Genomic DNA, 142625 nt, shown 5'->3' with positions numbered 1-142625 from the left:
GACACAGGACAGTGTAGGCCCGGACAGTGTAGGCCCGACAGTGAAGACCCGGACAGTGAAGGCCCGGACAGTGAAGGCCCGGACAGTGTAGGCCCCGGACAGTGAAGGGCCCGGACAGTGAAGGCCCGGACAGTGTAGGCCCGGACAGTGAAGGCACGGACAGTGAAGGCCCGGACAGTGAAGGCCCGGACAGTGTAGGCCCGGACAGTGTAGGCCCGGACAGTGTAGGCCCGGACAGTGTAGGCCCGGACAGTGAAGGCCCGACAGTGAAGGCCCGGACAGTGAAGGCCCGGACAGTGAAGGCCCCCCGGACAGTGTAGGCCCGGACAGTGTAGGCCGGACAGTGTAGGCCCGGACAGTGAAGGCCCCGGACAGTGAAGGCCCGGACAGTGAAGGCCCGGACAGTGAAGGCCCGGACAGTGTAGGCCCGGACAGTGTAGGCCCGGACAGTGAAGGCCCGGACAGTGAAGGCCCGGACAGTGTAGGCCCGGACGGTGAAGGCCCGGACGGTGTAGCCCGGACGGTGTAGGCCCGGACGGTGTAGGCCCGGACGGTGTAGGCCCGGACAGTGTAGGCCCGGGACAGTGAAGGCCCGGACGGGAGTGAAGGCCCGGACAGTGAAGGCCCGGACAGTGAAGGCCCGGACAGTGTAGGCCCGGGACAGTGAAGGCCCGGACAGTGAAGGCCCGGACAGTGTAGGCCCGGACAGTGTAGGCCCGGACAGTGTAGGCCCGGACTGTGAAGGCCCGGACAGTGAAGGCCCGGACAGTGTAGGCCGCTGGCTGGGTGAGGTCACGTGGGGCGCGGGGTGGTGACTTCACACCTTGTCCTTATTTGGGAGTGAGGTAGTTGGCAACCCTTACATTGTCCGAATCGACCACCCCCCCCCCCCCACATGGACCCCCCCCCCCCCACATGGACCCCCCCCCCCCCCACAATGGACCCCCCCCCCACTCCCCCATACCCCCCACTCCCCCATACCCCCACTCCTCACCAAAGGTGAGCAGACGGGAACACGTGCCGGCTCCTTGCTGCCGCTGGAGGCCATGGTGACGGCACAGGGAGAGGTCACGGCAGCCCCCGCCAGCCTTTCTCCTTCACCGCCGTCTTCACCACAAACCTTAATGGTGGCATCACCTGCTGGCAGAGAGAGGGAGAGAGGGAGAGAGATGGAGAGACAGAGAGAGATGGAGAGAGAGGGGAGAGAGAGGGAGAGAGAGGGAGAGGGAGAGGGAGAGGGAGAGAGGTAGGAGGAGAGAGAGAGAGAGAGAGAGAGAGAGAGAGAGAGAGAGAGAGAGAGAGAGAGGAGAGAGAGAGAGAGAAGAGAGAGAGAGAGAGAGAGAGAGAGAGAGGAGAGAGAGAGAGAGAGAGTAGAGAGAGAGAGAGAGAGAGAGAGGAAGAGAGAGAGAGAGAGAGAGAGAGAGAGAGAGAGAGAAGAGAGAGAGGAGAGAGAGAGAGAGAGAGAGAGAGAGAGAGAGAGAGAGAGAGAGAGAGGAAGGGGAGGGAGATAAAGAGAGAGGGAGAAGGAGAGAGAGATGGAGAGGGAGAGGAAGAGATGGAGAAGAGAGAGAGAGAGAGAGAGAGAGAGAGAAGGAAGGCAGGCCGGCCGAGGAGAGAGATAAAGAGAGGGAGAGGGATAGAAAGATAGAGGGGAACAGTGAGAGAAAGAGAGAGAGAGAGAGGAGGGGACAAGGAGAGAGAGAGAGAGAGGGGACAAGGAGAGAGAGAGAGAGAGAGGGGGATAGAGAGAGAGCGGTAAGAGAGGGGAGAGAGCTTTTAGCTTAGTTTAGTTAGAGTTAGATTCATAATGTGATACAGTGTGGAAACAGGCCCTTCGGCCCAACTCGCCCACACCGGCCAACAATGTCCCAGCTACACTAGTCCCACCTGCCCGTGTTTAGCCCATATCCCTGCAAACCCCGTCCTATCCATGTACCTGTCTGTTTCTTAAACGATGGGATAGTCCCAGCCTCAACCACCTCCTCTGGCAGCTTGTTCCATACACCCACCACCCTCTGTGTGGAAAAGTTACTCGGCCCTTCAATAAGCTTGAAAGTGCGCACCACCAGACTCAGAAACAGCATCTTCCCCTCTGTTATCAGGCTTCTGAACGGCCCTTTCCATGAGCTGGGGTACTGTCCGATTAGGGGTTGCCACACTGTCCCCGTATTAGCCGGGACATCCCGTACTTTGGGCTAAATTGGTTTGTCCCCTACGGGACCGCCCTTGGTTTGTCCCCGTATGCGTATTAGGCCCCTGAATCTGGAGGAGTGTGCGTTTTCCACACTTCTGTGCCTCTTGCCCGATGGGAGAGGGGTGAAAACGCACACACCTGCTGATTCAGGGACCCCCACCGCGTGCTGGATCAATGCCCCCCCCCGCAGTGAACGCGGTGGATGGTAATGAACGTCGGGAAGGGGGAAGCAGTTGTGCGCAGTCTGACAGGCCGATGGTAATCCCACTTTAATGGGGAGAGGTGTGTGCAAGGCAGGGACCTCCTGCCGCCTGGCGGCCTTTCAGAACGAACAGCGTGACGTTAATGTTTCAAACTCCAGACGGATCCGGGAACTAATTGCTGCGGTCGGGGATTAAAACCTTGCCGTTTCCTTGTGGGAACGGGTCCAATTACAGCACAATTGGCACCTGGCCCACTGTGTGAACAGTCAGGGAGTGAGTGACCCCCTGACCGTGTGTTGGCGTGGGACCTCGGTTCCACAGTCACTGTTTAGTTTAGTTTAGTTTTAGTTTCGAGATACAGCGCGCGCGGGAAACAGGGCCCTTCGGCCCACCGAGTCCGCGCCCGACCTGCAGGGGTTGCCAACTATCTCACTCCCAAATAAGGGACAAAGGGTGACATCACCGCCCCCGCGCCCAAACGTGAGCTCACCCACCCCAGCGGCCACGTGCTCCCGCTCCACCAATGGCGGCCGCCCGGGGCCGGGAGGCGGTCCGTTAGGCGGCGCCCGGGGCCTCCGGGCCTACACTGTCCAGACCTACAGTGCCCCGGGCCTACACTGTCCGGGGCCTACACTGTCCAGGCCTACACTGTCTGGACCTACAGTGCCCGGGCCTACACTATCCAGGCCTACACTGTCCGGACCTACACTGTCTGGGCCTACACTGTCCGGACCTACACTGTCCAGGCCTACACTGTCCGGACCTACACTGTCCGGACCTAACACTGTCCAGGCCTACACTGTCCGGACCTACACTCCTCCGGGCCTACACTGTCCGGGGCCTTCACTGAGTTATTCAGACATTTTGTGTCTACCTTCGATTTAAACCAGCGTCTGCAGTAGGTCCGGACAGTGTAGGCCGGACAGTGACCGGACCTACACTGTCCGGACCTACAGTGTCCAGGCCTACAGTGTCCGGACCTACACTGTCCGGGCCTACACTGTCCGGGCCTACACTGTCCGGACCTACACTGTCCAGGCCTACACTGTCCGGACCTACACTCTCCGGGCCTACACTGTCCGGGGCCTACACTGAGTTACTCAGACATTTTGTGTCTACCTTCGATTTAAAACCAGCGTCTGCAGTAGGTCCGGACAGTGTAGGCCCCGGACAGTGACCCGGACCTACACTGTCCAGGACCTACAGTGTCCAGGCCTACAGTGTCCGGACCTACACTGTCCGGGCCTATGTTTGTCCGGACCTACACTGTCCGCGCCTACACTGTCCGGGCCTACACTGTCCGGGCCTACACTGTCCGGGCCTACACTGTCCGGGCCTACACTGTCCGGGCCTACACTGTCCGGACCTACACTGTCCGGGCCTACACTGTCCCCGGGGCCTATACTGTCCGGACCTACACTGTCCGGAGCTACACTGACCGGACCTACACTGTCCGGGCCTACACTGTCCGGGCCTACACTGTCCGGACCTACACTGTCCGGGCCTATACTGTCCGGACCTACACTGACCGGACCTACACTGTCCGACCCTACACTGTCCAGGCCTATACTGTCCGGACCTACACTATCCGGCCCCTACACTGTCCGGGAGCTACACTGACCGGACCTACACTGTCCGGGCCTACACTGTCCGGGCCTATACTGTCCGGACCTACACTGTCCGGCCCTACACTGTCCGGGGCCTATACTGTCCGGACCTACACTATCCGCGCCTACACTGTCCGGAGCTACACTGACCGGACCTACACTGTCCGGTCCGGACCTACACTGTCCGGTCACTGTCCGGGCCTATACTGTCCGGACCTACACTGTCCGGACCTACTGCAGACGCTGGTTTAAATCGAAGGTAGACACAAAATGCCTGAGTAACTCAGTGGGTCAGGCAGCATCTCTGGAGAGAAGGAAAAGGTGGCGTTTCGGGTCGAGACCCTTCTTCAGCCTGAGAGTCGGGGAAAAGGGTTAGCGTTTGTCTTTCCCCTGACTCAGTCCGAAGAAGGGTCTCGATCCGAAATGTCACTTATTCCTTTTCTCCAGAGATGCTACCCGACCCGCTGAGTTACTCCAGCTTCTTGTGTCTATTTCCGATCAAGGATAGTCCGAGGGTCTCCAATGAGGTAAATGGGAGGTCAGGACCGCTCTCTAGTTGGTGAGAGGATGGTTCAGTCGCCTGATAACAGCCGGGAAGAAACTGCCCCTGAATCTGGAGGTGTGCGTTTTCACACTTCTGTACCTCTTGCCCGATGGGAGAGGTTGAGAAGAGGGAGTGGCCGGGGTGAGACTGGTCCTTGATGATGCTGCTGGCCTTGCCGAGGCAGCGTGAGGTGTAGATGGAGTCGGTGGGAGGGAGGTTGGTTTGTGTGATGGTCTGGGCTGCGTCCACAATTCTCTGCCATTTTTTGTGGTCTTGGATAGAGCTGTTCCCAAACCGTGCCGCCATGCGTCCCGGTAAAACGCTCTCTACTGTTCTAAAGTTACGGGTCTGCAAGACATGGGTGAGGCCAGATTTAGAGTATTGTGTTCAGTTTTGGTCACCCTGCTATAATCTGATTAATCTGGAAAAGCACGGGGAGGTTTTACGGGGACGTTGCCAGGACTCGAGGGCCTGAGCTGCAGGGAAAGACACCCCATATCCCTTGATTCCGCTAGCCCCTAGAGCTGTATCTAACTCTCTTTTAAATTCATCCAGTGAATTGGCCTCCACTGCCTTCTGTGCCAATAACTCTCAGGGTACTGATTGAGAATGATCAACTATGATCACATTGAATGGTGGTGTTGGCTCGAAGGGCCGAATGGCCTCCTCCTGCACCTATTGTCTATTGAATATTACCTATTGTCTAATAGCAAGAATATCACACAGTACTCCAGGTGCGGTCTCACTAGGGCTCCAGGTGCGGTCTCACTAGAGCTCCAGGTGCGGTCTCACTAGAGCTCCAGGTGCGGTCTCCCTAGGGCTCCAGGTGCGGTCTCACTAGGGCTCCAGGTGCAGTCTCACTAGGGCTCCAGGTGCAGTCTCACTAGGGCTCCAGGTGCGGTCTCCCTAGGGTTCCAGGTGCGGTCTCACTAGGGCTCCAGGTGCGGTCTCACTAGGGCTCCAGGTGCGGTCTCACTAGGGCTCCAGGTGCGGTCTCACTAGGGCTCCAGGTGCGGTCTCACTAGGGCTCCAGGTGCGGTCTCACTAGGGCTCCAGGTGCGGTCTCACTAGGGCTCCAGGTGCAGTCTCACTAGGGCTCCAGGTGCGGTCTCACCAGGGCTCCAGGTGCGGTCTCACTAGGGCTCCAGGTGCGGTCTCCCTAGGGCTCCAGGTGCGGTCTCTCTAGGGCTCCAGGTGCGGTCTCAATAGGGCCCTGTAGGCACGAGAGCCCACCAGACCCACGCTGACCAGCGATCACCCGTTCACACACTAGTTCTATGTTATCCCACTTTCTCAACCATTCATCCCTACACAATTTACGGAGGGCCAATTAACCGAGAAACCCGCACGTCTTTGAAGTGTGGGAGGAAACCGGAGCGCCCGGAGAAAACCCACGCAGGTCACGGGGAGAACGTGCAAACTCCGTACAGGCGGCAGCCGAGGTCAGGATCGAACCCGGGCCTCTGGCGCCGTGAGGCAGCAACTCTACAGTTGCACCACTGAACGATTTATCTTACTATTTGCCATTTTAAATGTAATGTTCTTAGAATAACTCCCTCTCTTCCCTGCCCATCTTTCCTTGCACCATCCAGTGTCTGACCAGGTAAAGTCATGGAGTCACAGAGTGATACAGTGTGGAAACAGGCCCTTCGGCCCAACTTGCCCACACCGGCCAACAATGTCCCTCCAAACCTGTCCTATCCATGTAACTGTCCAACTGTTTCTTAAACCATGGGATAGTCCCAGCCTCAACTACCTCCTCTGGCAGCTCGTTCCATACACCCATAGAAACAGAAAATAGGTGCAGGAGGAGGCCATTCGGCACTTCGAGCCAGCACCGCCATTCATTGTGATCATGGCTGATCGTCCCCAATCAATAACCTGTGCCTGCCTTCTCCCCATATCCCTTGATTCCACTAGCCCCTAGAGCTCTTAAATCCATCCAGTGAATCGGCCTCCACTGCCCTCTGTGGCAGAGAATTCCACACATTCACAACTCTCTGGGTGAAAAAGTTTTTTCTCACCTCAGTTTTAAATGGCCTCCCCTTTATTCTAAGACTGTGGCCCCCTGGTTCTGGACTCGCCCAACATTGGGAACATTTTTCCAGCATCTAGTTTGTCCAGTCCTTTTATAATTTTATACGTCTCTATAAGATCCCCTCTCATCCTTCTAAACTCCAGTGAATACAAGCCTAGTCTTTTCAATCTTTCCTCATATGACAGTCCCACCACCCTCTGTGTGAAAAAGTTACCCCTCGGATTCCTATTAAATCTTTCCCCCTTCACCTTGAACCTGTGTCCTCTGGTCCTCGATTCCCCTACTCTGGGCAAGAGACTCTGTGCATCTACCCGATCTATTCCTCTCATGATTTTGTACACCTCTATAAGATCACCCCTCATCCTCCTGCGCTCCATGGAATAGAGACCCAGCCTGCTCAACCTCTCCCTGTAGCTCACACCCTCTAGTCCTGGCAACATCCTCGTAAATCTTTTCTGAACCCTTCCAAGTCTACTGTGAATGCATTGAACCATCTTTTAAAAAGCCAAAGACAGGGAGGTCACGGTGGCGCGGCGGTAGAGTTGCCGCCTTACAGCGAATGCAGCGCTGGAGACCCGGGTTCCATCCCGACTACGGGCGCCGTCTGTACGGAGTTTGTACGTTCTCCCCCTGACCGCGTAGGTTTTCTCCGAGATTTCCCACACTCCAAAGACATGCAGGTTTGTAGGTTAATTGGCTTGGTAAATGTAAAAATCGTCTCTAATGTGTGTAGGATAGTGTTAATGTGCGGGGATCGCTGGTCGGTGCGGACCCGGTGGGCCGAAGGGCTATATCTCTTAACTAAAGTAAACCATCTTGGCTTAGATGGTGTTGGACGGGCAGAATCTTTGGACTATAAGATGTAATTTCTAATAATATCTCCAATGCTTTTCATTCACCTTCTTTTTGATGTTACACAGTAGTTACACATACATTTTCTGGTTAACCCGACAATTAAAATGAGTGTAGAAAATGGAGCCCCTGTGAGTTTAATGAGAGCGTGGAAAATGGGCATCCAGTGAGTTTAAAGTCAAAGGGGAATACACCGATCAGCCAAAACATTATGACCTGATGAGCCAAAACATTATGATCGCCTGCCTAATATGCTGTTGGTCCTCCGTGTGCAGCCCCATACGCAGCTGGGTGCGATGCACTGTGTATTGTGACACATTCCTCCCGTGACCACCATTAAAACTTTCTGTGACTTGTGCCACAGTCGACCTTCTGTCGGTTCGGACCAGACGGGATAGCCTTCGTTGCCCTCGCGCATCGATGAGCCTTGGGCGCCCAACACCCTGTCTGTCGCCGGTTTGTGGTTTGTCCCTCCTCGGACCACTGTCGGTAGGTACTCACCACTGCTGACCGGGAGCACCCCACAAGCATTGCCGTTTCAGAGATGCTCTGACCCAGTCGTCTGGCCATAACAATTTGGCCCTTGTCAAAGTCGCTCAGGTCTTTACTCCTGCCCATTTCTCCTGCATCCAACACGTCAACTTCAAGAACTGACTGTTCGCTTGCTGCCTAATATATCCCACCCCTTGACAGGTGCCATTGTATCAAGATAATCAATGTTATTCAGTGGTCATAATGTTTTGGCTGATCGGTGTAGTTAGGGTAAATGCACAGTCTTTTACCAAGATGAGAGCAATCAGGAACCAGAGGACACAGGTTTAAGGTGAGAGGGGGAAGATTTAATAATGTCCCATAATTTTATACATTTCTATCAGGTCTCCCCTCAGACTCCAGCGTTCCAGAGACAACAATCCCAGTCCGTCCAACCTCTCCCTGCAGCAAGTGCCCACTAATCCAGGCATTATTCCGGGCATAGACAGGGTAGACAGTCAGAACCTTTACCCCACATTGGAAATATCTCAGAGTAGATGGCATAGCTTTAAGTTTAAAGGAACAAAGTTTAATGGAAATGTGTGAGGCAAGCTTTTTTACACAGATGGTTTCTTCCCAGCTGTTATTAAGCTGTTATCACCAACTAGAGAGCGATCCTGACCTCCCATCTACCTCATTGGGGACCCTCCGACTATCTTTAATTGGACTTTATCTCGCACTTAATGCTATTCCCTTTATCCTGTATCTGTACACTGTGGACGGCTCGATTGTAATCATGTATTGTTTAGTTTAGTTTAGAGATACAGCGCGGAAACAGGCCCCTTCGGCCCACCGGGTCCGCGCCGACCAGCGATCCCCGCACACTAACACTATCCTGCACCCACGAGGGAAAATTTTTACATTTATACCAAGCCAATTAACGTTCTCCCCCGTGACCCGCGTGAGTTTTCTTCAGGTGCTCCGGTTTCCCCCCACACTCCAGAGGTACAGGGGTAGGTTAATTGGCTGAGGTAAACATTGTAAATTGTCCCTAGTGTGCAGGATAGTGCTAGTGTATGGGTTTGATCGCTGGTCAGTGCAGACTCGGTGGGCCAAAGGGCCTGTTTCTGCCCTGTATCTAGGGTTGCCAACATGTCCCTTATTAGCCGGGACATCCCGTATATTGGACTAAATTGGTTGGTCCCGTACGGGACCGCTCTTGTACCGTATTAGGCCCAGGTGGGTGCTGTAGGCCCGGACATTGTAGGCCCGGGGGCCACTGTAGGCCCAGTCAGTGTAGGTCCAGAGGCCCGGGCACCACCTAACGGAGGTTGTGTTGCAACCCGCATCCCGGCCCGGGCGGCCACCATTGGTGGAGAGGGAGCACGTGGCCACTGGCTGGGTGAGGTCACGTGGGGCGCGGGGCGGTGACATCACCTTTTGTCCCTTATTTGGGAGTGACAAGGTTGGCAACCCTCGCTGTATCTCTAAACTAAAGTAAACCCCTTTCCCCGCACAGATGCTGTTGAGTTCCACCAGCAGTTTGTTTTTGCTCCAGATTCCAATTTCTGCTGTCTCTTGTGTTTCCCATGTACCAAAATCTCAGCGTTTCTCTGGCTGATGTAGGTGTGCCTTTACCCAGTGAAACTCCGTGTGGGTTAAAGAGTTGTCAACATTACCCTAGTCTACACAACTCACACGCACACAGACACACGCTTGCACCACACATAACATGCAACACATAAACACACACGTCTTTCACAAGGCATGCTAAGTTCACAACACAATAGACAATAAACAATAGGTGCAGGAGGAGGCCATTCGGTCCTTCGTGCCGGCACCGCCATTCAATGTGATCGTGGCTGATCATTCTCAATCAGTACCCCGTTCCTGCCTTCTCCCCATACCCCCTGACTCCTCTATCCTTAAGAGCTCTATCTAGCTCTCTCTTGAATGCATTCAGAGAATTGGCCTCCACTGCCTTCTGAGGCAGAGAATTCCACAGATTCACAACTCTCTGACTGAAAATGTTTTTCCTCATCTCAGTTCTAAATGGCCTACCCCTTATTCTTAAACTGTGGCCCCTGGTTCTGGACTCCCCCAACATTGGGAACATGTTTCCTGCCTCTAATGTGTCCAACCCCTTAATAATCTTATACGTTTCGATAAGATCCCCTCTCATCCTTCTAAATTCTAAACACGCACACTTTACACACACGTGCACAGCATGGAGCACAAAGAGACACACATATCACACAACATATCTGCACATTACATTGGGGTTGCCAACTCTGTCACTCCCAAATACGGGGCAAGGTGACGTCACCGCCCCGCGCCCCACGTGACCTCACCCAGCCAGCGGCCACGTGCTCCCGCTCCACCAATGGCGGCCGCCCGGGCTGGGAGGAGGGTTGCTACGCAACCTCCGTTAGGCAGTGCCCGGGGCCCCGGGCCTACACTGTCCGGGCCTACACTGTCCGGTAGGTAGACACAGATTTTAACCAGCATCTGCAGTTTTTTTCCCACTACACTGTCAGGACCTACAGCGTCCAGGCCTACAGCGTCCGGACCTACAGCGTCCGGGCCTACAGCGTCCGGGCCTACAGTGTCCAGGCCTACAGCGTCCAGACCTACAGCGTCCAGGCCTACAGCGTCCGGCCCTAGAGCTTCCGGGCCTAGAGCGTCCGGGCCTACAGCGTCCGGGCAAAGAGTGGGGATAAATGGGTCCCTTTCGGAATGGCAGGCAGTGACCAGTGGGGTACCGCAAGGTTCGGTGCTGGGACCCCAGCTATTTACGATATACATTAATGACTTAGACGAAGGGATTAAAAGTACCATTAGCAAATTTGCAGATGATACTAAGTTGGGGGGTAGTGTGAATTGTGAGGAAGATGCAATAAGGCTGCAGGGTGACCTGGACAGGTTGTGTGAGTGGGCGGATACATGGCAGATGCAGTTTAATGTAGATAAGTGTGAGGTTATTCACTTTGGAAGTAAGAATAGAAAGGCAGATTATTATCTGAATGGTGTCAAGTTAGGAGGAGGGGGAGTTCAACGAGATCTGGGTGTCCTAGTGCATCAGTCAATGAAAGGAAGCATGCAGGTTCAGCAGGCAGTGAAGAAAGCCAATGGAATGTTGGCCTTCGTAACAAGAGGAGTTGAGTATAGGAGCAAAGAGGTCCTTCTACAGTTGTACCGGGCCCTGGTGAGACCGCACCTGGAGTACTGTGTGCAGTTTTGGTCTCCAAATTTGAGGAAGGATATTCTTGCTATGGAGGGCGTGCAGCGTAGGTTCACTAGATTAATTCCCGGAATGGCGGGACTGTCGTATGTTGAAAGGCTGGAGCGATTGGGCTTGTATACACTGGAATTTAGAAGGATGAGGGGGGATCTTATTGAAACATATAAGATAATTAGGGGATTGGACACATTAGAGGCAGATAACATGTTCCCAATGTTGGGGGAGTCCAGAACAAGGGGCCACAGTTTGAGAATAAGGGGTAGGCCATTTAGAACGGAGATGAGGAAGAACTTTTTCAGTCAGAGGGTGGTGAAGGTGTGGAATTCTCTGCCTCAGAAGGCAGTGGAGGCCAGTTCGTTGGATGCTTTCAAGAGAGAGCTGGATAGAGCTCTTAAGGATAGCGGAGTGAGGGGGTATGGGGAGAAGGCAGGAACGGGGTACTGATTGATAGTGATCAGCCATGATCGCATTGAATGGCGGTGCTGGCTCGAAGGGCTGAATGGCCTACTCCTGCACCTATTGTCTATTGTCTATTGTCTATTGGCATACAGCGTCCCCCGGGCCTAATACGGGACAAAGGCGGTCCTGTACGGGACAAATCAATTTAGCCCAAAGTACGGGATGTCCCGGCGAATACGGGACAGTTGGCAACCCCTAGATTACATACACATGCACAATACTCTCACAAATATCATACAACATATATGCACATAACACAAACATACAATCATCTAACACACATACGCAACATACAACACAGCACACATGCACAACACGCACGTAAGGACACCTGCATAACACATACACACAATACATTTACAATAGTTGCACAACATAACATATTTACACATATGTACAACACACATAGTGCATATGTATAGAACACACGCATGCACAACATACAACACACCAGAAAAAGAAATACACAGCACGTACACACAACACAATTTACAACACAAACAGGCAGACACGCACACACAGAACACACGATACAGACATACACAACACATACACACAGGTACGATACATAGGGTTGCCAACTGTCCCGTATTAGCCAGGACATATCGTATTTTGGGCTAAATTGGTTTGTCCCGTATGGGACCGCCCTTGTCCCATATTAGGCCCGGGGGGCGCTGTAGGCCTGGACGCTGTAGGACCGGACACTGTAGGCCCAGACACTGTAGGCCCGGACACTGTAGGCCTGGACACTGTAGGCCCAGACACTGTAGGCCCCGACATTGTAGGCCCGGACACTGTAGGATCGGACACTGTAGGCCCCGACACTGTAGGCCCCGACACTGTGGGCCTCGACACTGTGGGCCCGGACACTGTAGGCCCCGACACCGTAGGCCATGACAGTTTAGGTCCCGACACTCTGGATTTCCGACATTTTAGCTCTGGACAGTCTAGGCCCAGAGGCCCGGGCGCCACCTAACGGAGGTTGCATAGCAACCCGCCTCCCGGCCCGGGCGGCCGCCATTGGTGGAGCGGGAGCACGTGGCCGCTGGCTGGGTGAGGTCACATGAGACGCGGGGCGGTGACGTCACCTTGTCCCGTATTTGGGAGTGAGATAGTTGGCAACTCTAACGATACATAACACAAACAGTTACAGACACACACATGTGCAGAACACTCAACACAGTCACACAAACCGACACACATGCAACACATACAAGCACACTACACAACACAAATAGGTTCATACACATACACACACACACATGGGCAAAACATGGTGGCAGAGTGGTAGAGTTGCTGCCTTACAGCGCTTGCAGCGCCAGAGACCCGGGTTCAATCCTGACTACGGGTGCTGTCTGTACGGAGTTTGTACGTTCTCCCCGTGACCTGCGTGGGTTTTCTCCGGGTGCTCCGGTCTCCTCCCACACTCCAAAGACGTGCGGGTTTGTAGGTTAATTGGCTTGGTGTAAATTGTCCCTGGTGGGTGTAGGATAGTGTTAAGGTGCGGGGATCGCTGGTTGGCGTGGACTGGTCGGGCAGAAGGGCCTGTTTCCGCGCTGCATCTCTAAACTAAACTAAACACACAACACATACACACAAGCACGATACACAAACACACACATAGAGCACACATACACACACAACACTTACACACAAACACACACATAAAACACACACATACACATATGCATGATACACAAACACACACAACACATGCACAATACACATACACAACACATACACACATGCACAATACACAAACAACACACATACAACACACACACAACACATACACACATGCACAATACACAAACACACACATACAACACACACACAACACATACACACATGCACAATACACAAACACACACATACAACACACACACAACACATACACACATGCATGATACACAAACACACACATAGAACACACAACACACACATACACAACACTTACACACAAGCACGATACAAAAACACACACATAGAACACACACACACACACACAACACATAACCATGATACACAAACACACATACACATACACACATGCACGATACACAAACACACAACACATACACACATACACGATACACAAACACACACATACACAACACTTACACACAAACACACACATAAAACACACATACACATATGCATGATACACAAACACACACAACACATACACAATACACAAACACACACATACACAACACATACACACATGCACGATACACAAACACACACATACAACACACACACAACACATACACACATGCATGATACACAAACACACACATAGAACACACAACACACACATACACAACACTTACACACAAGCACGATACAAAAACACACACATAGAACACACACACACATACACAACACATAACCATGATACACAAACACACATACACATACACACATGCACGATACACAAACACACACATATAACACACATACACAAAGAGGTATGAACACATACACCACACATACACACAACACATTTGCACACCATAAAACAAACATGCACAGAGCAGACAACGCACACTACACAACGCCCACCCACTCCCACACACCTACCAGCTACAGAATGATACAGCACAGAGCTTGGCCTGCTGTTTCCTCAGCCCTTCCATGTCTATTCAAGTTAGTGAAGAATATGCTTGCACTGTTCCCCGGCAGGTCTTTAATTCCAACACCAAGCACGGCTCAAAAACATTCTGCTGTGCCCTGTGTGTGAACCATCTGCCCCTCTCCTCCCACACCCACCCTCATCAATCTGCCAGCCAAAGAGAGCAGAGAGGGAGGGAGAGAGAGGGAGAGAGGGAGAGAGAGAGAGAGGAGAGAGGGAGAGAGAGAGGGAGGGAGGGAGAAAGGGAGAAGAGAGAGAGGAGAGAGGGAGAGAGAGAGGGAGAGAGGAGAGAGGGAGGGAGAGAGGGGGAGGGAGAGGGAGAGGGGGGAGGGAGAGAGGGAGGGTGGAGAGGGAGGGGGAGAGAGGGAGGGAGAGAGAGAGAGAGTGTTCAGAGCACAATCCCTCTTCGCAGTCAGAAGAGGCTGCCCTTTCCGCTGTTAATTGCTGGATTGGCGGAGTTTTGTCTTTGCCTACCTGTCCAGTGAATGCTCCCAGCAGCCACCAGCAAGGATGCCACCTCAGAGAGAACAGGCCAGCTTCCCCGCAGCTCGATTTTAGATTCCGTTCGGAACCAATCCACATGACATCATCATTCCCTGGCAATTAAGACCCACAGACTCCAGCCAGACAAGTGTGCTACTACACAACGACTGACACCACCACCACGTCCAACACCACCAGCGTCTGAGAAGCATTCTTCACACAGCCCACCCCGTCACTGGCCAGGACTGGTCAACAAACGGGAAAAGCTGACCTCCGGCAAAGCAGTTTATTACAGGCAGCGTCTCTGGGTAGAAAGATCAGGGATCAGGGAATATGGGGAGAAAGCAGGAACGGGGTACTGATTGTGGATGATCAGCCATGATCATATCGAATGGCGGTGCTGGCTCAAAGGGCTGAATGGCCTCCTCTTAGAAACATGGAAACATAGAAAATGGGTGCAGGAGTAGGCCATTCGGCCCTTCGAGCCTGCACCGCCATTCAATATGATCATGGCTGATCATCCAACTCAGTAACCTGTACCTGCCTTCTCTCCATACCCCCTGATCCCTTTAGCCACAAGGGCCACATCTAACTCCCTCTTAAATATAGCCAATGAACTGGCCTCAACTACCTTCTGTGGCAGAAAATTCCACAGATTCACCACTCTCTGTGTGAAAAAAAAAGTTCTCATCTCGGTCCTAAAAGACTTCCCCCTTATCCTTAAACTGTGACCCCTTGTTCTGGACTTCCCCAACATCGGGAACAAACTTCCTCTATCTAGCCTGTCCAACCCCTTAAGAATTTTGTAAGTTTCTATAAGATCCCCCCTCAATCTTCTAAATTCCAGGGAGTACAAGCCGAGTCTATCCAGTCTTTCTTCTTGCACCTATTCTCTATCTTGCTATTAGACAATAGACAATAGGTGCAGGAGTAGGCCATTCGGCCCTTCGAGCCAGCACCGCCATTCAATGTGATCATGGCTGATCATTCTCAATCAGTACCCTGATCCTGCCTTCTCCCCATACCCCCTGAGGCCGCTATCCTTAAGAGCTCTATTGAGGGCGTGCAGCGTAGGTTCACAAGGTTAATTCCCGGAATGGCGGGACTGTCGTATGTTGAAAGACTGGAGCGACTGGGCTTGTATACACTGGAATTTAGAAGGATGAGAGGGGATCTTATTGAAACACATAAGATTATTAAGGGATTAGACATGCTAGAGGCAGGAAACATGTTCCCAATGTTGGGGGAGTCCAGAACCTGGAGCCACAGTTTAAGAATAAGGGGTAGGCCATTTAGAACGGAGATGAGGAAAAACTTTTTCACTCAGAGTTGTAAATCTGTGGAATTCTCTGCTACAGAAGGCAGTGGAGGCCAATTCTCGGAATGCTTTCAAGAGAGAGTTGGATAGAGCTCTTAAGGATAGCGGAGTCAGGGGGTATGGGGAGAAGGCAGGAACGGGGTACTGATTGTGAATGATCAGCCATGATCACATTGAATGGTGGTGCTGGCTCGAAGGGCCGACTGGCCTCCTCCTGCACCTATTGTCTATTTTCTATTGTCTCGGTCCAAAACGTCACCTATTCCCCTCTATCCAAAGATGCTGCCTGTCCTGCTGAGTTCCAGCATTTAGATGCAGAGTCTCTTGCCCAGAGTAGGTGAATTGAGGACCAGAGGGCGTAGGTTTATGGTGAAGGGGAAAAGATTCAATAGGAATCTGAGGGGTAACTTTTTCACGCAGAGGGTGGTGGGTGTATGGAACAAGCTGCCAGAGGAGGTAGTTGAGGCTGGGACTATCCCAACGTTTAAGGAACAGTTAGACAGGTACATGGATAGGACGGGTTTGGAAGGATATGGACCAAACACGGGCAGGTGGGACTAGTGTAGCTGGGACATTGTTGGCCGGTGTGGGCAAGTTGGACCGAAGAGCCTGTTTCCACACTGTATCACTCTGTGACTCTATTTCGTGTCCATCTTCGGTGAAAACCAGTGTCTGAAGTTCCTTCCTACACAAGGCAATTTTTTACATCCAGGCGAAGACAGAAGCTCAGATAAGGGGCAGGTTCGTAGAATGCTTCAAGCTGGGTAGGGTGCAGAGGAGATTTACGAGGATGTTGCCAGGACTCGAGGGCCTGAGCTACAGGGAGAGGTTGAGTAGGCTGGGTCTCTATTCCATGGAGCGCAGGAGGATGAGGGGAGATCTTGTAGAGGTGTACAAAATCATGAAAGGAATAGATCGGGTAGATGCACAGAGTCTCTTGCCCAGAGTAGGGGCATAGAGAAACAGAGGACATAGGTTTAAGGTGAGGGGGGAAAGATTTCATAGGAACCTGAGGGGTAACTTTTTCACACAAAGGGTGGTGGGTGTATGGAACGAGCTGCCGGAGAAGGTAGTTGAGGCTGGGACTATCCCAACGATTAAGAAACATTTAGGCAGGTACATGGTTAGGATGGGTTTGGAGGAATATGGGTCAAACACAGACAGGTGGGACAAGGGTTGCCAACTGTCCCGTATTAGCCAGGACATCCCGTATATTAGGATAAATTGGTTTGTCCTGTACGGGACAGCCCTTGTCCAGTATTAGGCTCGGGGGACGCTGTAGGCCCTGACACTGTAGGCCCGGACACTGTAGGCCCTGACACTGTAGGCCCGGACACTGTAGGCCCGGACACTGTAGGCCCGGACATTGTAGGCCCGGACACTGTAGGCCCGGACACTGCAGGCCCGGGGGCCGCTGTAGGCCCGGACACTAGGCCTGGACACTGTAGGCCCGGACTCTGTAGTCCCGGGGGCCGCTGTAGGCCTGGAAAGTGTAGGCCCGGGTGCCACTGTAGGCCCAGACACTGTAGGCCCGGGGGCCGCTGTAGGCCCGGACAGTGTAGGCCCGGGTGCCACTGTAGGCCCAGACACTATAGGCCCGGGGGCCGCAGTAGGCCTGGACAGGGTAGGCTAACGGAGTGGGTTCGGGGTGCGGTGCCGAGTGTGTTCGCCGAGCAGAGGTTGCATAGCAGCCCGCCTCACGGCCCGGACAGCCGCCGTTGGTGGAGCGGGAGCACGTGGCTGCTGGCTGGGTGAGGTCACGTGGGGCGTGGGCGGTGACGCCACCTTTTGTCCCTTATTTGGGAGTGAGATAGTTGGCCACCCTAGGTGGGACCAGTGTAGATGGGACGTTGGTCGGTATGGGCAAGATGGGCCGAAGGGCCTGTTTTCAGGCCGTCCCATTCCACTCAATCTCTCCTAAAATGGCAAACCTGCCCTCCCTGTAACCGGTGACTTCTTGCTTCTACTGTATCTGCCTCCACCACTGCCCCTAGCTTAGCATTCAAGGCACCCACAATGCTCTGCAATAGAATATATTCAATACACTTGAACCTCGTTCAGCACTGCCCCCACACAATAGAAACAAAGGGGCGGCACGGTGGCGCAACGGTAGAGTTGCTGCCTCACAGCGCCAGAGACCCGGGTTCGATCCCGACTACAGGTGCTGTCTGTATGGAGATTGTACGTTCTCCCCGTGACCTCCCACCTCCCTCCCTCCCTCCCATGGAGATAGATTTAAACTTTAAAATGTGAATAACTTTAAAAATATAACACCGATATCAATGAAACTTCTTCCATTAGCACCAAAGGGACGACGGTGAGTAAGGTGGGCCTAAAATTGTCGCGCTATCGTGTACCGATTTGGCTGTAGTTCAGGAACAAACAAACGATAGTTTTTAGTATATAGAGCTTCTGGGAATTCGATGTTGAATTCTCTGCAGCTGCAGAAAGTGAGCAGGGCCATGTCGATTTTATTGATTACTAACTGGCACACTGTCTTGGATGTGCTCTGGTTAATTGATGCTTTCTGCATCTTTCATCCGCTCAGTCTCTCGGCTACAGTGCCCAGAAACACCCACCCCCCACCGGCTCCCCACTAGCCCCAGAACATAGAACAGCAGAGGAACAGGTCCTTTTTTTTAAATCAAATATTAAAATAATACATACAATACAATAAAACCAAAACAGAATCCAACACCATGATGCAAGACAAACAATAAACTATTAGACAACTATACACTCCTTGTCACTCCTGCAAAAAGTCTATCCCCTACTCCCAATTCCTCCGTCTACGCCGCATCTGCGCCCGGGATGAGGTGTTGCACACTAGGGCGTCAGAGATGTCCTCATTCTTCAGGAAACGGGGCTTCCCCTCTTCCATTATAGATGAGGCTCTCACTAGGGTCTCTTCTACATCCCGCAGCTCCGCTCTTGCTCCCCCTCCCCCCACTCGTAACAAAGACAGAATCCCCCTCGTTCTCACCTTCCACCCCACCAGCCAGCGGATCCAACAAATCATCCGCCAACATTTCCGTCACCTACAACGGGACCCCACCACTGGCCATATCTTTCCATCCCCTCCCCTTTCTGCGTTCCGCAGAGACCGCTCCCTCCGTAACTCCCTGGTCCACTCGTCCCTTCCTACCCAAACCACCCCAGCCCCGGGCACTTTCCCCTGCAACCACAGGAGATGCAACACCTGTCCCTTTACCTCCCCACTCAACTCCATCCAAGGACCCAAACAGTCTTTCCAGGTGAGACAAAGGTTCACCTGCACCTCCTCCAACCTCATCTATTGCACCCGCTGCTCTAGATGTCAACTTCTTTACATCGGCGAAACTAAACGCAGGCTCGGCGATCGCTTCGCTCAACACCTGCGCTCGGTCCACATTGACCAAACTGATCTCCCGGTGGCCGAGCACTTCAACTCCCCCTCCCATTCCCAGTCTGACCTTTCTGTCATGGGCCTCTTCCAGTGCCATAGTTGGGCCCACCGGAAATTGGAGGAACAGCACCTCATATTTCGCTTGGGCAGCTTGCAGCCCAGCGGTATGAACATCGACTTCTCCAACTTTAGATAGTTCCTCTGTCCCTCTCTTCCCCTCCCCCTTCCCAGTTCTCCCTCTATCTTCCTGTCTCCACCTATATCCTTCCTTTGTCCCGCCCCCCTGACATCAGTCTGAAGAAGGGTCTCGACCCGAAACGTCACCCATTCTTTCTCTCTCGAGATGCTGCCTGACCTGCTGAGTTACTCCAGCATTTTGCAAACCTTCGATTTGTACCAGCATCTGCAGTTATTTTCTTATACTCCTTGTCCAGAGTGCCTTCACCCTCCCAGCGGTCCCGGAAATCCCCCAGGGTGCCCATGGACAGCGCGTAGTCCATCTCTAACACCACCCGGGCACGGACGGAAAAGGGGCAGGCAGAGCCCTCTTCCGCCTGGCGCCGTCACTCATGGATGGCCAGCTTGGCCAGGCCCAGGAGCAACCCAACCCCAGGACATCTTCGGCCCCCAGCCCTGTCCCCAACGCACAGGGGTCCAAAGGTGAGGATGGTGCGTGAGAAATGCAGGCAGAAGACAAGGAGCAGCCCCTTTATATAATGGAACAGGGGAGGAACAGGTCCTTTTGGCCCACAACATCTGCGCTGAACACGATGCCGTGAAACAGACCTCCTCTGCCTGCACGTAAAAACACACACACCTCCAGATTCAGGGACAGTTTCTTCCCAACTGAATCATTCCATCATCCTATCACTAACTAGAGTGGTCCAGAGATTGTATCTACCTCATTGGAGACTCTCGGACTATCTTTAATCAAACTTTACCTTGCACTAAATGTTATTCCCTTCGTCGTGTATCTGTACACTGTGAATCGCTCGATTGTATACACTGGAATTTAGAATAGGCTTGTATACACTGGAATTTAGAAGGATGAGAGGGGATCTTATCGAAACGTATAAGATTATTAAGGGGTTTGACACGTTAGAGGCAGGAAACATGTTCCCGATGTTGGGGGAGTCCAGAGCAAGGGGCCACAGTTTAAGAATAAGGGGTAGGCCATTTAGAACTGAGATGAGGAAAAACTTTTTCAGTCAGAGAGTTGTGAATCTGTGGAATTCTCTGCCTCAGAAGGCAGTGGAGGCCAATTCTCTGAATGCTTTCAAGAGAGAGCTAGATACCCTTAAGGATAGCGGAGTCAGGGGGTATGGGGAGAAGGCAGGAACGGGGTACTGATTGAGAATGATCAGCCATGATCACATTGAATGGCGGTGCGTACAGGCTCGAAGGGCCGACTGGCCTCCTCCTGCACCTACTGTCTATTGTCTATCTCTGGAGGACATGGTATCAGGTCGAGACCCTTCTTCCGTCTACCTTCGCTTTTTACCAGCATCTGCAGTTTTTTTCCCTACGCATTCATAAGATCTTCCCAGTTTGATGACTATGGGCCGAATGGCCTGCCAGGTGTTCAGGTAGTGATGAGTCCTCCAAGGCGGCAGGTGGCGCCGCGGACACGGCGCCGGCCAGTGGTGGTGGTGATGATGTCCTCCCAGGCGACAGGTGGCGTTGCGGACACGGCGCCGGCCAGTGGTGGTGGTGATGAGACCTCCAATGCGCCAGGTGGCGCTGCGGACACGGCGCCGGCGAGTGGTGGTGGTGGTGATGAGTCCTCCTAGGCGGCAGGTGGCGCTGCGGACAAGGCGCCGGCCAGTGGTGGTGGTGATGAGTCCTCTAAGGCGGCAGGTGGCGCCCGCTTTGCCGTCGTGAGGAGAATGATGGAGAGAAAGATAATTCAATTTTTTTTTGTTACCGGAGGATCGGCGGGCTGGTGGGAGGGATAGCGGGCGGTGCCGGTGCCGGTGCCGGGGCTGTCGGCGGGCCGCGGAGGAGCGAGTGGGCGAGCGGCGGAGCGGACGGGCGGCCGGAAATGGTTAGGCCGCGTGACGTCACGGGGGAGCTTGTTTACGGAAGTGACATCGGGGGATGGAAGCGGTGGAGGAACCGGTAACCCGGGGCAACGGGGGCGAGTGGGGAGCAGGTAGGCCGGGGGGGGCAACATGGGGGTAACTAGAGGGGCAGGTATTGTTTAAAGGCGATGTTGTGTGCACTCAACAGATTTAGGAGCAAAGAGGTCCTTCTGCAGTTGTACAGGGCCCTCGTGAGACCGCACCTGGAGTACTGTGTGCAGTTTTGGATTCCAAATTTGAGGAAGGATATTCTTGCTATTGAGGGCGTGCAGCGTAGGTTTACTAGGTTAATTCCCGGAATGGCGGGACTGTCGTATGTTGAAAGACTGGAGCGACTAGGCTTGTATACACTGGAATTTAGAAGGATGAGAGGGGATCTTGTCGAAACGTATAAGATTATTATGGGAATAATGCAGAGGTTGCAGGATCAATTTATTCCAAAGAGGTGGAAAGACTCTAAGGGGAGTAAGAGACACCTGTGGCTGACGAGGGAAGTCAGGGACAGCATAAAAATTAAGGAGAGGAAGTATAACATAGCAAAGAAGAGTGGGAAGGCAGAGGATTGGGACTCTTTTAAAGAGCAACAAAAGTTAACTAAAAAGGCAATGCGGGGAGAAAAGATGAGGTACGAGGGTAAACTAGCCAATAATATAAAGGAGGATAGCAAAAGTTTTTTTAGGTACGTGAAGAGGAAAAAAATAGTCAAGGCAAATGTGGGTCCCTTGAAGACAGAAGCAGGGGAATTTATTATGGGGAACAAAGAAATGGCAGACGAGTTAAACCGTTACTTTGGATCTGTCTTCACTGAGGAAGATACACAAAATCTCCCAAATGTTCTAGGGGCCGGAGAACCTAGGGTGATGGAGGAACTGAAGGAAATCCACATTAGGCAGGAAATGGTTTTGGGTAGACTGATGGGACTGAAGGCTGATAAATCCCCAGGGCCTGATGGTCTGCATCCCAGAGTACTTAAGGAGGTGGCTCTAGAAATAGTGGAAGCATTGGAGATCATTTTTCAATGTTCTATAGATTCAGGATCAGTTCCCGTGGATTGGAGGATAGCAAATGTTATCCCACTTTTTAAGAAAGGAGGGAGAGAGAAAACGGGTAATTATAGACCAGTTAGTCTGACATCAGTGGTGGGGAAGATGCTGGAGTCAATTATAAAAGACGAAATTGCTGAGCATTTGGATAGCAGTAACAGGATCATTCCGAGTCAGCATGGATTTACGAAGGGGAAATCATGCTTGACAAATCTACTGGAATTTTTTGAGGATGTAACTAGGAAAATTGACAGGGGAGAGTCAGTGGATGTGGTGTACCTCGACTTTCAGAAAGCCTTCGACAAGGTCCCACATAGGAGATTAGTGGGCAAAATTAGGGCACATGGTATTGGGGGTAGGGTACTGACATGGATAGAAAATTGGTTGACAGACAGAAAGCAAAGAGTGGGGATAAATGGGTCCCTTTCGGAATGGCAGGCAGTGACCAGTGGGGTACCGCAAGGTTCGGTGCTGGGACCCCAGCTATTTACGATATACATTAATGACTTAGACGAAGGGATTAAAAGTACCATTAGCAAATTTGCAGATGATACTAAGTTGGGGGGTAGTGTGAATTGTGAGGAAGATGCAATAAGGCTGCAGGGTGACTTGGACAGGTTGTGTGAGTGGGCGGATACATGGCAGATGCAGTTTAATGTAGATAAGTGTGAGGTTATTCACTTTGGAAGTAAGAATAGAAAGGCAGATTATTATCTGAATGGTGTCAAGTTAGGAGAAGGGGGAGTTCAACAAGATCTGGGTGTCCTAGTGCATCAGTCAATGAAAGGAAGCATGCAGGTACAGCAGGCAGTGAAGAAAGCCAATGGAATGTTGGCCTTCATAACAAGAGGAGTTGAGTATAGGAGCAAAGAGGTCTTTCTACAGTTGTACCGGGCCCTGGTGAGACCGCACCTGGAGTACTGTGTGCAGTTTTGGTCTCCAAATTTGAGGAAGGATATTCTTGCTATGGAGGGCATGCAGCGTAGGTTCACTAGGTTAATTCCCGGAATGGCGGGACTGTCGTATGTTGAAAGGCTGGAGCGATTGGGCTTGTATACACTGGAATTTAGAAGGATGAGGGGGGATCTTATTGAAACATATAAGATAATTAGGGGATTGGACACATTAGAAGCAGGAAACATGTTCCCAATGTTGGGGGAGTCCAGAACAAGGGGCCACAGTTTAAGAATAAGGGGTAGGCCATTTAGAACGGAGATGAGGAAGAACTTTTTCAGTCAGAGAGTGGTGAAGATGTGGAATTCTCTGCCTCAGAAGGCAGTGGAGGCCAGTTCGTTGGATGCTTTCAAGAGAGAGCTGGATAGAGCTCTTAAGGATAGCGGAGTGAGGGGGTATGGGGAGAAGGCAGGAACGGGGTACTGATTGAGAGTGATCAGCCATGATCGCATTGAATGGCGGTGCTGGCTCGAAGGGCTGAATGGCCTACTCCTGCACCTATTGTCTATTGTCTAATGTCTATTAAGGGGTTGGACACGTTAGAGGCGGGAAACATGTTCCCAATGTTGGGGGAGTCCAGAACCAGGGGCCACAGTTTAAGAATAAGGTGTAGGCCATTTAGAACTGAGATGAGGAAAAACTTTTTCAGTCAGAGAGTTGTAAATCTGTGGAATTCTCTGCCTCAGAAGGCAGTGGAGGCCAATTCTCTGAATACATTCAAGAGAGAGCTAGATAGAGCTCTTAAGGATACCGGAGTCAGGGGGTATGGGGAGAAGGCAGGAACGGGGCACTGATTGAGAATGATCAGCCATGATCACATTGAATGGTGGTGCTGGCTCGAAAGGCCGAATGGCCTCCTCCTGCACCTATTGTCTGTTGTCTATTCTGTACCTCCTTATTCATCCAGGGTTTCCGGTTTGGGAACATCTATGTTTCCTTGTCCACCGTGACATTCTCCACACAGCAGTTGATGGAGGAGAACACAGTGGATGTGTACTCCTCCATGTCTACCTCAGAACTGCAGGTCGCCTGTTGTGCAAACAGGTCCCAGTCGGTGCGATCAAAGCAGTCCTGGAGTTGTAGGGTGGCATCCTCGGGCCACATTTTGACCGTCTTTGTTGCAGGTCTGGTCTTGTGGATGAGGGGTTTGTATGCGGGCAGTAGAATCCACGGTGGCGCGGCGGTAGAGTAGCCACCTTACAGCGAATGCAGCGCCGCAGACTCTGGTTCGATCCTGACTACGGGCGCCGTCTGTACGGAGTTTGTACGTTCTCCCCGTGACCTGCGTGGGTTTTCTCCGGGATCTTTGGTTTCCTCCCACACTCCAAAGACGTGCAGGTATGTAGGTTAATTGACTGGGTAAATGTAGAAATTGTCCCTGGTGTGTGTAGGAAAGTGTTAATGTGCGGGGATCGCTGGGCGGCGCGGACTCGGTGAGCCGAAGGGCCTGTTTCCGCGCTGTATCTCTAAATCTAAATACAATACAATACAATACATCTTTATTGTCATTGTACAGGGGTACAACGAGATTGGGAATGCGCCTCCCATACGATGCAATAAATTAATTAGCTAGTCAGTATTCATTTAAACAACCCAATGAAACAAATTGTAACAGTTTTAAAACAGAATAAAGTGCAAGTAGGTCTGTGCCGGTTCGCTGTGCGATATGACCATCCGGCTCAGCAGGACCCGTTCACAGCAGCTATGGCCCTGGGGATGAAGCTGTTCCTGAGTCTGGAGGTGCGGGCGTAGAAGGCCTTGTATCGCCTGCCCGATGGAAGGAGTTCGAACAAACTGTTGCAGGCGTGTGAAGAGTCTTTGTGGATGCTGGTGGCTTTTCTGAGCCATTGCGTGTTGTAAATGCCCTCCAAGGCTGGTAGCTGTGTTCCGATGGTCCTCTGAGCTCTATGGACTACCCGCTGAAGAGCTTTCCTCTCTGCCTCCGTGCAGCTGAGATACCACACAGGGATGCCATGTGTTAGAATTCTCTCTATGGTACAGCGGTGGAATGTCATCAGCAGCTGTTGGGATAGACCAGACTTTTTCAGTGTTCTTAGGTAGAACAGTTGTTGCTGTGCCTTCTTGACCAGCGCAGCAATGTTATTGGACAATGTTAGGTCCTCCGAAATGTGAGTGCCCAGAAACTTGAACCTGGACACTCTCTCCACACTGTCCCCGTTGATAAAGATCGGGGCGTATTCCCCGTTGTGTGACCTACGGAAGTTGATGATCAGCTCCTTGGTCTTGGTGGTATTTAGGGACAGGTTGTTATCAGAGCATCATGGCTGATCATTCTCAATTAGTACCCCGTTCCTGCCTTCTCCCCATTCCCCTGACTCCGCTATCCTTGAGAGCTCTATCTAGCTCTCTCTTGAATGCATTCAGAGAATTGGCCTCTACTGCCTTCTGAGGCAGAGAATTCCACAGATTCACAACTCTCTGACTGAAAAAGTTTTTCCTCATCTCCGTTCTAAATGGTCTGATTGTGGATGATCAGCCATGATCACGATGAATGGCGGTGCTGGCTCGAAAGGACAAATGGCCTCCTATTTTCTATGTTCGAAACTGCCCTGCCTGCAATGGGAAAGCCCCGACGCCCAGCTTTGTTATATCTGGTGTAGAGTTAAAGGAAGTTACACCCCAGAATGAGATGTGAAGAGTTATTAGTGGGACAGTCTCTAGAGTATATCGCACATACGGCAGGTGTGTGCAGAACTGATTTCTCGGTTGTTTAGGTTATTTGCTCTGTCTTTGTAACTATATAATATTTTGACAATGATTGATCTTATCTCCCTGCTAACTGTTCAATGGTTTTGTTTTGTGCTCCCTCTCACCATGTTTTCTTTAAGCGATATTTTTTTTACAACTACGTCAACTTGCATTTAGAAAGTGCCTTTTAACGTGGCAACACATCCCAAGATGCAACCATGCCCACTGGGAATGTTGTGTTCGGGTTTTTGCAAGTGGACCTTGTGACCATCTGACTTAGCGTAGAAAGAAATTAATTGTAATTGTAATTGATTTTATACCCAAGTACCCAACAAAACATGTAAATCATACAAGGAATTTAATTTGCCATACAGTCATACCAAAAAAGCAACAAAACTAGGTTACTAGGTTAATTCCCGGAATGGCGGGGCTATCATATGTTAAAAGACTGGAGCGACTAGGCGTGTATACACTGGAATTTAGAAGGATGAGAGGAGATCTTATCGAAACGTATAAGATTATTAAGGGGTTGGACACGTTAGAGGCAGGAAACATGTTCCCAATGTTGGGGGAGTCCAGAACAAGGGGCCACAGTTTAAGAATAAGGGGTAGGCCATTTAGAACTGAGATGAGGAAAAACTTTTTCAGTCAGAGAGTTGTGAATCTGTGGAATTCTCTGCCTCAGAAGGCAGTGGAGGCCAATTCTCTGAATGCATTCAAGAGAGAGCTAGATAGAGCTCTTAAGGACAGCAGAGTCAAGGGGTATGGGGAGAAGGCAGGAACGGGGTACTGATTGAGAATGATCAGCCATGATCACATTGAATGGCGGTGCTGTCTCGAAGGGCCGAATGACCTCCTCCTGCACCTATTGTCTATTGTCAAAAACACATAAGAATTTGACATAAATGTCCATCACAGCAGCTCCTCCACATTCCCCACTGTGATGGAAGGCAATAAAATCTTATCTTCTTTCCTCCTTTCTCTCCCACGGTCGTGGGGAGTTGAACCACCCGCAGTCGGGGTGATTGAAGCTCCCGCATCGAGGCGGTCAAAGCTCCCGCGATCAGGGCGGTCGAAGCTCCTGTGGCTTGGAGCTCCCAAAGCCGGCCCCTAGCCAGGGACCGTGAGCTCCACGATGTTAAAGTCCGCAGGCTCCCGCAGTTGGAGCTTCCGAGGTCGAACCCCAGCAAGAGGCCGCCAGCTCCATGATGTTAGGCTGCAGTGCAGACGGGGATACGATAAGGAAAAAGTCACATCTCCGACGAGGAAAGAGAAAAAAAAAGTTTCCCCCCCCCCATAATGCAAAACTAAAGATACACTAAAATAAGAAGGGTCTGAAGAAGGGTCTCGACCCGAAACGTCACCCATTCCTTCTCTCCTGAGATGCTGCCTGACCTGCTGAGTTACTCCAGCATTTTGTGAAATAAATACCTTCGATTTGTACCAGCATCTGCAGTTATTTTCTTACATACACTAAAATAACATTCAACTACAGACAAAAAAACAACAGAGAGAAAGGGACGAGACAGACTGTTGGCAAGGCAGCCATTGTACGGCAAAATGGGCCAAATGCACGCAGATGTGATTAGCCCACCATGCCAACTTGGTCGGCATGGACAAGATGCGCTGAAGGGCCGGTTCAATGTCTGAAGAAGGGTCTCGATCCGAAACGTCACCCATTCCTTCTCTCCAGAGATGCTGCCTGTCCTGCTGAGTTACTCCAGCATTTTGTGTCTATCTTTGATTTAAACCAGCACCTGCAGTTCTTCCCTGCACGTTCTATGGCTTTATATCCTCTGAATAAAAAGACGTCCCTTTAGAAATTTCTTTAGTCTAAGGGTGCTGAATCTGTGGAATTCATTGCTGCAGAGGGCTTTGGAGGCCAAGACTTTGGATATGTAGAAAAAAACCTGCAGATGCTGGTTTAAATCGAAGGTAGACACAAAATGCCGGAGTAACTCAGCGGGTCAGACAGCATCTCAGGAGAGAAGGAATGGGTGACGTTTCGGTTCGAGACCCTTCTTCAGACATTTGGTATGTTTAGTTTAGTTTAGCGATACAGCGCGGAAACGCGCCCTTCGGCCCACCAAGTCTGCGCCTACCCCACCGATCCCGGCATATTAACACTATCCTACACACACTAGGGACATTTTTACATTTATACTAAGCCAATTAACCTACAAGCCTGTACATCTTTGGAGTGTGGAAGGAAATCAAAGATCTCGGAGAAAACCCACGGAGGTCACGGGGAGAACATGCAAACTCCATACAGACGGCGCCCGTAGTCGGGATCGAGCCCGGGTCTCTGGAGCTGCAGGGCAGCAACTCTACCGCTGCGCCATCAATAAAGTGGAGATTGACAGATAGACAGATACTTGATCAGTAAGGGTGTCAAAGGTTAGGGGGAGAAACCAAGAGAATGGGTTTGAGAGGGAAAGAAAGATCGGCCACAATACGCAATAGGTGCAGGAGGAGGCTATTCGGCCCTTCGAGCCAGCACCACCATTCAATGTGATCATGGCTGATCATTCTCAATCAGTATCGCGTTCCCGCCTTCTCCCCATTCCCCTTGACTCCGCTATCCTTAAGAGCTCTATCTAGCTCTCTCTTGAATGCATTCAGAGAATTGGCCTCCACTGCCTTCTGGGGCAGAGAATTCCACAAATTCACAGCTCTCTGACTGAAAAGGTTTTTCCTCATCTCAGTTCTAAATGGCCTACCCCTTATTCTAAAACTGTGGCCCCTTGTTCTGGACTCCCCCAACATTGGGAACATGTTTCCTGCCTCTAACGTGTCCAACCCCTTAATAATCTTATACGTTTCGATAAGGTCCCCTCTCATCCTTCTATTGAATAGTGGAGTAGACTTGGTGAGCCAAAATGCCTAATGCTCCGATAACTCATGAATATGAACTATGGCTCTATGACTTGGAGCTTGGTGTCCACTGAGCCCAAGCAACATATGGAACAGTGGGAAGAAGGTCCCCACCCAAAACGTCACCTGTCCATGTTCCCCAGAGATGCTGCCTGACCCGCTGCGTTACTCCAGCATTTTGAGTTTAGTTTATTGTCACGTGTACCGAGGTACAGTGATAAGCTTTTGTTGCGTGCTAACCAGTTAGCGGAAAGACAATACATGATTGCAATCGATCCGTCCACACAGATACATGGTAAATGATCATGATCAGCCATGATCACATTGAATGGTGGTGCTGGCTCGAAGGGCCGAATGGCCTACTCCTGCACCTATTGTCTATTGTAAAGGGAATAACATGAATATTGTTTAGTGCAAGTATAAAGCCAGTACAGTCCGGTCAAAGATAGTCCGGAGGTCTCCAATGCAGATGCTGGTTTAAACCGAAGATAAGACACAAAATGCTGGAGTAACTCAGCGGGACAGGCAGCATCTCGGGAGAGAAGGAATGGGTGACGTTTCGGGTCGAGACCCTTCAGACTCGCTTCTCTATCTGTATGCCATCTATGTACACACTGGCCAGAAGCCTTGATCCATCCAGCTGGGCACCACTGTGGAGTCAAGGGTCAAGTATTTTAAAGAGGTTTGGTTTGACAATAATTGGTGCCGTGTGAATCGATCCAGACCCTCTGCTAAGGAATGTCGCCGTTTGATGAATGGTTAACGAGACCTTTTGTGGCCTGGGTTAAAAATTAAGTAGCAACTTTGGGATGTTTTTCTGTTGGATGATGAGATTGTGAATATTTTTATCCACCCCCATCCCAAGCCTAAAGTAGGATAGATTAAAGGGCACTGCAATGAGACAGGTGTAGCAAGTTCACACGGACAGCGATATACAGACCAGAGAATGCTTTTTGTTCCATGATAGATATTGTGTGGGGAATCGGAGACAACTTTCCTGTTCAAAGTTGGTGCCACAGGTAGGGTTGCCTACTGTCCCTTATTAGCCGAGCCATCCCGTATTTTGGACTACATTGGTTTGTCCCGTACGGGACCGCCCCTGTCCCACATTAGGCCCGGGGAGCGCTGTAACAATGTAGGCTTGGGCGCTGTAGACCCGGACAGTGTAGGCTTGGACGCTGTAGGCCAGGACGCTGTAGGCCAGGACGCTGTAGGCCCGGACAGTGTAGGATTGGACGCTCTAGGCCCGGACAGTGTAGGCTTGGACGCTGTAGGCCCGGACACTAGGCCTGGACACTGTAGCCTTGGACACTGTAGGCCCGGAGACTGTAGGACCGGACTCTGTAGGCCAGGACGCTGTAGGCCAGGACGCTGTAGGCCCTGACGCTGTAGGCCAGGACGCTGTAGGTCCGGACGCTGTAGGCCCGGACACTGTAGCCGTTGGGGACAAAGGGCCTGTTTCCACATTGTATCGCCAAAAAAACTAAAACGAAAAAAAGCCTTGTGTCCACAATGAGGTAGACACAGAGTGCTGGAGTAACTCAGCGGGTCAAGCAGCATCTGTGGAGAACACGGATACGTGACGTTTCACAGAGTGCTGGAGTAACTCAGCGGGTCGGGCAGCATCTCTGGAGAACATGGATAGGTGACGTTTCACAGAGTGCTGGAGTAACTCAGTGGGTAAGGCAGCATCTGTGGAGAACATGGATAGGTGATGTTTCAGGTCGGAACCCTTCTTCGGCCAGGCCTGATTACAATATCTGATTACAATCGAGCCAATTACAGTGTATTGATGCATAATAAGGCAACCCTATTAAGTCTTTCCCCTTTTACTTAAACCTATGCCCTCTGGTTCTCGATTCCCCCACTCTGGGCAAGAGACTCTGTGTGTCTACCCGATCTATTCCTCTCATGATTTTATCCACCTCTATAAGATCACCCTTCATCCTCCTACCCTCCAAGAAATAGAGTCCCAGCTTGCTCAATCCCTCCCCATAAGCTCAGGCCCTCGATATGTGGCAACATCCTCGTAAATCTCCGTAGATGCTGACTAAAACACAAAGTGCATATCCATGTTCTCCACAGATGCTGCTGACCCCGAGTTACTCCAGCAGTCTGTGAAACGTCACCTATCCATGTTCTCCACAGATGCTGCCTTACCCTGAGTTACTCCAGCACTCTGTGAAACGTCACCTATCCATGTTCTCCAGAGATGCTGCCTGACCCGCTGAGTTGCTCCAGCACTCTGTGAAACGTCACCTATCCACGTTCTCCACAGATGCTGCCTGACCCGCTGGGTTGCTCCAGCACGCTGTGTCCTTTTTATTTAGTCACCTCTCTCTCACATGATGAGGCATGTGCTGGTTCGCCTATCTTTGTGAACAATGGTTGATTGCGCGATCTTGTGTAGAGATGGACTGAGATAGTTGTGACAAGCAAGGTCTTGAGAGCAGGTTTGGATGTTTATGCTCTATTTTTGTCCAAGTACTGCCCCCATTCTGGGTTTCTGTGTGTGTGGGTGGACTGTTTAGTTCTGCCTCTCTGGAGTACTCCACCCATCTTGTCCGAAAAGCTGCTTTGATTGGGCAGGTTAATTGCTTTAGCGACCATGAGGGAATCTGCACAATGGTGCCATTAGCACCTGATAGGGCTGTAGGCATATCTGCCCCCACACACACACGCACATGCTGAAAGCCAAAGGGAACTCTTACTATGGACCCAGCTGTGAAGATCTATGCCTACTATTTCAAAGTGGCATGGCTTCTGCTCACTCGGAAACCCCTGGTAGTGGCTTGGTTAGAAGACGTCGAGAGTCCTGAGAAGTATCCGAGTCAAAAGATTTGCCCTGGCAAAGCCGCCTACTCCAGCAGGCGGCACAGAGTTGTAAGTGCCTTGCTTCTGTTTTTTTTTGTTTGTAACCTTGAAAGACTTTTGAGGGACTGGTTGAAGGGAGAACGCCCACACCTCGTGCTTAATATATACGCAGAGTGCTGGAGTAACGCAGCGGGTCAGGCAGCATCTCTGGAGAAAGAGGATGGGTGAGGTTTGGGATCGGGGTCTTCCTTCTGGTCATTTCTTGCCTCTAGCTCTTCACCTCCCCCTTCCTCCTAATTTCAGTCTGAAACCAGCACCCTGCGTCTATCTTTGGCATAAACCAGCACCCTGCGTCTATCTTTGGCATAAACCAGCATCTGTAGTTGTTTGTTTCCACACTTTGTGCTTATCAGCTCTGTAAGCAATGAGGTTCTTGTCCTTGTCTTTCTTCCCTTGAACGTTTGTTTTCTTGAACAACTCTGCAACACTTTTATTCTTTGCTTTGCTGAGCGGTCTTGAGCTGAATGGAATTTCTCACCCTCTCCCACACTTCCATTTTCCTCTTTTCTTTGTCGTTTAGTTTATGATTTTCACCGAGGTATGGTGAAAAGAAAAGCTTTTCCTGTTGCCTGCTATCCAGATCCATTCTCAATTACAGACGAAAGGAACTGCAGATGCTGGTTTACAGAAAAAAGACACCCACACTTCGTGCTTAAGATGGACGCAGAGTGCTGGAGTGACTCAGCGGGTCAGGGGGTATCTGCGTAGGGTTGCCAACTGTCCCGTATTAGCCAGGACATCCCGTATATTGGGCTAAATTTGTTTGGCCCGTACGGGACCGCCCTTGTCCCCGTATTAGGCCTGGGGGGCGCTGTAGGCCCCGACACTGCAGGTCTGGGGGCCGCTGTAGGCCCAGAGGCCGACTAACGGAGGTTGCGTAGCAACCCGCCTCCCGGCCCGGGCAGCCGCCATTGGTGGAGCGGGAGCACGTGGCCGCTAGCTGAGTGAGGTCACGTGGGGTGCGGGGAGGTGACATCACCTTTTGTTCCTTATTTGGGAGTGGGAAAGTTGGCCACCCTAATCTGCGGGACATGGATAGGTGATATTTTGCGTCGGGACCCTTCTTCAGCGAAGCTGCAGTCTGAAGAAGGGTCCTTATCACCTATCCATGTCCTCCAGTCCGCTGAGTTAATTTAGATTAGTTTATTATTACTACACATACTGAGGTACAGTGAAAAGCTTACTCGTTGCACGCTATCCAGTCAGCAAAAGGACTGTACATGTACACACAATCAAGCCATCCATAGTGTACAGATATATGATAAAAAGAATAGCGTTTAGTGCAAGATAAATTCCAATCTTTAATCGAAATAAATTCCGATTAAAAATAGTCCGAAGGTCTCCAATGAGGTCGATGGGAGCCGCCATCTTGAAGAAAGGGTTCACGCATCCCTGAATTTAATTGTTCTCCCATTAGCAGCCATGAATTCCGCTGCGTGGAGCTCAGTTCTACACCTCTCTCTCCCCTTTCTATAAATGCATTCGGGAAGTTTCTACCCTTGGTGAAACTTGTGTTCTTGTACCTAAGTGGGGTGGTGGTGTTTAAAGCCCGGCTCACCAACCAATCTTTTGGTCACCGTTCTTTATCGTATGGACGATTCAGGCAGTGCAGCGGTAGAGTTGCTGCCTCACAGCGCCAAGGGCCCAAGTTCGATCCTGACTACCGGCGCTGTCTGTACGGAGTTCGTACGTTCTCCCCGTGACTGCGTGGGTTTTCTCTGGGTGCTCCAGTTTCCTGCCACACTCCAAAGACGCGCAGTAATTGGCTTTAGTAAAAATTGTGAATTGTTCCCTAGTATGTAGGCGAATGCTAATGTGCGGGGAGATCGCTGGTCGGTGCGGAATCAGCAGGCCGGGGGGCCTGTTTACAAGCTGTATCTCTAAACTCACATAACGTGCCTCAGGGGACTTATAAACACAAAGGGCTGGAGGAACTCGATGGGTCAGGCAGCATCTAGGAGAGAGTGAACAGGAAACGTGGACCTATCCATTTCCCTGTTTGCTGCTTGACCCGCTAAGTTTCTCCAGTACTTTGTGTTCTGGTCACGATTTAAGCTTCTGTAGTCTCGTGTCTCCGTTGAACGCAAATGTTGTTGGTATGCACTTGATAGAAAGGGCTGGTGTCCGCACTCTCTAGCTCTATAATCATCACTCATAGCTCAACCCCTCCAGTCTTTAGACTTTAGAGAAACTGGCCCTTCGGCCCACCGAGTTCGTGCCGACCAGCGATCACCCTATACATTAGCACTATCCTACACACCAATTCATAATTTTACCGAAGCCAATTAACAGCCAATTAGGGGCGTCATGGTGGCGCAGTGGTAGAGTTGCTGCCTAACAGCAAATGCAGTGCCGGAGACTCAGGTTCGATCCTGACTACGGGCACCGTTTGTACGGAGTTTGTACGTTCTCCCCGTGACCAGCGTGGGTTTTCTCCCAGATCTTTGGTTTCCTCCCACACTCCAAAGACGTACAGGTATGTAGGTTAACTGACTGGGTAAATGTAAAAATTGTCCCTAGTGTGTGTAGGATAGTGTTAGTGTGCGGGGATCGCTGAGCGGCGCGGACCCGATGGGTCGAAGGGCCTGTTTCCGCGCTGTATCTCTAAATCTAAAAAATCTAAATCTAACCTACAAAGTTGTACGTCTTTGGAGTGCGGGAGGAAACTGGAGCACCCGGAGAAAACCCACGCGGTCACATTGAGAACCTACAAACTCAGTACAGACAGCACCTGTCATCAGGATCGAGCGCGGGTCTCTGGCGCTGTGAGGCAGCATCTCTGCAACTGCGCCACTGTGCCGCCTTACAACGAGTCAATAGACAATAGGTGCAGGAGGAGGCCATTCGGCCCTTCGAGCCAGCACCACCATTCAATGTGATCATGGCTCATCATTCTCAATCAGAACCCCGTTCCTGCCTTCTCCCCATACCCCCTGACTCCGCTATCCTTAAGAGCTCTATCTAGCTCTCTCTTGAATGTATTCAGAGAATTGGCCTCCACTGCCTTCTGAGGCAGAGAATTCCACAGATTCACAACTCTCTGACTGAAAAGGTTTTTTCCTCATCTCCGTTCTAAATGGACTACCCCTTATTCTTAAACTGTGGCCCCTGGTTCTGGACTCCTCCAACATTGGGAACATGTTTCCTGCCTCTAACGTGTCCAACCCCTTAATAACCTTATACGTTTCGATACGATCCCCTCTCATCCTTCTAAATTCCAGTGTATACAAGCCTAGCCGCTCCAGTCTTTCAACATAGTCCTGGCAACGTGCTTGTGAATATGCAGTGAGAAATCATTGAAGACAGACACAAAATGTGTCTGGATGATCAGCCATGATCATATTGAATGGCCTACTCCTGCACCTATTTTCTATGTTTCTATGTAAAATGCTGGAGTAACTCAGCGGGACAGACAGCATCTCTGGAGAGAAGGAATGGGTGGCGTTTTGGGTCGAGACCCTTCTTCAGACTGAGAATCATTGGACTGATCCCAAGGGTGGCAGGTTTTCTGCCCAAGGATAGATTGAGTCGATGGCAACAGATGGCAAACCATTTGGGAAGAGATTCACAAGCTTAAGGGGTTGAGTTATGAGGGACTGTCATCGATCTATACAGCGTGGAAACAGGCCCTTCCGCCCATCTTGTCCTTGCCCAACAAGCTGTTAAAAAAATTCTAAATATACTTTATTCGATAAATATATATATACAAAACATGATCCTTACAAAACACCATCCGCCATTCTCGGAGGGTGTACAAACATTCAATACTGTTTACCCACATTACACAAATTTAACCCCCACCCTTGCCACTCCTGTGGCCCACTGGCGTGGAATCCCTTCCCTTATTTTGAGGGCGTCCCCACCACACTCTGCCCCCCATGTCCAGCAGCGGAAGGAAGGACCCTAGACTGTGATTCTCCCCCACGGGGCCTTGGCGTTGGCTGCACCGAGCTTCAGTGCGTCCCTCAGCACGTACTCCTGCAGTCTGCAGCTGGCCAGTCGGCAACATTCCCCGAAGGACATCTCGCTCCGCTGGGAGGTCAACAAAGCTCGGGCAGACCAAAGGGCGTCTTTCAGCGAGTTTACCTTCCAGCAGCACTCGATGTCAGTCTCTGGTCCAAGTTGCCTTACTGAACCAGTCCCACTGACCAATCGATTTATTCACAAAATGCTGGAGTAACTCAGCAGGTCAGGCAGTATCTCGGGAGAGAAGGAATGGGTGAATCACCAATGCCTGGCTCGCATCTCTCCAAACCTTTCCTATCCTCGTACCTAGGGTTGCCAACTTTCTCAATTCCAAATAAGGGACAAAAGGTGTTGTCATCGCCCGCGTCCCACGTGACCTCACCAAGCCAGCGGCCATATGCTCCACCAATGGCGGCCGCCCGGGCTGGGAGGCGGGTTGCTCCGTTAGGCGAACGTACTCGGCCCCGCTCCCCGAACACACTGCATTAGCCTACACTGTCGGGGCCTACAGCGGCCCCCGGACCTATAGCGACCGGGCCTACAGCGCGCCCCGGGCTTAATACGGGACAAGGACGGTCCCTTACGGGACAAACCAATTTAGCCCAAAATACTTAGGGTAATACGGGACATTTGGCTACCCTACCCACATCTACCACTCTCTCTGGCAGCTTACATGCATCACCCACTGTGTCAAAAGCTTGTCACCAAGTCCCATCAGATAAAAGGTACAGAAGTGTGAAAACGCACACCTCCAGCGGCGGAACGGTGGCGCGGCGGTAGAGCTGCTGCCTCACATCGCCGGAGACCCGGGTTCCATCCTGACTACGGGCGCTGTCTGTACGGAGTTGTACTTCTCCCCGTGGGTTCACCCTGCGTGGGTTTTTTCCGAGATCTTTGGTTTCCTCCCACACTCCAAAGACGTACAGGTTTGTAGGTTAATTGGCTTGGTATAAATGTAATATTATCCCTAGTGTGTGTAGGATGGTGTTAGTGTGCGGGGATCGCTGGTCGGCATGGACTCGGTGGGCCGAAGGGCCTGTTTCCGCGCTGTATCTCTAAACTATAAACTAAGATTCAGGGACAGTTTCTTCCTAGCTGTTATCAGGCAACTGAACCATCCTACCACAACTAGAGAGTGGTCCTGAACTACTATCTACCTCATTGGAGACCCTCGGACTATCTTTCATCAGACTTGACTGCACTTTATCTTGCACTTATTCACGTCATTCCCGTTATGTATCTGTACACTGTGGACAGCTCGATTGTAACCATGTGTAGTCTTTCCGCTGACTGGATATCATACAACAAAAGCTTTCCATAGTATCTCGGTACACGGGACAATAAACTAAAGTCAAACTCAGTTCAAATTTTAAGTCGAAGATAGACACAAAATGCTGGAGTAACTCAGCGGGTCAGACAGCATCTCTGGAGAAAAGAATGGGTGACGTTTCGGTTATTAAAGAGTCAAGGGATTTGCAGACAGTGCAGGAAAATGGCGCACAGCTGAAAGATCGAAGGGTCCTGACTCGCTGAGTTACTCCAGCACTTTGTGTTTCTAATATGGCAGACTCGATGAACACTAACTTGTAAATGTCTGGCATTCATTGAGTAACAAGTGAATTGCAAGGAGACAATCATCCGGGGCAGCACGGTGGTGCAGCGGTCGAGTTGCTGCCTCACAGCGCCAGAGACCCGGGTTCCATCCTGACTACGGGCGCTGACTGTACGGAGTTTGTACATTTTCCCTGTAAGTTTTCTCCGGGTGCACCGGTTTCCTCCCATGCTCCAAAGAAGTGCTGGTTTGTAGGTTGATTGGCTTTGGTAAAATTGTAAATTGTCCTTAGTGTGTAGGATAGTGCTAGTGTATGGCGTGATCGCTGGGCGGGGGGGACTCTTTGCGCCAAAGGGCCTGTTACCGTGCTGTATCTCTAAAGTCTAAATGAAGTAAGAATATTGGGGGGGAAATGGTTTGGAATATTGGGGGGAAAATGCACAGGCACATGCCCTGTGCGGGACTTGAAATCATTGAAATCATCTGCCCATCCAACCCCCCCTCACCAATGCTGAACTATAAATCTACCATGGTAGACACAAAATGCTGGAGTAACTCAGCGGGTCAGGCAGCATCTCGGGAGAGAAGGAATGGGTGACGTTTCAGGTCGGGACAAAGGGGCTTGACCCAAAACGTCACCCATTCCTTCTCTCCCGAGATGCTGCCTGACCCGCTGAGTTACTCCAGCATTTTGTGTCTCCCTTCGATTTTAATCAGCATCTGCAGTTTTTTTCCTATAAATCTACCATGCTGTGTCCTGCCTCTCCCCTTTTCCAGCTATCTTGTCCACCCCCCCCCCACACAATCAGTCTGAAGAAGTGTCCCAACCCGAAACATCACCTATCCCTGCTCTCCAGAAATGCTGCCTGACCCACTGAGTGACTTTAGTTCAGTTTATTGTAAAGTAACCAGCCACACGCCAGGAGAGGATTCGCAAGGGTTAAATGTTCTCACTTGCAGTAATTAAACTGCACATCTGCCTGCGCAATATCTACATCCCTCCATTCCCTTCCTGTTCACATGTGCGTCTAAAAGCTTCTTAAAGAAAGCTACGGTGTCTAGTTGCACCACTTCCCCTAGCTGTGAGTTCCAGCACCGTGTCATGCTCTGTGCAGTTTTTAAAAAAGAACTTGCGTGGTAACTCCCACATTTAAACTTTCACCTTAAACCTCTTCCCTCGAGTATTTGATATCTCCACCCCGGAGGAAAATATGTCTTATCTACTCAGTCCATGATGCCTCTCATCATTTTATCTATTCATTTCTACAATTTCCAAAAAGGGATGTGAAATGATAAGCGACCAGACTCGGAGAAAGTCGCTGTGGGGTGAGAGTGAAACGGTCTCACGAGTGGGAGTGTCTTGACCAAAGACAGATAACTATGGGATAAGGCTGGTCACTTGAAATGGAGGTGCGTAGAAATGTATTGTCAGAGAAGGTGGCGAAGCTCTGACGCTCTCTGTCTCAGGGAGTTGTGAGTCATGACAAATATTTAACGTAGAGGTTTATTAACTTTTCAAAGACTGGGAATGAAGGGTCACTGGGTGCGAGCGCAGTAGAGGAGTTACAGATTAGCCAGCTGCCTATCACACCCCCCTCACCCATGTCGTCTTATAAACCTTCAGTTCAGTTTAGTTTATTGTCACGTGTACTGAGGTACAGTGAAAAGCTTTAAAGCTGCCATGCTATATCCTGCCCTGCCCTTTCCCAGCTTTCCTCTCCCCCCCTCCCTCTCCCATCAGTCTGAACCTGAAATGTCCCCTACCCATGTTCTCCAGAGATGCTGCCTGACCCGCTGAGTTACTCCAACACTCTGTGAAACGCCACCTGTCCATGTTCTCCACAGATGCTGCCTGACCTGCTGAGTTACTCCAACACTCTGTGAAACGTCACCTGTCCATGTTCTCCACAGATGCTGCCTGACCTGCTGAGTTACTCCAACACTCTGTGAAACGTCACCTGTCCATGTTCTCCACAGATGCTGCCTGACCTGCTGAGTTACTCCAACACTCTGTGAAACGTCACCTATCCGTGTTCTTCACAGATGCTGCCTGACCCGCTGAGTTACTCCAGCACTCTGTGTCCTTCAGTCAGCATCTACAGTTCTTTGTTTCTACATGCTTTTCCATTGCTAGATTGATGTCTTTAGATGCCTGCTTGAATGATCTTGTTGTTCGTAAGGGTTCAATAAGTTTGAAATACTGATCCTCACCTAAAATGTGCATTTGGAATTAACACGGATATCAGGTTCTCTGCGTCATTTGTACTTTCAATAGTTCAATGGTGCTATATTTTGTTACATATGCAACTAGTGTTGCCAACTTCATCACTCCCAAATAAGGGACAAAGGGTGACGTCACCGCCCCGCGCCCCTCGTGACCTCACCCGGCCAGCGGCCACGTGCTCCCGCTCCACTAATGGCAGCCATCCGGGCTGGGAGGTGGGTTGCTATGCAACCTCCGTTAGGCGGCGCCCGGCCTACAGTGTCTGGGCCTACACTGTCCGGTACTACAGCGCCGTCTGGGCCTAATACGGGACAAGGGCGGTCCCGTACGGGTCAAACCAATTTAGCCCAAAATACGGGATGTCCCGGCTAATACGGGACGGTTGGCAACCCTGTGTGCAACTCCACAGTGAATTTCTTTTTGCGTGTATTACACACAGTACGGGCGATTAGTGCGGGTGTCGGGGGTTATGGGGAGAAGGAAGGAGAATGGGGTTAAGAGGGAAAGATAGATTAGTCATGATTGAATGGCGGAGTAGACACGATGGGCTGAATGGCCTTATTCTACTCCTATCACTTGTGATACATGCAGGTGTCGTCATTTACAGTGCCATGATTCAAATTTCGAGTCGGCCCACGCGTTCGATGTAAGGGAAGAGTTCCCGTGAATCGACCGTCCCTCCCTCTCCTCTCCTCCCCCGGCCATCTTTGTGTCCTTGGGAGGGGCGTCTCCTGCAGCCGACCTTGAAGACACTGGAGGCATTGCTCCTCTCATCCGACATCTCCGAGCTTGATTTTCCTGGTTATGCCGTCCGACAAGCTTTTCGGTGGTTTCAATAGACAATAGGTGCAGGAGTAGGTCATTCGGCCCTTCAAGCCAGCACCACCATTCAATGTGATCATGACTGATCATTCTCAATCAGTACCCCGTTCCTGCCTTCTCCCCATACCCCCTGACTCCGCTATCCTTAAGAGCTCTATCTAGAAGCGGTCCCGTCGACCATTTTAAGATGTTTGTGTGAAGAATGCAAACTTGAAAGGGTTCAGAAAAGATTTACGAGGATGTTGCCAGGACTAGAGGGTGTGAGCTACAGGGAGAGGTTGAGCAGGCTGGGTATCTATTCCATGGAGCGCAGGGGGATGAGGGGAGATCTTATAGAGGTGTACAAAATCATGAGAGGAATAGATCGGGTGGACGCACAGAGTCTCTTGCCCAGAGTAGGGGAATCGAGGACCAGAGGAGATAGGTTCAAGGTGAAGGGGGAAAAATTTAATAGGAATCCGAGGGGTAACTTTTCCACACAGAGGGTGAGTGGGTGTATGGAACGAGCTGCCAGAGGAGGTAGTTGAGGCTGTGACTATCCCATCGTTTAAGAAACAGTTGGACGGGTACATGGATGACAAATTTCGTCCAATTTGGATGACAAATAAAGCTATCTTGAATCTTGAATAGGATAGGTTTGGAGGGTTATGGACCAAGCGCAGGCAGGTGGGACTAGTGTAGCTGGGACATTGTTGGCCGGTGTGGGCGAGTTGGGCCGAAGGGCCTGTTTCCACACTGTATCGCTCTATTACTCTAATGCAGTGAGTGTTGTAATTTGTTTGTCACCTTTCTCCTAGACCATGGCATCCAGAGCAGGGGAGGAGGTGTTTGTGCAAAGCTTGACAAAGCTGCTCCGAAACTACGGTGAGTCTGATTTTTGAAAATTAAAAATAAAAGCTCAAGGTGCCGAAAATCTGAAAACAGAACCAGGAAACACTTTAGACACAAAATGCTGGAGTAACAGCGGGTCAGGCAGTATCTCTGGAGAAAAGGAATAGGTGAAGTATTGGGTCAAGAACCTTCTTCAGAACTGAATAACTTGGCCTGTCTGTAGAAGTTCAGCACGATGGCGCAGCGGTAGAGTTGCTGCCTTACCGCGCCAGGAACCCGGGTTTGATCCTAGCTACGGGCGCTGTCTGTACAGAGTTTGTACGTTCTCTCCGTGACCTGCATAGGTTTTCTCCGAGGTCTTCGATTTTCTCCCACACTCCAAAGACGTGCAGGTTTGTAGGTTAATTGGTTTGGTATAAACGTAAATTGTCCCTCGAGCGTGTAGGATAGTGTTAGTGTGCGGGGATCGTTGGTCGGTGCGGACACGGTGGGCCGAAGGGCCTGTTTCCGCGCTGTATCACTAAACTAAGTGTCTAGACCCAAAACATTACCTATTCCTTTTCTCCAGAGATGCTGCCTAACCAGCATCTGCAGTTCCTTCCTACACAGGAAACACATAGCCTGTTTGTTAGGCAGCAATTAATGTATGATGAGCCTTTGCAGACACTGGGCCTGTACTCGCTGGAGTTTAGAAGGATGAGGGGGGATCTCATTGTTACTTACCGAATAGTGAGCGGCCTGGATAGAGTGGATGTGGAGAGGATGTTTCTACTCGTGGTAGGGTCTAGGACCAGAGGGTACATCCTCAGAATAAAAGCGTGTACCGAGAGAAAGGAGATGACATTCTGGCAGAAAGACATTCTGGCCTTCCATCACAGTGAGGAGGGGACTGGAGGAGACTCACTGTGATGGATGTTTCTTTTTTTTGTGTGTTGGTTGGGGTTGCGTAATTTGCTTATTTTATTGCTTTTATTGTTGGACTGTGGGTGACTAAATTTCGTCCAAAAAACTTGTTTTTTGGATGACAAATAAAGATATCTTGAATCTTGATCTTGAATCTTGAATGAGGAATTTCCAGTCAGAGGGTGAATCTGTGGAATTCATTGCCACAGACAGTGGTGGAGGCCAAGTCATTGAGTATTTTTAAGGCGGAGATTTGCAAATTCTTTATTAGAAAAGGTGTCAATGGTTACGGGGAGAAGTCTGAAGAATGGGGTGGGAGATAACTAAACTAAGAACTAGGGGCGGGTAGAATTGAAGATAGACACAAAATGCTGGAGTAACAGCGGGACAGGCAGCATCTCTGGAGAGAAGGAATGGGGGACGTTTTGGGTCGAGACCCTTCTTCAGACCCAAAGCGTCACCCATTCCTTCTCTCCAGAGAAGCGGCACGGTGGCGCAGCGGTAGAGTTGCTGCCTTACAGCGAATGCAGCGCCGGAGACCCGGGTTGAATCCTGTCCACGGGTGCTGTCTGTACGGAGTTTGCACGTTCTCTCCGTGACCTCCATGGGTTTTCTCCGAGATAATAATAATATATTCCTTTATCCGTCCCACACCAGGGAAATTTACAAGATCTTCGGTTTCCTCCCACACTCCAAAGACGTGCAGGTTTGTAGGTTAATTGGCTTGGTGTAAATGTAAAAATTGTCCCTAGTGTGTGTAGGATAGTGTTAGTGTGCGGCGATCACTGGTCGGCACGGACCCGGTGGGCTGAAGGGCCTGTTTCCGCGCTGTATCTCTAAACTAAACTAAACTAAAGATGCTGCCTGTCCCGCTGAGTTACTGCAGCATTTTGTATCTTCAGTGCAAAACAGCATCTGCAGTTCCTACTTACACTTTGAGCGAGAACTGGAGCTAAAGCTTTAGATTTTTTTTTAGATTTAGAGATACAGCGCGGAAACAGGCCCTTCGGCCCACCGGGTCCGCGCCGACCAGCGATCCCCGCACACTAACACTATCCCACACCCACTAGGGACAATTTTTACATTTGCCCAGCCAATTAACCTACAAACCTGCACGTCTTTGTGGAGTGTGGGAGGAAACCGAAGATCTCGGAGAAAACCCACGCAGGTCATGGGGAGAACGGATAAACTCCGTACAGACGGCGTCCATCCATAGCCGGGATCGTACCCGGGTCTCCGTACAGTACAGCACCCGTAGTCAGGTTCCGAACCTGAGTCTCCGGCGCTGCATTCGCTGTAAGGCAGCAACTCTACCGCTGCGCCACCGTGCCGCCCACTCAGCTATCCACAAAGCTAGGATAGGAAAGTCGTCGGCATGTGTGTCTGGCAGCAAATCTGTGTCTTGTCCGCAGGTGACTCGGTGCTGAGTGGGACGAGCACCCTCTCCTTGCTGACTGTTGGGCTGCAGGTCCTTCACCAACTCTTTGAGCAGCATCTCCTGGCCCGCAAGTACCAGCATGGGTTTGTGGCCCTCCCCTCCCACCCGTCCGACACTGCCTCTGTCCTGGACGTGCAGTTCCTCTTCGATGTGTTGCAAAAAACCGTCTCGCTGAAGGTAGGTTGGTCTTTGCCAGGGGGGGGGGGCCGGGTTTCCATCGGGATTGTGAGCCTCTTTCTCCATGACACTCCGGGAATTTTATTTGGGTGGCGCAGTGGTGGAGTTGCTGCTTCACAGCGAATGCAGCGCCGGAGACCCGGGTTCCATCCCGACTACGGGCGCCGTCAGTACGGAGTTTGTACGTTCTCCCCGTGACCTGCGTGGGGTTTTCTCCGAGATCTTCGGTTTCCTCCCACACTCCAAAGACGTGCGGGTTTGTAGGTTAATTGGCTGGGCAAATGTAAACATTGTCCCTAGTGGGTGTAGGATAGTGTTAGTGTGCGGGGATCGCTGGTCGGCGCAGAAGGGCCTGTTTCCACGCTGTATCTCTAAACTAAACTAAACTAAACTGTAATACTGTATCTTTGTAATGCTTTCCATCTGATGCCTTTGTAGTGCCCAATCGAGCACTGCCCAGCATGGATGGCAAAGGTTAGATACAGAGTGAAGCTCCCTCTACACTGTCCCCTCACACTCCCCAGCACGGGATAGATACAGAGTAACGCTCCCTCTACACCGTCCCCTCACACACACCATCGCATGGGATAGATACAGAGTGAAGCTCCCTCTACACTGTCCCATCACACACACCCCAGCACAGGATAGATACAGAGTGAAGCTCCCTCTACACTGTCCCATCACACACACCCCAGCACAGGATAGATACAGAGTACAGGCGGCACGGTGGCGCAGCGGTAGAGTTGCTGCCTTACAGCAAATGCAGCGCCGGAGACTCAAGTTCGATCCTGACTACGGGCGCTGTCTGTACGTAGTTTGTACGTTCTCCCCGTGACCTGTGTGGGTTTTCTCCGAGACCTTCGGTTTCCTCCCACACTCCAAAGACATACAGGTTTGGAGGTCAATTGGCTGGGTAAATGTAAAAAAAGTTGTCCCTAGTGGGTGTAGGATAGTGTTAATGTGCGGGGATCGCTGGGCGGCGCGGACCTGGTGGGCCGAAGAGCCTGTTTCTGTGCTGTATCTCTAAAAAAAAAAGAAGCTCCCTCTACCCGTCCACTCACACACTCCCCTGCACAGAAAGCTTCCTTGAGAAATGTCCCCTCACGCCCTCCCGAGCACAGGCTAGAGATGGACTGAAGCTCCCTCTACAATATCCCCTCACACACTCCCTCTCACAGATAGCATGAGTTAAATAAAGAGTGAAGCTCCCTCTACAATGTCCCCTCACACCCTCCCCAGCACAGGCTAGATAGAGTGAAGCTCCCTCTACAATGTCCCCTCACACCCTCCCCAGCACAGGCTAGATAGAGTGAAGCTCCCTCTACAATGTCCGCTCATACTGACTGAAGTTCCCGCTACAGTCCCCACACACACTCCCCAGCACTCCCTCATGCCGCATCCCTCTTTGTTTTTAGCGACACGGCCCATCCTTGGCACATGTCGAACCCCAAGGCTCAATCCTCGGCCCGACCAGAGTGGTGGAGAATGTTGCCTTCTCGCACGCTGTGTTTAGTTTAGTTTAGGTGAGCTATGTGAGTTGCAGAGTGTGATGGATAACCAGTACTCTGTTTGTCTTTCAGTTGGTGCATCCCCCAGGACCCAGTCTCCAGACGCCCGTGAGGATCTTTGCGTTTAAATCCCTCCGATTCTTAGAGGTACGTCCGTCAAAGTGGCATCTTCCACTCCTGGGTACTGAGTGTCGGGCAGCCCATTTCACTTTGGTTGCCAAAACAAATGGGTGGACATGGTGTCACCAGCTGGGTCAACGCTCAAGTTCAGTTTAGTTTATTGTCACGTGTACCGAGGTACAGTGAAAAGCTTTTGTTGCGTGCTAGCCAGTCAGCGGAAAGACAATACATGATTACAATCGAGCTGTTTACAGTGTACAGATACACGATAAGGGAATATAAGCTTTAGTGCAAGGTAAAATCAGCAAAGCTCGAACAAGGATAGTGGCAGATAGATACAAAATGCTGGAGTAACTCAGCGGGACAGGCAGCATCTCTGGATAGAAGGAATATGTGGTGTTTCAGGTCGAGACCCTTTAGTTTAGTTTAGAGATACAACGAGGAAACAGGCCCTTTGGCCACCGAGTCCACAGCGACCAGCGATCCCCGCACACCAACACTATCCAGCACACACTAGGGATAATTTACACATGCACCAAGCCAATTAACCTACAAACCTGTACATCTTTGGAGTGTGGGAGGAAACCGAAGATCTCGGAGAAAACCCACGCAGGTCACGTGGGGAGAACGTACAAACTCCTTACAGGTAGCGCCCGTCGTCGGGGTAGAACCCAAGTCTCCGGCGCTGCAAGCGCTGAAAGGCTGCAACTCTACCGCCGCGCCACAGTGGCCGCCCTTCTTCAGACTGAGAGTCGGAGAGAGGGAGACACAGAGATAAGAAAGGATAATGAGTGAAATTGAGACGTCAAAAGAGATGCAGCTCAAAAAATGTGGAATAGATCATTGTTAGCTAGGAGGAGGTGACAAAAACAAACAGAGGCAAAACGTAATCCGGGATAACCAGACTGTTCGGAGAACTGGGAAGGGGAAGGGATGGAGAGAGAGGGGGAAAGCAAGGTTAGAGAAGTCAATATTCTGAACACTGAAGAGGGTCTCGACCCGAAACGTCACCCATTCCTTCCCTCCAACGATGCTGCCTGTCCCGCTGAGTTACTCCAGCATTTTGTGTCTACCTTCGGTTTAAACCAGCATCTGCAGTTCCTTCCTACACAATGTTCATACCGCTGGGGTGTAAGCTACCCAAGGGAAATATGAGGTGCTGTTCCTCCAATTTGCGCTGGGCCTCACTCTGACAATGGAGGAGGCCCAGGACAGAAAGGTCAGTGTGGGAATGGGAGGGGGGGTTAAAGTGTTTGGCACTTCCCGTGATAGTTTACAATACAATACAATACAATACATCTTTATTGTCATTGTACAGGGGTACAACGAGATTGGGAATGTGCCTCCCATACGATGCAATAAATGAATTAGCTAGTCAGTATTAATTTAAACAACCCAATGAAACAAATTAGAACAGTTTTAAAACAGAATAAAGTGCAAGTAGGTCTGTGCCGGATCACTGTGCGATGTGACCATCCGGCTCAGCAGGACCGGTTCATAGCAGCTATGGCCCTGGGGATGAAGCTGTTCCTGAGTCTGGAGGTGCGGGCGTAGAAGGCCTTGTATCGTCTGCCCGATGGTAGAAGTTCGAACAGACTCTTGCAGGGGTGTGAAGAGTCTTTGTGGATGCTGGTGGTTTTTCTGAGGCATCGTGTGTTGTAGATGCCCTCCAAGGCTGGTAGCTGTGTTCCGATGGCCCTCTGAGCTCTATGGACTACCCACTGAAGAGCTTTCCTCTCTGCCTCCGTGCAGCTGAGATACCACACAGGGATGCCATGTGTTAGGATGCTCTCTATGGTGCAGCGGTAGAAGGTTGTCAGCAGCTGTTGGGGGTAGACCAGACTTCTTCAGTGTTCTCAGGTAGAACAGTCGTTGCTGTGCCTTCTTGACCAGCGCAGCAGTGTTATTGGACCATGTTAGGTCCTCCGAAATGTGAGTGCCCAGAAACTTGAAGCTGGACACTCTCTCCACACTGCCCCCATTGATAAAGATCGGGGCGTATTCCCCGTTGTGTGATCAGCTCCTTGGTCTTGGTGGTGTTTAGGGACAGGTTGTTATCGGAGCACCAGTCTGCCAGGTTCTGCACCTCCGCTCTGTATTTTGTTTCATCACCGATGGTGACCAGCCAACCAAGTGAAGGTACGTGCCTGCGTTGGTGTTTTGCAGCTGAAGCGGGTTCCCCCTCACTGTTTGGAAGGGCTACGGGGTATCTACACCAGGCTGGAGATCCTTGTGTGCTCACGCTGCATCTACACTGTCGAGGTGAGTCTGCTGCGGCCTTCTCCAGCCAACAACCCTCTCACTGCCAGCGCCGAGTGATGCAGCGTGGAAACAGGCCCTTCGGCCCAACTTGCCCACACTAACCAACATGTTCCAACTACCCTAGACCCATCTGCCGGTGTTTCGTCCATCTATCTATATTCTAAAACTCTCGTTTGTTTGTTTGTTTGTTCCTGAGCTACAACCAAAACGATGCACGATAGCGCGACAATTATAGGCCCACCTTACTCACCGTCGTCCCTTTGGTGCTAATGGAAGAAGTTTCATTGAAATCGGTGTTATATTTTCAAAGTTATTCACATTTTAAAGTTTAAATCTATCTCCAAGGGAGGAGTGGGGAGGGGGGGAGGAGGGAGGAAGGGGAGGAGGAGGAAGGATAAGGGGGGGTTGAGGGGGATGGAGTGGGGGAGGGGGAGGGGGAAGCAGGGAGGGATGGAGTGGGGGAGGGGGGGGGAGGGGGAGGGAGGGGGAGGGGGAAGCAGGGAGGGAGGGAGTGGGGGAGGAGAGAGTACTGCACCAATGCAGGAGAGGTTTTGGCCCAACGGGTCCACTTGGTCTAGTATATCCCTCTAAACCTGCCCTATCCATGTACCTGTCTGAATGTTTCTTAAACGGTGCAAAAGTCCCAGCCTCAACTACCTCCTCTGGCAGTTCGTTCCATACACTCAGCACTCTGTAAAAAAATCTACCCCTCAGGTTCCTATTAAATCTTTTCCCCCCCTCACCTGTAACCTATGTCCTCTGGTTCTCGATTCCCCAACTCTGGGCAAGAGATTCTGTGCGTCCACCCGATCTACTCTTGTCATGATTTTGTACGCCTCTATAAGATCTCCCCTCACCCTTTCCAGTCTTGCTTTGTGAATTTTCTCTGCCTCTTGAGCAAAACATAGAAACATAGAAAATAGGTGCAGGAGGAGGCTATTCTGCCCCTTCGAGCCAGCACCGCCATTCATTGTGATCATGGCTGATCATTCTCAATCAGTACCCCGTTCCTGCCTTCTCCCCATATCCCTTGATTCTGTTAGCCCTAAGAGCTAAATCTAACTCTCTTGAATCTAACTCCCGCATTAACATTGTAAGCATGCAGGTACAGCAGGCAGTGAAGAAAACCAATGGCATGTTGGCCTTCATAACAAGAGGAGTTGAGTATAGGAGCCAAGAGGTCCTTCTGCAGTTGTGCAGGGCCCTAGTGAGACCGCACCTGGAGTACTGTGTGCAGTTTTGGCCTCCAAATTTGAGGAAGGATATTCTTGCTATTGAGGGCGTGCAGCGTAGGTTTACTAGGTTCATTCCCAGGATGGCGGGACTGACATATGTTGAAAGACTGGAGTGACTGGGCTTGTATACCCTGGCATTTATAAGGAGGAGAGGGGATCTTATTGAAACATATAAGATTATTAAAGGATTGGACACGCTAGAGGCAGGAAACATGTTCCCGATGTTGGGGGAGTCCAGAACCAGGGGGCACAGTTTTAGAATAAGGGGTAAAGCTCTGTTATACTGTTATACTGTTATTTAGAACGGAGATGAGGAAAAACTTTTTCACCCAGAGAGTTGTGAATCTGTGGAATTCTCTGCCTCAGAAGGCAGTGGAGGCCAATTCTCTGGATGTTTTCAAGAGAGAGCTAGATAGAGTTCTTAAAGATATGGGGAGAAGGCAGGAACGGGGTACTGATTTTGGATGATCAGCCGTGATCACAGTGAATGGGCCAAATGGCCTCCTCCTGCACCTATTGTCTATAACGCTGTCTCTCCCTCTCGAGCAGGAGATCATCTCGGTGTGTGGTGGGGACCTGAGCTCTGCCCTGCCCTGGTTGGACCTGCACACCCTCAACTTCAGCAACAACTTCATCGCCTCGCTCGACAGCTCACTGGTGAGGCACGGGTCCCCGGTTTTGACGCTAGGCCCAAGTGTGCACACCAACGGGTGGCACGGCGACGCTGCGGTAGAGTTGCTGCCTTACAATGAATGCAGCTCTGGAGTCCAGGGCTCGATCCCGACTACGGGTGCTATATCTCTAAACTAAACGAAACGCCTCTACTTCCTTAGAAGGCTCAGAAAGCTGAGCATGTTTAGTTTCATGAGAGGAATAGATCGGATAGATGCACAGAGTCTCTTGCCCAGAGTAGGGGAATCGTGGACCAGAGAACACAGGTTCAAGGTGAAGGGGAAAAGATTTAATAGGAATCCGAGGGGTAACTTTTCCACACAGAGGGTGGTGGGTGTATGGAACGAGCTGACAGAGGAGGTAGTTGATGCTGGGATAATCCCGTTGTTTAAGAAACAGTTGGACAGGTATATGGATAGGAAGGGTTTGGAGGGTTATGGACCAAGCGCAGGCAAGTGGGACTAGTGTAGCTGGGACATTGTTGGCCAGTGTGGGCGAGTTGGGCCGAAGGGCCTGTTTCCACACTGTATCACTCTATGACTCTTTAGAGATACAACATGGAAACAGGCCCTTCGGCCCACCGAGTCCGCACTGACCAGTAATCCCTGCACTCTAACACTATTCTACACACATTAGGGACAGTATTACATTTATACCAAACCAATTAACCTACAAACCTGTACGTCTTTGGAGAGTGGGAGGAAACTGAAGATCTAGGAGAAAGCTCACGGGGTACAAACTCTGTAGAGACAGCATCCGTAGTCGGGATGGAACCCGGGTCTCCGGTGCTGCATTCGCTGTGAGGCAGCAACTCTACCGCTGTGCCACCGTGACCGCCCACGTCCCCAACAACCCTCACCACCGTCTACAGATGCGCCATAGAAAGTATTTTATCGGGATGCTTCACAGCACGGTTTGTGATCAGCTCCATCCACGTCTGCAAGAAATTGCAGAGAGCTGTGAACGCAGTCCAGACCATCGCACAAACCAACCTCCCTTCTATTGAAGGTAGACACATCAGTCTGAAGAAGGGTCTCGACCCAAAACGTCATCCATTCCTTCTCTCCCGAGATGCTGCATGACCCGCTGAGTTACTCCAGCATTTTGTGTCTACCTTCGATTTAAGCCAGCATCTGCTTCCTTTTTTTTCCTACTCCCTACTAGATAGAGCTCTTAAGGAAAGCGGAGTCAGGGGGTATGGGGAGAAGGGAGGAACAGGGTACTGATTGAGAATGATCAGGCATGATCACATTGAATGGTGGTGCTGGCTCGAAGGGCCGAATGGCCTCCTCCTGCACCAATTGTCTATTGTCCCTTCTATTGATAGACTTGATTGATTGCAATCATGTGTTGTCTTTCCGCTGACTGGTTAAACTGACTGACTCAATAAACGAAACTAAACTAAACTAGACACAAAAGTATTGTAGTTAGACACAAAATGCTGGTGTAACTCAGCGGGTCAGGCAGCATCTCGGGAGAGACGAAATGGGTGACATTTCGGGTCGAGACCCTTCAGACTAAAAGATTTGGAGTAATTCAACTCGTCAGGCAGCATCTCTGGAGAAAAGGGATGAGTGACATTTTGGGTCGGGGCCCTGCTTCAGACTGAAAGTAGAGGGGAGGGAACTGGAGGTAAGAAAAGGCCAGAACAAAGGAGGGCCGGCAACAGATGACCAAGGGAGGGTGGAGCCCATAATGGCCCATTGTTATAAGAAAATAACTGTAGATGATGGTACAAATCGATTTATTCACAAAATGCTGGAGTAACTCAACAGGTCAGGCAGCATCTCGGGAGAGAAGGAATGGGTGACGTTTCGGGTCTGAAGAAGGGTCTCGACCCGAAATGTCACCCATTCCTTCTCTCCCGAGATGCTGCCTGACCTGCTGAGTTACTCCAGCATTTTGTGAATAAATGGCCCATTGTTAGCTGGGGAAGAGGTGATAACTGCTTTCTATGCTTCCCTTCCACCGACTCCATTTACACCTCCCGCTGCCTCGGCAAGGCCAGCAGCATCATCGAGGACCAGTCTCACCCCGGTCGGTCACTCCCTCTTCTCCCCTCTCCCATCGGGCAAGAGGTACAGAAGTGTGAAAACGCACACCTCCAGATTCAGGGGCAGTTTCTTCCCGGCTGTTATCAGGCAACTGAACCGTCCTCTCACCAACTATGAGCGGTCCTGACCTCCCATCTACCTCACTGGAGACCCTCGGACTATCTTTAATCGGACTTTACTAGACTTTATCTTGCACTAAACGTTATTCCCTTTATCCTGTATCTGTACACTGTGGACGGCTTGAATGTAATCATGAGTCGTCTTTTCGCTGGCTGGATAGCGCGCAACCAAATTAGATGCAATAAAAAATTAGATTATGGACCCAAAATTAATTATATTAGGATTATCAGAACATACTACAAATTTTACAGTAAGTCAGGTACATTTTCTTGATTACAGTCTAATAACTGCGAAAAAACTAATACTTAAATTTTGGAAAAAACCAATAACCCCCACAATTAAAATGTGGACTATGGAAATGACAGAGACCCTGCATTTGGAAAAAATAAGGTTTGCCTTAATCGACAAACCTGAGTTATTTTTAAAAATATGGTCTCCATTTATTGAATTTTTAGAAAAGAAAATGGGTTTGGGGGTTGGATGTACAGCTGTGGTTTTTGTCTCCCGGATCTACTCCCGTTAATTTTTATTGTTATTTTTTTTAACCCTCTTACTCTCTCTTCCCAAGTTTATAGTTTTATATTTTTATTTTTACTTTCTCTCTTCAAAAATTTAAAAATTGAAGCTATGTAAGAACTTTGTAACAAATGTGTTTTTTTTTTATTTCGATTTGTACATATGCTTTTCAAAAATAAAAAATAAATAAAAAGCTTTTGACTGTACTTCGGTACACTAACAAGCTAAACTAAATCATCTACTGCGAGGATAGTGCGATATAGAGAGTTTTGACCGTTGTACTCTGCATGTTGACCTGTTTGCTGTGAATCAAGGACTGTGATTGCCAATGGATATACACCGATCAGCCAAAACATTATGACTTGATGAGCCAAAACATTATGCCCACCTGCCTAATATGCTGTTGGTCCTCCATGTGCAGCCCCATACACAGCAGGGTGCGATGCACTGTGTATTGTGACACATTCCTCCCGTGACCACCATTAACATTTTCTGTGACTTGTGCCACAGTCGACCTTCTGTCGGTTCGGACCAGACGGGATAGCCTTCGTTGCCCTCGCGCATCGATGAGCCTTGGGCGCCCAACACCTTGCCTGTCGCCGGTTTGTGGTTTGTCCCTCCTCGGACCACCGTCGGTCGGTACTCACCACTGCTGACCGGGAGCACCCCACAAGCCTTGCCGTTTCACAGATGCTCTGACCCAGTGGTCTGGCCATAACAATTTGGCCCTTGTCAAAGTCGCTCAGGTCTTTACTCCTGCCCATTTCTCCTGCATCCAACACGTCAACTTCAAGAACTGACTGTTCACTTGCTGCCTAATATATCCCACCCCTTGACAGGAGCCATTGTAACAAGATAATCAATGTTATTTACTTCACCTGTCAGTGGTCATAATGTTTTGGCTGATTAGTGTACCTGAGACTGCGAGGATCTGGAGCAGAGAACAAACTGTTCGAGGAGCCCAGTGTGCCAGGCAGCATCCAGATGCCTGGATTTAAAGCTACTTGCTATAAGGAGATAGACACAAAATGCTGGAGTAACTGAGCGGGCGGGACCGGCAGCATCTCTGGAGAGAATAAAGGGTAAAGGGAATAACAGTTGGTGCAAGATAAAGTCCAGGAAGGTTGATTTAAGCTGGCGCGAGGGTCTCCAATCAGGTGGGTGGGAGGTCCGGACTGCTCCCTAGTTGGTGATAGGAAGCTGTTCCAGACAGCACCTGTAGTCAGGATCGGACCCGGTTCTCTCGTGCTGTATGGCAACACCTCAACCGCATGCGCCACCGTGCCTCCCTTCTGGGGAGATCGCTGGTCGGCATGGAGTCCCGGTGGGCTGAAGGGCCTGTTTCTGCGCTGTATCTCTGAAGTCTGAAGAGGTATTGGTCTTTGATTGATTCTTTTCCCTCGCTGCCGGCAGGGACTACTCAATGTGCTCCGGACGCTGGACCTGAGCCACAACCAAATCCGGGATTGTGCAGGGAATCTCAAGGTGAGAGGCAGCATCTGTGGAAGGTTAATCCCCGGGGATGGCGGGACTGTCATACGAGGAAAGATTGGAAAGGCTGGGCTTGTATTCACTGGAGTTTAGAAGGATGAGAGGGGATCTTGTAGAGACGTATCAAATTATAAAAGGACTGGGCAAGCTAAGATGCAGGAAAAATGTTCCCAATGTTAGAGTCCAGAACCAGGGGCCACACAGTCTAAGAATAAAGGGGAGGCCATTTAAAACTGTTGGGGGAGTCCAGAACCAAGGGTCATGGTTTAAGAACAAGGGGTCGGCCATTTAGGACTGAGATGAGGAAAAACCTTTTCTCCCAGAGAGTTGTGAATCTGTGGAATTCTCTGCCACAGAAAGCAGTGGAGGCCGATTCACTGGATGTTTTCAAGAGAGAGTTAAATTTAGCTCCTAGGGCTAAAGGAATCAAGGGATATGGGGAGAAAGCAGGAACGGGGCACTGATTTTGGATGATTAGCAATGATCATATTGAATGGTGGTGCTGGCTAGAAGGGCCGAATGGCCTACTCCTGCACCTATTTTCTATGTTTCTAACTACATTGTCCCAAGTGTGTAGGATAGTGTTAGTGTACGGGGTCATCGCGTACAGACTCAGTGGGCCGAAAGGCCTGTTTGTTATTTCTCTCCTTCCCCTTCCTTCCTCAGCTGCTGTCTGAACTGGAGTATGTGAATTTGAGCTACAACGTTCTGGAGAAGGTGCCCGTCTTCAACCCCTGCTCGCGGGTTCAGCTCACCACCCTCCTCTTGCGGAACAATGAACTGGACGACATCAGTGGTAAGTCTGCCCTGTGGAGTGGGGGTAGGGTCGCCAACTGGTCCGTATTAGACAGGACATCCCATATTTTTGGCTGAATTGGCTTGCCCCTTACGGGACCGCCCTCGTCCTGGGGGGGGGCGCTGTAGGCCCGGACGCTGTAGGCCCGGACGCTGTAGGCCCGGACACTGTAGCCCGGGAGCCGCTGTAGTCCGGACAGTGTAGTCCGGCTCATCAAGTCATAACTGCAGATGCTGGTACAAATCGAAGGTATTTATTCAAAAAATGCTGGAGTAACTCAGCAGGTCAGGCAGCATCTCGGGAGAGAAGGAATGGGTGACGTTTCGGGTCGAGACCCTTCTTCAGACTGATGTCAGGGGGGGGGACAAAGGAAGGATATAGGTGGAGACAGGAAGATAGAGGGAGATCTGGGAAGGGGAGGGGAAGAGAGGGACAGAGGAACTATCTAAAGTTGGAGAAGTCGATGTTCATACCACTGGGCTGCAAACTGCCCAGGTGAAATATGAGGTGCTGTTCCTCCAATTTTATTGGTTTTGGGTTTAGTTTAATAGTGTTGCAAGATGAATTTTGGTTGTTGGTTTATTATTGTGACTGAGAGAGAATGACAAACTTTGTTTGTGAGCTTTCCACGTAAATAGTGGCGTCTCGGAGTGCAGTCGTGCCCTACGTGAGAAGGCCAGCAGCATCATCAAGGACCAGTCTCACCCCGGTCACTCCCTCTTCTCCCCTCTCCCATCGGGCAAGAGGTACAGAAGTGTGAAAACGCACACCTCCAGATTCAGGGGCAGTTTCTTCCCGGCTGTTATCAGGCGACTGGACTGTCCTCTCACCAAATAGAGAGCGGTCCTGACCTCCCATCCACCTCATTGGAGACCCTCGGACTATCTTTAATCAGACTTTACTGGACTTTATCTTGCACTAAACGTTATTCCCTTTATCCTGTATCTGTATGCTGCGGAAACATAGAAACATAGAAAATAGGTGCAGGAGGAGACGGCCATTTGTCCCTTCGAGCCAGCACCGCCATTCAATGTGATCATGGCTGATCATCCACAATCAGTAACCCGTGCCTGCCTTCTCCCCATATCCCTTGATTCCACTAGCCCCTAGAGCTCTATCTAACTCTCTTTTAAATTTATCCAGTTAATCGGCCTCCACTGCCCTCTGTGGCAGAGAATTCCACAAATTCACAACTCTCTGGGTGAAAACGTTTTTTCTCATCTCAGTTTTAAATGGCCTCCCCTTTATTCTTAGACTGTGGCTCCTGGTTCCGAATGACTTAATTGTAATCATGTATTATCTTTCGCTAACTGGTTAGGAGGGAGAGATAGATCAGCCAAGATTGAATGGCGGAGTGGACTTGATGGGCCGAATGATCTAATCTGCTCCTGTCACTGGTGAACTTATGGATGTGTGAGTTCTACCTTTGTGCCCCTCTGTCGTGGCGGTGTGTGTAACCTGCCGCTGTGCTTCTGTTTCCAGGGCTGGAGCATCTGTCACACCTGAAGTGCCTGGACCTGGCGTTTAACATGATATCTGAGCACGGGAGGCTGCAGCCACTCTCCTACCTACACCGGCTAAAGGAGGTGAGTGCAGGTCCGGGTAGGGATCGCCAACCTCCTCACTCCCAAATACGGGACGAGGTGACGTCACCGCCCCGCGCCCCACATGTCCTCACCCAGCCAGCGGCCACATGCTCCCGCTCCACCGGGCCGGGAGGTGGGTTGCTACGCAACCTCCGTCAGGCAAACGCACTCGGCCCCAGCTCCCCGAACACACTTCGTTGGCCTACACTGTCCCGGCCGACAGCGGCCCCCGGGCCTGATACGGATCAAGGGCGGTCCCCCTACGAGACAAACCAATCTAGCTCAAAATACGGGACAGTTGGCAACCTTAGGGCTGGGGCAGGCCGCGCTGGCAGAGCTGCCAGCCTGCCTGGTGCTGAGCCACGGACAACTCAGACAGAGCTCTGCCTCATCTCATGTCACCCAGAGGGAACTCCACATGTCAATGAAAGGTTTAGTGGACTCCCTACGAGCCTGAGTTGGGGGACACTGAGAGTGCCTCGTCTCTAATAATTCCACCTTCCACTTATTGCTGCCAATCTATGGCAGAATGGGAAGGGAACTGGCAGGGTAATAGCAAGCAACTGAGAGGAATCTTGAAGGTAAGGACATGGCTTGTGCAACCTCAAGAAGAATCTGGACAAGCAGTTAAATCATCACCGCATAAAACAATGTGGGCCGAATGTGGGTAAATGGGTTTGGTATTGATGGTCAGCACAGAGAATGTGGGCAGAAGGGCCTGTGTCTGTGCTCTGCAACTGTATGTCTGGGTAGTTTGTTCTGTGTCTTACTCATGCCAAAGATAGACGTACACCGATCAGCCAAAACATTCTGACAGGCGAAGTGAATAACATTGATGATCTTGTTACAATGGCACCTGTCAAGGGGTGGGATATATTGGGCAGCAAGTGAACAGTCAGTTCTTGAAGTTGACGTGTTGGATGCAGGAGAAATGGGCAGGAGTAAAGACCTGAGCCACTTTGACAAGGGCCAAATTGTTATGGCCAGACGACTGGGTCAGAGCATCTCTGAAACGGCAAGGCTTGTGGGGTGCTCCCAGTCAGCAGTGGTGAGTACCGACCGACAGTGGTCCGAGGAGGGACAAACCACAAACCGGCGACAGACAGGGTGTTGGGCGCCCAAGGCTCATCGATGCGCGAGGGCAACGAAGGCTATCCCGTCTGGTCCGAACCGACAGAAGGTCGACTGTGGCACAAGTCACAGAAACATTTAATGGGAGGAATGTGTCACAATACACAGTGCATCGCACCCTGCTGCGTATGGGGCTACACACGGAGGACCAACAGCATATTAGGCAGGTGGGCATAATGTTTTGGCTCATCAGGTCATAATGTTTTGGCCGAAGAAGGGTCTCGACCCGAAACGTCACCCATTCCTTCTCTCCAGAGATGCTGCCTGACCCGCTGAGTTACTCCAGCATTTTGTGATACTGTCGATAATGTTTTGGCTGATCGGTGTATAAGACTTTGAGTCTTTCCTTCTTCTACGACTTTTTAAACACCACCGCTAGAGTTTAACAAACAACGTCTTTGCTTCCAGCTCTTCCTTGAAGGGAACCCAGTGTATTACCAGAAGAGTCACCGTGCATGCACCATCTATCACCTCTCTCCCAAAGCTGCCTTCATGCATGTAAGTCTGACAGAAACCACGTTGAGTTGGGAGTGGGAACTCTGGTCTCTCTCTAGTGCTGGTGTGTGTTGTGCTAGACAGCTGCCCCAGACCTGACATTGAGATTTGTCCAAGATCTTCTCGAGTGGGCAGCACGGTGGTACAGCGGGTGTCAGGAGTTACGGAGAGTAGGCAGGTGAATGGGGAGAGATAGATCAGCCGTGATTGAATGGCGGAGTAGACTCGATGGGCCGAATGCCCTAATTCTACTCCTATCACTTATGACCTTATGATCTTATGAATTGCTGGCCTTACAGCACTAACAGTGGCAGAGACCTGGGTTCGATCAAGACTGCGGGCGCTGTCTGTACGGAGTTTGTACGTTCTCCCTGTGACTGCGTGGGTTTTCTCCGGGTGCTCCGGTTCCTCCCAAACTCCAAAGATGTGCAGGTTTCTGGGTTAATTGGCATTGATAAACAAGATTGTAAATTGTCCCTAGTATGTTGGATAGTGGCTAGTGTATGGGGTGATCGCTGGGCAACGTGGACTGGGTGGGCCGATGGGCCTGTTTCTCTAATCTAAACTAAAGTCCCCATTATTACCAGAGCATTAATGTACCACCACCTGCACATCTCGGTGTTGAGGGAGGTGGCCGCCTAAGGTCATAAGTGAAAGGAACAGAATTAGGCCATTCGGCCCATCAAGTCTACTCCGCCATTCAATCGTGGCTGATCTATCTCTCCCTCCTAACCCCGTTCTCCTGCACTTCTCCCCATAACCCCTGACACCCGCACTGATCAATCAAGAGCCTGTGGGTCAGTGCATCGAGTGAGCAGTCCTGACCGAGGTGGGACTGGTGGCACGGTTCCCCTGATGGTGTTTTGTGTCTTTTCTGTTACAGCTGGTTTTGGATGGAGAGGCACTGACGATGGCAGATCTAACCGTGAGTATCCTGGCCCAGGGCGGCTTCAATGCCAATTATTTCTTTCATTCACAGGCGCGGCACAGCGGTAAAGTCGCTGCCTTACCGCACTAGGGGCCAGTGTCCGACCCTGACCCCCTGGCACTGTTTGTGCTGAGTTTGTGCGTTCTCCCTGTGACAGCGTGGGTTTTCTCCGGGTGCTCCGGTTACCTCCCACACTACAAGGGCATCCAGGTTGGTAGGTTAATTGGTTGCTGTAAATTGCCCCTAATGTGTAGGGTAGAACTTTTCGTGGCACGGTGGCGCGGCGAATGCAGCGCCGGAGACCCGGGTTCCATCCCTTCGATTTAACCCAGCATCTGCAGTATTTTGTCCTACACATCTGGCCAATAAACCTATTCAATTCAATTCAATTCAAGTTAGAGAAATCAATAATCCTACCGCGGTGTTGAAAGCTGTCCAAGCTGACGTCTTCAGTGTTGTCCTAACCTTTGCCCCTTCAGTACCTCCCCAGGTCCGGCAGGCTGATCGGTCATATGGGGCGCCACTCCCCTCGCAACAGCATGCTCAAGAACGTTCTGGAATCCTCCATAAGCAGCGAGCACAATGATCATCAGCCTTCGACTGACAGAGTCGGTGGTACACTCATGCGGAAGAAGGTAAATGTCTGAAGGGTCTCGCCCGGCAAAAGTCACCCTCTCTCTCTCCAACATTTTGTGTGTGTGTGTGTGTATGTACTCAGGGGGAGAGGCGACGTCTAAGAATAAAGGGGAGGCCATTTAAAACTGAGGTGAGAAGAAACTTTTTCACCCAGAGAGTTGTGAATTTGTGGAATTCTCTGCCACAGAGGGCAGTGGAGGCCGATTCAATGGATGGATTTAAGAGAGTTAGATAGAGCTCTTGGGGCTAGTGGAATCAAGGGATATGGGGAGAAGGCAGGCACGGGTTATTGATTGTGGACAATCAGCCATGATCACAATGAATGGCGGTGCTGGCTCGAAGGGCCAAATGGCCTCCTCCTGCACCTATTTTCTATGTTTTCTATGTTTGGAGAGAATTCAGGTCTGAAGATGGGGCCTCGACCCAAAACGTCACCCATTCCTTCTCTCCAGAGATGCTGCCTGCCCGCTGAGTTACTCCAGCATTTTGTGTCTATCTTCGGTTTAAACCAGCATCTGCAGTTCCTTCCTACGTATGTATATATATATACATATATATATATACAGTATGTCTGTGTGTGTGTATGTTTATGTGTGTATGTGTATAGACCTAATCCTCGGGAGGATGAGGGGAGATCTTATAGAGGCGTACAAAATCATGAGAGGAATAGATCGGGTAGATGCACAGAGTCTCTTGCCCAGAGTAGGGGAATCGAGGACCAGAGGACACAGGAACAGATTTAAGAGGAATCCGAGGGGTAACTTTTCCACACAGGGTGGTGGGTGTATGGAACGAGCTGCCAGAGGAGGTAGTTGAGGCTGGGACTATCCCAACGTTTAATAAACAGTTAGACAGGTACATGGATAGGGCAGGTTTGGAGGGATATGGGCCAAACGCGGGCAGGTGGGACTAGTGCAGATGGGACATGTTGGCCGGTGTGGGCAAGTTTGTCTGAAGGGCCTGTTTCCACGTTGTATCACTCCATGACTCAACATCAGTCTACCAATAATGGGAACAACGTCTGTCTCACCTTCTCCCCCCCCCCCCCCTAACAGTGAAGAATATTTCACCTCCCCCTGCCTCCCTCACCAATAGCAGTAAGAAAACTTCTACTCTCCCATTATCAGTGAGAAAATCCTGTCCCCCTCCCCTCCCCTCCCTGCCAATAACAGTGAGAAGCACTACCCCCCCCCCCCCACCCCACCTTGCCACCTCTCCCATAGTAGAGGGAACTGCTACTTTCCCCCCCCTCCCCCTAACAATATGCCTTACAGCGAATGCAGCGCCGGAGACCCGGGTTCCACCCCGACTACGGGCGCTGTCCGTACTGAGTTGGTACGTTCTCCCCGTGACCTGCGTGGGTTTTCTCCGAGATCTTCGGTTTCCTCCCACACTCCAAAGACGTACAGGTTTGTAGGTTAATTGGCTTGGTGTAAATGTAAAATAATAAACTTTTTTGAAAGATTAAACATAAAAATTTGAACATTAACTTTTTAACTGAAGGTTCCTGATCGATACACCTTGCCACTAAAATGTACTGGTTAGGGGAGTGAGAGACTTGTGTTTAGTCTAGAAGTGTGCATTATCTTTGCAGCTGATTAAAGTATTGCTGTTATCCGGGAAAATGAGCCAATTTGTATATCGGTAGCTATAATCGTCTTGTTTAGTTCTGTGACGTGTATCTGTGCACCGAACCATTGCTGAATCTGTTATTGCCAAAGCATGTGCAGGAGAAGGAAGGCACAAAATGCTGGAGGAACTCAGCAGGTCAGGCAGCATCTCTGGAGAAAATGATGGAGATAGAGGAGACACAAAAAAAAATCAAACTTGCTGGAGGAACTCAGCAGGTCAGGCAGCATGTGTGGAGGGAAAAGGACAGGCAAGGGTTCGGGATGGGACCCTACCTCAGACTCTGCTTTTTCAGTCTGTAAACTGAATCCCAACCTGAAACAAGTGGTGGAGAAACTCGGCAGGTCAGGCAGCATCTGTGAAGGGAATAAACAGATGACATTTTAGGTCGGGTTCATAAGTTCTATACATCCACCACCCTGTGATAAAGTTACCTCTCAGATTCCTGTTAAATCTTTTCCCCTTCACCTCAAACCTATGTCCTCTGGTCCTCGATTCACCTACTCTGTGCATCCACCCGATCTATTCCTCATGATATATACCTCTATAAGATCACCTCTCATCCTCCTGCGCTCCAAGGAGTAGAGTCCCAGCCTACTCAACCTCTCCCTGTAGCTCACACCCTCTAGTCCTGGCAACATTCTTTAATCAGAGGGCGGTGAATCTGTGGAATTCTTTGCCACAGACGGCTGTGGAGGCCACAAGTCAGTGGACATTTTTAAGGCAGAGATAGATAGATTCTTGATCAGTGCGGGTGTCAGAGGTTATGGGGAGAAGGCAGGAGAGTGGGGTTAGGAGGGAGAGATAGACCAGCCACGATTGAATGGTGTAGACTTGATGGGATGAATGGCCTAATTCTACTATCCCTATGACCTTAGAACATCCTTGTGTATGTGCGCTCAGTACCCTTTCCAGCTTGACAACATCTTTCCCGCAACATGGCGCCCAAAACTGAATGCCTCGTGCCTCACCAACGCCTCAGAAGGCAGTGGAGGCCAATTCTCTGAATGCATTCAAGAGAGAGCTAGATAGAGCTCTTAAGGATAGCGGAGTCAGGGGGTATGGGGAGAAGGCAGGAACGGGGTACTGATTGGCTATATTTCAAGACTGAGGGGGGATCTTATAGAAACATATAAAATTCTTAAGGGGTTGGAGAGGTTAGATGCGGGAAGATTATTCCCGATGTTGGGGAAGTCCAGAACCAGGGGTCACAGCTTAAGGATAAGGGGGAAGTCTTTTAGGACCGAGATGAGAAAACATTTCTTCACACAGAGAGTGGTGAATCTGTGGAATTCTCTGCAACAGAAGGTAGTCGAGGCCAGTTCATTGGCTATATTTAAGAGGGAGTTAGATGTGGCCCTTGTGGCTAAAGGGATCAGGGGGTATGGAGAGAAGGCAGGTACAGGATACTGATTGGGAATGATCAGCCATGATCATATTGAATGTCGGTCGGTGCTGGCTCGAAGGGCCGAATGGCCTCCTCCTGCACCTATTGTCTATTGTCTTGTACAACTGCAACATGACCTCCCAACCTCTTTACCCAAGTGTAACCTTTTATTTATTGTTCCCCGCCGTGGGTCAGAGCAAAGTAAAGGTGCGAGCGGCCAGTATCTCGGAGCGGAGTGACAGTGACCCGGATGTTCGGAACAAGGTGGCCCCTTCCCGTGAGTAGTTGTTGCTTCCTCTACTCCCTGGGGTTTAGACGGATGAGAGGGGATCTTATTGAAACGTATAAGATTATTAAGGGGTTGGACACGTTAGAGGCAGGAAACATGTTCCCAATGTTGGGGGAGTCCAGAACAAGGGGCCACAGTTTAAGAATAAGGGGTAGGCCATTTAGAACTGAGATGAGGAAAAACATTTTCACTCAGAGAGTTGTGAATCTGTGGAATTCTCTGCCTCAGAAGGCAGTGGAGGCCAATTCTCTAGATGCATTCAAGAGAGAGTTGGATAGAGCTCTTAAGGATAGCGGAGTCAGGGGGTATGGGGAGAAGGTAGGAACGGGGTACTGATTGTGGATGATCAGCCATGATCACATTGAATGGCGGTGCTGGCCCTGAAATCCCAAGGGGACAGAGGCAACGTGCTTCCTCATCTGCTGTGACCAGAAGCACACTGTGATCATGGCTGATCATCCACAATCAGTAACCCGTGCCTGCCTTTTCCCCATATCCCTTGATTCCACTAGCCCCTAGAGCTCTATCTAACTCTCTTTTAAATCCATCCAGTGAATCGGCCTCCACGGCCCTCTGTGGCAGAGAATTCCACAAATTCGCAACTCTCTGGGTGAAAAAGTTTTTTCTCACCAGTTTTAAATGGCCTCCCCTTTATTCTTAGACTGTGTGGCCCCTGGTTCTGGACTCCCCCAACATTGGGAACATTTTACCTGCATCTAGCTTGTCCAGTCCTTTCATAATTTTATTCGTCTCTATAAGATCCCCCTCTCATCCTTCCAAACTCCAGTGAATACAAGCCCAGTCTTTCCAATCTTTCCTCATATGACAGTCCCGCCATCCCGGGGATTAACCTGGTGAACCCACGCTGCACTGCCTCAATAGCAAGTACGTCCTTCCTCAAATTAGGAGACCAAAACTGCACACAATGCTCCAGATAGTTCAATGAAGATCCCCCCTCCCTCATCCTTCTAAACTCCAGCGAGTACAGCTCAATGCCGTCAAACGCTCATCCCGTTAGCCGAATCATCTGCGGGATTATTTTCATAAACCTTAGCTGGGGCGTCTGGTCCTAGCCTCTCGCACTACTGGAGAAGTATTTTATCTCTTCCCTCGTTCTGATGAAGGCTCTTTGACCTGAAACATTGGCACTCTCTCTCTCTCCCCACTGCTGACTGTTACCAGCATTTTTATTTAGTAATTCCATGTTCCCAATGTTGGGGGGAGTCCAGAACCAGGGGCCACAGTCCAAGAATAAAGGGGGGGGGGGGCTTTAGAACAGAGGTGAGAAGACACTTTTTCACCCTGAGAGTTGTGAATTTGTGGGATTCTGTGCCACAGAGGGCAGTGGAGGCCGATTCACTGGATGGATTTAAAAGAGAGTTAGATCGAGCTCTAGGGGCTAGTGGAATCAAGGGATATGGGGAGAAGGCAGGCACGGGTTACTGATTGTGGATGATCAGCCAAGATCACAATGAATGGCGGTGCTGGCTCGAAGGGCCAAATGGCCTCCTCCTGCACCTATTGTCTATTGTCTCTCTGTTATTTAGTAATTCCAATGTTTGCAATTATTTTTCTCATTGCACACGCATTCTTGAGTGGGCTGGGCATTGTATCGTATAAACCACAAGGTTATCACAGTTGTTTGGGAGATTGGATGGAACAGTGTATTCTTATTTATCAAGAGTTATCTTACTGGACAGAAGATTCAGTGCAGAACTGAAAGTTTTCCCACCCAACCCCCTCCAATAATGATAAGTCTCTTCACTCACGAGGAGAACAAGGGTGTAGAGCATGTTAGTTATGTGTCTGGTTGGGGATTGTGCGGGTGAGATAGGTTCATAAGTCATCAGAGCAGAATTGAGCCATTCGGCCTATCGAGTCTACTCCGCCATTAACTCATGGCTGAAGAAGATAGGCACAAAATGCTCGAGTAACTCAGCGAGTTCAGGCAGCATCCCTGGAGAAAATGGATGGGTGACTTTTCAGGTTGGAACCCCTTTAGGGTTGCCAACTTCCTCACTCCCAAATACGGGGACAAGGTGACGTCACCGCCCCGCGCCCCACGTGACCTCACCCAGCCAGCGGCCACGTGCTCCCGCTCAAACAATGGCGGCCGCTTGGGCCGGGAGGCGGGTTGCTACGCAACCTCCGTTCAGGTGGTCTCCGGGCCTACACTGTCCGGGATTACAGAGGTCCACGGGCCTACAGTGTCCGGGCCAACAGTGTCCGGGCCTACAGTGCCCGGGCCTACAGTGCCCGGGCCTACAGTGCCCGGGCCTACAGTGTCCGGGCCTAGAGTCCCCCTCTCCTACTTTCATTTCGAAGAAGGGTTCTAGGGTTGCCAACTGTCCCATTCGTGTGTGTGTGCGTCTGTGTGTGTAGTTTGCATTTTCTCCCTGTGACTGCGTAGGTTTCCTCCAGGTGCCCCTGGAGTTTCCTCCAGTTTCCTCCCACAATCCCAAAGATGTGCGGGTTTGTAGGTTAATTGGCCCTCTGTAAAGTGTGTAGGGAGTGGATGCTAAATGGGATAACTAGTGTGGAAAGACACAGAGTGCTGGAGTAACTCAGCGGGTCAGGCAGCATCTGTGGAGAACATGGATAGTTGACGTTTCACAGAGTGCTGGAGTAACTCAGCGGGTCAGCCAGCATCTCGAGAGGCGATGTTTCGGGTCATAGAATCATGCTGCAGACTTGCTTCCAAGTGGGCCAAGGAGAGGCAGAAACAAATACAATCATTAAGGGGTTGGACACGCTAGATGTAGGAAACATGTTCCCAATGTTGGGGGAGTTCAGAACCAGAGGCCACAGTTTAAGAATAAGGGGGAGGCTATTTAGAACTGAGGTGAGGAAAAGCTTTTTCACCCAGAGAGTTGTGAATCTGTGGAATTCTCTGCCTCAGAAGGCAGTGGAGGCCAATTCACTGAATGCATTCATAGAAACATAGAAACTAGGTGCAGGAGTTGGCCATTCGGCCCTTCGAGCCTGCACCGCCATTCAATATGATCATGGCTGATCATCCAACTCAGTATCCTGTACCTGCCTTCTCTCCATACCCCCTGATCCCTTTAGCCACAAGGGCCACATCTAACTCCCTCTTAAATATAGCCAATGAACTGGCCTCAACTACCTTCTGTTGCAGAGAATTCCACAGATTCACCACTCTCTTTGTGAAGAAATGTTTTCTCATCTCGGTCTTAAAAGACTTCCCCCTTATCCTTAAGCTGTGACCCCTGGTTCTGGACTTCCCCAACATCGGGAATAATCTTCCCGCATCTAGCCTCTCCAACCCCTTAAAAATTTTATATGTTTCTATAAGATCCCCCCTCAGTCTTCTAAATTCCAGCGAGTACAAGCCTAGTCTATCCAGTCTTTCTTCATATGAAAGTCCTGCCATCCCAGGGATCAATCTGGTGAACCTTCTCTGTACTCCCTCTAAGGCTAGAATGTCTTTCCTCAGATTAGGAGACCAAAACTGTACGCAATACTCCAGGTGTGGTCTCACCAATGCCCTGTACAACTGCAGCAGAACCTCCCTGCTCCTATACTCAAATCCTCTTGCTATGAATGCTAACATACCATTCGCTTTCTTCACTGCCTGCTGCACCTGCATGCTTGCTCTCAATTCAAAAGAGTGTTAGATAGAGCTCTTAGGGATAGCGGAATCAAGGGATATGCGGAGAAGGCAGGAACGGGGAACTGATTGTGGATGATCTGCCATGATCATATTAAATGGTGGTGCGTACAGGCTCGAATGGCTGACTCTACTCTGCACCTATTTTCTATGTATCTCTTTGTATCTATGACTCGGTGGGCTGAAGGGCCTGCTTCCGTACTGTATCTCCAAACTAAAGTAAACTGCAGATAGACATAAAATGCTGGAGTAACTCAGCGGGACAGGCAGCATCTCTGGATCAATGGAATGGGTGACGTTTCGGGTCGAGACCCTACTACAGATGATCTAAAGATGCTGCCTGTCGTGCTAGGTTACTCCAGCGTTTTGTGTCTGTCTTCGGTATAAACCAGCATCTGCAGTTCCTTCCTAAACTGACCTGCATGTGCCCTGCCCGGGCCCACTCGGAGGCGAGTGTGCAGCATTCCGCGTTACTGAACGTTCCCGTGTCTGCTTCCCTCCCGCCCGCAGGGATCGTGCTTCAGCATCAGGAGGACATCAAGAGGATGGACGCGCTGCGGGGACAGATCGGAGACGACTGGCTCCTCTACCAGCGCTATCTGCACGGGCCCGGCGAGGGCACGGGGACGGGCACGAGGCCGGAGTCGGGCTCGCCGTCCAACGGCTCCTCGCCCAAGGACGAGGCCGACGCCACCACCACCACCAGCGGCAGAGTGATCCCCGGCAGCGGCAGCTCGGGCAACGGCTCGGGGGAGTCACCGGACCCCGGCAGGGGAGGGGAGCAGGAGGTCACCCTCACCGCCACTCTGCCCCTGGACCAGGGCGAGGGCACCTCCTCCGGCTACCTGGCCACCGAGGATGGGCCCTACGCCGACGAGTCCATCACCATCATGGAACAGAGCCAAGAGGAACCCGTGAGAGGTGACGTATGTATGTGCGAATACATGTATGTGCAAATGCATGTGTGTGGGAATGTATGTATGTGCGAATGCATGTATGTGGGAATGTAGGTATGTGGGAATGTATGTATGTGCGAATGCATGTATGTGCGAATGCATGTATGTGGGAATGCATGTATGTGCGAATGCATGTATGTACGAATGCATGTATGTGTGAATGCATGTATGTGGGAATGTAAGAAAATCCCCCTCCCACTCCCAGTCTGACCTTTCTGTCATGGGCCTCCTCCAGTGCCATAGCGAGGCCCACCGGAAATTGGAGGAACAGCACCTCATATTTCGCCTGGGCAGTTTGCAGCCCAGCGGTATGAACATTGACTTCTCCAACTTTAGATAGTTCCTCTGTCCCTCTCTTCCCTCCTCCTTCCCAGATCTCCCTCTGTCTTCCTGTCTCCACCTATATCCTTCCTTTGTCCCGCCCCCCTGACATCAGTCTGAAGAAGGGTCTCGACCCGAAACGTCGCCCATTCCTTCTCTCCCGAGATGCTGCCTGACCTGCTGAGTTACTCCAGCATTTTGTGAATGGATGAATGAATGTATGTGTGAATGAATGAAGGAATGAATGAAGGAATGAATGAATGAATGAATGAATGAATGATACATTATTGTCACATGTGACAAGTCACAGTGATATTTGTTTTACATACGCACGGTATGCAAAGAGTCACTACATAAAGGGCGCCGACAAAGTAACAAAGGTATTCCATGTTACACTAACTGTTTTTAAGACGCTCCACTTGTGTTCCCCCTTAGTTCTCGGTGGTCCCCCCACGCCGGGTCCTCCTTCGTTCAAATGTCCCTTGTATTGTCATTCAAAAACCAGAGGGCAAAGGTTTAAAGTCTGAAGAAGGGTCTCCACCGGAAACGTCACCCATTCCTTCTCTCCAGAGATGCTGCCTGACCCGCTGAGTTACTCCAGCACTCTGTGAAACGTCACCTATCCATGTTCTCCACAGATGCTGCCTGACCCGCTGAGTTACGCCAGCACTGTGTGAAACGTCACCTATCCATGTTCTCCACAGATGCTGCCTGACCCGCTGAGTTACTCCAGCACTCTGTGAAACGTCACCTATCCGTGTTCTCCACAGATGCTGCCTGACCCGCTGAGTTACTCCAGCACTCTGTGAAACGTCACCTATCCGTGTTCTCCACAGATGCTGCCTGACCCGCTGAGTTACTCCAGCACTCTGTGAAACGTCACCTATCCATGTTCTCCACAGATGCTGCCTGACCCGCTGAGTTACGCCAGCACTGTGTGAAACGTCACCTATCCATGTTCTCCACAGATGCTGCCTGACCCGCTGAGTTACTCCAGCGCTGTGTGTCTACCTCCGATTTAAACCAGCATCTGCTGTTCTTTGTCTCCCTACACATTGTTTCCACGCGGTCTCTCTAAACTGAATGAAACTGAGCGCTGCTGTCTTTCCGCGCCACAGACGTGTGCCAGCCTTTCATCGTGGGCCGGGCGGTGGAGGGGCAGCGCTGCCCGGAGGACAGCTGGATATTTCTGCGGGTGACTGAGAGGGAGCTGCTGGAGGTGGACCTGATGAACGCCGATGTGTTGGAGAGGCTGGAGCTGAGCGCACTGACTGCCGTCCACGCCGCCCAGGAGCTCTGGGAGGTGAGTCACACCTCAACAGATCACAAGTCCTAGGAGCAGAACCAGGCCATGAGGGCGTGCAGCGTAGGTTCACCAGGTTAATTCCCGGAATGGCGGGACTGTCATATGTTGAAAGAGTGGAGCGACTAGGCTTGTATACACTGGAATTTAGAAGGATGAGAGGTGATCTTATCGAAACGTATAAGATTATTAAGGGGTTGGACACGTTAGAGGCAGGAAACGTTCCCAATGTTGGAGTCCAGAACCAGGGGCCACAGTTTAAGAATAAGGGGTAGGCCATTTAGAACTGAGATGAGGAAAAACCTTTTCATTCGGAGAGTTGTGAATCTGTGGAATTCTCTGCCTCAGAAGGCAGTGGAGGCCAATTCTCTGAATGCATTCAAGAGAGAGCTAGATAGAGCTCTTTAGGATAGCGGAGTCAGGGGGTATGGGGAGAAGGCAGGAACAGGGTACTGATTGAGAATGATCAGCCATGATCACATTGAATGGCGGTGCTGGCTCGAAGGGCCGAATGGCCTCCTCCTGCACCTATTGTCTATTGAGGCAGCAGCTCTCGGTCACTTCCTCTGACTCGCGCCTGGACCACGGCCCCACAGATGAGCACCAGGCACCGGGTTTTGCAGACCATGTCTGATCTTATGGCTTGCGGTGAGTAATTGTGCGTGTTGGTTTTTTTTCGGCAGAGCAGGGCCCAGCCTCTGTCGACGGTGGCGTGCAGCTTCAGTTACATCCGCAGGGACAAGCGCAGGAGGAAGTACGTCATGATGGACACCGACCCACAGGAGGCTTCGCAGGTGAGCGGCAACCAACGGAGAAGGTTTACTTTTAGTTTAGAGATACAGTGCGGAAACAAGCCCTGCGGCTCACCGAGTCCACGCCCGCCCACCAGCGATCCCCTAACACTACACTACACGGGGCGGACACGGTGGCGCGGCTGTAGAGTTGCCGTCTTACAGCGCTTGCAGCGCCGGATACCCGGGTTCCATCCCGACTACGGGTGCTGTCCGTACGGAGTTTGTACGTTCTCCCCGTGACCTGCATGGGTTTTCTCCGAGATCTTCGGCTTCCTCCTACACTCCAAAGACGTGCAGGTTTGTAGGTTAATAGGCTATGTGTGTGCGTAAAATTGTCCCTAGTGTGTGTAGGATAGTGTTAGTGTGCGGGGATCGCTGGTCGGTGCGGATTCAGTGGGCCGAAGGGCCTGTTTCCGCACTGTATCTCTAAACACACTAGAGACAATTTACAATTTTACCAAAGTCAATTAACCTACAAACCTGTACGTCTGTACGCTGTTGGGCAAGTTCAGAACCAGCGGCCACAGTCTTAGAATAAAGGGGAGGCCATTTAAAACTGAGGTGAGAAAAAACTTTTTCACCCAGAGAGTTGTGAATTTGTGGAATTCTCTGCCACAGAGGGCAGTGGAAGCCAAATCACTGGATGGATTTGAGAAAGAGTTAGATAGAGCTCTAGGGGGTAGTGGAATCAAGGGATATGGGGAGAAGGCAGGCACGGGTTACTGATTGTGGATGATCAGCCATGATCACAATGAATGGCGGTGCTGGCTCGATGGGCCGAATGGCCTCTCCTGCACATATTGTCTATGTTTCTGGGAAGGGGGGAGGGGATAGAGAGGGGAAACAGGGACTATCTGAAGTTAGAGAAGTCAATGTTCAAACCGCTGGGGTGTAATCTTCCCTACGTCACCCAAGATGGATTCAACAATGGCTGAATGGGAGATACCAGAGGGTAATGGTTAACAATTGTATCTCAGGTTGGAGACCAGTGTCTAGTGGAGTGCCCCAAGGATCTGTGTTGGGTCCACTGTTGTTTGTCATTTACATTAATGATCTGGATGATGGTGTGGCAAATTGGATTAGTAAATATGCAGATGATACTAAGATAGGTGGAGTAGTTGATAGTGAGGTAGATTTTGAAAGTCTACAGAGAGACTTGGGCCTTTTGGAAGGGTGGGCTGAAAGATGGCAGATGGAGTTTAATGCTGATAAGTGTGAGGTGCTGCATTTTGGTAGGACAAATCAAAATAGGACGTACAGGGTAAATGGTAGGGAATTGAGGAATGCAGTGGAACAGAGGGATCTGGGAATAACTGTGCATTGTTCCCTGAAGGTGGAATCTCATGTGGATAGGGTGGTGAAGAAGGCGTTTGGTATGCTTGCCTTTATAAATCAGAGCATCGAGTATAGAAGTTGGGATGTAATGTTGAAATTGTACAGGGCATTGGTGAGGCCGAATCTGGAGTATGGTGTGCAGTTCTGGTCGCCAAATTATAGGAAGGATGTCGACAAAATGGAGAGGGTACAGAGGAGATTTACTAGAATGTTGCCTGGGTTTCAGCACTTAGGCTACAGAGAGAGGTTGAACAGGTTGGGTCTTTATTCTTTGGAGCGTAGAAGGTTGAGGGAGGACTTGATAGAGGTTTTTAAAATTTTGAGAGGGACGGACAGAGTTGACGTGGGTAGGCTTTTCCCTTTGAGAGTGGGGAAGATTCCAACAAGGGGACATAGCTTCAGAATTGAGGGACAAAGGTTTAGGGGTAACATGAGGGGGAACTTCTTTACTCAGAGGGTTGTGGCTGTATGGAATGGGCTTCCGGTGGAAGTGGTGGAGGCTGGCTCGATTTTATTATTTAAGAGTAAATTGGATAGGTATATGGATAGGAGGGGATTGGAGGGTTATGGTCTGAGTGCAGGTAGATGAGACTAGGTCAGGGAGAATGGTCGGCGTGGACTGGTAGGGCCGGACAGGCCTGTTTTCATGCTGTAGTTGTTATATGTTATATGTTATATGTTATTCCTTCTCTCCAGAGATGCTGCCTGACCCGCTGAGTTACTCCAGCATTTTGTGTCCACCTTCCCTGCAGCTTTTTGCAGTTTTGGGCAAACCAAGCTGAGATGCTAGTGTGCAGGATGATTGCTGGTCGGCATAGACCTGGTGGGCCGAATGGCCTGTTTCTACGCAGTATCACGAAAGTCTAAAGGAAAGTGTAGATCGAGTCGATGGTGGGTAGTCTTGTCTGTGTGATGAACTGGGCTACATCTACAACTTAGTTTAGTTTATAAATATAGCGTGCAAACAGGCCCTTCGGCCCACCGAGTCCGCGCCGACCAGCGATCCCCGCACATTAACACTATCCTGTACACACTGGGGACAATTTTTACATTTACCAAGCCAATTAACCTACAAACCTGCACGTCTTTGGAGGGCGGGAGGAAACTGAAGATCTCGGAGAAAACCCACGCAGGTCACGGGGAGAACGTACAAACTCCGTACAGACAGCGCCCGTGGTCGGGATGGAACCCGGGTGTCCGGCGCTGTGAGGCAGCAACTCTACCGCTGCGCCACCGTGCTGCCCTTGCTTAACTCTCTGTACATTTTCCGTGGCCTTGGCAGACCAGGCCGCGATGCAGCCGGCTAGGATTGCCTTCTCCGCACACACTGACCTGTCTGCTCCTTGCCATTTCAGACCCTGATGAAGATCCTGACGGAAGCCCTGGAGGCCAGGCCAGCGACGGAGCAGCTGCCCTTCTCCAGGCTTCAATGCCTGAGGTGCCGGCATGAGTTTGAGCAGGACCCGGAGACCAGACGCTTCCCCGAGAGTCCGACCGTTGGACACGAGAGCTGCCTGGAGCACCCAGAGAGTGAGTGACCCTTCACTGTGCTGCCCCTCCCCCTGAGAACAGGAGCCGTGCCTCCATAACCATCGGGGTAGGATTCGAGGGTCTGAGCTACAGGGGGAGGTTGATACCGGGCCTACAGTGTCTGGGCCTACAGTGTCCGGGCCTACAGTGTCCGGGCCTACAGCGTCCGGGCCTAAAAGCGTCCGGGCCTACACTGTCCGGGCCTACAGCGTCCGGGCCTACGGCGGCCCCCCCAGGCCTAATACGGGACAAGGGCAGTCCCGTACGGGACAAACCAATTTAGCCCAAAATACGGGATGTCCCAGCTAATACAGGACAGTTGGCAACCCTAAGTCAAGGACCAGAGGTCATAGCCTCGGAATTAAAGGGGGCTCTTTTAGAAAGAAGGTGAGGAGGAACTTGTTTAGTCAGAGGGCGGTGAATCTGTGGAACTCATTGCCACAGAGGGCTGTGGAGGCCAAGGCAGTGGATATTTTTAAGGCAGAGATAGACAAATCTCTGGTGTCAAAGGTTTTGGGGAGAAGGCAGGAGAATGGGGTTAGGAGGCAGAGATCAGCCCTGTTTGAATGGCGGGGTAGACTCGATGGGCTGAATGGCCTAATTTTACTCCTATAACTTGTGAGTAGGCTGGTTCTCTATTCCTTGGAGCACAGGAGGATGAGGGAAGATCTTATAGAGGTGTATAAAATCATGAGAGGAATAGATCGGGTAGATGCACAGAGTCTCTAACCCAGGGTAGGAGTATCGAGAACCAGAGGACATAGGTTCAAGGTGAAGGAGAAAAGATTTAATAGGAATCTCAGGGGTAACATTTTCACATAAAGGGTGGTGGGTGCATAGAACCAGCTGCTAGAGGAGGTAGTTGAGGCAGGGGACTATTCCAACGTTTCAGAAACAGACAGGTACATGGATAGGACAGGTTTGGACGGATATGGGCCAAACGTGGGCAGGTGGAACTAGTGTTGGTTGGTTGGTGTGGGCAAGTTGGACCAAAGGGCTTGTTTCCACACTGTATGACTAGATGTAGAATTAGGCTATTCGGCCCATCGGGTCTACTCCGCCATTCGATCATGGTGAGCCAGTGATCGTGCGTTGTGTGCATTGTCTTGTGACTTATCAGATCTGGGGAGGTGGAATTCACAGAGTCATAGAGTCACAGAGTGACACAGTGTGGAAACAGGCCCTTCACAGTGATGCACAATAGACAATAGACAATAGGTGCAGGAGGAGGCCATTCAGCCCTTCGAGCCAGCACCGCCATTCAATGCGATCATGGCTGATCACTCTCAATCAGTACCCCGTTCCTGCCTTCTCCCCATACCCCCTCACTCCGCTATCCTTAAGAGCTCTATCCAGCTCTCTCTTCAAAGCATCCAACGAACTGGCCTCCACTGCCTTCTGAGGCAGAGAATTCCACACCTTCACCACTCTCTGACTGAAAAAGTTCTTCCTCATCTCCGTTCTAAATGGCCTACCCCTTATTCTTAAACTGTGGCCCCTTGTTCTGGACTCCCCCAACATTGGGAACATGTTTCCTGCCTCTAATGTGTCCAATCCCCTAATTATCTTATATGTTTCAATAAGATCCCCCCTCATCCTTCTAAATTCCAGTGTATACAAGCCTAATTGCTCCAGCCTTTCAACATACGACAGTCCCGCCATTCCGGGAATTAACCTAGTGAACCTACACTGCACGCCCTCAATAGCAAGAATATCCTTCCTCAAATTTGGAGACCAAAACTGCACACAGTACTCCAGGTGCGGTCTCACCAGGGCCCGGTACAACTGTAGAAGGACCTCACATGCAGTGTGGAAACAGGCCCTTCGGCCCAACTCGCCCACACCGGCCAACAATGTCCCAGCTGTCCTAGTCACACTTGGCTGCACTTGGCCCGTAACCCTCCAAACCTGTCCTATCCATGTACCTGTCCAACTGTTTCTTAAATGATGGGATAGTCCCAGCCTCAACTACCTCCTCTGGCGGCTCGTTCCATACACCCACCACCCTCTGTGTGGAAAAGTTACCCCTCGGATTCCTATTAAAGCTTTTCCCCTTCACCATGAACCTATGTCCTCTGGTCCTCGATTCCCCTGCTCCGGGCAAGAGATCTCCACTCATCTTCCTGCGCTCCATGGAATAGAGACCCAGCCTGCTCAACCTCTCCCTGTAGCTCACACCCTCTAGTCCTGGCAACGTCCACGTGTCACTGGGACCTTAAACCAGGCCAGACTTCCGCAGGTTGTTGCGTGGAGTCCAGTGACAGGGACTCAGACCGCCGCTCTGCAGTACTGGATGATGCCACCAGGTGGTGGTAGCTCACCGTCTCCAGCCTTGTTGCAAGGGCTTTAACTTTAGTTTTGGAAGGAACTCAATACTTACTGAACTAAGTGCAAAAACAAAAGAATTTCACTGTAACTTGTGGAAATCTAAACTAAGCTGAAACCCAGTCTGAAGAAGGGTCTCGACCCGAAACGTCACCCATTCCTTCACTCCAGAGATGCTGCCTGACCCGCTGAGTTTTTTTAGATTTTCTTTTAGAGATACAGCGCGGAAACAGGCCCTTCGGCCCACCGGGTCCGCGCCGACCAGCGACCCCCGCACACTAACACTATCCTACACACACTAGGGACAATTTTTACATTTACACCAAGCCAATTAACCTACAAACCTGCACGTCTTTGGAGTGTGGGGGGAAACCAAAGATCACGGAGAAAACCCACGCAGGTCACGGGTAGAACGTACAAACTCCGTACAGACGGCGCCCGTAGTCGGGATGGAACCCGGGTCTCCGGCGCTGCATTCGCTGTAAGGCGGCAACTCTACTGCTGCGCCACCGTGCCGCACAGTTACTCCAGCTTTTTGTGCCTACCTTCGGTTTAAACCAGTATCTGCAGTTCCTAGGCAGACACAAAATGCTGGAGTAACTCAGTGGGTCAGGCAGCATCTCGGGAGAGTGGGTGACGTTTCGGGTCGAGACCCTTCTTCAGACTGATGTTAGTGGAGGGGGCTGGACAAAGTCGGCCCGGTGGCGCAGCGGTAGAGTTGCCGCCTTACAGCGAATGCAGCGCCGGAGATTCGGGTTCAATCCTGACTACGGGCGCCGTCTGTACGGAGTTTGTACGTTCTCCCCGTGACCTGCGTGGGTTTTCTCCGAGATCTTCGGTTTCCTCCCAAACTCCAAAGACGTGCAGGTTTGTAGGTTAATTGGCTGGGCAAATGTAAAAATTGTTCCTAGTGGGTGTAGGATAGTGTTAATGTGCGGGGATCGCTGGGCGGCGCGGACCTGATGGGCCGAAGGGCCTGTTTCTGCGCTGTATCTCTAAATCTAAAAAGAAAAGATAGAATGTAGTCGGAGGCAGGAAGACTAGTGGGAGAACTGGGAAGGGGGAGGGGATAGAGAGGGCAAGCAGGGACTACCTGAAGTTAGAGAAGTCAATGTTCATACCGCTGGGGTGTAAACTACCCAAGCAAAATATGAGGTGCTGTTCCTCCAATTTGCGCTGGGCCTCACTCTGACAACAGAGGAGGCCCAGGACATAAATGTCAGACTGGGAGTGGGAGGGGGGAGTTGAAGTGCTGAGCCACCGGGAGATCAGGTTGGTTGAGACGGACTGAGCGGAGGTGTTCAGCGGAAGGATCGCCGAGCCTGCCCCTGGTCTCGCCGATGTAGAGCCGCTCATCTGCAGTTCCGACCTCCACTAAACTGGAACCTTTGCCTCCCGCAGGCGAGGCAGTGTTGCCCGCCTGCCCCAGGTGCACCAGTGACCACGTCGTCATCCGGCCGAGCCCAGCGGAGATGCGCACCAGCACGCCCGTCCCTCTGGAAGGGAGGGCCTCCGGAGAGGACCCGGACACCGAGCCCAGCGGCAGCCTGAAGGTGCGGCGCGCGGCGTGATTCCCGGGGTCTTCCCGTCGGGAGCGGGGATCCACTGGGATTGGGAGGAGAGAGGTCATGGAGTGGCAGAGAACGGGGCGGTCGCGGTGGCGCAGCCAGCGGTAGAGTTGCCGCCTCACAGCGAATGCAGCGCCGGAGACCCGGGTTCCATCCCGACTACGGGCGCCGTCTGTACGGAGTTTGTACGTTCTCCCCGTGACCTGCGTGGGTTTTCTCCGACATCTTCGGTTTCCTCCCACACTCCAAAGACGTGCAGGTTTGTCGGTTAATTGGCTTGGTAAGTGTTTAAAAGAAATGTCCCTCGTGGGTGTAGGATAGTGTTAATGTGCGGGGATCGCTGGGCGGCGCGGATCCGGTGGGCCGAAAGGGCCTGTTTCCGTGCTGTGTCTCTAAACTAAACTAAGAACGGAAATTGGCCCACCATCTTAGTCATACAATGAGTCGTACCCTTTTCGTACAAATGGAACAAGAAACAGTTAGACAGGTACATGTATAGGACAGGCTTGGAGGGATATGGACCAAATGCTCTTGTAGCTGGGACATGTTGGCAAGTTGGGCCTAAGGGCCTATTTCCACACTGTATCACTCTTTGACTGTGACTCGTACTGCATGGAAACAGGCCCTTCGGCACGACTTGCCCACACCGACCAACATGTCCCATCCATACTGGTCCCACCTGCCTGCGTTTGGCTCGTATCGCACCAAACCAACCTATTCTGTGCCACTCAGCTTGCTCCAGTGCTCACCACAATATTCAACCTCTGCTTGGCCAAGTCCGTGGTCCCTGCATGCTTCAAAAGATCCATCATCGTACTGGTGCCAAAGGATGCCTCTCCAGCTTGTTTGAATGGCTACCGACCGGTGGCCCTCACCTCGAGAGGCTGATCAAGAAGCACATCTGCGCCCTCCTTCCTCGCAATATGGACCCACTACAGTTCACATACCGTCCGAACAGGTCCACGGATGATGCGGTCTCCCAGGTTCTGCAGACCGCTCTCTCTCATCTGGACAGCCAGGGGGGCTATGTGAGGATGCTGTTCATTGACTTTAGTTCAGCTTTCAACACAATAGTCCCCACCAGACTGGCTGAGAAGCTGTTGGAACTGTGGCTTAACACTCCCCTGTGTGCCTGGGTCCTGGACTTTCTCACCGCCAGGCCCCAAGTGGTCAGGATGGGGAGACATGCATCTAACCCCCTCACCCTGAACACAGGATCCCCCCAGGGTTGCGTCCTTAGCCCCCTACTGTACTCCCTGTACACACATGACTGTGGGGCCAGGTTCAGCTCCAACTCCATCATCAAGTTTGCTGATGACACTGTGGTGGTGGGCCGGATCTCCAACAACGATGAGAAGGCCTACCGGGAGGAGGTGGCTGATCTGGCACTCTGGTGTCAGGACAATAGCCTCCTCTTGAATGTCACTAAAACGAAGGAGCTGATTGTGGACTTTAGAAGGGCTCAACATCCAAGGACGTACACGCCACTGAAGATAAATGGGTCTATTGTGGATAGGGTGAGCAGCTTTAAATACCTGGGAGTCCGCATCGCAGAGGATCTGACGTGGGCAACACACATTGCCGCACTGGTGAGTAAGGCAAGGCAGCGCCTTTACCACCTTAGACAACTGAGGAAATTCAGAGTGTCTCTGAGGATCCTTCATTGCTTCTACTCTGGGGCTGTAGAGAGCATCCTGCCCTGCAACATCACAATCTGGTTTGGGAACAGCTCTGCCCAGGACAGGATGGCCCTGCAGAGAGTAGTGCGTTCGGCAGAACGCACCATGGGAACTACACTCGCCCCCCTGCAGGACCTATACATCAGGAGGTGCAGATCCAGAGCCAGCAACATTATGGGGGACCCCTACTACCCCAGCAACGGACTGTTCCAGCTGCTACGGTCAGGCAAACGCCTCCGCTGTCACTCTGTGAAAACGGAGAGGATGAGACGGAGTTTCTTCCCACAGGCCATCAGGACTGTTAACTCTCATATCACCAGGGACTCATTTAATTTACTGTATTAATTTATTTTTTGTGTTAAAAAAAAATGTCTATTGTGTTTTGTAGTTTAGCACAATCCGCAGGCGTGGCTACTTTCATTTCACTGCACAACTTGTGTATGTGTTTGACAAATAAACTTGACTTGACTTGACTATACACGTACCTGTCTAAACGTTTCTTAAACGTTGCCATAGTACCCGCTTCAACTACCTCCTCCGGCAGCTCATTCCTTACACCCACCAATCTTTGTGTAAAGAAAAAGTTGCCGCTTGGGTTCCTGTTCCCTCTTTCTCTCCTCACCTTAAACCGATGTCCTCTGGTTCATGATTTCCCGACTCTGGACAAGAGACTCTGTGCGTTTACCCGATCTATTCCTCCTACTTTTGTACACCTCGCCTTAGTTTAGAATTTAGTTTAGAGATACAGCGCGGAAACAAGCCCTTTGGCCCACCGAGTCCACGCCGATCATCAATCACCCCAACACTGGTTCCACCCTGTACATCAGCGTCAATTTTACACCAAGCCAATTAACCTACAAACCTGTACGCTCTGGAGTATGGGAGGAATCCAGAGATCCCGGAGAAAACCCACACGGTCACAGGGGGGACGTACAAACTCCACGCAGTCAGTTCACAGGTTTACAAGTTGTAGGAGTAGAATTAGGCCATTCGGCCCATCGACTCCAATTTGGTCTCCAAATTTGAGGAAGGATATTCTTGCTATTGAGGGCGTGCAGCGTAGGTTTACTAGGTTAATTCCCGGAATGGCGGGACTGTCATATGTTGAAAGACTGGAGCGACTAGGCTTGTATACACTGGAATTTAGAAGGATGAGAGGAAATCTTATCGAAACATATAAGATTATTAAGGGGTTGGACACGTTAGAGGCGGGAAACATGTTCCCAATGTTGGGGGGAGTCCAGAACAAGGGGCCACAGTTTAAGAATAAGGGGTAGGCCATTTAGAACTGAGATGAGGAAAACCTTTTTCAGTCAGAGAGTTGTGAATCTGTGGAATTCTCTGCCTCAGAAGGCAGTGGAGGCCAATTCTCTGAATGCATTCAAGAGAGAGCTGGATAGAGCACTTAAGGATAGCAGAGTCAGGGGGAATGGCGGTGCTGGCTCGAAGGGCCGAATGGCCTCCTCCTGCACCTATTGTCTATCAATCATCCCTACGCTGGTTCCACCCTGTACATCAGTGTCAATTTTACACCAAGCCAGTTAACCTACAAACCTGTACGCTCTGGAGTATGGGAGGAATCCAGAGATCCCGGAGAAAACCCACGCGGTCACAGGGAGAACGTACAAACTCCACGCAGTCAGTTCACATGTTTGCAGGTTGTAGGAGTAGAATTAGGCCATTCGGCCCATCGTGTCTACACCATTCAATCATGGCTGATCTCTGCCTCCCAATCCCATTTTCCTTCCTTCTCCCCATAACCCTTGACACCCGTTCTAATCAAGAACTTGTCTATCACTGCTTTAAAAATATCCACTGTCTTGGCCTCCACTGCCCTCTATGGCGGAGAATTCCACAGGTTCACAACTCTCTGGGTGAAAAAGTTTCTTCTCACCTCAGTTTTAAATGGCCTCCCCTTTATTCTTAGACTGTGGCCTCTGGTTCTGGACACCCCCAACATTGGGAACATTTTTCCTGCATCTAGCTTGTCCAGTCCTTTTATAATTTTATACGTCTCTATAAGATCCTCTCTCATCCTTCTAAATTCCAGTGAATACAAGACCAGTCTGTCCAATCTTTCCTCATATGACAGTCCTGCCATCCCGGGGATTAACCTGGTGAACCTACGCTGCACTGCCTCAATAGCAAGGATGTCCTTCCTCAAATTAGGAGACCAAAACTGCACACAATACTCCAGATGTGGTCTCACCAGGGCCCTGTACAACTAGAGAAGGACCTCTTTGCTCCTACACTCAAATCCTCTTGTTGTGAAGGCCAACATGCCATCAGACTTCTTCACTGCCTGCTGTACCTGCACGCTTACATTCAGTGATTGGTGTACAAGGTATCGTTGCACTTCCCCTTTACGTAAATTGTCCCACCTATCTGCTTTTGGCCCATATCCCTCTAACCCTGTCCAATCCATGTACCTGTCTAACTGTTTTCTTAAATGTTGTGATAGTCCCAGCCTCAACTACCTCCTCTGGCAGCTCGTTCCATACACCCACCCACCCTCTGTGTGAGAAAGCTACCCCACCGATTCCTATTAAATCTTTCCCCCTTCACCTTGAACCTGTGCCCTCTGGCCCTCGATTCCCCTACTCTGGGCAAGAGACTCTGTGCGTTTACCTGATCTTGTGGGCTTGGAATTTAATAGACAATAGACAATAGGTGCAGGAGTAGACCATTCGGCCCTTCGAGCCAGCACCGCCATTCAATGTGATCGTGGCTGATCATTCTCAATCAGTACCCCGTTCCTGCTTTCTCCCCATACCCCCTGACTCCGCTATCCTTAAGAGCTCTATCTAGCTCTCTCTTGAATGTATTCAGAGAATTGGCCTCCACTGCCCTCTGAGGCAGAGAATTCCACAGATTCACAACTCTCTGACTGAAAAAGTTTTTCCTCATCTCTGTTCTAAATGGCCTACCCCTTATTCTTAAACCGTGGCCCCTGGTTCTGGACTCCCCCAACATTGGGAACATGTTTCCTGCCTCTAATGTGTCCAACCCCTTAATAATCTTATACGTTTCGATAAGATCCCCTCTCATCCTTCTAAATTCCAGTGTATACAAGCCTTGTGGTAATCTGAACAGTATCTTGTGGTAATCTGACAAATTTATGTACAAAAAGGGAGCAAAGTTGTTGTTGTTGTTGGTCCTTCGGGTTGGAAGATGACCATGACTTCACTTCCAGTTGGAGGATTGGTGACTGTGGGTCCGGAAGTGACTGGTGAGGCCAATCCGGGCCCGGAAGGCATGCCCACACGTAGGACACAAGTGGATGGGTGCTGCAGTGGAAGTGGAGGCAGCCCGGGCCTTGCGAGCGGTGCGTTTCCTCTGGGCCTCTGCAGTGCGTCTGTTCTCTGCTGCACGGGCTCCTGTGGTGAGCTTGCTACGCCAGGTTGGACGGTCCAGAGCAAGAGACTCCCAAGTGTTGAGATTGATGTCCAAGTCTTTGAGGGACACTTTGAGGCAGTCCTTAAACCGTTTCTTCTGTCCTCCTACTGAGTGCTTGCCCTGACACAGTTCTCCATACAGAAGCTGTTTTGGCAGTCGACTCTCGGGCATTCTGACGACATGGCCTGCCCATCTGGCTTGGGCTTTCCTAAGTAGAATAGTGGAAACTTTACGCCGGTTAGTCTGAACTTAGAAGTTCATGATAAAATAGGCTGAAGTCGGCATAGTTTTGTGAACGGGAGGCCTTGCCCGAAGAGTCTGCTGGAATTCTTTGAAGGAGTAAACAGCAGGGCAGACAAGGAGGGTCAGTAGATGTTGTATACCTAGATTTTCAGAACGCCTTCGATAAGGTGCCACACGGGAGGCTGCTAAGAAAGATGTGAGCCCATGGTATCAGAGGGAAGCTACCAGCATGGATGGCAGGTTGGCTGGGTGGCAGAAGGTAAAGAGTGGCAGTAAAGGGGGTTTTCTCAGGTTGGCTGCCAGCGACTAGCAGAGTTCCGCAGGGCTTGATGCTGGAGCCGCTAATCTTCACGCTGTATATTAATGATTTGGACGAGGGGATTGAAGGCTTTGTGGCCAAGTTTGAGGATGACACGAAAATAGGTGGAAGGGCAGGCGGTGTAGAGAGAGCAGGGACTCTGCAGAAGGACGTGGACAGGTTGGGAGAGTGGGCAGAGAAGTGGCAGGTGGAATGTAGTGGGGCAAAGTGTGCAGTCATGCATTTTGGTTGTGGGAATAAAGGCATAGACTATTTTCTAAATGGGGAGAGAATCCAGAAATCGGAGGAGCAAAGGGACTTGGGAGAGCTGGTGCGGGATTCCCAAAAAGCTCACTTGCAAGTTGATTTGGTAGTAAAGAAAGCAAACTCAATGCTAGCACTTATTTCGAGAGGTCTTGTATACAAAAACAGGGGCGTAATGCTGAAGCTGTGTAAGGCGCTGGTCAGGCCGCATTTGGAGTATTGTGAGCAATCCTGGAGACCATATCAGAGGAAGGATGTGCTGGCTCTGGAGAGGGTCCAGAGGAGGTTTACAAGAACAATCCCAGGAATGAGTGTGTTAACCTACGATGAGCATTTGTTGGCACTGGGCCTGTACTCGCTGGAGTTTAGAAAGATGAGGGGGGTCTCATAGAAATGTACCGTATACTGAATGGCTTGGATTGAGTGGATGTGGAGAGGATGTTTCCACTAGTGGGAGAGTCTATGAGGGAGAGATAGATCAGCCATAATTGAATGGAGTAGACTTGATGGGCCGAATGGCCTAATTCTACTCCTATCACTAATGAACTTATCACCTGATCTTATGGACTTGATCTAACGGACCAGTGATCTTATGAACTGATGATCTTATGGACGTGATATGGACTAGTGATCTTATGGGCTGGTGATCTTATGGACTGATGATCTTATGGACGTGATATGGACTAGTGATCTTATGGATTGATGATCTTATGGACTGACAATCTTATGGACTGATGACCTTATGGATTGCTGACCTTATGGATTGATCATCTTATGGATTGATGATCTTATGGATCAATGATTTTATGGATTGATCATCTTATGGGACTAGTGATCTTATGGGACTAGTGATCTTATGGGACTAGTGATGTTATGGCCTGATAATCGTATGATCTTATAGACTGATGATCTTATGGACTGATGATCTTATGGACTGATGATCTTATGGGACTAGTGATCTTATGGGACTAGTGATCTTATTGACTGATGATCTTATGGACATGATCTTATGGGACTAGTGATCTTATGGACATGATCTTATGGGACTAGTGATCTTATGGACATGATCTTATGGGACTAGTGATCTTATGGGCTGATGATCGTATGATCTGATGGACTAATGACCTGATGGACTAGTGATGTTATGACCTGATGACCTTGTGTTCCTATGTACAGAGTGTTGAATGGCTGGGCGGAGTGAGTGTGGACTCTAGACCAGAGGTCCCAGGAGAGGAGTTGCCGGCCGCCTACAGCTTGGACGCAGAGAGCAGCAGCTTTGCCGTGGGTAAATGCGCCAGCTTCTACCTGGAGTGCGAGCGGAGTGGCAGCAGCCTCAGCACCCGGGACGGCAGCCGACTGTCGGACAGTTCGGGGGGCGGCGATGGAGGCCGGGGAGTGGTGGACACGCCGGGCTGCAGGGGCGGCGTGCTGGCCCCCAGCCCCGGCTCCTACACGGCCCGGCTCAGCCACAAGGGGAGTGCCAGCTCGCCGCCCGGCAGCCTGGCCTGGAGTTACCGCTACAGCACCCCCATGGGGTCCACCCTGACCCGCAACTCGCTCTCCTTCGACGGCACAGACGATGCCTCCGGACCCTGCAGAGGTGAGCAGCTGGCGGGGCGGCACTGGAGGTGGGGCAGCGGCAGAGATCCTGCCTCACGGCGTTAGACACCCTGCAGAGGTGGCCGCTAGCGGGGCAGCACTGGAGGTGGGGCAGCGGCAGAGATGCTGCCTCACGGCGTTAGACACCCTGCAGAGGTGAGCAGCTGGCGGGGCGGCACTGGAGGTGGGGCAGCGGCAGAACTGCTGCCTCACGGCGCCAGACAGCCGGCATGCAGGGAACATGTTCCCCACGTTGGGGAGAGTCCAGAACCAGGGGCCACACAATAGACAATAGGTGCAGGAGGAGGCCATTCGGCCCTTCGAGCCAGCACCGCCATTCAATGTGATCATGGCTGATCATTCTTAATCAGTACCCCGTTCCTGCCTTCTCCCCATACCCCCTGACTCCGCTATCCTTAAGAGCTCTATCTAGTTCTCTCTTGAATGCATTCAGAGACTTGGCCTCCACTGCCTTCTGAGGCAGACAATTCCACAGATTTACAACTCTCTGACTGAAAAGGATTTTCCTCATCTCCGTTCTAAATGGCCTACCCCTTATTCTTAAACTGTAGCCCCTTGTTCTGGACACAGTCTGAAGAAGGGTCTTGACCCGAAACGTCACCCATCCCTTCTCTCCCGAGATGCTGCCTGACCTGCTGAGTTACTCCAGCATTTTGTGAATAAATCGATTTGTACCAGCATCTGCAGTTATTTTCTTATACTAAGAATGATTGAGAATGATCAGCCATGATCACATTGAATGGCGGTGCTGGCTCGAAGGGCCGAATGGCCTCCTCCTGCACCTCTTGTCTATTGTCTAATAAAGGGGAGGCCATTTAAAACTGAGGTGAGAAAAAACGTTCTCACCCAGAGAGTTGTGAATTTGTGGGATTCTCTGCCACAGAGGGCAGTGGAGGCCGATTCACTGGATGGATTTAAGAGAGAGTTAGATCGAGCTCTAGGGGCTAGTGGGATCAAGAGGTATGGGGAGAAGGCAGGCACGGGTTACTGATTGTGGATGATCAGCCATAATCACGATGAATGGCGGTGCTGGCTTGAAGGGCCGAAAGGCCTCCTCCTGCACCAATTTTCTATGTAATCCTGCACGTTCTCTCTGTGACCGCGTGGGTTTTCTCCGGGTTCTCTGCTTTCCACCCGCACTCCAACGATGAGCGGGCTTGCAGGTTAATTGTCTTTGGTTAATTGTTCCTATTATGTAGTAGGATAGTGCTAGTGATCGCTGGTGGGCCGAAGGGCCTATTTACGCACTGTATCTCTAAACTGAACTAAAGTGCTATCCAAGTTGGACCTGACAATTAATATAAGCGGCAGGGAGTAAATGAGGTTCTTGAGGAATATAAAGAATGTAAAAGGAATCTTAAAAAGGAAATTAGAAAAGCGAAAAAAAGATATGAGGCTGCTTTGGCAAGTAATGTAAAAGTAAACCCCAAGGGGTTCTACAGATATGTCAATAGCAAAAGGATAGTGAGGGATAAAATTGGTCCATTAGAGAGTCAGAGTGGACAGCTATGTGCTGAGCCGGAAGAAATGGGGGAGATATTAAACAATTTCTTTTCTTCGGTATTTACCGAGGAGAAGGATATTGAATTATGTGAGGTAAGCGAAACAAGTAGAGTAGTGATGGAAATTAGGAGGATTAAAGAAGAGGAGGTACGGACACTTTTGAAGAATATAAAAGTGGATAAGTCTCCAGGTCCTGATAGGATATTCCCTAGGACATTGAGGGAAGTTAGTGCAGAAATAGCAGGGGCTATGACGGAAATATTTCAAACGTCATTAGAAACAGGGATGGTGCCGGAAGATTGGCGCATTGCGCATGTTGTGCCTTTGTTTAAAAAAGGTTCTAAAAGTAAACCTAGCAATTATAGACCTATTAGTTTGACGTCTGTGGTGGGAAAATTAATGGAAAAGATACTTAGGGACAATATATATAATTATTTGGATAATCAAGGCCTGATTAGAAACAGTCAACATGGATTTGTGCCTGGAAGGTCATGTTTGACTAATCTTCTTGAATTTTTTGAAGAGGTTACCAGGGAAATTGATAAGGGCAAGGCTGTGGATGTTGTCTATATGGACTTCAGTAAGGCATTTGACAAGGTTCCACATGGAAGGTTGATTAAGAAGGTTAAATCGTTGGGTATTAATAGTGAGGTTGCAAGATGGATTCAACAATGGCTGAATGGGAGATACCAGAGGGTAATGGTTGACAATTGTATGTCAGGTTGGAGACCAGTGTCTAGTGGAGTGCCCCAAGGATCTGTGTTGGATCCACTGTTGTTTGTCATTTACATTAATGATCTGGATGATGGTGTGGCAAATTGGATTAGTAAATATGCAGATGATACTAAGATAGGTGGAGTAGTTGATAGTGAGGTAGATTTTCAAAGTCTACAGAGAGACTTGGGCCTTTTGGAAGGGTGGGCTGAAAGATGGCAGATGGAGTTTAATGCTGATAAGTGTGAGGTGCTGCATTTTGGTAGGACAAATCAAAATAGGACGTACAGGGTAAATGGTAGGGAATTGAGGAATGCAGTGGAACAGAGGGATCTGGGAATAACTGTGCATTGTTCCCTGAAGGTGGAATCTCATGTGGATAGGGTGGTGAAGAAGGCGTTTGGTATGCTTGCCTTTATAAATCAGAGCATCGAGTATAGAAGTTGGGATGTAATGTTGAAATTGTACAGGGCATTGGTGAGGCCGAATCTGGAGTATGGTGTGCAGTTCTGGTCGCCAAATTATAGGAAGGATGTCGACAAAATGGAGAGGGTACAGAGGAGATTTACTAGAATGTTGCCTGGGTTTCAGCACTTAGGCTACAGAGAGAGGTTGAATAGGTTGGGTCTTTATTCTTTGGAGCGTAGAAGGTTGAGGGGGGACTTGATAGAGGTTTTTTAAATTTTGAGAGGGACGGACAGAGTTGACGTGGGTAGGCTTTTCCCTTTGAGAGTGGGGAAGATTCCAACAAGGGGACATAGCTTCAGAATTGAGGGACAAAGGTTTAGGGGTAACATGAGGGGGAACTTCTTTACTCAGAGGGTTGTGGCTGTATGGAATGGGCTTCCGGTGGAAGTGGTGGAGGCTGGCTCGATTTTATTATTTAAGAGTAAATTGGATAGGTATATGGATAGGAGGGGATTGGAGGGTTATGGTCTGAGAGCAGGTAGATGAGACTAGGTCAGGGAGAATGGTCGGCGTGGACTGGTAGGGCCGGACAGGCCTGTTTCCATGCTGTAGTTGTTATATGTTATATGTTATACGTTATATGTTATATGACTACGGGTGCTGTCTGCACGGAGTTTGTACATTCTCCCTGTGACTGCGTGGGTTTTCTCCGGGCGCTCCGGTTTCCTCCCACACTCCAAAGATGTGCAGGTTTGTAGGTTAATTGGCTTCTGTAAGAGTCCCTATTGTGTAGGATAGATCGAGTGGACAGGCTGGTCGGCGTGGTCCCGGTGGGCCGAAGGGCCTGTTTCCGCACTGTATCTCTAAAGTCAAAAGAGCCGCAGTAACAAAAAACCCAACAGAGACCTTAAAGAAAAAGAACAGGAATGTTTAGACACAGAGTGCTGGAGTAACACAGCGGGTCAGGCAGCATCTGTGGGGAACATGGATAGGTGACGTTTCACAGAGTGCTGGAGTAACTCAGCGGGTCAGGCAGCATCTGTGGGGAACATGGATAGGTGACGTTTCACAGAGTGCTGGAGTAACTCAGCGGGTCAGGCAGCATCTGTGGAGAACATGGATAGGTGACGTTTCACAGAGTGCTGGAGTAACTCAGCGGGTCAGGCAGCATCTGTGGAGAACATGGATAGGTGACGTTTCACAGAGTGCTGGAGTAACTCAGCGGGTCAGGCAGCATCTGTGGAGAACATGGATAGGTGACGTTTCACAGAGTGCTGGAGTAACTCAGCGGGTCAGGCAGCATCTGTGGAGAACATGGATAGGTGACAGTTCAGTTCTGGACCCTTCACCACACCCCCACCCTGTCCCCCGCGCTACCTTTCCTTGTCCTCCAGATATGCTGCCTGACCCACTGAGTTACTCCAGCACTCTGTGCCTATCTTTAATGTGCTTGTGTTGTTTTCACTATTGGGCCGTTCACTATTACCCTGCACCTTACGCTGGTTGTCGTTACTCACCCCCAACAGGAGATGACTTCAACCTGTCTGTGGACGATTTTCAGACCATTGACCACCGGCTAAAGCTCTTCCTTGATGTTGAGATCTTCAGTGAAGACAAGGAAGAATACCAGTGCTTCATCAAGGTATGGGGAGGGGCAGCTTGCTGCTGTCACGGGCTCGGTGGCCCCCCCTGGTGGCCGGAGGTGTGGGGCTGGGAGCTGGGGCTCTCTGGGACTGCTGTTCAGAGCAGAATTAGGCCATTCGGCCCATCAAGTCTGCTCCGCCATTCAATCATGGCTGATCTATCTCTCCCTCCTAACCCCATTCTCCCGCCTCTCACCACAACCCCTGACACCTGCACTGATCACGAATCTATCTATCTCTGCCTTAAAAATATCCACTGACTTGTGGCCTCCACAGCCGTCTGTGGCAAAGAATCTCACAGATTCACCGCCCTCTGACTAAAGAAATTCCTCCTCATCTCCTTCCTAAAGGGAACGTCCTTTAATTCTGAGGCTGTGCCCTCTGGTCCTAGACTCTCCCACTAGTGGAAACATCCTCTCCACATCCACTCCATCTGTTTGTTGTCTGGCACGGTACTTTATTTGTCACCTGTGCCGAGATTACAGTTACAGTTTAGTTTATTGTCAAGTGTACCGAGCGAGGTACAGTGAAAAGCTTTTGTTGCGTGCTATCCGGTCAGCGGAATGGCAACACATGATTACAATCGAGAGAATAGAGATTTAGGAGTGTGGGGATTTGTAATATGTGACTAGGTACTGTGGACCCGTGGGGTCCAAACCTCTCCTGCATTGATGTAGCACCCTCCCCTCCCCCCCTTCCGCCCCATTCACCCTCTCACCCACTCCATCATCCCTGAACATCAACGGCCATCTTACGTAAGTATTAGATCAACGGGCCCCAACTGCGCAGGCGGGGGACACGTTGGATTCCCGTTGTGACGTGGAACACGGAGGTATTACTGCGCAGGTGCGGCTGACGGGAAGGGCAAGTGGAAAGTTATTAAAGTTTAAAAAGTGAATACCTTTTAAAATATAACAACCATTTGAACCGCAGGCCAATGGCGAGTAAGGTGGGCCTAAAATTGTTGCGCTATCGTGTACCGTTTTGGCTGTATTTCGGGAACAAATATATCCACAAGCCCACGCTCAAATATATCCACAGACCCACATATATACAAGATGAGGGGTTTAGTAATGTATAGATTGTAGATCTGCTTCTGTGGCTAGCACACAAATAGTCAATAGACAATAGGTGCAGGAGTAGGCCATTCGGCCCTTCGAGCCAGCACCATCATTCAATGTGATCATGGCTGATCATTCTCAATCAGTACCTGCCTTCTCCCCGTACCCCCTGACTCCGCTATCCTTAAGAGCTCTATCTAGCTCTCTCTTGAATGCATTCAGAGAATTGGCCTCCACTGCCTTCTGAGGCAGAGAATTCCACAGATTTACAACTCTCAGACTGAAAAGGTTTTTCCTCATCTCCGTTCTAAATAGCCTACCCCTTATTCTGTGGTCCCTGGTTCTGGACTCCCCCAACATTGGGAACATGTTTCCAGCCTCTAACGTGTCCAACCCCTTAATAATCTTATATGTTTCAATAAGATCCCCTCTCATCTTTCTAAATTCCAGTGTATACAAGCCTAGTCGCTCCAGTCTTTCAACATATGACAGTCCCGCCATTCCGGGAATTAACCTAGTAAACCTACGCTGCACACCCTCAATAGCAAGAATATCCTTCCTCAAATTTGGAGACCAAAACTGCACACAGTACTCCAGGTGCGGTCTCACTAGGGCCCTGTACAACTGCAGCACTGGGCTGGGCTGGGCGCCATCTTGGAAGCAGCAGTACAGTACAGTGAAATTCCTTTTTGCGCACAGTTCAGTACAAATGTCACAATACACAAGCACATAGATACATCTTAGATAAGCATGTGTGGGAAGCAACAGCAGATGCTGGTTTAAACCGAAGATAGACACAAAAAGCTGGTGTTACTCAGCCGGGTCAGACAGCATCTCAGGAGAAAAGGAATAGGTGTTGTTCCGGGTCGAGACCCTCCTTCAGCAGTTGAGTTACTGCCTTGTTTTGCCAGAGACCCGGGTTCAGTCTGCAGCGGGGTCTTGACCCGAAACATCACATATTCCTTTTATCCATAGATGTTGTCTGTGCCGCTGAGCTACTCCAGCTGTTTGTCTATCTTAGATGAGCATCTCCGATAGAGTACGTGTGTGTGGCAGTGGTACACTGAGACAGTTTCCAGATTTTTTTTTTAGATTTAGATTTAGAGATACAGCGCGGAAACAGGCCCTTCGGCCCACCGTGTCGGCGCCGCCCAGTGATCCCCGCACATTAACACTATCCTACACACACTAGGGACAATTTTTACATATTACCCAGTCAATTAACCTACATACCTGTACGTCTTTGGAGTGTGGGAGGATACCAAAGATCTCGGAGAAAACCCACGCAGGTCACGGGGAGAACGTACAAACTCCGTACAGATGGTGCCCGTAGTCGGGATGGAACCCGGGTCTCCGGCGCTGCATTCGCTGTAAGGCAGCAACTGGATGAAGAAGGACTGGATAGACTCGGCTTGTACTCGCTGGAATTTAGAAGATTGAGGGGGGATCTTATAGAAACTTACAAAATTCTTAAGGGGTTGGACAGGCTAGATGCAGGAAGATTGTTCCCGATGTTGGGGAAGTCCAGAACCAGGGGTCACAGCTTAAGGATAAGGGGGAAGTCTTTTAAGACCGAGATGAGAAAACATTTCTTCACAGAGAGAGTGGTGAGTCTGTGGAATTCTCTGCCACAGAAGGTAGTTGAGGCCAGTTCATTGGCTATATTTAAGAGGGAGTTAGATGTGGCCCTTGTGGCTAAAGGGATCAGGGGGTATGGAGAGAAGGCAGGTACGGGATACTGAGTTGGATGATCAGCCATGATCATATTGAATGGCGGTGCGTACAGGCTCGAAGGGCCGAATGGCCTCCTCCTGCACCTATTTTCTATGTTTCTAACTGTACCGTTGTGCCACCATGCCGCCTCTTTCGCCAGTTTGGTGCCATCTCCAAGTTCCAGTCGTTGTAAGTACAGGGGTCTTGACCTGACTGTGAAGGTCTGTTGTGGTGCTGGCATTGCAGGGCCGACCTGGCCACGTGTAGCTGTGGTGCCCTCCGCCGCTGCTCCACCGCTGCAGGCCCCTCACGGACCACGCGCTCGGCCTCGTGGACCGGCGCCCAGTAACAGCCGAGCCCCAGGCTGCTGCAATGCCTCCAGCGGCTCACTCCCCCAGCAAGGCCGTGCGCTCCCTCCCTCCCCCCTCCCACAACCGGTCCGCACACAGGCCCTCGGTACCGACTCCCTCCACCGGGATCCCAATGTTGGGGGAGTCCAGAACAAGGGGCCACAGTTTAAGAATAAGGGGTAGGCCATTTAGAACGGAGATGAGGAACAACTTTTTCAGTCAGAGAGTGGTGAATCTGTGGAATTCTCTGCCTCAGAAGGCAGTGGAGGCCAATTCTCTGAATGCATTCAAGAGAGAGCTAGATAGAGCTCTTAAGGATAGCGGAGTCAGGGGGTATGGGGAGAAGGCAGGAACGGGGTACTGATTGAGAATGATCACCTATGATCACATTGAATGGCAGTGCTGGCTCGAAGGGCCGAATGGCCTCCTCCAACACCTATTGTCTATTGTCTATTGTCTACTAACACTATCCTACACACACTAGGGACAATTTTTACATTTACACCAAGCCAATTAACCTACAAACCTGCACGTCTTTGGAGTGTGGGAGGAAACCGAAGATCTTGTAAATTTCCCCGGTGTGGGACGGATAAAGGAATATATTATTATTATCTCGGAGAAAACCCATGGAGGTCACGCGGAAAACGTGCAAACTCCGTACAGACAGCACCCATGGTCAGGGTCCAACCCGGGTCTCCGGCGTTGCATTCGCTGTAAGGCAGCAACTCTACTGCACCTCCTGCACCTATTGTCTATTGTCCTGCTTTCTCCCGAAATCCCTTGATTCCTTGAGCCCAAAGAGCTAAATCTAACTCTCTCTAATGTGTCTTGCTACTATGAATATCGAGCGGATATTTTCTTTCATGCTTAAGGAAGCTGAGCGTGACTAAACTTGTATTTAACAGTTCTGGCAGATCTATGATTAAGTTTTAACCGGATTTTGAAATATCCCAGCAACAGGTCAGCTGTTGGTCAGTGAGTCAGCAGCTCACTGAGGCAATTGGTGTTGAGCAATGACTGCCTGTTGTACCAGCAACATCTCGATCCAGCAACATCCCAATCGCAAGTTAACCAACACTGATCAGCCAAAACATTATGTCATCGTGGCCACTCTGCAGCTACGCGGCCCCATACGCAGCAGGGTGCAATGCACTGTGTATTGTGACACATTCCTCCCGTGACCACCATTAACATTTTCTGTGACTTGTGCCACAGTCGACCTTCTTTCGGTTCGGACCAGACGGGATAGCCTTCGTTGCCCTCGCGCATCGATGAGCCTTGGGCGCCCAACACCCTGTCTGTTGCCGGTTTGTGGTTTGTCCCTCCTCGGACCACTGTCAGTAGGTACTCACCACTGCTGACCGGGAGCACCCCACAAGCCTTGCCGTTTCAGAGATGCTCTGACCCAGTCGTCTGGCCATAACAACTTGGCCCTTGTCAAAGTCGCTCAGGTCTTTACTCCTGCCCATTTCTCCAGCATCCAACACGTCAACTTCAAGAACTGACTGTTCACTTGCTGCCTAATATATCCCACCCCTTGACAGGTGCCATTGTAACAAGACAATCAATGTTAATCACTTTGCCTGTCAGTGGTCATAATGTTTTGGCTGATCAGTGTACACTCAGGCAGTGCAAGCCTTGTCTCGTCCTGTTGTTTCTCTGATGATGCTCAAAGCAGTGAGGCAGACCGTGCCTCCAGCAGTCCATCACAAAAACATTCCACGTCCAAACACTTCTTTCAGCTCCTTGGCCTTCATGAGTCAGACATTGCGTACAGTATAGATAGGCACAAAGTGCTGGAGTAACTCAGCGGGTCAGGCATGACGAGCGTTTGTCAGCATTGGGCTTGTACGGGGATGGTGAGTCTTTTACCCAGAGTAGGTGAATCAAGGCCAGAATTCTGAGGCCTTGTCCTCTAGACTTTCGCTAGACCACCCCCCCCCCCATTCTTCTAAACGCCAGCGAGTACAGGCCCAGTGCCGACAAACGCTCATCATAGGTAGGGTTGCCAACTGTCCCATATTAGCTGGAACAGCCCATATTTTTAGGTAAATTGGTTTGTCGCATATGGGACCGCCCTTGTCCCGTATTAGGCCCGGGGGCCGCTGTAGGCCCGGACACTGTAGGCCCGGGGGCCGCTGTAGGCCCGGACACTGTAGGTCCAGAGGCCCCGGCGCCGCCTAACGGAGGTTGCCATTGGTGGAGCGGGAGCACGTGGCCGCTGGTTGGGTGAGGTCACGTGGGGAGCACGGCGGTGATGTCACCTTGTCCCTTATTTGGGAGTGAGATAGTTGGCAACCCTAATCATAGGTTAACCCACTCATTCCTGGAATCATTCTTGTAAACCTCCTCTGGACCCTCTCCAGAGCCGCACATCTTTCCTCAGATATAGGGCCCACAATATTTCAAAAGCTGCCTTACCACAGCACCTTATACATCCTCAGCGTTACATCCCGTACAGATCCTGTACATGGGAATGACATTAGCTGGCAGCAAACACGGACGGAGGCTAAAGGGTCCAGTTCAGCTGAGATTCTTTACTTTAGACTTTAGAGATACAGCGTGGAAACAGGCCCTTCGGCCCACCGAGTCTGTGCCGACCAGCGATCACCCCCCAACACTAAAACGCTCCTACATACTGGGGACGACTTACAATTTACAGAAGCCAATTAGCCGACAAAACTGTACGTCTTTGGAATTCCAGGCTTATATACACTGGAATTTAGAAGGATGAGACGGGATCTTATCGAAACATATAAGATTATTAAGGGGTTGGACATGTTAGAGGCAGGAAACATGTTCCCAATGTTGGGGGAGTCCAGAACCAGGGGCCACAGTTTAAGAATAAGGGGTAGGCCATTTAGAACGGAGATGAGGAAAAACTTTTTCAGTCAGAGAGTTGTGAATCTGTGGAATTCTCTGCCTCAGAGGGCAGTGAAGGCCAATTCTCTGAATACATTCAAGAGAGAGCTAGATAGAGCTCTTAAGGATAGCGGAGTCAGGGGGTATGGGGAGAAGGCAGGAACGGGGTACTGATTGAGAATGATCAGCCATGATCACATTGAATGGTGGTGCTGGCTCAAAGGGCCGAATGGCCTCCTCCTGCACCTATTGTCTATTGTCTATTGAATGTGGGAGGAAACCGGAGACCACCCATGCAGGTCACGGGGAGAACGTACAAACTCCGTCCGGACTGCACCCGTAGTCGGGATCGAACCAGGGTCTCTGACGCTGTGAGACAGCAACTCTACCGGTGGACACTTGAGGCAGCTCTTTCTCACTTGGAGCACAGAGCGTGGGGGCAGGACGAAACAGAGAACAGAATTTGAAACATCCTGTGGATGCATGTTCAATGTTCCACGGAATTCCAGGGATTTGCCAAGATTACTGAGCAAGTTCGAACCCGAAGAGTTCGCAAATTGTTCTACTTTTTGCACTTAGAAGAGGATATATTTTCACGGATGGTTTCATCGGTCATGGTCCTGTTTTCCAGTCATACCTCTTAGTGCTGGAGAGGATTTGAGTATAGGAGCAAAGAGGTCCTTCTGCAGTTGTACAGGGCCCTGGTGAGACCGCACCTGGAGTACTGTGTGCAGTTTTGGTCTCCTAATTTGAGGAAGGACGTCCTTGCTATTGAGGCAGTGCAGCGTAGGTTCACGAGGTTAATCCCCGGGACTATCACATGAGGAAAGATGGGAAAGACTGGGCTTTTATCCACTGGAATTTAGAAGGATGAGAGCGGATCTTATAGAGACGTATAAAATTATAAAAGGACTGGACAAGCCAGATGCAGGAAAAATGTTCCCAATGTTGGAGGAAGTCCAGAACCTGGGGCCACAGACTAAGAATAAAGGGGAGGCCATTTAAAACTGAGATGAGAGGAAACCTTTTCACCCAGAGAGTTGTGAATTTGTGGAATTCTCTGCCACAGAGGGCAGTGGAGGCCAATTCACTGGTTGAATTTAAAAGAGAGTTAGATAGAGCTCTAGGGGCTAGTGGAATCAAGGGGTACGGGGAGAAGGCAGGCACGAGTTACTGATTGTGGATGATCAGCCATGATCACAATGAATGGCGGTGCTGGCTGGAAGGGCCAAATGGCCTCCTCCTGCACCTATTATCTATGTTTCTATGTTTCTATGAGCAGTGTCTAAAGCAGACCAGATCTCCCTCACTTCTGCTATGGTAATTGCAAGATGATTACAGCGTTTAAGAGATATTTGGACGGCTCCATGTATAGAGGGATATTTAGAGGGATATGAGCCAAGCGCTGGCAGTTAGGACTAGTGTAGATGGGGCTTGTTGGTCAGCGCAGGCAAGTTGGGCCAAAGGGCTTGTTTCCATGCTGTAGGGTGGCACGGTGGCGCGGCGGTTGAGTTGCTGCCTTACAGTGCCAGAGGCCCGGATTCGATCCTGTCAGTCTGAGGAAGGGTCTCGACCCGAAACGTCACCCATTCCTTCTCTCCTGAGATGCTGCCTGACCCGCTGAGTTAGTCCAGCATTTTGTGAATAAACACCTTCGATTAGTACCAGCATCTGCAGTTATTTTCTTACACTGACTATGGCTGCTGTCTGTACTGAGTTTGCACGTTTTTAGATTTTTTTTAGATTTAGAGATACAGCGCGGAAACAGGCCCTTCGGCCCACCGGGTCCGGGCCGCCCAGCGATCCCCGCACACTAACACTATCCTACACCCACTAGGGACCATTTTTACATTTGCCCAGTCAATTAACCTACACACCTGCACATCTTTGGAGTGTGGGAGGAAACCGAAGATCTCGGAGAAAACCAAGCAGGTCACGGGGGAGAACGTACAAACTCCGTACAGACGGCGCCCGTAGTCAGGATCGAACCTGAGTCTCCGGCGCTGCATTCGCTGTAAGGCGGCAACTCTACCGCCGCGCCACTGTGCCGCCCTACAGTTCTCCCTGTGACCACGTGGGTTTTCTCCGGGTGCTCCGGTTTCCTTCCCACATTGCAAAGACGTGCTGGTTTGTAGACCTTGGGCACTTCAGTCACGATCATACAGAAAGGGGGAGCAGGCTTGAGGGGTCAGATGGATGTTTTCAAGAGAGAGTTGGAAATAGCTCTGAGGGCTAATGGAATCAAGGGATACGGGGAAAAAAGCAGGATCGGGGTACTGGTTTTGGATGATCAGCCATATAGATTTCTTTAAAAGGAACACCAGCACTTGACTCATCGCATGACTTTTGTTGAATTGAACTTTAAAATCATTAATTAAATTAAATAAACATGTTATTAAAATCTAGAGAGAAAGAACCACAGATGTTGGTTCATGGACAAAGGGACACAGAGTGCTGGAGCAACACATGGGTCAGGAAGCATCTTTGGAGAACAATTGAGGACCAGATCGAAGGTATTTATTCACAAAATGCTGGAGTAACTCAGCAGGTCAGGCAGCATCTCAGGAGAGAAGGAATGGGTGACGTTGGGAAACGTCACCCATTCCTTCTCTCCTGAGATGCTGCCTGACCTGCTGAGTTACTCCAGCATTTTGTGAATAAATACCTTCGATTTGTACCAGCCTCTGTAGTTATTTTCTTATACTAATTGAGGACCAGAGGTCATAGGTTTTGATGAAGGGGAAAGATTTAATAGGAATCTAAGGGGTAACTTTTTCACACAAAGGGTGGTGGGTGTAAGGATCGAGCTGCCAGAGAAGTGTAAGAAAATAACTGCAGATGCTGGTACAAATGGGCGGCACGGTGGCGCAGCGGTAGAGTTGCCGCCTTACAGCGAATGCAGCGCCGGAGACTCAGGTTCGATCCTGACTACGGGCGCCGTCTGTAAGGAGTTTGTACGTTCTCCCCGTGACCTGCATGGGTTTTCTCCGAGATCTTCGGTTTCCTCCCACACTCCAAAGACGTGCAGGTATGTAGGTTAATTGGCTGGGCAAAATGTTTAAAAAAATTGTCCCTAGTGGGTGTAGGATAGTGTTAGTATGCGGGGATCGCTGGGCGGCGCGGACCCGGTGGGCCGAAGGGCCGAAGGGCCTGTTTCTGCACTGTATCTCTAAATCTAAAAAATCAAATCGAAGGTATTTATTCACAAAATGCTGGAGTAACTCAGCAGGTCAGGCAGCATCTCAGGAGAGAAGGAATGGGTGACGTTTCGGGTCGAGACCCTTCTTCAGACTGCCAGAGAAGGTAGTTGAGGCAGGGACTATCGCAACGTTTAAGAAACATTTAGACGTGTACATGGATTGAACAGGCTTAGAGGGATAACCTCGACAAAACATCCCCCCTCCCCTTTCTCCCCCATAAGAGAGTCAGAGAGTTGTGAATCTGTGGAATTCTCTACCTCAGAAGGCAGTGGAGGCCAATTCTCTGAATGCATTCAAGAGAGAGCTAGATAGAGCTCTTAAGGATAGCGGAGTCAGGGGGTATGGGGAGAAGGCAGGAACGGGGTACTGATTGAGAATGATCAGCCATGATCACATTGAATGGTGGTGCTGGCTCGAAGGGCCGAATGGCCTCCTCCTGCACCTATTGTCTATAAACGGTCATCCCACCCCCACCCTACCCCCCCCCCCCCTCCATTCTATCCTCCTCCTCCTCCCCTGGATCCTGGCCAGCCTGACTCTAATCCTCCCCTCCACCCACATTCCTATGCAGTTCACGCCTCGTCAATCCTCTGGCTACACCATTCACAATGCCCTCATCCTTTTGTTCACATCTTGTGTGGATTCCTCTCTGGCCTTTGTCCAAACATCTGCATATCAAAACAACCCCTCCACTCTTCCTGTGACCTGCCCCTGCAATCAGAGTTGCCGCCTTACAGCGAATGCAGCACCGGAGACCCGGGTTCCATCCCGACTACGATCCTGACTACGGGCGCTGTCTGTACGGAGTTTGCACGTTCTCCCCGTGACCTGCATGGGTTTTCTCTAAGATCTTCTGTTTTCTCCCACACTCCACAGGTTTGTAGGTTAATTGGCTTGGTAAATGTAATAATTGTCCCTAGTGGGGGTAGGATAGTATTAGTGTGCTGGGCCGAAGGGCACGGAACCGGTGGGCCGAAGGGCCTGTTTCTGCTCTGTATCTCTAAACTAAACTAAACTCTGAAGAAGGGTCCCAACCCAAAATGTCGGCGGGTAGTTACATGGAAACATTTTCTGGTTGGGTAGAGGTGAGGAGGGATTTTAGTCAGAGGGTGGTGAATCTGTGGAACTCATTGCCACAGAGGGCTGTGGAGGCCAAGTCAGTGGATATTTTTAAGGCAGAGATAGACAAATTCTTGATTAAAACGGGCGTCAAGTGTTATGGGGAGAAGGCAGGAAAATGGGACTAGGAGGCAGATATCAGCCATGATTGAACGGCGGAGTAGACACAATAGACAATAGGTGCAGGAGGAGGCCATTCAGCCCCTCGAGCCAGCACCGCCATTCAATGCGATCATGGCTGATCATTCTCAATCAGTACCCCGTTCCTGCCTTCTCCCCATACCCCCTCACTCCGCTATCCTTAAGAGCTCTATCCAGCTCTCTCTTGAAAGCATCCAACGAACTGGCCTCCACACCTTCACCACTCGCTGACTGAAAAAGTTCTTCCTCATCTCCGTTCTAAATGGCCTACCCCTTATTCTTAAACTGTGGCCCCTTGTTCTGGACTCCCCCAACATTGGGAACATGTTTCCTGCCTCTAATGTGTCCAATCCCCTAATTATCTTATATGTTTCAATAAGATCCCCCCTCATCCTTCTAAATTCGACACGTTGGGCCGAATGGCCTAATTCAACTCCTATAACTTGTGAACTTGTTACCTATCTACATTCTCCAGGGATGCTGCCTGACCCACTGAGTTTTTAGTTTTGTTTAGTTTAAAAAGGCCCTTCGGCTCACCAGGTCCGCGCCGACCAGCGATCCCCGCACACTAACACTATCCTACACGCACTTGGGATTATTTTTACATTTACCAAGCCAATTAATGTACAAGAAAATAACTGCAGATACTGGTACAAATCGATTTATTCACAAAATGCTGGAGTAACTCAGTAGGTCAGGCAGCATCTCAGGAGAGAAGGAATGGGTGACGTTTCGGGTCGAGACCCTTCTTCAGACTGAATTCTCCTCAATTAACCTACAAACCTGCACGTCTTTGGAGTGTGGGAGGAAACCGAAGATTTCGGAGAAAACCCACGCAGGTCACGGGGAGAACGTACAAACTCCGTACAGACGGCGCCTGGAGTCGGGATGGAACCCGGGTCTCCGGCGCTGCAAGCGCTGTAAGGCGGCAACCCTACCGCTGCGCCACCGTGACCGCCCTTTGTGTCTTAGTTAGGGAATTAAAATTCTCTTTTTGGATCCAGGCCATTCATTCGGGCCTGTAGGTTAATCATGCAATAATGAATTGTAATACGATCAAGTTCCTTGGCTCACAGCCTTAGTGGTGGATCACTGGTCGAGGTACATGAAGTTAAATCCCTTGGTGCCAGCTCGTGACTGTAAATTGAAGTAACTAAATATGGATGTGGAATTAATGCGGGCCTCAGTGCCAGTACATCTGAGCCTCCTGACCTGTCATAGAATCCCATCTGGTTTGCTAATGCCTTTCAAGGGAGGTAATCTGTAGTGTTTAGTAATCTTGTCTGTGATTCCATTCCCATCAATGCCTCGTCAGTATGATCTTGGCTCTGTGGAAATTGTGCTCATTTCAGTCAGAGGATTATCGGCTTGAGTTGAACAATACCGTCCTGATCTGATCATCCAAATTGAAACTTTAGTGCAGTACAGTATTGAGGAGCGGCACGGTGGCGCAGTGATAGAGCTGCTGTCTCACAGCGCCAGAGACTCGGGTTACATAGAAACATAGAAAATAGGTGCAGGAGGAGGCCATTCGGCCCTTCCAGCCATTCATTGTGATCATGGCTGATCGTCCACAATCAGTAACCCGTGCCTGCCTTCTCCCCATATCCCTTGATTCCACTAGCCCCCAGAGCTCTATCTAACTCTCTCTTAAGTCCATCCAGTGAATTGGCCTCCACTGCCCTCAGTGGCAGAGAATTCCACAAATTCACAACTCTTTGGTGAAAAAGTTCCTTCTCACCTCAGTTTGTACCCCTGTACAATGACAATAAAGATATATTGTATTGTATTGTATTGTTTTAAATGGCCTCCCCTTTATTCTAAGACTGTGGCCCCTGGTTCTGGACTGGCCCAACATTGGGAACATTTTTCCTGCGTCTAGCTTGTCCAGTCCTTTTATAATTTTATATGTTTCTATAAGATCCCGTCTCATCCTTCTAAACTCCAGTGAATACAAGCCCAGTCTTTCCAATCTTTCCTCATATGACAGTCGTGTGGCACAGTGGTAGAGTTGCTGCCTCACAGCGCCAGAGAGCCGGGTTGTCAATAGACAATAGACAATAGGTGCAGGAGTAGGCCATTCAGCCCTTCGAGCCAGCACCGCCATTCAATGCGATCATGGCTGATCACTCTCAATCAGTACCCCGTTCCTGCCTTCTCCCCATACCCCCTCACTCCGCTATCCTTAAGAGCTCTATCCAGCTCTCTCTTGAAAGCATCCAACGAACTGGCCTCCACTGCCTTCTGAGGCAGAGAATTCCAAACCTTCACCACTCTCTGACTGAAAAAGTTCTTCCTCATCTCCGTTCTAAATGGCCTACCCCTTATTCTTAAACTATGGCCCCTTGTTCTGGACTCCCCCAACATTGGGAACATGTTTCCTGCCTCTAATGTGTCCAATCCCCTAATTATCTTATATGTTTCAATAAGATCCCCCCTCATCCTTCTAAATTCCAGTGTATAAAAGCCCAATCGCTCCAGCCTTTCAACATACGACAGTCCCGCCATTCCGGGAATTAACCTAGTGAACATACGCTGCACGCCCTCCATAGCAAGAATATCCTTCCTCAAATTTGGAGACCAAAACTGCACACAGTACTCCAGGTGCGGTCTCACCAGGGCCCGGTACAGCTGTAGAAGGACCTCTTTGCTCCTATACTCAACTCCTCTTGTTACGAAGGCCAACATTCCATTGGCTTTCTTCACTGCCTGCTATACCTGCATGCTTCCTTTCATTGACTGATGCACTAGGACACCCAGATCTCGTTGAACTCCCCCTCCTCCTAACTTGACACCATTCAGATAATAATCTGCCTTTCTATTCTTACTTCCAAAGTGAATAACCTCACACTTATCTACATTAAACTGCATCTGCCATGTATCCGCCCACTCACACAACCTGTCCAAGTCACCCTGCAGCCTTATTGCATCTTCCTCACAATTCACACTACCCCCCCCCCCCCCCCCCCCCCCTGCTTAGTATCATCTGCAAATTTGCTAATGGTACTTTTAATCCCTTCGTCTAAGTCATTAATGTATATCGTAAATATACATTACGTAGTTCATCCTGACTACGGGGCTAGTCTCTACAAAGTTCGTACGTTCTCCCCGTGACCTGCGTGGGTTTTCTCGGGGATCTCCGGTTTCCTCCCACACTCCAAAGACAGAAGTACAGGTTTGTGAGTTAATTGGATTGGTGAAATTGTAACTTGTCCCTAGTGTGTGTCGGGTAGCGTTAGTGTGCGTGGAGGCTTCGTGCATTCGCCCCATCTATTCCCCCTCATGCCTCTACAGGATCACCTTAAAAGATTAGGGCGGTCACGGTGGCGCAGCGGTAGTGTTGCCGCCTTACAGCGAATGCAGCGCCGGAGACCCGGGTTCGATCCTGACTACGGGCGCCGTCTGTACGGAGTTTGTACGTTCTCCCCGTGACCTGCGTGGGTTTTCTCCGAGATCTTCGGTTTCCTCCCACACTCCAAAGACGTGCAGGTTTGTAGGTTAATAGGCTTGGTAAATGTAAAAATTGTCCCTAGTGGGTATAGGATAGTGTTAACGTGCGGGGATCGCTGGTCGTAGTGGTCCCGGTGGGCCGAAGGGCCTGTGTTCGTGGTGTGTCGCTAAACTAAACTAAACTAAAAACCACTTCACAGCTTCCTGTGCTCCAAAGAATAAAGTCCTAGTCTGCCCAAAATCTATTGTACCTGCCACAACTACAGTGCAGTAGTTATATTGTGGGACATTCTGCAGCCATTTTGCCCCCATATCCCATATGTCGCCCCATACACTTGCACTGTACTGCACACTAAGGTCGATTTACAAAGCCAATTAACCTATAAACCCATAACCTATAAACCTGCATGTGTCGAAGGAAACCGGAAACCCACATGGTCACGGGGTGAACATGCAAACTCCGTACAGACAGCACCTTAGGTCTGGATCACATCCGTGTCTCTGGCGCTGTGAGGCAGCAGCTCTACTGCTGTGGATGCCCAATCTTCACAATATTGGACGCATAACTTCCCTGATCTTCAACACAGTGGTGTGGGAATATTAATATTTGCATGACAATGGTAGACTCCGTCTTAACCAACCTGATCTCCCGGTGGCTCAGCACTTCAACTCCCCCTCCCATTCCCAATCTGACCTTTCTGTCCTGGGCCTCCTCCACTGTCAGAGTGAGGCCCAGCGCAAATTGGAGGAACAGCACCTCATATCTTGCTTGGCTACTTTACACCCCAGCGGTATGAACATTGACTTCTCTAACTTCAGATAGTCCCTGCTTTCCCTCTCGCTCTCTATCCCCTCCCCCTTTCCCAGTTCTCCCACTAGTCTTCCTGTCTCCGACTACCTTCTCTCTTTGTCCCGCCCCCTCCCCTGACATCAGTCTGAAGAAGGGTCTCGACCCGAAACGTCACCCATTCCTTCTCTCCAGAGATGCTGCCAGACCCGCTGAGTTACTCCAGAATTCTGCGTTTACCTTCGATCTTAAACCCGCATCTGTAGTTGTTTCCTGCACATTTTGCTTCTTTACTCAGAGGGTGGTGGGTGTGTGGAATGAGCTTCCAGTGGAAGTGGTGGAGGCAGGCTCGATTTTATTATTTAAGAGTAAATTTGATAGGTATATGGATGGGAGGGGATTGGAGGCTTATGGTCTGAGAGCAGGTAGATGAGACTAGGTCAGAGAAAGTGGTCGGCGTGGACTGGTAGGGCCGAACGGGCCTGTTTCCGTGCTGTAATTGTTATATGGTTATATGGTTAATGTCTTTGCTTTCTCATCTCATTTGCAAATCTAAGGCAATGGGAGGGTCGACTTAAATCTTTGTGCTCCGATCTCTGGAGCGGACTCGGATACGTAACCTAAGGTAGTGTAAGAAAATAACTGCACATGCTGGTACAAATCGAAGGTATTTATTCACAAAATGCTGGAGTAACTCAGCAGGTCAGGCAGCTGCTCAGGAGAGAAGGAATGGGCGACGTTTCGGGTCGAGACCCTTGGGTTGTGAATCTGTGGAATTCTCAGCCTCAGAAGGCAGTGGAGGCCAATTCTCTGAATGCATTCAAGAGAGAGCTAGATAGAGCTCTTAAGGATAGCAGAGTCAGGGGGTATGGGGAGAAGGCAGGAACGGGGTACTGATTGAGAATGATCAGCCATGATCACATTGAATGGCGGTGCTGGCTCGAAGGGCCGAATGGCCTCCTCCTGCACCTGTTGTCTATTGTCTAAACATCACCCGTTCCTTCTCTCCAGAGATGCTGTCTGACCCGCTGAGCTGCTTCAGCTCCTTGTGTCTATTTTCGGCTTAAACCAGCATCTGCAGTTCTTTCCTCTGCTTCACTCTATCCAGGCCTTTCAGTGTTCGGTAAGTTTCAATGAGGTCCCCCCTCATTCTTCTAAACTCCAGCGAGTGCAGTGCTGTCAAATGCTGATCGGATGTTAACCCAATCATCCCGAGATCATTCTCGTAAACCTCCTCTGGTCCTTCTTCAATGCCAGTACATCCTTCCACAGATACGGGGCCCAAGACTGCTCACAATGCTCCAAATGTCGTACGTGCAGGAAGGAACTGCAGATGCTGGTTTCAACCGAGGACAGACGCAAAAAAGCTGGAGTAACTCAGGCGGCATCTGTGGAGAGAAGGAATGGGCCGAGTCTGAAGAAGGGTCTCAACCCGAAACGTCGCCCATTCCTTCTCTCCACAGATGCTGCCTGTCCCGCTGAGTTACTCCGGCTTTTTGTGTCTTATCTCCAAATGTTGTACACTGCGTTGATTGGCTTGGTTTGAATGTAAAAATTGTCCCTAGTGTGTGTAGGATAGTGTTAGTGTGCGGGGATCGCTGGGCGGCGCGGACCCGGTGGGTCGAAATGGCCTGTTTCCGTGCTCTATCTCTGAACTAAACTAACAAAGATGGCCATGGGAAGGCATTGGAATTTGCTGTAACCACCAATCTTAATCAGAGAACCAGATTACATCTGAGTGTTGGCTTCACAGGCACCAAATGTCCCTGTGAGAAATGTGTGATTGTTCATCCCACCCCTCCCAGGCCCTGTGTTCAGGGTCGTGAATGATTACAGCGTTATTCTGAAACAGCCAGTGATCAAATATTTGCTAAAGAGAGATTAAGTGAAGCAAGATTAGTGCATTAATCCAAGGACGTTCTCCAGGGCGAACTGCCCTCGAGACAGAGATTGTGTTTCCAACAGCACAAGGTTCTTTCCACTAAAACTATTTTATCTCCAGCCTTTGCTACTCTTCCTTGTCTTTGTTCCTTCAGACTGCAAGTTGCGACTTGTAGTTTGTGCTGTACCTGAAAAAGCACCTGGATAAGCAGTGAGGGGGAGGAACGGCAGATGCTGGTTTAAACCGAAGTTAGACACAAAGTGCTGGAGTAACGTGGCCGGTCAGGCAGCATCTCTGGAGAAAAGGAATAGGTTCTGTTTCGGGTCGAGACTCATGAAGTCTGATGAAGGGTCCCGACCTGAAACGTCACCTATCCATGTTCTCCACAGATGCTGCCTGACCCGCTGAGTTACTCCAGCACTCTGTGAAACGTCACCTATCCATGTTCTCCACAGATGCTGCCTGACCCACTGAGTTACTCCAGCACTCTGTGAAACGTCACCTATCCATGTTCTCCACAGATGCTGCCTGACCCGCTGAGTTACTCCAGCACTCTGTGAAACATCCATATCTTCCATATAAACCAGCATCTGCAATTTCTTCTTAAACACCTGGATAAACAGGCCAGACAGTGTGTGACTGGGGATTGAAATCAAACCTTAAGCGGCATAACTTAAGTTTATTTATTTTTTAGTTTAGTTCAGAGATGCAGCATGGAAACATACCCTTTGGTCCTCTGAATCCACACCGACCATCGAGCACCCGTCCGCACTAGTTCTATGTTATCGCACGTTTTTGTGTACTACCTACACTAATTTACAGAGGGCTAATTAACCCACAAACCCACAAATCTTTGGGGCGTGGGAGGAAAAAGGAGCAACCGGAAAAAAACCACAACATATTTTATACACCTCTATCAGATCACCCCTCATCCTCCTGCGCTCCAAGGAATATATTCCTAGCCTGCTCAACCTCTCCCTGGTGCTCACACCCTCGAGGCCTGGCGAGTTTAAGGGCGGCACGGCGGTAGAGTTGCTGCCTTACAGCGCATGCAGCGCCGGAGACCCGGGTTCCATCCCGACTGTGGGCGCCGTCTGTACGGAGTTTGTACGTTCTCCCCGTGACCTGCGTGAGTTTTCTCCGAGATCTTCAGTTTCCTCCCACTCTCCAAAGACGTGCAGGTTTGTAGGTTAATTGGCTTGGTAAATGTAAAAAAATTGTCCCTAGTGGATGTAGGACGGTGTTAATGTGCGGGGATCGCTGGGCGTCGCGGACCCGGTGGGCCGAAGGGCCTGTTTCCGCGCTGTATCTCTAAACTAAACATCCTGGTAAATCTGAAGCCTTTCCAGGAAAGCATCTGTCCTGTGACATCTATATACTAAAACTCTCGTTTGTTATCTTGTTTGTGACTGAACTTCAGCCAAAACGGTACACGGTAGCGCGACAATTTTAGGCCCACCTTACTCACCATCGTCACTTTAGTGATAATGCAAGTTGTTTTATTGAAATCGGTGTTATATTTTTAAAGTTATTCACATTTTAAAGTTTGAAAGGAGGGGAGGGGGAGGGGGAGTGGGGGAGAGGGGGGTTGAGGAGAGAGGGGGGGGGGGGAGAGGACAGGGTGCTGCACCAATGCAGGAGAGGTTTGGGCCCAACGGGTCCACTTGGTCTAGTAGTGACCAAAACTGAACACAATACTGTAAATGCAGCCTCACTAACACGTCTTAGATAACCGTATCATGAACTCCCAACTTCTATCCTCAATAATCTGACTTGTATATCCTCAGTGACTGGGCTTTCATCTTCCTCCACATTTCTCTGGATCTTCAGAGGTTGTGGGGGACTTCACCGAAGCATCTCATGGACCTCACCAACGTCTTATCTAACTAACATGACCTCTCAACTTCTATGTTCATAACTGTATCATAACCTTCCAATGTCTATACTCCTTTTTATGATCCGAGATACAACATGGAAACAGGCCCCTCGGCCCACTGAGGCCCTTCCTCGCCGACCAGCGATCTCCGCAACCTATCACTATCCTACTCGCGAGAATAACCGCGAAGGTCACGTGGAGAACGTACAAACTCCTAACGGACAGCACCCGTAGTCAGGATCGAACCCAGGTCTCCGGCGCTGTGATGCAGCAACTCTACCGCTGCGCCACCGTGCCTCCATGTTGACTTTGCTGAAATCTTGACTTCATTAGGGCAGGACAGTGGCGCAGTGGTAGAGTTGCTGCCTTACAGCGAATGCAGCGCCAGAGACCCGGGTTCCATCCCGACTACGGGTGCTGTCTGTACGGAGTTTGTACGTTCTCCCCGTGACCTGCGTGGGTTTTCTCCGAGATCTTTGGTTTCCTCCCACACTCAATAGTCAATATAGTCAATAGTCAAGTTTATTTGTCACATACACATAAATGTGCCGTGAAATGAAAGATTACCCACAGTCCAACAATAAGAGCAATAAAAATAAGCAATAACACACACAATCATAAACCAACACCAAACAAAAAGAAACATCCATCGCAGTGAGTCTCCTCCAGTCACCTCCTCACTGTGATGGAAGGCCAGAATGTACACTCCAAAGATGGACAGGTTTGTAGGTTAATTGGCTTGGTAAATGTAAAAAAGAGTGTCCCCAGTGGGTGTAGGATGGTGTTAATGTGCGGGGATCGCTGGTCGGCGCGGATGGACCCGGTGGGCCGAAAGGGCCTGTCTCCACGCTGTATCTCTAAACTAAACTAAAAAACGAAACGTTCCCCAGTGTAATCTGCCACGATCGAGCGGTTAATGAAGTTATGTCTTTGCCAATTCCAGGCATCCACTGTGAAGTTCGGGAGCCCGGAAGAGTATGCCTCGTTGCTCATTATGTCCAATTTCAAAGTCTACATTTTGGAGATCACAGGACTACCCAGGTTTGTGCCCGATCGTCTGTCCGATCCGAGTTTGCCTCTTGGTTATTTTGCCATTTTGCCTTGAGCAGCCTCTCTGCTCTAACACTGACTAGTTAAGTGGTCTGTGTCCCCAGGTTTGTGATCTCTGTGTTCCAGTTAGCCGCAGAGACTTGTTCAACAACGATTGCGTGGAGATTGTATGTACAATGTACAGTTTAGTTTAGTTTAGTTTAGAGATACAGCGCAGAAACAGCCCTTTCGGCCCACCGCATCTCTTTTAAACCTTTCCGTTCTCACTGTAACCCTGTGCCCTCTAGTATTTGATTTTTCCACCCAGGGAATATATATTCTGACTGTCTACCTTATCTACGCATGCCTCTCATAATTTTACCTGAACTGTTCTAAGAAAACATTTAGAGCTCAGTGTTAGATGTTTAGAGACAGGAGTGAGGGACGTTGGGACAGAGGAAGTATGTTGGAGGTCATAGAGTCATAGAATGTTACAGTGTGGAAACAGGCCCAACTTGCCCACCATGTCCCACTACACTAGTCCCATGTCCATAGATTGGGGGGGGGGGGGAGAGGGGAGGTAGTCTCAGTCTACCCCAGGACAGAAGGGGGAGGGGTTGTACAGTTTGATAGCCACAGGGAAGAAGGATCTCCTGTGGCGATCGTTCTGTGCTGCATCTTGGTGGGACCAGTCTGTTGCTGAAGGTGCTCCTCAGGTTGACCAGTGTGTCACGGAGGGGGTGAGCTGTATTGTCCAGGGTGCTCCGCAGTTTGAGGAGCATCCCCCCCTCCAAGACCACCTCCCGTCAATCCAACTCCACCCCCCAGGACGGAGCCGGCCTTCCTGACGAGTTTGTTGATCCTGTGGCATCCGCGGTCTTCGCCCTGCTGCCCCGGCACACGGCAGCGAAGAAGATGGCACTGGCCACCACTGATTGGTAGAACAACTGCAGCATCTCACTGCAGATGTTGAAGGAGCGGGGCCTTCTCAAACACTGCAGCCGGCTCTGTCCCTTCTTGCACAGGGCCTCAGCGTTCCTGGACCAGTCCAGTTTACTGTCCAGGTACACGCCCAGGGATTTGCACTCCCTGGTAAACTGCACATCCACACCACTGATGGAGACAGGGGACAAGGGAGTTCCTTTCCACCTCATGTCCACCACCAACTCCTTAGTCTTGTCGGTGTTGAGCTGCAGGTGATTCAGCCCACACCACTCAACAAGAAGAAGGTCTGAAGAAGGGTCTTGACCCGAAATGCTGGGCGGCACGGTGGCGCAGCGGTAGAGTTGCTGCCTTACAGCGAATGCAGCGCCGGAGCCTCAGGTTCGATCCTGACTACGGGCGCCGTCTGTACGGAGTTTGTACGTTCTCCCCGTGACCTGCGTGGGTTTTCTCCGAGATCTCCGGTTTCCTCCCACATTCCAAAGACGTACAGGTATGTACGTTAATTGGCTGGGCAAATGTAAAAATTGTCCCTAGTGGGTGTAGGATAGTGTTAATGTGCAGGGATCGCTGGGCGGCACGGACCCGGTGGGCCGAAGGGCCTGTTTCTGCGCTGTATCTCTAAATCTAAAATCGAAATGTCACCTACTCCTTTTCTCCAGAGTGGAATTCTTTGCCACAGACGGCTGTGGAGGCCAAGTCAAGGCAGTATCTCGGGAGAGGAATGGGTGACGTTTCGGGTCGAGACCCTTCTTCAGACTGATGTCAGGGGAGTGTGGTGCAGCGGTAGAGTTGCCGCCTTACAGCGAATTCAGCGCCGGAGAACCCGGGTTCCATCCCGACTACGGGCGCCGTCTGTACGGAGTTTGCACGTTCTCCCCGTGACCTGCGTGGGTTTTCGTCCGAGATTTTTAGATTTTAGATTTAGAGATACAGCGCAGAAACAGGCCCTTCGGCCCACCGGGTCCGCGCCGCCCAGCGATCCCCACACACTAACACCCACTAGGGACAATTTTTACATTTGCCCAGCCAATTAACCTACAAACCTGCACGTCTTTGGAGTGTGGGAGGAAACCGAAGATCTCGGAGAAAATCCATGCAGGTCACGGGGAGAACGTACAAACACCGTACAGACAGATCTGTTTCCTCCCACACTCCAAAGACGTGCAGATTTGTCTCTAGTGGGTATAGGTTAGTGTTGGTGTGCGGGGATCGCTGGTCGGCGCGGACCCGGTGGGCCGTAAGGGCCTGTTTCCGCGCTGTATCTCTATCCTAAACTACGCTGTCTGACCCGCTGAGTTACTCCAGCTTTTTATGTCTGTCTTCAGTTGAAACCAGCAGCTGCAGTTCCTTTCTGCACTTGCGGTGCAGAGCTGTTCAGGATACACCTGACAAGGGTGAGAGAAAGGGGGTGGAGGAGGGGATGCGGTCAGAACTGAGGGTGAGAGCAGAGAGTTGAAGGGTGTAAATGCAACCTTTGAAGATGCAAGCAGGGTGGTGCTCAGTTACACATTGCACTGGTGTGACAGGGGCCGAACAAACCGTGCAACTCTCCTTCAAAGGGAAAGTGCATTGATCTTTCTCTTTGATTTGTGGCTCAGCTTCTTGTAGTGCGGAGCCAGTTCTCCCTCTGTTCCCCTCCCCCCCCTCCCCCCCCCCCCCCCCCCACTCCAACTCCTTCAGTCTGAAGAAAGGCCAGGAGAGACAAAAAAATAATTAGACAGGATATAGACAATAGACAATAGATGCAGCAGGAGGCCATGAGACCCTTCGAGCCAGCACCGCCAATCACCGTGATCATGGCTGATCATCCACAATCAGTACCCCGTTCCTGCCTTCTCCCCATACCCCCTTGACTCCGCTATCTTTAAGAGCTCTATCTAACTCTCTCGTGAAAGCATCCAGAGAATTGGCCTCCACTGCCTTCTGAGGCAAAGTAAACAGGTAACACAGGGAAGCAGAAATGGGTAGACACAAAATGCTGGAGTAACTCAGCTGGACAGGCAGCATCTCAGGAGAACATGGACAGGAATGGGTGACGTTTCGGGTCGAGACCCTTCTTCAGAGTGGATGTGGAGAGGATGTTTCTACTCATGGGAGAGTCTAGGACCAGAGGTCACGGCCTCAGAATAAAAGGACGTACCTTTAGGAAGGACGAGAAGGAATTTCTTTAGCCAGAGGGCGGTGAATCTGGAATTCATTGCCACAGACGGCTGTGGAGGCCAAGTCAGTGGATATTTTTACGGTGGGATTGATAGATTCTTGATTAGTACCGGTGTCGGGGGTTATTGGGAGAAGGCAGGAGAATGAAGCTGAGAGCAGGGTTGCCAACTGTCCCGTATTAGCCGGGACATCCCGTATTTTGGGCTAAGTTGGTTTGTCCCGTACGGGACCGCCCTTGTCCCGTATTTGCCCAGGGGGACGCTGTAGGCCCGGACACTGTAGGCCCGGACACTGTAGGCCTGGACACTGTAGGCCCGGACACTGTAGGCCTGGACACTGTAGGCCCGGACACTGTAGGCCTGGACACTGTAGGCCCGGACACTGTAGGAGGAGGCCATTCAGCCCTTCAAGCCAGCACCGCCATTCACTGTGATCACGGCTGATCATCCACAATCAGTAACCCATTCCTGCCTTCTCCCCATATCCCTTGACTCCGCTATCTTGAAGAGCTCTATCTAACTCTCTCTTGAAAGCATACAGAGAATTGGCCTCCACTGCCTTCTGAGGCAGAGAATTCCACAGATTCATAACTCTCTGGGTGAAAACGTTTTTCCTCATCTCCGTTCTAAATGTCGTACCCCTTATTCTTAATCTGTGGCCCCTGGTTCTGGATTCCCCCAACATTGGGAACATGTTTCCTGCCTCTAGCGAGTCCAATCCCTTAATAATCTTATATGTTTCAATAAGATCCCCTCTCATCCTTCTAAATTCCAGTGTATACAAGCCCAGTCGCTCCAGTCTTTCACCATGTGACTGTGAAGACAATTAACATACAAACCTGTACGCCTTTGTCTAACGTCTAAATGCTACATGACATAAGATAATCCAAGATGGCGTCCAACCCAGGTGACTGTTTGTGCGCCAGTCACAGATGTGGATGTGTAACCACACATTACAATCGCTCCACACTTTTAAATCTCAATTCCCTTATGTATCTATACACTGCGAATGGCTCGAGTGTAATCACAAACTGGTCCAGAACCAGGGGCCACAGTTTAAGAATAAGGGGTCGGCCATTGAGGACTGAGATGAGGAAAAACTTTCTCACCCAGAGAGTTGTGAATCTGTGGAATTCTCTGCCACAGAAGGCAGTGGAGGCCGATTCATTGGACGTTTTCAAGAGAGAGTTAGATTTAGCTCTTAGGGCTAACGGAATCAAGGGTTATGGGGAGAAAGCAGGAACGGGGTACTGATTTTGGATCATCAGCCATGATCATATTGAATGGCGGTGCTGGCTTGACAGGCTGAATAGCCTATTCGTGCACATATTTTCTATGTTTCTATGTCTTTCTGCTGATTGGTTAGCACGCAACAAAAGCTTTTCACTGTACCTCAGTACACGTGACAATAAACTAAAGTGATCTGAACTGAGGCGCCGCCATTTTTGGTGCCATTATTCAAAGTCCGATCGGCCCAGAACTGGAGCTATGCCCACGAACCTACTGCTCAAATTCGTATTAAATCTTATTCCTATTAGCTCACACCCTCTAGCCCTGGCAACGTCCTTGTAAATCCTCCATACCCCTTCCAGCTTGTTTGAATTGAATTGAATTGAATAAGTTTATTGGCCAAGTATGTGCACATACAAGGAATGTGCCTTGGTGCTCCGCTCGCAAGTAACAACACGAACATACAGTAAACAATTAAGAATAAAGCATAAAACATTAAAACAATAAGGATACAACATTACGGTTTAAACATATGGGTGAAATAAACCAGAGCAAAAAGAGGCTACAGACTTTGGTTATTGAGTATTTATTCACAAAATGTTGGAGTAACTCAGCAGGTCAGGCAGCATCTCAGGAGAGAAGGAATAGGCGACGTTTCGGGTCGAGACCCTTCTTCAGACAGACTTTGGTTATTGAGTAGAACTATCACTTGTGGGAAAAAAGCTGTGTTTATGTCTGGCTGTGGCTGCTTTGACAGTACGGAGTCGCCTTCCAGAGGGAAGTGCTTCGAAGAGTTTGTGGCCAGGGTGAGAGGGGTCAGAGATGATCTTGCCCGTTCACTTCCTGGCCCTTGCAGTGTACAGTTCGTCGATGGGGGGGGAAGGTTGCAGCCAACAACCTTCTCAGCTGATCGAACGATCCGTTGCAGCCTCCGGATGTGGTGCTTGGTGGCTGAGCCAAAGCGGACCATGATGGAGAAGGTGAGGACGGACTGTACGACGGGTTCTTGCTCATGATCCCCCCCCCCCCCAGCCCCTGGTGCCTCCAGCTCTCACTCTCTCCTGTCTCCCCCCGCAGTGGCCAGCCATCCAACTGGTTGAGGAAGCGGGAGGTGCACCTGATACAGGACCTGGTCTACCTGCAGGTGGGACTGCGCACTCAGAGTATCGGCATGGAGTTCGACACCTCGGCCAGCTCCTACACTCTGCTCATCCGCAACCCCTCCAAGTGCAAGAACTTCATCCAGTTTTTCACAGGTGAGTCTCGCTCGCTCGCCAGTGGCCGACTTGATCGAATGGAGGCCCCAAAGTTTAGTTTTAGTATTTTAGAAACAAAGCAGATAGGTGCAGGAGGAGGCCATTTGGCCCTTCAAGCCAGCACCGCCGTTCATTGTGATCATGGCTGATCATCCACAATCAGTAACTCTAATCTGAGGAAAGACATTCCAGCCATAGAGGGAGTACAGAGAAGGTTCACCAGATTGATCCCTGGGATGGCAGGACTTTCATATGAGGAAAGACTGGATAGACTCGGCTTGTACTCGCTGGAATTTAGAAGACTGAGGGGGGATCTTATAGAAACATATAAAATTCTTAAGGGGTTGGAGAGGCTAGATGCGGGAAGATTGTTCCCGATGTTGGGGAAGTCCAGAACCAGGGGTCACAGTTTAAGGATAAGGGGGAAGTCTTTTAGGACCGAGATGAGAAAACATTTCTTCACACAGAGAGTGGTGAATCTGTGGAATTCTCTGCCACAGAAGGTAGTTGAGGCCAGTTTATTGGCTATATTTAAGAGGGAACACTATCCTACACACGCTAGGGACAATTTTTTTACATTTATCGAAACGTATAAGATTATTAAGGGGTTGGATACGTTAGAGGCAGGAAACATGTTCCCAATGTTGGGGGAGTCCAGAACAAGGGGCCACAGTTTAAGAATAAGGGGTAGGCCATTTAGAACTGAGATGAGGAAAAACTTTTTCAGTCAGAGAGTTGTAAATCTGTGGAATTCTCTGCCTCAGAAGGCAGTGGAGGCCAATTCTCTGAATGCATTCAAGAGAGAGCTAGATAGAGCTCTTAAGGATAGCGGAGTCAGGGGGTATGGGGAGAAGGCAGGAACGGGGTACTGATTGAGAATGATCAGCCATGATCACATTGTATGGCTGTGCTGGCTCGAAGGGCCGAATGGCCTCCTCCTATTGTCTATTGTCTATTGGGTCACGGGGAGAACATACAAACTCCGTACAGACGGCGCCCGTAGTCGGGATGGAACGCGGGTCTCCGGCGCTGCATTCGCTGTAAGGCAGCAACTCTACCGCTGTGCCACCGTGACCGCCCTGTTAGATCTTTAGTATAGTGTAGTGTTAGTATAGTGTGTAGTTTTAGGATGTAGTTTGAGTATAAAGTTTTAGTATAAGTTTACGTTTTAGTTTTCATTTAGTTTTGAGATACAGAGTAGTAACTGGTTCTTCGGCCCACCGAGTCCATGCAGACCAGTGATCATCCCATACACTAGCTCTGTGCGTAGGAGCGAACTGCAGATGCTGGTTTAAATCGAAGGGAGACACAAAATGCTGGAGTGACTCAGCGGGTCAGGCAGCATCTCGGGAGAGAAGGAATGGGCGAGGCTTCCGGGTCGAGACCCTTCCTCAGACTGACGTCAGAGGTGGCCAGGAAGTGGTGGGCGATGGAGTTGGCCGTGACAGGGCAATGCTTTGGGCGGGTACTTCGACCGGAACAGAGACAGCAGAAGCAGTTGGGCAGGTACATGGATAGGACAGGTTTGGAGGGTTATGGACCAAGCGCAGGCAGGTGGGACTAGTGAGGCTGGGACATTGTTGGCCGGTGTGGGCGAGTTGGACCGAAGGCCAGTTTCCACACTGTATCACTCTATGACTCAATCAACCTGATCTCCCGGTGGCTGAGCACTTCAACTCCCCCTCCTACTTCCAGTCTGACCTTTCTGTCATGGGCCTCCTCCAGTGCCATAGTGAGGCCCACCGGAAATTGGAGAAACAGCACCTCATATTTCGTTTGGGCAGCTTGCAGCCCAGAGGTATGAACATCGACTTCTCCAACTTTAGATAGTTCCTCTGTCCCTCTCTTCCCCTCCCCATTCCCAGATCTCCCTCTATCTTCCTGTCTCCACCTATATCCTTGTATACACTGGAGTTTTGAAGGATGACATTGAATGGCAGTGCTGGCTCGAAGAGCCGAATGGCCTCCTCCTGCACCTATTGTCTATAGTCTTCCTTTGTCCCTCCCCCCTGACATCAGTCTGAAGAAGGGTCTCGACCCAAAACGTCGCCCATTCCTTCTCTCCTGAGATGCTGCCTGACCTGCTGAGTTACTCCAGCATTTTGTGAATAAATACCTTCGATTTGTATCAGCATCTGCAGTTAATCCACATTAGGCAGGAAATGGTTTTGGGTAGACTGATGGGACTGAAGGCTGATAAATCCCCAGAACCTGATGGTCTGCATCCCAGGGTACTTAAGGAAGTGGCTCTAGAAATAGTGGAAGTATTGGAGATCATTTTTCAATGTTCTATAGATTCAGGATCAGTTCCCGTGGATTGGAGGATAGCAAATGTTATCCCACTTTTTAAGAAAGGAGGGAGAGAGAAAACGGGTAATTATAGACCAGTTAGTCTGACATCAGTGGTGGGGAAGATGCTGGGGTCAATTATAAAAGACGAAATTGCTGAGCATTTGGATAGCAGTAACAGGATCATTCCGAGTCAGCATGGATTTACGAAGGGGAAATCATGCTTGACAAATCTACTGGAATTTTTTGAGGATGTAACTAGGAAAATTGACAGGGAGAGTCAGTGGATGTGGTGTACCTCGACTTTCAGAAAGCCTTCGACAAGGTCCCACATAGGAGATTAGTGGGCAAAATTAGAGCACATGGTATTGGGGGAAGGGTACTGACATGGATAGAAAATTGGTTGACAGACAGAAAGCAAAGAGTGGGGATAAATGGGTCCCTTTCGGAATGGCAGGCAGTGACCAGTGGGGTACCGCAAGGTTCGGTGCTGGGACCCCAGCTATTTACGATATACATTAATGACTTAGACGAAGGGATTAAAAGTACCATTAGCAAATTTGCAGATGATACTAAGCTGGGGGGTAGTGTGAATTGTGAGGAAGATGCAATAAGGCTGCAGGGTGACTTGGACAGGTTGTGTGAGTGGGCGGATACATGGCAGATGCAGTTTAATGTAGATAAGTGTGAGGTTATTCACTTTGGAAGTAAGAATAGAAAGGCAGATTATTATCTGAATGGTGTCAAATTAGGAGGAGGGGGAGTTCAACGAGATCTGGGTGTCCTAGTGCATCAGTCAATGAAAGAAAGCATGCAGGTACAGCAGGCAGTGAAGAAAGCCAATGGAATGTTGGCCTTCGTAACAAGAGGAGTTGAGTATAGGAGCAAAGAGGTCCTTCTACAGTTGTACCGGGCCCTGGTAAGACCGCACCTGGAGTACTGTGTGCAGTTTTGGTCTCCAAATTTGAGGAAGGATATTCTTGCTATTGAGGGCGTGCAGCGTAGGTTCACTAGGTTGATTCCCGGAATGGCGGGACTGTCGTATGTTGAAAGGCTGGAGCAATTAGGCTTGTATACACTGGAATTTAGAAGGATGAGGGGGGATCTTATTGAAACATATAAGATAATTAGGGGATTGGACACATTAGAGGCAGGAAACATGTTCCCAATGTTGGGGGAGTCCAGAACAAGGGGCCACAGTTTAAGAATAAGGGGTAGGCCATTTAGAACGGAGATGAGGAAGAACTTTTTCAGTCAGAGAGTGGTGAAGGTGTGAAATTCTCTGCCTCAGAAGGCAGTGGAGGCCAGTTCGTTGGATGCTTTCAAGAGAGAGCTGGATAGAGCTCTTAAGGATAGCGGAGTGAGGAGGTATGGGGAGAAGGCAGGAACGGGGTACTGATTGAGAGTGATCAGCCATTATCGCATTGAATGGCGGTGCTAGCTCGAAGGGCTGAATGGCCTACTCCTGCACCTATTGTCTGTTGTCTGTTATTTTCTTACTCTGTGAGAAAATAACTGCAGATGCTGATACAAATCGAAGGTATTTATAACTAGTTAAAGTTATTTTCTTACCTCCACCCACATTCCTAAGCAGTTCACACCTCGTCAATCCTCTAACTACACCATTCGCAGCTCGCATCCTTTTGTTCACATCTTGTGTGGATTCATCTCCGGCCTTTATCAACAAAAAAACCCTCCACTCTTCCTGTGACCTGCTGTGTAATCAGTCTGAAGAAGGGTCTGACCCAAAACATCACCTATCTGTATCTGTAGCTCCTTGCTTCTACACTGAGCTAAACAATCAGCCTCATCGAGCCTTATCACATGTGCCAAACAGAAAGATGACATTATTGCTTGCAGCAGCACAACAGAATAAGTAAACATAGTGTGTAGAAAAGAACTGCAGATGTGTCGGAAAAAAACTGCAGATGCTAGTTAAAATCGAAGGTAGACATAAAATGCTGGAGTAACGCAGCATCTCGGGAGAGAAGGAATGGGTGACGTTTCGGGTCAATAGACAATAGGTGCAGGAGGAGGCACCTATTGTATTCCAGTCTATACAATCCTAGTCGTTCCAGTCTTTCGACCATTCCCACCATTCCAGGAATTCGGGGTCAAGACCCTTCTTCCGACATATTTCAGGTCGAGACCCTTCTTCAGAACTTCAGATAGTCCCTGCTTTCCCTCTCTTCCCAGTTCTCCCACTGGTCTTCCTGTCTCCTACTACATCCTATCTTTGTCCCGCCCCCTCCCCTGACATCAGTCTGAAGAAGGGTCTCGACCCGAAACGTCACCCATTCCTTCTCTCCTGAGATGCTGTCTGACCCGCTGAGTTACTCCAGCGTTGTGTGTCTACCAAAGAACTGCAGATGCTGGTTTATACCAAAGATAGAACCAAAGTGCTGGAGTAACTCAGCGGGAAGGCAGCACCTCTGGAGAACTAGGATGGGTGACGTCTTGGGTCGTGTCCCTACTTCAGACACTCCAGAGATGCTGCCTGACCCGTGAGTTGTTCCTGCGCTTTGTGTCTGTAAACGTCCGAAGTAAAGATAGTACTCTGTAAATAATATAATGAACGGGAAAAAAGACACACACACACACACACACACACACACACACACACAGTAACTTAGCGGGTCAGGCAGCATCTCCGGAGAAAATGGATGGGTGATGTTTTGGGTCGGGGCCCTTCTTCATAATCTCTAGAGAAAAAAGAATCCTGACCCAGAAAATCAGCCATTCTATTCCTCCAGAGATGCTGCCTGACCCGCTGAGTTACTCCAGCACTCTGTGAAACGTCACCTATCCATGTTCTCCACAGATGCTGCCTGACCCGCTGAGTTACTCCAGCACTTTGTGTCTATCTTTGGTATAAACCAGCATCTGCAGTTCTTTTGTTTCTACAGATCGTCAGATGATGATCCTTTTCTTTTTTCCCGAGTTAAGGACCAAAACAGGGATATTTTCAAGATGGAAATATGTGTCCATGTCCCTCCCAGATGGTGTCTGAGCCGCTGAGTTCTTCCAGTAGCTTGTTTCTGACTCAGGTTTCAACATCTGCAGTCCCTTGTGTAACATCGTAGAGTGATATTGCTAACTGTCCCGTATTAGCCGGGACATCCTGTATTTTGGGCTAAACTTGTTTGTCCCGTACGTGACCGCCCTTGTCCCATATTAGGCCCGGGGGGGCGCTGTAGGCCCGGACAGTGTAGGCTAACGGAGTGTGTTCACCTAACGGAGGTTGCGTAGCAACCCCCCTCCCGGCCCGGACGGCCGCCATTGGTGGAGCGGGAGCACGTGGCCGCTGGCTGGGTGAGGTCACTTGGGGCGCGGGGCGGTGACGTCACCTTTTGTTCCTTATTTGGGAGTGAGGAAGTTGGCAACCCTAACACCGACCAACATTCCCCATCTGCACTAGTCCCACCTGCCTGCGTTTGGCCCATATCCCTCTAAACCTGTCCTCTCCATGTATCATATCATATCATATATATACAGCCGGAAACAGGCCTTTTCGGCCCACCAAGTCCGTGCCGCCCAGCGATCCCCGCACATTAACACTATCCTACACCCACTAGGGACAATTTTTACATTTACCCAGCCAATTAACCTACATACCTGTACGTCTTTGGAGTGTGGGAGGAAACCGAAGATCTCGGAGAAAACCCACGCAGGTCACGGGGAGAACGTACAAACTCCTTACAGTGCAGCACCCGTAGTCAGGATCGAACCTGAGTCTCCGGCGCTGCATTCGCTGTAAAGCAGCAACTCTACCGCTGCGCTACCGTGCCTGTCTAACTGTTTGTTAAACATACCAGACTCAACTACCTCCTCCGGCAGCTCGTTCAATAAAGCCATCACCCTTTGTGTAAAAAGAAAACAGTTAGCCTTCAAGTTCCAACAACATTTTTCCCCCTCACCTTAAACCTGTGTCCTCTGGTTCTCGATTCCCCTCCTCTGGGCAAGAGACTCTGTGTGTCGACCCGATCTACTCCTCTCATCCTGGTAAATCTCATCTGCACTCTCTCCAACACAGCCATGTCCTATTTAATTTACGTTGGGCGGGCACGGTGGCGCAGCGGTAGAGTTGCTGCCTGACAGCGTACAAGGCCCGGGTATGATCCTTGACTACGGGCGCTGTCTGTACGGAGTTTGTACTTTTTCACCGTGACCCGCGTGGGTTTAATCCAGGTACTCCGGTTTCCTCCCACACTCCAAAGACGTACAGATTTGTAGACTAATTGGCTTGGTATCATTGTAAATTGTCCCTAGTGTGTGCAGGATAGATTTTAGATTTAGAGATACAGCACAGAAACAGGCCCTTCGGCCAACCGGGTCCGCATCGCTCAGCGATCCCCGCACACTAACACTATCCTACACCAACTAGGGACAATTTTTACTTTTGCCCAGCCAATTAACCTACATACCTGTGCGTCTTTGGAGTGTGGGAGGAAACCGAAGATCTCGGAGAAAACCCACGCAGGTCACGGGGAGAACGTACAAACTCCGTACAGACGGCGCCCATAGTCGCGATCGAACCTGAGTCTCCGGCGCTGCATTCGCTGTAAGGCGGCAACTCTACCACTGCGCCACCGTGCCGCCCCTTAGGCGAGCATGCAGGGACTGCTGGTCAGCATGGACTCGGTGGGCCGAAGGGCCTGTTTCCGTGCTGTGTCTTTTAACTAAACTCAACTAAACTAGTCTGAAGAAGGGTCTCGATCTGAAACGTCACCCCAGTTCCTTCTCTCCAGAGATGCTGCCTGTCCCGCTGAGTTACCCCAGCGTTTTGTGTCTATAATCTAAACTGAAGTTGAGATGTAGTGATGTGCCTTACTCCCCTCTCTCGTTCCTTTCAGACATGGTGCGGGAACTAACACCAGGCTCCAACAGCAAGCTGAAATCCATCTCCTTCACCAGAATGGACCCGCGCCACCAACTCTGGTAAGGCCCCAGTCCTTCCTTATTTTACGCTACGAGTTGCCAACTACCTCACTTCCAAACACGGGACAAGGTGACGTCACCGCCCCACGCCCCACGTGACCTCACCCAGCCAGCGGCCACGTGCTCCCGCTCCACCGACGGCGGCCGCCCGGGCCGGGAGGCGGGTTGCTACGCTAAATCTAACCCTCTCTTAAAAGCATCCAGTGAATCGGCCTCCACTGCCTTCTGTGGCAGAGAATTCCACAGATTCACAACTCTCTGGGTGAAGAGGTTTTTCCTCATCTCAGTCCAAAATGGCCGACCCCTTAATCTTAAACTGTGACCCCTGGTTCTGGATTCCCTGCAACCCGCTAAATGTTTCTTAAATGCTTCCTCAGCTACTTCCTCCAGCAACTCGTTCAATCCAGTCACCACCACCCAAGTATGATGTTAAGCGCGTGCTCAGAGCAGTGAATCCCAGGAGAGCTGCAGGCCCCGATGGTGTGACGGGCAGAGTGCTGAGGGAATGTGCAGACCAATTATCTGAGGTCTTCACAAAAATCTTCAACCTGTCCCTTTTAAAATCCACCATCCCTCCCTGCCTGAAGTCCGCCACAATCATCCCACTGCCGAAAAAGTCTGTCATCAGCGGCCTTAACGACTACCGTCCGGTAGCACTCACACCGGTCATCACAAAGTGCTTCGAGAGACTGGTCCTGCAGCACATCAAAGCCAGCCTCCCACCCACCTTCGACCCATACCAGTTTGCCTACAGAGCAAATAGGTCTACAGGGGATGCCATCGACACTGCTCTTCACACTGCACTGACCCACCTTGAACACCAGGGGAGCTATGTGAGGATGCTCTTCCTCGACTTCAGCTCTGCCTTTAACACGGTCATCCCGAGCAGACTGGTCACCAAACTTTCTGACCTTGGATTTTCCCAAACCATCTGCCAATGGATCAAGGACTTCCTGACCAACCGCCCCCAGACCGTAAAAATAGGCCCTCACCTCTCCTCCACCATTACACTGAGCACCGGCTCACCACAGGGCTGTGTGTTGAGCCCCATCCTTTACTCCCTCTACACTCACGACTGCGCCCCCACCCATCCCACCAACACCATCACCAAGTTCGCGGATAACACGACTGTGGTTGGACTCATCTCAGGAGGAGATGAGACAGCCTACAGGGATGAAATCCAAAGGCTGGCAGCATGGTGTTCAGTGAACAATCTTGTCCTGAACTCCTCCAAAACAAAGGAACTTATAATAGACTTCAGGAAAACCAGTGCAGAATACGACCCACTCTACATCAATGGGGTCTGTGTGGAAAGGGTACCCGCTTTCAGGTTCCTGGGTACGCACATCGCAGAGGATCTTACCTGGTCTACCAACACCATCACCACAGTGAAGAAGGCACAGCAGAGACTCCACTTCCTGAGGATCCTCAGGAAAACCAACCTGCAGGAGAAGCTCATGATGTCCTTCTATCGCTGCTCCATCGAGAGTGTGCTGGCATACTGTATAACCACATGGTATGCCAGCTGCTCAGAAAAGGACAGGAAGGCCCTTCAGAGGGTCATCACGACGGCCCAGAAGATCATCATAGAAACATAGAAACATAGAAAATAGGTGCAGGAGTAGGCCATTCGGCCCTTCGAGCCTGCACCGCCATTCAATATGATCATGGCTGATCATTCAGCTCAGTAGCCTGTACCTGCCTTCTCTCCATACCCTCTGATCCCTTTAGCAAAAAGGGCCACATCTAACTCCCTCTTAAATATAGCCAATGAACTGGCCTCAACTACCTTCTGTGGCAGAGAATTCCACAGACTCACCACTCTGTGTAAAGAAATGTTTTCTCATCTCGGTCCTAAAAGACTTCCCCCTTATCCTTAAGCTGTGACCCCTGGTTCTGGACTCCCCCAACATCGGGAACAATCTTCCTGCATCTAGCCTCTCCAACCCCTTAAGAATTTTATATGTTTCTATAAGATCCCCCCTCAGTCTTCTAAATTCCAGCGAGTACAAGCCCAGTCTATCTAGTCTTTCCTCATATGTAAGTCCCGCCATCCCAGGGATCAATCTGGTGAACCTTCTTTGTACTCCCTCTAAGGCAAGAACGTCTTTCCTCAGGTTAGGAGACCAAAACTGCACACAATACTCCAGGTGCGGTCTCACCAAATTCCCTGTACAACTGCAGCAGAACCTCCCTGCTCCTAAACTCAAATCCTCTTGCTATGAATGCCAACATACCATTCGCTTTCTTCACTGCCTGCTGCACCTGCATGCTTGCTTTCAATGACTGGTGCACCATGACACCCAGGTCACGTTGCATCTCCCCTTCTCCCAATCGGTCACCATTCAGGTAATACTCTGGTTTCCTGTTCTTGCCGCCAAAGTGGATAACCTCACATTTATCCACATTATATTGCATCTGCCATGCATTTGCCCACTCGCCTAATCTATCCAAGTCACTCTGCAGCCTCCTAGCATCCTCCTCGCAGCTAACACTGCCACCCAGCTTCGTGTCATCCGCAAACTTAGAGATGTTGCATTCAATTCCCTCGTCCAAATCATTAATATACACTGTAAATAACTGGGGTCCCAGCACTGAGCCTTGCGGTACCCCACTAGTCACTGCCTGCCATTCCGAAAAGGACCCATTTATTCCTACTCCAGAATCTAAAGAGTTTTGAAAAATTATCACTAATGCATCCACTATTTCTGAGGCTACTTCCTTCAGCACTCTGGGATGCAGCCTATCTGGCCCTGGGGATTTATCTGCCTTTAATCCATTTAATTTACCTAACACCACTTCCCGACTAACCTGGATTTCCCTCAGTTCCTCCATCTCTTTAGACCCCCGGTCCCCCGCTATTTCCGGCAGACGGTTTATGTCTTCCTTAGTGAAGACAGAACCAAAGTATTTGTTCAATTGGTCTGCCATCTCCTTGTTCCCTATGATCAATTCACCTGTTTCCGACTGCAAGGGACCTACATTTGCCTTAACTAATCTTTTTCTCTTGACATATCTATAAAAGCTTTTGCAGTCTGGTTTTATGTTCCTTGCCAGTTTTCCCTCATAATCTATTTTCCCTTTCCTAATTAAGCCCTTTGTCCTCCTCTGCTGGACTCTGAATTTCTCCCAGTCCTCTGGTATGCTACTTTTTCTGGCTAATCTGTATGCTTCATCTTTTGTTTTAATACTATCCTTGATTTCCCTTGTTAGCCACGGATGCACTACCTTTCCTGGTTTGTTCTTTTGCCAAACTGGGATGAACACTTGTTGTAGTTCATCGATGCGACCTTTAAATGCCTTCCATTGCATGTCCACCGTCAACCCTTTCAGCATCAATCGCCAGTCTATCTTGGACAATTCACGCCTCATACCCTCAAAGTTACCTTTCTTTAAGTTCAGAACACTTGTTTCTGTATCGACTTTGTCACTCTCCATCCTAATGAAGAACTCTACCATATTATGATCACTCTTGCCCAAGGGGCCTCGCACAACAAGACTGCTAACTAACCCTTCCTCATTACTCAATACCCAGTCTAGAATGGCCTGTTCTCTCGTTGGTTCCTCGACATGTTGGTTTAGAAAACCATCTCTCAAACATTCCAAGAAATCCTCTTCCTCAGCACCCCTGCCAGTTTGGTTCACCCAATCTATATGTAGATTGAAGTCACCCATTATAACTGCTGCGTCTTTAGTGCATGCATTTCTAATTTCCTGCTTGATGCCATCCCCAACCTCCCTACTGCTGTTAGGTGGCCTGTACACAACTCCCACTAGCTTTTTCTGCCCCTTAGTGTTTCGTAGCTCTACCCATATCGATTCCACTTCCTCCAAGCTAATGTCCTTCCTTTCCACTGCTTTAATCTCCTCTCTAACCGGTAACGCTACCCCACCTCCTTTTCCTTTCTGTCTATCCCGCCTGAATATAGAATATCCCTGGATGTTGAGCTCCCAGCCTTGGTCACCCTGGAGCCATGTCTCCGTAATCCCAACTATATTATAATCATTAATAACTATCTCCACATTTAATTCATCCACCTTATCACGTATACTCCTTGCATTGAGACACAAAGCCTTCAGGCTTGTTTTTACAACTCTCTTACCCCTTGTACGATTATGTTGAAAAGTGGCCCTTTTTGATTTTTGCCCTGGATTTGTCTGCCTGCCACTTTTACTTTTCACCTTGCTACCTGTTGCTTCTACCCTCATTTTACACCCCTCTGTCTCTCTGCTCATGCTCCCATCCCCCTGCCACATTAGTTTAAATCCTCCCCGACAGCACTAGCAAACACTCCCCCTAGGACATTGGTTCCATTCCAGCTCAGGTGCAGACCGTCCTGTTTGTACTGGTCCCACCTCTCCCAGAACTGGTTCCAATGTCCTAAAAATTTGAATCCCTCCCCCTTGCACCATTTTTCAAGCCACGTATTCATATGAAATATCCTCCTATTCCTACTCTGACTAGCACGTGGCACTGGTAGTAATCCAGAGATTATTACCTTTGAGGTCCTACTTTTTAGTTTATCTCCTAGCTCTCTAAATTCACCTTGTAGGACCTCATCCCGTTTTTTACCTAAATCGTTGGTGCCAACGTGCACCACGACAACTGGCTGCTCACCCTCCCCCTTCAGAATGTCCTGCAGCCGCCCAGAGATATCCCTGACCCTTGCACCAGGGAGGCAACATACCATCCTGGAGTCTCGTTTGCGGCCGCAGAAACGCCTATCTATTCCCCTTACAATTGAATCCCCTATCACTATAGCCCTTCCACTCTTTTTCCTCCCCTCTTTTGCCGCAGAGCCACCCACGGTGCCATGAACTTGGCTGCTGCTGCCTTCCCCTGATGAGGCATCTCCCCCAACAGTATCCAAAATGGCATATCTGTTTAGGAGGGAGATGACCGCAGGGGACTCCTGCATTACCTGCCTACTGCTACGCTGGCTAGTGGCCACCCGTTTCCTTTCTGTCCGCTTATCTTTTACTTGTGGTGTGGCCAACTCACTATACGTGCTATCCACAACCTTCTCAGCCTCGTGGATGCTCCAGAATGAGTCCAACCGCAGCTCCAACCGTTCAATGCGGTTTGCCAGGAGCTGCAGCTGGACACACTTCCTGCACACGTAGTCATCAGGGACACCGACAATATCCCTGATCTCCCACATGTTGCAGGATGAGCAATCCACGGGGCCGATCTCACCTGACATGTCTTACCCCCAAATTAAATCAAATCCCTCTTAATCCTTTAAACTGTACCTTTATTAAAAAGCACTGAACCCTTAACTTCCTGAACCCTGAACTCACCGAACCCTTAACTTCCTGAACCCTGAACTCACCGAACCCTTAACTCACTGAACCTTTAACTCACTGAACCCTTAACTCACTGAACCCTGAACTCACCGAACCCTTAACTTCCTGAACCCTGAACTGACCGAACCCTTAACTTCCTGAACCCTGAACTCACCGAACCCTTAATTTCCTGAACCCTGAACTCACCGAACCCTTAACTTCCTGAACCCTGAACTCACCGAACCCTTAACTTCCTGAACCCTGAACTCACCGAACCCTTAACTTCCTGAACCCTGAACTCACCGAACCCTTAACTTCCTGAACCCTGAACTCACCGAACCCTTAACTAAAAGTACGAATAAAAAGCAGAATTACAACGCCCAATCAGCTGCTTCCTCTAGTCCGTTTCCACCAATCAGCGGCTTCCTCCAGAACACTTCTTTTAAAGTGTGTGGGAACGTTTTTATCCCCGGCCTCCAACCGCCTCCAACCGCCTCCAACCGCCTCCAACCGCCTCCAACCGCCTCCAACCGCCTCCAACCGCCTCCAACCGCCTCCAACCGCCTCCAACCGCCTCCAACCGCCTCCAACCGCCTCCAACCGCCTCCAACCGCCTCCAACCGCCTCCAACCGCCTCCAACCGCCTCCAACCGCCTCCAACCGCCTCCAACCGCCTCCAACCGCCTCCAACCGCCTCCAACCGCCTCTGTGTGAACAAAGCCCCGCGCTGGGTTTTTAAACCTACCACCCGGACGCTGCTCCAACCGCTTCTGGGCCTCTCTTGGCTGCTCACTGCCCTCCCTGGAGCACCTGTTCAGCCTACGCTGCCTCAGTAGAGCAGGTAAAATAATAAAAGATCCATCCCACCCCGGCCACCGTCTGTTTGTTCATCTGCCCTCTGGTCGACGTTTCAGGTCGATCAAATCCCGAACAAACAGACTTAAGAACAGTTTTTACCCCAGGGCCATACGAGAACTGAACACTACCTTCTGCACTAGGCAACACTGTTAAAACTTTTGTACTTAATATAATTGTATTTATTTGTTTTTGCATTTATTGCATATATGTTTTTTCGCACCGTCAGGATTGGCTATTTTTTAATTTCGTTGTACTCGTTGCAATGACAATAAATGAATATTATTATTATTATTATTATTGTGTAAAAAAAAAGTTGCCCCTCGGGTTTCTATTCAGTTTTTCCTCCCTCACCTTAGACGTGCGGTTCTCGATTCCCCGACTCGATCCTTCCCTCACCTTGTGGTCCTGATACTCCTGTGTTTTTCCTAGGCCTCTAATCCAGGAGCATCCCACTGCCGATTCATCGGAAGGCAAACGTCCCAATTACCTGTACGTGTTGGCGTTCCTCCTTCAAGGTAAAGTGCTAGAGTCTACCCCGTCAGATCCTGGGGAGAACGGGTAGAATGGAGACCAGGAGGAATTTCTTGAGCTAGAGTCAAGGAGCCATGTAGCGTGGAAACAGGCCCTTCGGCCCAACTTGCCCACACCGACCAAAATGTCCCGTCTGCACTGGTCCCACCTGCCTACGTCTGGCCCATATCCCTCCAAACCTGCACTATCCATGCACTTGTCCAAATGTTACGATACTACCTGCCGCAACCACCACACCTGGCAGCCCCTTCAATACATATATCATCCATTGTGGTGGATGGTGGATCTGTAGAATTCATTGCAATAGAAGGTAGTGGAGGCCAAGTCATTGGTGGCCAAGTCATTGGCGGTCACGGTGGCTTAGCGGTAGAGTTGCTGCCTTAACAGCGAATGCAGCGCCGTCGACCCGGGTTCGATCCCGACTACGGGCGCTGTCTGTACGGAGTTTGTACGTTCTCCCCGTGACCTGCGTGGGTTTTCTCCGAGATCTTCAGTTTCCTCCCACACTCCAAAGACGTGCAGGTTTGTAGGTTAATTGGCTTGGTAAATGTAAAAATTATCCCTCATGGGTGTAGGATAATGTTAATGTGCGGGGATCGCTGGGCGGCGCGGACTCAATGGGCCGAAGGGCCTGTTTCTGCACTGTTTCTCCAAACTAAACTGGACTAAACTAAAGAAAGAGGGTTTACTGTGATTAAATGTAAGCCAACACTCCGCAATCTCGCTGAGAATAAGGGGAAGGCCATTTAGGACTGAGATGGGGAAAAACGTTTCCACCCAGAGAGTTGTGAATCTGTGGAAATCTCTGCCACAGAGGGCAGTGGAGGCCGATTCACTGGATGCTTTCAAGAGAGAATTAGATTTAGCTCTTCGGGCTAAAGGAATCAAGGGATCAAAGGAATCAGGGGGTATGGGGAGAAGGCAGGAACGGGGTACTGATTGAGAATGATCAGCCATGATCACATTGAATGGCGGTGCTGGCTCGAAGGGCCGAATGGCCTCCTCCTGCACCTATTGTCTGTTGTGTATTGATATGGGGAGGAAGCAGGAACGGGGTACTGATTTTGGATGATCATATGGAATGGCGGTGCTGGCTTGAAGGGCCGAATGACCTCCTCCTGCACCTGTTGTCCATGTTTCTATCCTCTGAGCCTCACCTTTGTCCGTTTGCAGATGACGTCCTGTCGCCGGTCACCGTGCTCGCTACCTCATCCACCCTGTATCTGCTGCCGGAGGACCACCAGTGGAAGAAGGTGACCAGCGAGGTGGACAACCCTCCCTCCAGCAGCGTCCCCGTCAGCGAGTCGCAGCCCATCAGCAACATCAGCTCCCTCAGCCTGTACCCGTCCGCCCCGCAGGATGTCCGTCTGCACATCTACCACGAGGTAGGTGGGACCTGGACGACCAGCCACCGAGCGTTGGAGTCATCGGCCCTGTCTTCCATACATCGGCGAGACCACGCGCAGGCTCGGCGATCGTTTCGCTCAACACCTCCGCTCGGTCCGCCTCAACGAACCTGATCTCCCGGTGGCTCAGCACTTCAACTCCCCCTCCCACTCCCAATCTGACCCTGGGAGAAGGCAGGAACGGGGTACTGATTGAGAATGATCAGCCATGATCACATTGAATGGCGGTGCTGGCTCGAAGGGCCGAATGGCCTCCTCCTGCACCTATTGTCTATCTCCCGGTGGCTGAGCACTTCAACTCTCCTCCCACTCCCACACTGACCTTTCTGTCCTGGTCCTCCTCCATTGTCAGAGTGAGGACCAGCGCAAATTGGAGGAACAGCACCTCATATTTTGCTTGGGTGGTTTACACCCCAGCGGTATGAACATTAACTTCTCTAACTTCAGATAGTCCCTGCTTTCCCTCTCTATCCCCTCCCCCCTCCCAGTTCTCCTACTAGTCTTATAGACAATAGACAATAGGTGCAGGAAGAGGCCATTCGGCCCTTCGAGCCTGTACGCACCGCCATTCAATGTGATCATGGCTGATCATTCTCAATCAGCACCCCGTTCCTGCCTTCTCCCCATACCCCCTGACTCCCCTATCCTTAAGAGCTCTATCTAGCTCTCTCTTGAATGCATTCAGAGAATTGGCCTCCACTGCCTTCTGAGGCAGAGAATTCCACAGTCTTCCTGTCTCCTACTACATCCTATCTTTCTGAAGAAGGGTCTCGACCCGAAACGTCACCCATTCCTTCTCTCCCAGGATGCTGCCTGACCCGCTGAGTAACTCCAGCATTGTGTGTCTACCAGTAATTGGAGTAAGGCGGCTGTACGGTGTTTGCACGTTCTCCCCGTGACTTGTGGATCTCCGGTTTCCTCCCACACTACAGAGACGTGCAGGGTACAGGTTTGTAAGTTAACTGGCTTGGTATAAATGTAAATTGACCCTGGTGTGTGTAGGATAGTGTTAGTGTGCGGGGATCGCTGTTTTGTGCCGTAGGGCCTGCTGTGTCTCTAAACTAATCACAAATCTGTTAATCTGCGCCCATTGACTTGGCCTCCACAGCCGTCTGTGGCAATGAATTCCACAGATTCACTGTCCTCTGACTAAAGAAATTCCTCCTCATCTCCTTCCTAAAGGCACGGGAATAATGTTTAGTGTAAGGTTAAGTCGGCAAAGTCCGATCAAGGATAGTTCGAGGGTCACCAATGAGGTAGACACAAGAGGTTCATAAGTCCAAAAGTTCTAGGAGAAGAACTTTACTCTGAGGCTGTGCCCTCTGGTCCTAGACTCTCCCACTAATGGAAACATCCTCTCCACATCCACTCTATCCAAGCCTTTGGTAACTCTATCTCCATATCCACTCGATCAAACTTTGGTGCGTTTCAATGAGGTCCCCCCTCATCCTTCTAAACTCCAGCGAGTACAGGCCCAGTGCCGACAGCAGATGCAAGTTCACCATCATCACTGGCCGCAGTCTTGACTCCAAGACCCAAAGACTTGTCCCGCCCCGGTCATTCCATCTTCTCCCCGCTCCCGCCCGGCAGAAGGTACAGAAGCTTGAAAGCGCGAACCACCAGACTCAGGAACAACTTCTTCCCCTCTGTGATCAGGCTTCTGAACGGCCCTTGCAAAAGCTAAGGCACTGCCCGATTCACCTCCGCCCCATTAAAGTCTCTAAGGTCTCAAGACTTGGGTGGCCAATGGTCTGAACATTGACTCCTCCAATTTTGGGGAACCTATTCCCTGCGTCCCTTTCCATCTTTGCTTTAGACTTTAGAGATACAGCGTGGAAACGGGCCCATGTTTCTCTTCGACCGCACTCTCCCATCACCAAATCCGCGCCGGCCAGCGATCCCGGAATACTATCCCACACACACTAGGGACCACTTTACCGAAGCCAATTAACCTTTGGGAGTGTGGGAGGAGACCGGAGCACCCGGAGAGAACCCACGCAGGTCACGCATGGTGTTGCAGAGCTCATTGTTTAGGTTGCGGGAGCTGTCACTTGTGCTGGAGCGGCCGCTGTTAAATTCCCCGCTGGTTAAAGTTTCCCGCTGTTTATTTTGGGGGGTTTATGCAGAGTGGCGCTCCGGTCAGCTCCAGCAACACTGCCTCCCCCTGGTCACAGGGCGAAATGTCAAACTCCGTACACACAGCACCCGTAGTCGGGATGGAACCCGGGTCTCCACTGCTGCGCCACCAGGCCACACAGTAGTACGGGTGTCAGGGGTTACGGGGAGAAGGCAGGAGAATCGGGTTGGGAGAGAAAGATAGATCAGCCATGATTGAATGGCGGAATAGACTAGATGGGCCGAAAGGCCTAAATTCTGCTCCTAGAACTTTTGGACTTATGAACCTCTTGTGTCTACCTCATTGGTGACCCTCGAACTATCCTTGATCGGATTTTGCTGACTTTACCTTGCACTAAACATTATTCCCTTACCATTATAAAGGACTCAATTGAAATCATGTATTGTCTTTCCGCTGACTGGTTAGCACGCAACAAAAAACGGGTGTCAGGGGTTATGGGGAGAAGGCAGGAGAATTGGGTTGAGAGAGAAAGATAGATCAGCCATGATTGAATGGCGGAGTAGACTTTGTTGAGCCGAATGGCCTAATTCTACTCCTATCAATTATTATCTTATGGTAGACACAAAATGCTGGAGTAACTCAGCGGGTCAAGCAGCATCTCTGGAGAGAAGGAATGGGTGACGTTTCGGGTCAAGACCCTTCTTCAGACTGATCAATCTGAAGAAGGGTCTCGACCCAAAATGTCGCCCATTCCATCTCTCCCGAGATGCTGCCTGACCCGCTGAGTTACTCCAGCATTGTGTGTCTAGCTTTGATTTAAACCAGCATCTGCAGTTCTTTCCTAAGCACTTATAGACAATAGACAATAGGTGTAGGAGGAGGCCATTCGGCCCTTCGAACCAGCACCACCATTCAATGTGATCATGGCTGATCATTCTCAATCAGTACCCCGTTCCTGCCCTCTCCCCATACCCCCTGACTCCGCTATCCTTATGATCTTATGAAAAGCTTTTTGCTGTACCTCGGCGCGCGTGACAATAGACTGAACAGAATCATGAACGTGCCCCTCCCCTCTCCCCCCCAGGTGAGTCGTCGGGAGAGTACCTGGTGTGTGCGGACAGAGTGCGTGGAGCTGGCCACTGGGCTGGTGGCCTGGGTGCGTGAATACTGGGAGGACATGTTCGGAGTGCCGCTGAAGATCGTCGTGCACCAAGTACCAGACTGGGACGGACAGTGAGGAGTCGGGGAGGGAGGGAAGGGGAGGGAAGACCAGAGAGAGAGAGCGTGCAAATCCCACACTCGCTTCCTGGCGGTGGGAAGAAAGCCGGAGACGGGGGTGGTGTTGGAATTATCCTGGACAAGACCGGGAATGTGACCAGGGGAACGTTCTCTCCCTGCTGAGGCTAACCCACTGAGCCACTGAGATCCATCCAGCCAGAGCCCCAGGGAGGGGCGCACAGGCACTCCCCCATCCCCAGCCCCGTCCATAACCACTCCTGTGGCTCAACACGCTCCATTCTCCATCTCTCTCATTCATTGCTCACTCTTTACCTTTCCCTTTCTCTCTCTCTCCTCCCTCCCTCTTTCACTCTCCCTCTTTTTCTCTCTTTCTCTCTCTGTCTCTCTCTGTCTGTCTGTCTCTCTTTCTCTCTGTCTCTCTGTCTCTCTCTCCCTCCTCTCTCCATCTTTCTCTCTCTCTTTCCCCCTTTCTCTCTTTATCTCTCTCCCTTTCTCTCTCACTCTTTTTCTCTCTTTCTCTCTCTCGCTTCCTCTCTTTATCTCTCTCCCTTTCTTTCTCCCTCTTCCTCTCTCTCTCTCTCTCCCTCTTTCCCTCTCTGCCTGTCTCTCTTTCCCCCTGTCCCTCTCCCTCTTTTTTTCTCTCTGTCTCTCTCCCTCTCTCTTTCTCTCTCCTCCCTTTCTCTCCCCTCCAGCAAAGGCAAGTCCCCCCCCCCCCCCCCCGTCGTCCCCCCCATGAGTATCGGGGGGCGGTGAGCCACGGTTGCTCGCTGCCCTCTTGTTGCCGCTGCAGGTGGTCCTGAGCCCACTGCTGTTGCCGCTGGCCTGACCCAGGGCTGGGAGCGTGGCGGGGAGCGTGGCGTACACGAGTTCACTTTAATTGCACCGCGCACGGTGGCGAGCGGCCCACCCGCCCGCCCACCGTGGTCTCTGAGGCGTCACGCCCTTTACACGGCACCCCTTTATACGATGCCCGCCGCTGCTGCGGGCTGTAGTCTGAGCACCATCCCACACACACACACACACACACACACTGCAGTCTGAGCACCGTCCCACACACACACTAGTCTGAGCACCATCCCACACACACACACACACACACACACTGCAGTCTGAGCACCGTCCCACACACACACACACTGTAGTCTGAGCACCATCCCACACACACACACACACACACACTGCAGTCTGAGCACCGTCCCACACACACACATACTGCAGTCTGAGCACTGTCCCACACACACACACACTGTAGTCTGAGCACCATCCCACACACACACACACACACTGCAGTCTGAGCACCGTCCCACACACACACACACACACACTGTAGTCTGAGCACCGTCCCACACACACACACACACACACACTGCAGTCTGAGCACCGTCCCACACACACACACACTGCAGTCTGAGCACCGTCCCACACACACACACACTGTAGTCTGAGCACCGTCCCACACACACACACACACACACACTGCAGTCTGAGCACTGTCCCACACACACACACACTGTAGTCTGAGCACTGTCCCACACACACTGTAGTCTGAGCACTGTCCCACACACACACACACACTGCCCCCCCCAGACACGGACACGGACACCATCCCGCTACTCCCGCGGGACACTCAGCTCCCCAAAACCATCGTTCCCTGCCTTCCCAGGCTGCTGCTGCTGGGGTACACGGTACCCCAATCCCACCCTACCCCCCCCCCTCCCCACTGCTGAGCGAGGGAGGAACACTCTCTCTCCCTTTCTCCCCCTCTTTCTCCCCCTTCTCTCTCTCTCTCTCTCCTTCCTCTCTCTTTTGCACAATATCCTCTCTCTCTCTCTCTATCCTCTGTCTATCCTCTATCCTCTCTTTCTCTATCCTCTATCTCTCTTTCGCTCTCAATATCCTCTTTCTCTCTATCCTCTCTATCCCCTCACTCTTTCTATCCTCCTCTCTCTAACCCGTCGCTCTCTCTCTATCCCCTTGCTCTTTCTCTCTCCATCCCCTCTCTCTTTCACTCTCCCTCACTCTTTCTCTCTTTCTCCCCCCCTTCTCTCTCTTTCTCTTTCTCTCTCTTTCTCCTCTCTCCCCCTCTATCTGTCTCTCTCTCTCTCTTTCTACGTCTCTCTCTCTCTCTCTCCATCCTATGGCTGCATGTTCACAAAGACCATTCGGCCCACTGGCTGCTAGCCACACCACTGGAGGTGGGGGGGGGGGTGCTCATGAGCGCAGACACGTGAAGAGCCCCTCCCCGAACCACTCCACTCTGTACACACTCACCTCCCTCCTCCCTCCCTCCCCACCCAGTCGAAGGTGGGGAGCATCGTGCACGCGGGAAGCCCCTCGCTGGCCACCCCAGCCTCAAGGGCAAAGATTGTAGGCGACGGGACTGCCACCAGCAGTCAAGGGAGGGGGCGAGAGAGAGGGTGGGAGAGAGAGAGGGAGGGAGAGGGAGGGAGGGAGGGAGGGAGCGAGAGAGGGAGAGAGGGAGGGAGGGAGGGAGGGAGAGGGGGAGGGAGAGAGGGGGAGAGGGAGGGAGGGAGGGAGGGAGGGAGGGAGGGAGGGAGGGAGGGAGGGAGGGAGGGAGGGAGGGAGGGAGGGAGGGAGGGAGGGAGGGAGGGAGGGAGGGAGGGAGAGAGGGAGGGAGACAGAGGAAGGGAGAGAGGGCGAGAGAGTGGGAGACAGAGTGAGCGAGAGAGGGAGGGAAAGAGAGAGAGAGACAGAGAGAGAGAGAGCGAGACTTCAGAAGGGGAAAGACTCGGATCCAGGCCCCTCAATTCTCCCCCGTCCCTCACCTTCCCCATTCCCCCTTCCCCCCACCTGTCCACCCAATCAAACCCCACACACTGCCCGTCATTTGTTTTACCTTCTCCCCACCCCCCCTCAGTTTCCAAGACCCAGGACCGAGATCGCCCACCTTCCCTGGGTGTCTGTGTGTCTCTGCGAATGTCAGGAACTCTTGCACTGAAACCGCATTGTATTTATTTTAAAGTATATTTGCTACCTGATCTAAACGATGCATTGCATAGCCTGTATTTTTGATAACCGTGCCAATAAATTTCACCACGAAGAAGTTGTTCTGTGTGTTTTGTCCCGACCCCCCCATCGCCCTCCTCCCCCCCCCTCCGCCCTCCTCCCCCCTCTCCCCTCTCCCCCTCCTCCCCCCTACCCCTCTCCTCCCCCCCTCTCCTCTCCTCCCCCTCCCCCTCTCCCCTCCTCCCCCCCCCTACTCCTCTCCTCCCCCCCACCCCTCTCTCCCTCCCCACTCACCCACAGTTCCCAATGGTTCTTTATCTCTTCCATATCTGTGTCTCAACAGTCAATAGACAATAGGTGCAGGAGGAGGCCATTCGGCCCTTCGAGCCAGCACCGCCATTCATTGTGATCATGACTGATCATTCACAATCAGTACCCCGTTCCTGCCTTCTCCCCATACCCCCTGACTCCGCTATCCTTAAGAGCTCTATCTAGCTCTCTCTTGAATGCATTCGGGAGAATTGGCCTCCACTGCCTTCTGAGGCAGAGAATTCCACAGATTCACAACTCTCTGACTGAAAAAGTCTCCTTCTCTTTCCCCTGACTCTCAGTCTGAAGAAGGGTCTCGACACGAAACGTCACCCATTCTGCCTGACCCACTGAGTTACTCCAGCACTCTGTGTCTACGGTGTAGACCAGCATCTGCAGTTCCTTCCTGCATATTCTGTCTGCTCCACTGTGAAATCTCAAAGGATGCCTGCTTTGAAGATGTTCCCCTTCTCTCTCCAACGAGAGTTCTGTCGAAGACAGTCACGACTTGCTGGAGTAACTCAGCGGGTCAGGCAGCATCTGTGGAGAACATGGATAGGTGACGTTTCACAGGGTGCTGGAGTAACTCAGCGGGTCAGGCAGCATCTGTGGAGAACATAGATAGTTGGCGTTTCACAGAGTGCTGGAGTAACTCAGCGGGTCAGGCAGCACACCGGGATTGAAGGAATGGGTGACGTTACGGGTCTCGTTTTCACACCTTACCCTTCCTTACATCCGTGTCTCCCTCCCCTGACTCTGGGTCTCACAGAGGGTGTCGACCCGAAACGTCCCCAATTCCTTCTATTCAGAGGCGTTGCCGCTGAGTTCCTCCAGCATTTTGTGTCAACGTTCTTTACTGCTCAATGGAGTTTCAAGGATTGGAGTAACTGTGAGCAGTTTTGGGCCCCGTATCTGAGGAAGGATGTGCTGGCTCTGGAGAGGGTCCAGAGGAGGTTTACAAGAACGATCCCAGAAATGAGTGGGTTAACATATGATGAGCGTTTGTGGGCACTGGGCCGCTGGAGTTTAGAAAGAAGAAGGGGGACCTCGTTGAAACTTAGCGAATATCGTGTCCATCATCTGTGGTTCAGATGTTCGGCCAGGTTCTTGCACGTAGGGTTGCCAACTGTCCCGTATTAGCCGGGACATCCCGTATTTTGGGCTAAATTGGTTTGTCCCGTACGGGACCGCCCTTGTCCCGTATTAGTAGAGTTGCCAACTTCCTCACTCCCAAATACGGGACAAAGGACAGTGTCTCTCCCGAACGGAGACCCGACCTTTGTTTTCTGTGTCGTGTCTCCGTTCCCGCTGCGGCCTACCACCGGCCATGCACCTGGAGCTGGCGGGCTCCGGCTGGGACCACCCGGACTCTGGTTCGCAGAGCCCGCGGCCCGGACTGTACTCACCACCTGCGGCGCTGGCTGCCTTCGGATGCTGCGGGAGCGGTTGCGACTCGTCTCCGGAGGCTTCGGCGCGGGCCGCCTGGACGTCGGAAGCCCGCAGGCCTCTGGGTGGGGGCCGACATCGGGAGCTCCGGCAGCGGCAGCGTCTTCGCCCGCCCCGAATCGCGGGGCTTGGGTCGGCCCGCCGCGGACGTTTCACCGTCCAGCGCGGCCTCAAATAGGCCGCGGGTTTTCTCCGCCCGGCGGGGGCTTCAATGTCGGGAGCCCCGACCGCCCCGACGTGGCAACTCCAACAGCCTGACAGCGGGAGAAGACGGCAGGAAAGAGAGAAAGACATTCTGGCCTTCCATCACAGTGAGGAGGGACTGGAGGAGACTCACTGTGATGGATGTTTCTTTTTGTTTGGTGTTGGTTTATGATTGTGTGTGTTATTGCATATTTTTATTGCTTATTTTTATTGGTCTTATTGTTGAACTGCGGGTAATTTTTCATTTCACTGCACATTTAAACTACTATTGACTATTGACCTCACCCAGCCAGCAGCCATGTGCTCCCGCTCCACTAATGGCGGCCCCAGTTCTCCGACCAGCCTGACTGCCCTCCTGATTAAATTTGAACATCCTATGCCTCGTTGTCACCTTCCCCTCGCCAACAATGATCTATTCTACATTGTCCTTGAACTTTATAGACAATAGGTGCAGGAGGAGGCCATTCGGCCCATCGCGCCTGCACCGCCATTCACCGTGATCACGGCTGATCATCCACAATCAGTGCCCCGTTCCGGCCTTCTCCCCGTATCCCTTTAAGAGCTCTATCTAACTCTCTCTTGGGAGCATCCAGAGAAGTGGCCTCCACTGCCTTCTGAGGCAGAGAATTCCACAGATTCACAACTCTCTGACTGAAAAAGTTTGACCTCATCTCCGTTCTAAATGGCCTACCCCTTATTCTTAAACTGTGGCCCCTTTGATCTCTCGTTTTCACACCTTAGTCTTCCATACCTCTCACTTCCCTCTCCCCTGACTCTCAGTCTGAAGAAGGGTCTCGACCCGAAACGTCACCCATTCCTTCTCTCCAGAGATGCTGCCTGACCCGCTGAGTTACTCCAGCATTTTGTGTCTATCTCAGTTGATTATTTCCATGCACTTGGTACTAATCGGGCGTTGTGCTTGATTAATTTATTTTAGTTTTGTTTCGTATAATTTAGTATAGATTAATTTAGTTTAATTCAGTTTAATTTAGTTTAGTTTAATTTAATATAGTTTAGTTTAATTTAGTTTAATTCAGTATAATCTTAATAGTTTCATTTCATTTCATTTATTTTAATTTTGTTTAGTATAATTTAGTATAGATTAATTTCGTTTAATTTAGCTTAATTTGGTTTAGTTTAGTTTATCGTTCTGTTTACAATCGAGCCGTCCACAGTGTACAGATACAGGATAAAGGGAATAACGTTCAGTGCAAGGTAAAGCCGGCAAAGTCCGATCAAGGATAGTCCAAGGGTCTCCAATGAGGTAGATGGGAGGTCAGGACCGCTCTCTTGTTGGTGAGAGGACGGTTCAGTTGCCTGATAACAGTCGGGAAGAAACTGTCCCTGAATCTGGAGGTGTGCGTTTCCACACTTCTGTACCTCTTGCCCGATGGGAGAGGGGAGAAGAGGGAGTGGCCGGGGGTGAGACTGGTCCTTGATGATGCTGCTGGCCTTGCCGAGGCAACGTGAGGTGTAAATGGAGTTGATGGAAGGCGACACAAAATGCTGGAGTAACTTAGCAGGTCAGGCAGCATCAAGGAGAGAAGGAATGGGTGACATTTTGGGTCGAGACCCTTCTTCAGATAAGAAGGTGAGGTTGGTTTATGTGATGGTCTGGGCTGCGTTCACGATGATTTAAGGTACGTAAAATAATGAGGCTTGCAGATAGGGTTGGCTGCATATGTCTCAATTTGCATCACCTCCACATTGGTTCAGGGTTATTAATTTCACGTGCACTGAGGTACAGTGAAAAGCCTTGTGTTGCATGCTATCCAATCAGATCAGATAACACTATACATCAATACAATCAAGTCAGAATCAAGTCCTATAGGTAGAGCAAAGGGGAAGATACTGAGTGCAGAATATACACACATCAGCCAAAACATTATGACCACCCGCCTAATGTGCTGTTGGTCCTCCGTGTGCCGCCAAAACAGCGCCGACCCACCGAGGCATGGACTCTACAAGACCCCTGAAGGTGTCCTGTGGTATCTGGCACCAAAACATCGGCAGCAGACCCTTCTAGTCCTGTAAACTGCGAGGTGGAGCCACCGTGGATCGGACTTGTCGATCCAGCACATCCCACAGATGATCAATCGGATTGAGGTCTGGAGAATGTGGGGGCCGGGGGCAACACCGTGAACACTTCATCATGTTCCTCAAACCATTCCTGACCAATGTGTGCAGTGTGGCAGGGCACACTATCCTGCTGTAAGAGGCCACTGCCATCAGGGAATACCATTGCCATGAAGGGGTGTACTCGGTCTGCAACAATGTTTAGGTAGGTGACACGTGTCAAATGGACATCCACATGAATGGCCGCACCCAGGGTTTCCCAGCAGAACATTGCCCAGAGCATCACGCTCCCACCACCAGCTGGTTGTCTTCCCACAGTCGGTTCGGACCAGACGGGATAGCCTTCGTTGCCCTCGCGCATCGATGAGCCTTGGGCGCCCAACACCCTGTCTGTCACCGGTTTGTGGTTTGTCCCTCCTCGGACCACTGTCGGTAGGTACTCACCACTGCTGACCGGGAGCACCCCACAAGCCTTGCCGTTTCAGAGATGGGTCAGAACAATGTGGCCCTTGTCAAAGTCGCTCAGGTCTTTACTCCTGCCCATTTCTCCTGCATCCAACACATCCACTTCAAGAACTGACTGTTCACTTGCTGCCTAATATATCCCACCCCTTGACAGGTGCCATTGCGACAATCAATGTTATTCACTTCGCCTGTCAGTGGTCATAATGTTTTTTTCTCACCTCAGTTTTAAATGGCCTCCCCTTTATTCTTAGAATAAAGTGGCCCCTGGTTCTGGACTCGCCCAACATTGGGAACATTTTTCCTGCATCTAGCTTGCCCAGTCCTTTTATAATTTTATACGTCTCTATAAGATCCCCTCTCATCCTTCTAATCTCCAGCGAATACAAGCCCAGTCTTTCCAATCTTTCCTCATATGATAGTCCCGCCATCCCAGGGATTAACCTGGGGAACCTACGCTGCACTGCCTCAATAGCAAGGACTTCCTTCCTCAAATCAGGAGGCCAAAACTGTACACAGTGCTCCAGGTGCGGTCTCACCAGGGCCCTGTACAACTGCAGAAGGACCTCTTTACTCCTGTACTCAAATCCTCGTGACAACGTGTGGACCTGTTAGGCCAAAGGGCCTGTTCCCATGCTGTCATCTCTAAAACTAAAAACTACAACTAATTGTTTCACATATTGCTGATTCACAGCTTGAGGCAGACGTGCTGTTAGTTCAGGGACGAGACAACACCACTGATTCACCCCTGCTGACAATACACCCAGAGCAGACACTGTAATTCCTAAAGGTTGAATTATGGAACTTGACAGGTGCCATTGCGACAATCAATGTTATTCACTTCGCCTGTCCGTGGTCATAATGTTTTGGCTGATCAGTGTACTTCTGGGTGGGTTTTCTCCGGGTGCTCCGGTTTCCTCCCACATTCCAAAGATATGAGGGTTTGTAGGATAATTGGCTTCTGTAATATGTAGGGTAGAACTAGCATATGGTACCATATGGACTCATTGGGCTGCTCTGTATGTAACTGGGGTGGTTGTGCTAATGTACGGTGATAGCCTTGTAGATCTGTAAGCAAACAATGTTTGTCACTGTACATAGAAACATGGACAATAGGTGCAGGAGGAGGCCATTCGGCCCTTCGAGCCAGCACCGCCATTCATTGTGATCATGGCTGATCATCCACAATCAGTAACCCGTGCCTGCCTTCTCCCCATACCCCTTGATTCCACTAGCCCCTAGAGCTCTATCTAACTCTCTTTTCAATTCTTCCAGTAAATCGGCCTCCACTGCCCTCTGTGCCAGAGAATTCCACAAATTCACAACTCTCTGGGTGAAAAGGTTTTTCTCACCACAGTTTTAAATGGCCTCCCCTTTATTCTTAGACTAAAGTGGCCCCTGGTTCTGGACTCGCCCAACATTGGGAACATTTTTCCTGCATCTAGCTTGTCCAGTCCTTTTATAATTTTATACGTCTCTATAAGATCCCCTCTCATCTTTCTAAACTCCAGCGAATACAAGCCCAGTCTTTCCAATCTTTCCTCATACGACAGTCCCGCCATCCCGGGGATGAACCTGGTGAACCTACGCTGCACTGCCTCAATAGCAAGTACGTCCTTCCTCAAATAAGGAGACCAAAACTGCACACAGTACTCCAGGTGCGGTCTCACCAGGGCCCTGTACAACTGCAGAAGGACCTCTTTGCTCCTGTACTCAAATCCTCGTGACAACGTGTGGACCTGTTAGTCCAAAGGGCCTGTTCCCATGCTGTCATCTCTAAAACTAAAAACTACAGCTAATTGTTTCACATATTGCTGATTCACAGCTTGAGGCAGACATGCTGTTAGTTCAGGGACAAGACATCACCACTGATTCACTCCTGCTGACAATACACCCAGAGCAGACACTGTAATTCCTAAAGGTTGAATTATACCTTTCAACATTCGCAAATTATGGAGCTTTGCGCAAGATGCTGACTCTGGGTCTGTGGACGTGCGGCTGGCTGGGAGCGGAAAAGACCACGCGACAATTCTGAACCTCCCTCCCATCGACTCCATCTACACCTCACGCTGCCTCGGCAAGGCCAGCAGCATCATCAAGGACCAGTCTCACCCCGGCCACTCCCTCTTCTCCCCTCTCCCATCGGGCAAGAGGTACAGAAGTGTGGAAACGCACACCTCCAGATTCAGGGGCAGTTTCTTCCCGGCTGTTATCAGGCAACTGAACCGTCCTCTCACCAACTAGAGAGCGGTCCTGAACTACTATCCACCTCATTGGTCGGGTTGCCAACTGTCCCGTATTAGTTGGGACATCCCATATTTTGGGCTAAATGGGTTTGTCCCGTACGGGACCCCCCTTGTCCCGTATTAGGCCCTGGGGGGGGGGGGCGCTGTAGACTCGGACACTGTAGGCCCCGACAGAGTAGGCCTGGACAATATAGGCCCGGACACTGTAGGCCCGAACACTGTAGGCCCGGACAGTGAAGGCCCCGACAGAGTAGGCCTGGACAATGTAGGCCCGGACACTGTAGGACCGGACAGTCTAGGTCCGGATGCCCGGGCGCCGCCTAACGGAGTTTGCGTAGCAACCCGCCTCCAGGCCCGGGCGGCCGCCATTGGTGGAGCGGGAGCACGTGGCCGCTGGCTGGGTGAGGTCACGTGGGGCGCGGGTCGGTGACGTCCTCTAGTATCTTTGCCCCTCACCTTCCCAGATCTGCCACTGGTCTTTCTGTCTCCAACAACATCCTATTGTAGAATGTACAACGAGATCCGGGACGTACAGCGAGATCTGGGTGTCCTAGTGCATCAGTCACTGAAAGGAAGCATGCAGGTACAGCAGGCAGTGAAGAAAGCCAATGGAATGTTGGCCTTCATAACAAGAGGAGTTGAGTATAGGAGCAAAGAGGTCCTTCTGCAGTTGTACAGGGCCCTAGTGAGACCGCACCTGGAGTACTGTGTGCAGTTTTGGTCTCCAAATTTGAGGAAGCATATTCATGCTATTGAGGGCGTGCAGCGTAGGTTTACTAGGTTAATTCCTGGAATGGCGGGACTGTCATATGTTGAAAGACTGGAGCGACTAGGCTTGTATACATTGGAATTTAGAAGGATGAGAGGGGATCTTATCGAAACATATAAGATTATTAAGGGGTTGGACACGTGTGAGGCAGAAAACATGTTCCCAATGTTGGGGGATTCCAGAACCAGGGGCCACAGT

The 142625-nt window shown here is 50.5% G+C and overlaps 1 protein-coding gene across 3 annotated transcripts; it reads left to right on the top strand.

The window, feature by feature from the left end:
* The first annotated feature begins 21438 nt into the window (after positions 1 to 21438).
* stk11ip (serine/threonine kinase 11 interacting protein) lies at positions 21439 to 132674 on the top strand. 3 transcript variants are annotated; one of them, XM_078403251.1, is made up of 26 exons: positions 21439 to 21582; positions 41327 to 41393; positions 43676 to 43878; positions 45459 to 45533; positions 47673 to 47768; positions 49553 to 49660; positions 53779 to 53850; positions 54523 to 54652; positions 56135 to 56238; positions 57778 to 57867; positions 58748 to 58789; positions 59272 to 59427; positions 62640 to 62721; positions 66875 to 67285; positions 68760 to 68944; positions 69628 to 69738; positions 72429 to 72603; positions 76330 to 76481; positions 83553 to 83976; positions 88148 to 88263; positions 107649 to 107746; positions 113146 to 113324; positions 120467 to 120551; positions 127125 to 127210; positions 128400 to 128611; positions 131794 to 132674. In XM_078403251.1, exons 2-26 carry the CDS (start codon positions 41330 to 41332, stop codon positions 131944 to 131946), a joined length of 3609 nt encoding a protein of 1202 aa, XP_078259377.1. In that variant the 5' UTR covers positions 21439 to 21582; positions 41327 to 41329; the 3' UTR covers positions 131947 to 132674. The 3 variants fall into 3 exon arrangements, with proteins under 3 accessions (XP_078259377.1, XP_078259379.1, XP_078259378.1); XM_078403252.1 differs by lacking the exon at positions 21439 to 21582 and adding an exon at positions 22130 to 22190; XM_078403253.1 differs by lacking the exon at positions 49553 to 49660.
* Positions 132675 to 142625: the final 9951 nt, after the last annotated feature.

The sequence above is a fragment of the Rhinoraja longicauda genome, chromosome 8, assembly GCF_053455715.1.
Source record: "Rhinoraja longicauda isolate Sanriku21f chromosome 8, sRhiLon1.1, whole genome shotgun sequence".
Lineage (NCBI taxonomy): Eukaryota > Metazoa > Chordata > Chondrichthyes > Rajiformes > Arhynchobatidae > Rhinoraja > Rhinoraja longicauda.
The sequence above is the reverse complement of the archived record's forward strand: the minus strand, read 5'-3'. Positions and strand labels throughout refer to the sequence as shown.

Excerpts from the sequence above, each read along its gene's own strand:
- stk11ip (XM_078403251.1), top strand. The coding sequence starts at position 41,330 with ATGGCATCCAGAGCAGGGGAGGAGGTGTTTGTGCAAAGCTTGACAAAG. Across the intron at positions 41,394-43,675 it reads AAAGCTGCTCCGAAACTACG|GTGACTCGGTGCTGAGTGGG; the intron begins GTGAGTCTGATT and ends TCTTGTCCGCAG. Across the intron at positions 128,612-131,793 it reads GTCTGCACATCTACCACGAG|GTGAGTCGTCGGGAGAGTAC; the intron begins GTAGGTGGGACC and ends TCTCCCCCCCAG.